The 122,563-nt window shown below is 47.0% G+C and overlaps 12 protein-coding genes, 3 long non-coding RNA genes, 2 other non-coding genes and 1 pseudogene across 20 annotated transcripts; 9 read left to right on the forward strand and 9 right to left on the reverse strand.

The window, feature by feature from the left end:
• Positions 1-7,392: 7,392 nt before the first annotated feature.
• LOC120696973 lies at positions 7,393-8,368 on the reverse strand. Its single transcript, XM_039980056.1, has 3 exons — positions 8,019-8,368; positions 7,742-7,934; positions 7,393-7,606 (listed from the first exon to the last, which is right to left on the reverse strand). Exons 1-3 carry the CDS (start codon positions 8,291-8,293, stop codon positions 7,577-7,579), a joined length of 498 nt encoding a protein of 165 aa, XP_039835990.1. The 5' UTR covers positions 8,294-8,368; the 3' UTR covers positions 7,393-7,576.
• Positions 8,369-25,095: 16,727 nt separating this feature from the next.
• On the forward strand, positions 25,096-27,068 carry LOC120696971 (2-alkenal reductase (NADP(+)-dependent)-like). Its single transcript, XM_039980055.1, has 4 exons — positions 25,096-25,568; positions 25,833-26,010; positions 26,151-26,400; positions 26,522-27,068. The coding sequence occupies exons 1-4, from the start codon at positions 25,317-25,319 to the stop codon at positions 26,898-26,900; spliced, it is 1,059 nt and encodes a 352-aa protein (XP_039835989.1). The 5' UTR covers positions 25,096-25,316; the 3' UTR covers positions 26,901-27,068.
• Positions 27,069-28,008: 940 nt separating this feature from the next.
• Positions 28,009-29,152, reverse strand: LOC120696975. The gene is made up of 2 exons (XR_005684333.1): positions 28,926-29,152; positions 28,009-28,797 (listed from the first exon to the last, which is right to left on the reverse strand). It is a non-coding gene; the product is annotated as an uncharacterized LOC120696975 (long non-coding RNA).
• Positions 29,153-33,950: 4,798 nt separating this feature from the next.
• LOC120696977 lies at positions 33,951-34,885 on the forward strand. 2 transcript variants are annotated; one of them, XR_005684336.1, is made up of 5 exons: positions 33,951-34,093; positions 34,210-34,240; positions 34,331-34,370; positions 34,481-34,520; positions 34,639-34,885. It is a non-coding gene; the product is annotated as an uncharacterized LOC120696977 (long non-coding RNA). The 2 variants fall into 2 exon arrangements; XR_005684335.1 differs by having other exon boundaries at positions 33,958-34,093; positions 34,331-34,520; positions 34,639-34,863.
• A 10,337-nt stretch (positions 34,886-45,222) lies between these two features.
• LOC120696978 lies at positions 45,223-46,193 on the reverse strand (annotated as a pseudogene).
• A 2,362-nt stretch (positions 46,194-48,555) lies between these two features.
• LOC120696981 (2-alkenal reductase (NADP(+)-dependent)-like) lies at positions 48,556-56,920 on the forward strand. The gene is made up of 6 exons (XM_039980062.1): positions 48,556-48,616; positions 48,822-49,076; positions 50,344-50,521; positions 55,831-55,997; positions 56,220-56,302; positions 56,405-56,920. Exons 2-6 carry the CDS (start codon positions 48,840-48,842, stop codon positions 56,760-56,762), a joined length of 1,023 nt encoding a protein of 340 aa, XP_039835996.1. The 5' UTR covers positions 48,556-48,616; positions 48,822-48,839; the 3' UTR covers positions 56,763-56,920.
• A 1,548-nt stretch (positions 56,921-58,468) lies between these two features.
• Positions 58,469-58,594, reverse strand: LOC120701651. The gene has a single exon (XR_005686214.1). It is a non-coding gene; the product is annotated as a small nucleolar RNA snoR86 (small nucleolar RNA).
• Positions 58,595-58,701: 107 nt separating this feature from the next.
• Positions 58,702-58,822, reverse strand: LOC120701650. Its single transcript, XR_005686213.1, has one exon. It is a non-coding gene; the product is annotated as a small nucleolar RNA snoR86 (small nucleolar RNA).
• Positions 58,823-59,529: 707 nt separating this feature from the next.
• Positions 59,530-60,694, reverse strand: LOC120696983. Its single transcript, XM_039980063.1, has 2 exons — positions 60,073-60,694; positions 59,530-59,965 (listed from the first exon to the last, which is right to left on the reverse strand). The coding sequence occupies exons 1-2, from the start codon at positions 60,654-60,656 to the stop codon at positions 59,851-59,853; spliced, it is 699 nt and encodes a 232-aa protein (XP_039835997.1). The 5' UTR covers positions 60,657-60,694; the 3' UTR covers positions 59,530-59,850.
• Positions 60,695-61,597: 903 nt separating this feature from the next.
• LOC120696984 (probable calcium-binding protein CML28) lies at positions 61,598-62,530 on the reverse strand. Its single transcript, XM_039980064.1, has one exon. It carries the CDS (start codon positions 62,252-62,254, stop codon positions 61,742-61,744), a length of 513 nt encoding a protein of 170 aa, XP_039835998.1. The 5' UTR covers positions 62,255-62,530; the 3' UTR covers positions 61,598-61,741.
• Positions 62,531-62,931: 401 nt separating this feature from the next.
• Positions 62,932-67,920, reverse strand: LOC120696979. 3 transcript variants are annotated; one of them, XM_039980058.1, is made up of 15 exons: positions 67,459-67,920; positions 67,192-67,266; positions 66,936-67,064; positions 66,766-66,839; positions 66,381-66,474; positions 66,077-66,119; positions 65,749-65,811; positions 65,082-65,311; positions 64,696-64,816; positions 64,519-64,619; positions 64,288-64,401; positions 63,905-64,075; positions 63,683-63,826; positions 63,471-63,616; positions 62,932-63,346 (listed from the first exon to the last, which is right to left on the reverse strand). In XM_039980058.1, the coding sequence occupies exons 1-15, from the start codon at positions 67,782-67,784 to the stop codon at positions 63,198-63,200; spliced, it is 1,980 nt and encodes a 659-aa protein (XP_039835992.1). In that variant the 5' UTR covers positions 67,785-67,920; the 3' UTR covers positions 62,932-63,197. The 3 variants fall into 3 exon arrangements, with proteins under 3 accessions (XP_039835992.1, XP_039835994.1, XP_039835993.1); XM_039980060.1 differs by having other exon boundaries at positions 67,192-67,351; positions 67,459-67,822; XM_039980059.1 differs by lacking the exon at positions 65,749-65,811.
• A 915-nt stretch (positions 67,921-68,835) lies between these two features.
• On the forward strand, positions 68,836-72,307 carry LOC120696980 (calcium-dependent protein kinase 29-like). Its single transcript, XM_039980061.1, has 7 exons — positions 68,836-70,083; positions 70,336-70,459; positions 70,580-70,723; positions 70,818-70,970; positions 71,082-71,197; positions 71,321-71,488; positions 71,685-72,307. The coding sequence occupies exons 1-7, from the start codon at positions 69,490-69,492 to the stop codon at positions 72,126-72,128; spliced, it is 1,743 nt and encodes a 580-aa protein (XP_039835995.1). The 5' UTR covers positions 68,836-69,489; the 3' UTR covers positions 72,129-72,307.
• Positions 72,308-77,813: 5,506 nt separating this feature from the next.
• On the forward strand, positions 77,814-79,212 carry LOC120696985. Its single transcript, XM_039980065.1, has 2 exons — positions 77,814-78,366; positions 78,573-79,212. The coding sequence occupies exons 1-2, from the start codon at positions 77,829-77,831 to the stop codon at positions 78,650-78,652; spliced, it is 618 nt and encodes a 205-aa protein (XP_039835999.1). The 5' UTR covers positions 77,814-77,828; the 3' UTR covers positions 78,653-79,212.
• Positions 79,213-83,554: 4,342 nt separating this feature from the next.
• On the reverse strand, positions 83,555-87,436 carry LOC120696986. The gene is made up of 2 exons (XR_005684337.1): positions 87,157-87,436; positions 83,555-84,699 (listed from the first exon to the last, which is right to left on the reverse strand). It is a non-coding gene; the product is annotated as an uncharacterized LOC120696986 (long non-coding RNA).
• Positions 87,437-89,560: 2,124 nt separating this feature from the next.
• LOC120696987 (protein NRT1/ PTR FAMILY 4.3-like) lies at positions 89,561-92,495 on the forward strand. Its single transcript, XM_039980068.1, has 5 exons — positions 89,561-89,930; positions 90,200-90,417; positions 90,569-91,012; positions 91,130-91,263; positions 91,360-92,495. Exons 1-5 carry the CDS (start codon positions 89,840-89,842, stop codon positions 92,201-92,203), a joined length of 1,731 nt encoding a protein of 576 aa, XP_039836002.1. The 5' UTR covers positions 89,561-89,839; the 3' UTR covers positions 92,204-92,495.
• Positions 92,496-92,642: 147 nt separating this feature from the next.
• On the forward strand, positions 92,643-94,520 carry LOC120700376 (protein NRT1/ PTR FAMILY 8.5-like). Its single transcript, XM_039984588.1, has 3 exons — positions 92,643-92,735; positions 92,860-92,987; positions 93,941-94,520. Exons 1-3 carry the CDS (start codon positions 92,643-92,645, stop codon positions 94,518-94,520), a joined length of 801 nt encoding a protein of 266 aa, XP_039840522.1.
• Positions 94,521-96,572: 2,052 nt separating this feature from the next.
• Positions 96,573-97,757, forward strand: LOC120700856 (protein NRT1/ PTR FAMILY 4.4-like). Its single transcript, XM_039985066.1, has 3 exons — positions 96,573-96,752; positions 96,883-97,100; positions 97,389-97,757. The coding sequence occupies exons 1-3, from the start codon at positions 96,665-96,667 to the stop codon at positions 97,569-97,571; spliced, it is 489 nt and encodes a 162-aa protein (XP_039841000.1). The 5' UTR covers positions 96,573-96,664; the 3' UTR covers positions 97,572-97,757.
• Positions 97,758-111,333: 13,576 nt separating this feature from the next.
• Positions 111,334-118,683, forward strand: LOC120696988. The gene is made up of 3 exons (XM_039980069.1): positions 111,334-111,541; positions 113,116-114,346; positions 118,535-118,683. Exon 2 carries the CDS (start codon positions 113,155-113,157, stop codon positions 114,331-114,333), a length of 1,179 nt encoding a protein of 392 aa, XP_039836003.1. The 5' UTR covers positions 111,334-111,541; positions 113,116-113,154; the 3' UTR covers positions 114,334-114,346; positions 118,535-118,683.
• Positions 118,684-122,563: the final 3,880 nt, after the last annotated feature.

Genomic DNA, 122,563 nt, shown 5'->3' on the forward strand with positions numbered 1-122,563 from the left:
TATCTGGTCGAAAGGAGGAAGAAGAAGGTCCGGCGCCCGCATCGGGGTAGAATCCTACGCAAAAATATGGATATTAGCGTACGCTCGTATATTTCGTAATGACATGTAGAAACCGAAATACGAAACATAAATTAACCTGTGCACGCCGTTATCTGTGGCCCCGGTACCATCCCTGGATACGGTCCGCCAACTGGTGCTGTCCCTCTAAACATTCCAGTATGGCCGAACGCAGTAGCTGGATCGTATCCTGTATGTGATATTAGTAAATATGTAGGAACACTTGATGTAATTTTAAAGAGATATGTACGTTACCTGTACTTGGGAAGAACTGCGACGTCGGCCCGTGTATGGTCGACGGACACGGGAACGACGACGACGCCTGAGACGACCCGTGGCTGTCTTCGTACTGCACACGGCTTCCGAAGTTGTGCGTTACCTGACGCAACTGATCACGCTGCCTCGACCATGCCTCTATCTGCTCAAACGGGTCATTGGGATCCGGCACGTACCCTCGTCAGGTAAGTCGAGCAGTCCGTCTCCATCATGTTGCAAAGGCAAAACTGCATCAATTCAGTAAAGTTACAAACACATGAATTATCTTATGAATATGATTATATATATATGCAAATATGATCAAGGGACTCACCGCGCCAGCTAGTGCCTCCACGTGGTGCCGGGCATAGCCATCCTGAGGCCTCGCCTGGTGTGGCTGCGGGTGAGTGTCAACAAAAACCAGACGAGCCCGAGTCCGGGGTAAGTACCAGGTGAGGTAAGCCCTAAAGGAGCTATCTGTGTGTGGTCCTGTTGGATGGACCAAGTGCTCGTCTGCCTGTTCCCATTGGTCCACCCACGGCTGGATCTTGGTGAGCCAATCATCAGAGCACGGCAAGCCACTCCTTGACAACCTACAAAGTGGACCACGAAGAATCGTTAGAATCGACACGAATGTATGAGCCAAGTTCATTCATAATTACCTGTAGTCCTGGCGACTGACACGCTCCAACGCGGTGGGCACCGGAAACTCCTGGCGCTGCCCAAACTGTCTCCTGATTCTCCAGGGGCAATATGCCTCAACCGCGATGTCATAAACCAGGACGGCGGAAGTAAGCCACAGGCTCGCATTCGCGGAGCAGTGCGAAGACAGGCCTGCTGGTGCACGGGTAGCCACAGCCTCTGGGCTGTAAGGCTCCCAGACAACGTCCTCGGGCGTCAGCATGTCGAGCTCCGAAACAAACTCAGGATATGCGCGTTTAACCCGCGCATGTGCCCAGGACCTCTGCATTCCGAATAAGTAAAATTAAAAGTGCGCTAATACATCATGTAACAATGAATAACAAAATTAGGTTTGTTGCGAACATACCTGACGCCAGATCCAGATAGTTCCCATAGTGGGCCTCTCGTCCTCCTCGTCGCCGTACATGCCCCCGTGGTAAGGCTCGTGGCTGACCAAGGGGCGACCAACGGCTAGCCTCTCGTACGACCAAAGCTGTAGCAGTAGTAGGCACCCTGACAGGATAGAGTTCCCATGTGTCTTCATGCACCCATCGCAGAGTCCACGGTAAGTGGCTGCAAGTACCGCCTCACCCCAGCTGTAGGGCGGTACGTCCTCGTCCCCATCCGCAATCTCCCGTGCATACGGAAGGAGAATCCTATCGACCGAGTTGCCATGAGTGTTGTTGAACATGATGTAACCAAACAACCAAAGTAGGTACGCCTCCAGCGATCTGGTCACACTGTACCTCGTCGGCATCCGCAGCCAAAAGGGCAGGCTGCATAAACAATTAAGATAAATAGTTTCAACTATCAATGGAACATGTGAATTGTAACAATTAAATTTATATTTGGAATGAATACGTACTGTAAACTGTAGGAACCATGTCTTCGAAGGACCTGCTGCTCGCGGGTGCGGGTTGATCGGACCTGCTTCATCCACGCGGTCAACCAGGGCAAACGGGCCTCCAGCTCATCCTCCATGAGGCCGCCACCACACGCGGACCTACAGCCTCCCCGACGATAGGGAGGCCGAGGAGGTAGGCCACGTCCTGCAGCGTAGGAGTCATCTCCCCACACGGGAGGTGTGGAACGTGTGTGTCTCCGGCCTCCATCTGTCAACGAGCGCCGTCAGGAGGGATCGGTCGAGCTGAATAGGCCCAACCTCGATAAGACGGCTCAGAGTCAGTAGGGCCGGCCTCACGTAACCTGGAAAAAAACAAAAAATGTCGAAACAAAGGAATATCGGCGAATACATAAGTCATAAACAATAATATTTCATACATACCGGTCACACCAATCGTTGTGTATAGAGATCGCCTCGCCGGGTGGACGAGGACCGTAGCACCTCTAGGGCTCGGTGCCTCAACAGCTGCAAAGTAAGACCTGTGGCTCGAGTCGATCACTGGGTCTAGCAAGGAGTCCATCTCCATACCTGCATTCAAAAATATATGAGAACACATAGCTAAATATATATTTCATACAAACTAGACACTAAATACAATAATACTTCATTACATACCTGTCATATTTCATTACTACATATTACAAATAATGAAATACAATTGTGGATCATGACACCGAATGACTTCCACGAGCAATTCTCGCCGATGCTCGTCTGAACGTAGGAGGTGCTCCATCTCTGGGATTTCCGGAAGGACCGACGTCAGCAGCATCGTGAAGTGCATTCTGAGGACACTTCTTGTAGTTGTGACCTCAATGATCCACATTGGCTGCAACGTTTTTGTGCCTTGCTTGCTTCCGACTCGTCCATACCATTCCGAATACGACGTGTCTGACGGCGGCATTTGCCTTTCTTAGTGGCTGGATCAGGAATAAACATCTTATTCTCATTATCCTAAGTGAAAGGCCCCATAATTCCAATCCCGTATACCTCATGTCCCCATGTGGATACAGCTGCTTCCTTGCTGAAGTACGGTTGAAACAAATAGTCCTGGCTGTAACGCAGACTCTGCACATGCCGCAATGAGATGGGAGCATGGCATATGCAATAACTTAGGCTTCATGCAGGAGCAGAATACTTTGCCATCAACTGTAATCAAACTCTCCTGTACCACTCTATCTCTACGGATACCACGACCACTTCTATCCTTACATAGAACCTCAAATCTATGCTCCATTGTACCTGTGGATATGACGCGGTGCAGTTTTGCCTTTTCAGTCTTCTCTTGCATATATTGTGTCACTCTTTTGCAAAACTGAATTTGGGGGTTGCTGATGTTTATGCTTGCAGCCGTGTAACGCTCTCTGAAATACTTCATGCACCCATACATGATGAACTCAACAATTCTCACAAGTGGAAAGGCACGACAAGAACGCATAACCATATTGAAACACTCTGCATGGTTCGTTGTCTGAATACCATACCGTATTCCGTTGGTATCATAAGAAATGACCATTTCTCCTTAGGTGCACCTCGAATCCAGTGTGAAAATGGCTTCTCAATTGAATCCTAGCCTCTGCAGCCTGACTCGTGCCTGCTCCTGATGCCCTTACCTTCACTAGCTCTGCAGTCAACTGATCAAGCATCTGCCATAATGCATTGAATTTTCTCTGTTGATTTTGGGTGCACAACCTCTTAAACAGGTTCTTAAGATCCTTGTTCTTGAAGTGTTCATAGAAGTTTGCACCCATATGCCTAATGCACCACCTGTTTTGGACATCAGGCCATAATGGAGGCGTTGTCGCAGTTCCACATTGCAATTTCAGTATTGATTGCAGGATACCTGCATGCCTATCACTAATAAGGCACACATCTGGACGTGCAGCAACAACATGATTCTTCACTCGTTCAAGGAACCAATACCAACTGTCTATGTTCTCATTCTCAACAAATGCAAATGCGAGCGAACAATTTGGTTGTTACAATCTACACCGATTGCGGTGAGTATCTGACCTTTATACCTTCCAGTCAAAAAATGTGCCATCAATGCAGATCACCGGAAGACAAAACTGAAATGCTCTAACAGAAGCACCTATGCAAAAGAAAGCTCGTTGCATAATTCTTTGTCCCCTAGTCACGGCTGGTAAAAGGTATGTGTCATAAAAGCTTCCAGGATTTCTAGCAGCAACCTGGGATAACATACGAGGTAGGTTATCATATGATGCCTCGTATGTGCCGAACCGCATCTCGAACACCCTTTGTTTAGCCCGCCATGCCTTCAAATAACTGATGGTGTACTGGTAAGTCTGCTCATGTGTCGAATAATCATTTTGGCTCATAATTTAGGTTGTCCATAATAAACCCATACATTTGCTTTGCAAACCAAAGGTCGCATGATATATTGCGATGCGATGGGAATAACTTCTGACAGCAAACAAGTGTGCTCTGTGACAATGGAACATTTCCAGTTTGACTTCCATTTTCCCTTGAATGCATGTACCGCCATGGACATCCAGCATTCACACACTTCACCTCATATTCTTTACTGCCAGACTTCACGACTCTGAATTCTCGTTTCAATGAGATTGCCCCATAGTCTCACAGCATTCTTTTACGGCTTCAATGTTTGGATATGTTGCACCTTGCACTACCTCATTCCCCTCTGTACTCCCACTCCTGATTTCGTACATCTTCTGCGATATGACTGCCAAAACCATGCTCTTTCCACTCTTTTGGCAATGAGTACTGCTCGTCGTCATCAGATGAGTCCTCATATTCTTCCATCTATATTTGCGGTTTGGTCTTCTGCCTCCATCTCGTCCACAATGCTACTGCTATCCTCTCTCCCTCATCAGCAAGGCCCTGTGGTCCCATGTTTTGGTTCTCTGTCTCTTCTGACTCATCTTGCTCAACATAATTGGTCTCTCTTCGAATACTCGGAGTTCCTTGATCTGCACAATGTTGGATTTCATTTGTGTCTATCCCGGATTTGAACAAGAATGGCTAGAGGCCAACCCACGCTCTAGAGCTGTTTGCATGTACTTCTGCCAGTCATCAGTGCCTGTGTATCATCATTAATTCCCATAATTCACTTTTCTACCCTCCCAATTAACAAGAGACTGGACATTTGATACATGTGTCAACGGATCAACATGGAACCCACGCTGCAGCCACTTACATATGGAACCAAACTCCTTTCCAGAGGTTTATCTATGCCGCTAGATGTGCGCTTAAAGGCAGGAAAGATCTACTCCATTTGGCCCATACATAACATTGTATTCACCCATAAAATACTTGAAACGTATTTTGCTCGACATACTGTATATCACATAATACTTATCGAGTTATACTCTTTACTTCACTACCTTATTCAATAATCCGTAAAAACTAAGTATGGAATTCAAACTATAACGTATAAGTTTCATAACTACGTGATGACTCTCGAATTCTATACTGCATATGCCAAATTCTATTCTAAACAAATAATTTATAAACATGTCTCTAATAGCACTGCAATTGTAATAATAAATGCGTAGAACTAATTTTCTAAACTATTTACTACTACGTAAACTACAAACTAAAGTATCATTGAACTCCTAGTTAAATGGATCTACTATAGCACTAATTAAATTAAATTACGTCATAGTTTAAATACGGTAGTACTTCAATATAAACAATATTTAAACTAAATGTACTAACCTGCAGATCACAAGTGCTGAATCCGGTAGGGGGCTTCGCCCCGCTTTCCTCCTTCTACCTCACTCCTCTCTTTTTTTTCTGAAATTTTTTGTGAATGGAATTTTCGGGCTCAAATGAGGAGGGGAAGGTGGAGGGATGGGCTTCCTTTTATAAGGGGGAGACCCCGGTCGCCCCGCGTGGTGGGGGGGGGCGACAGGCCCCCTACCCGACTGTGGGCCTGGCCCCCCAGCGGCGGTCGCACCGTGGGCCGGGCGACAGGCCCCTGTCGCCCCCCCCCCCCAACGTGCGACAGGGGCTTGTTTTTTTTCTCCAGGGACTTCGTGCACATTTGAAAAAAAAAATTACACATTGGGCCTGTCGCCCTATGGTGAGGGCGACCGGGGTATATTTTTTAACAACGGATATATATTTTTGCAATTTTAATATTTTTTTTTAAATATAAAAAGAAAAAAAAGCGCCAAGAAACTGGGCCATCGCTAGGCTACGGGCCTCAGAAAGGTAATGGGCTCAGGAAACTGGGCCTTCACTCGGCGCAGCCCAACCATCGCTCCCCAAGCAGCTCGCGAGGTCCGATCCAAGCCGCACAGATGCGATCCTACGGCCGAGAATCTCTCCAGCCCCGAACGGTGTGAACGAAACCCCGTCCGCCCCCTGGCCGGCGCGGGGACGCCAGCGCGCGCGGCCGCCGCCATGGCACGACGCCGGCGCCCGCTTGCTTCTCCGCGCACGGCTCGCGTTCGCTTTGCCGCGCACGCTTCGTCGCGGCAGGGATCGGACGAGGGTGGGTGCTGCCCGGCGCCGCTTCCGCTTGCCTTGCCGCCGCGCGCTGCGTCGCCGTGGCGAGGCGAGATGGCCGCAGGATGGCGCCGCCACCGATCGCCCATGTCCCACTGTTCGGACCCCGCCTCGTACCCAGCCTCTGCTCAACGGCCAGTAGTTCCATGACACGGACGAGCGCGCACTCTGCTATTGCCGCCGGGACGTGCGGGTGTGGCACCTCTCCGACGAGGCAAGCGATACACGGACGACAGAGGAAGTGTTTTTGTCTTCAGAAAAATATAAGGGTACACTTTTCTTATCAGTTCATATATTTGGACATTTGGGTGGACTAGGTGGGTGCATACGTGTCTAAAAATTTCCTACCTGGTTTACTTATCTACTAGTACTGATTGGTATATTATCTGAAAACAATGTTTTGTTTGATTTACGGTAAAATAGCTAATTTCATCCCTCAATTTCCTCCAAGGCTCAAATTATCCTTAAACTATGAAACGGACCAATTTAGTTCTCAAACTTTTCAGTTAGGTTCAATTTAGTCTCTAGAGTGATATGGTATGCCTATACAAAGTCATAGCAGAGTGTATGTAAGGTTCTGGACATGTTACCAAATCCAACAGTGGTTTCGACTCAAGTGGTATACTAACTCATAATTCACTAACATAGCCAAGTTATTGATGATCTTGTATCTATGAATAAAAGCTTCACATTTTTGTTTATTCGAACATTCTCATTGTTTGTTGAACCACATTTTTACCGAGATATCGAATGTTTTAAATAGAAAGTTTGTGGACGAAATTGGTCAGTTTCATACTTGAGGGATGAATTTGAGCCTGAGGCAAAAGTTGAGGGTTAAAATTGGCTATTTTGCCATGATTTTTGACAGAATATTATTTTCCAAATCCCGATTGAATTCCTCTGTCCTGAACCGAAATAAAGGCTCAAAATAAATTTTGGGTATCACCTTGCTACTTGACGGAGCGTGATCGTGCAGTAGTTAATAAGAAAATGAGCACCGTGTGTGACCAATTTAATAGTGGTTTACAAACAAGGATCTTTATTTCACAACAGATACAGAAGCACAGGAACACAGTCTCTGATCGAGATCTTTATTTGACACAGGATGACAGGAGCAAACACAAACACACAGGTCGGCAGGAGCAAAGATCCGCTCGATACAAACAGATGCTGGAGCACAACGAGACGTCAGGCACCAGATGACGAGCAGTGGTTGTCCTGCATTATATTACGAGATGTACAAATGTTCTTGTTAAAAATGGCATTAGAGGTTGAGAGTAGGAACTAGTAACAGTGATCAAGAAATGTTACGAAGAGATCTGAAAAATACTGAACAGTGTTAGTAGGTCTTACCTGCTTTGACCCTTCGAGAACGGGACAAAATCCATGGATTGTAAGTTCCACTATGTCCCCTTCACTCGTTTTCTTGTGGAACTTCTTGTAAATGGCACCCGTTGCCATGGAGAATTCTCCCGTTCCCCCCACAATAGCCCATTCACCCCTGACGACATCTAATCCCATCACCTGAAACGTGGAACCCTTGAACCTACACCGATTAATTGGTACAAATTAAATGCGACTATATAAGGCTCATGAATAATTATTCATACTACGAAATATCCGATCCTACCTGCCGTCCTCGAAGGCCAGACAGAAGAAATTCTGCCAGATTTGGTTGACACCGGTGTTCATATGCATGCTCTGTGCGCGGGCGATGACTTTGGCGTTGGGATCAGGGCCGTCGCGTACTTCCCAGTTGTTCGCAACCAGCGAACCCAACCCGTTCTTGCTTACCAGTGACTCTTGGTTACGGTTCGGGCCGGAGGTCGTGTGATACATGTAGAGGCCACTGAACTTGAGCTCGTTGCGCTCCACAAGCACAGGGGTGATCTGGAAGGTGGCCATGGCTGGCTGGATGCAGAGCAGGGAGCTAGAGATGATCTATCGTTCCTTGCTCTGGTGTGAGAAATATATAGAAGCCAGGACACTGCTGGTATTTATAGAGGGAGAGGATGGCATGCATCACGTGGAGTAGTCAAGCACCACATTTAGTCATCTGGTGGTACATTTAACTCGATCGTGACGGAAAGCTCGTACACGAGCACTCCAACTCCAACACACGTGAGTCACGGCCATCACCTAGTAAGAGATCTTCTTTAGAATACTCGAGTATAATGAAGAAATTTAGTAAATCGTGATGGGTATATGGATATCTATAAAACTTACATAATTGGCTCCACTACAAAGCATCAGTATCTATTTCTTTCGAACCTCAGCGAGCCACATCGTCAGCATTATTTTGACCATTCCAGTGACCTCATATATCCGTTGGATCAGACTTTATCTATATGGTCTTTCTACCTTCTAACATTGATACACCCACTCATGATAATAATTAAGGATAAATGCAGCAAATGATATTTAGAAGATGAAGAGGAATCAATCAGCGCTACGCAAAGATTCAAGACGCATCATCTTTCAGGCCCAGCAGCCGCATTATTCTTCTCCATTTTGTTTGCTGGGTTAATTATCTAATCGAGTTCCATTTTCTATGTGTTCGTGGTTTGGTTTTTTCAAAATATTCATGATTGAGAATTTATTATCTTATTATTTGGCCAATAAAAAGAGCCTCCACTTTCGCTCTCAAGGCCTAAAAATTCTGACGTTAATTAGAGAAAAAAGAAAATAAAATAAAATTACCTACCACTGCCATTACGATAAAATTTTCTCACAACAAATGAGTACCAGAATATAGAGATAAATTCTTACTGTACAATTATTGCCTTCTGGGGAACAAATAATAAAATGCTATCTGCGCGTGCACGTGTGAGTGTGAATCACGACGCTGTGGCTAGCTGGCACTGGCAACAGGCCCGTGCAGACATGCATGCAGGACCCAACCAGCTGGCCCGTGATGGTCGTCTAGCTGCTAGTGTGAGATTTGACACTTACTACATGTACGCATCTTACTTGCATCTTTCTTACCAGCTGCTGCCTGCTTGTCCATGTCTCTTTAATTTGTAGCATGCACGCAAAATATATGAAATAAAAAAAATCTCTCAGACGTTTTGCATTTTGCAAAATAAAACATCCATCCCTGCAGGCTCGTACGTTCCCTCCAAAGTTTTGTCCAATCTGGTATGGATTCTGCTGAGTCCGGCAAGAATCAGAAATGATTCTTGGAGCTCTCTCTTGCAGATGATCAGCTGTGAAAATCCCATGGAAACTAACAGCTAATGGATTTGCAAGAAACGGTCCTAGAGGATGATCCGTTCAGCAGAGATCGTTTTGTTCTTTTGAGCTGTGGATCGAGCAAAAGAAATCAAATTACATCATACAGGTTAAAGCTATGTTCTGGAAGAAAAAAAAAAGAGTACCAGCAGGCAGCAGAAAAAACAGACGAGACTGCCTGTGTGATTGTGAAGTTGCCACATCTGCTGGGCCTGCCAAGCGCCCCAGAAGCCTCCGCAACAGTCAGAACACGGCAGGCCCAAACAGCATCTCAAACAGACATCAATCCGCGTTGCCAAGCGGCGGGTCTGCCGGTGAGTCGAGAGCGGCGGCGCGATGGCGGCGGCGGGAGACGAGGTGCCGAACAGAAGGGTGGTCCTGAAGCGCGATTTTGAAGCGCGATTTTAAGGGCTAACCGCATGCCGGGAGTAGGAGGTAGTCGAAACCGGTAAGCCTAGTACTGCCTTGCTTCGAAAGTACAGGACTTCATCTCACCTCCTGGGGTAGTCGAGTAGTCGCAGAGAATTGGGAATGCATGTATTACTTTTGGTGGTCTCATGTTGAGCTCGGCTGACCATATGATGGTGGGGCGGTCCTGTAGTTCGAGGCGGGGAGAGGAAGAGTTGGTGCGTGTGGTCCGATGGGGCTTATACGCGCCGTGTTGGTTAGGTCTACCTTGCAAGGTTAAATCGGGTCGATTCGCCGTGTCTCGCGGATATGAGGGCCTTGATCTCTTTGTCACACCGTAGCGAATGAGTTAGGGTATTAGAGATATAAAAATGGATATAAATTCTGAATCTTGTTTGGATGCTCCACATGTGTGTAGTCATGCAAACTTTAGTGAGAGTCTAGCTTTATAAAATATGCGGCTAAAATGTTGAAAGTAAGGATATACCTCTAGATGCTATTTCTGTAAAATAACCACCAGCCAAATGCCGTGCATGTCTAGGTAGGTGGGCTATGTTATACCCACTGATCGGGTAAGCCTTGCTGAGTATTAGAATACTCAGGGTTTATTGCCACATTTATTATTACATGACACCACAGAAAAGAAAACAAATGGCTGTATGCAGGTAACTAATGGACTTCACAAAACTGCACATGAACTAGAGCAAGAGAGCATAGCGTAGCGAAGACAAAAGGAAGATAAGATTTCACAAACCTTCTTTTTTTTTGAGGTAGATTTCACAAACCTTCTCATCAGAACCAAAACTGCGAACTACATAACAGCCCCCCTCGGCTCCTGTGGCTCCGCAACCACTGCGTATACGGCTCCCTCGGCGGCAGCGTCTACACGTATGCAATGATATGAGAATGCATGCAAAAACGATATGCAACAACAATCCTTGAAATGCCCAAGTAGAAACACTACAAATTTACCCCAAATTTACCCAATTCTACACCCAACAGTTCTATTAAAACCCGGAATATCCGGATTCATACCCGGAGTATCCGGATTCCGAAATCCGGAGTTTCCGGGCCTATACCCGGAGTTTCGCCCGGAGTGTCCCAAACCCGGAGTATCCGGGCCTATACCCGGAGTTTCGCCCGGAGTTTTCAAAACTCCGAGTTTCCAGGCTTATACCCGGAGTCTCCGGGCTTGACAGCATTTTCGCCTCAAAAACTGAAATCTTGATCTTTGGCAAAACCACCCCACCAAATTTGAAACCCTCTTGAATCCTAGTTGAAGGATGCATATAGAGATGATTGACCAAAGGAAATCACCTAAAACATCCTAAAACAACCAAATCGGCGAGCCCAAGCTTCTAGTACCTTGAGCTATCTCCTCTTGCAAGAAAACTCGAAAACGATGTCGCCCCAAGGTGGAATACTTGTAGAAGATGATCCCCCACGCCGAGTGAAGCTCCCTTGGCCTTGGAATCAAGTTGAAATGAAAGATTTCGGAATCTAGAGCTTAGGGGAGAAGGAGGAGAGGGAGAGCTCGTGAGAGAGCTGAGGGAGAGAGGTAACGGGAGAGAGTGAGAGTGAGAGTGAGGGAGAGAGAGAGAGAGTGATATTTTCTATTTAAATAATTGTGGGGCCCAGAGGACAAAAATTATATGAACTAGGAATTCCATGTCCGGAGTATCCGGGCCTACGGCCGGAGTATCCGGGAAGGGTGTTACACCAACTACTCAGGCATGCCCGGCCTTACTGCTTGGACTGGATTTTTCGATGTGGGCAAGCCTAAGAAAGGCGATTACGTTTTTGTCTCGGCTGCATCAGGTGGCGTTGGTCAGCTTGTTGGGCAGCTTGCTATGCTCACGGGAGGGGGGGGGGGGGCTATTATGTAGTTCGCAGTGCTGGTTCTGATGAGAAGGTTTGTGAAATCTACCTCAAAAAAAAAAGAAGGTTTGTGAAATCTTATCTTCCTTTTGTCTTCGCTACGCTATGCTCTCTTGCTCTAGTTCATGTGCAGTTTTGTGAAGTCCATTAGTTACCTGCATACAGCCATTTGTTTTCTTTTCTGTGGTTGTTTAATTTGTTTCATGCCAATAATCACAGCTCGAATGTTGCATTATAGTAGTAGTACAGTGTCATCCATCAACTGAATGATTATCAGTTCTTCTTCAGGTTAACCTTCTGAAAACCAAGTTTGGCTTCGACGAAGCATTCAACTACAAGAAAGAGCAGGACCTTGATGCTGTCCTGAGGAGGTTCATGATCTCTTCCAATCCATTGCGTTTGGAGTTTTACTTGTAGCTGTCATTAGCTGTATGGGCCCGAGGCCGTTATGTAATGGGCATATAAGCCACACCTGTGAACAGGAAAAGGTAACAAACAAATGATCTAGTAAAATTGGAAGAGGAATCATTCCTCGTTCCGTCCTGAACTCCGGTGTCTCTGTGTCTCTCATGCCTCGGCACCTCGCCAGCGGCCACGGGTTACTACAGTGGTATCAGATTCAGGCCTCCTCGGCGCGCTACCGTTCCTACCTCGTCGGCGTTTCCCACCCCCGTCTGGTCGCCTTCTCGGCGTACCAGACCTGCTCCGCCGGGCTCACACGAGTTCGGCGTCCACGCCCTGCCATCGGCTTCCAGCCGGCGACGACCACTACAACACGCCGGTTAGCCAGTCCGACGCCGTTGTCCACCTCCTCCTTGTCGCGCCGCTTAGGTGTAGTTGGGGTGTGGTGTTCGCTCTGTTGGATTCCTCGTTCTTCAGGAATTTCCGGCGGCGCGTGGTGGTGATTGTTGGTAGCGTTCCAGCATTCTGCATCCAGGGCGAGGCGGCGAATGATTCATCGCTGTTCGCGGGTGTGGTGTGCGATTGTTGTAATCCTTCGACTTGGATTGACACTGTTCGGGCCTCACGCGGAGGTTTTCCCAAATCGAGCAGTGTCTCCTTGTTTGAGGTGCAGTCGACACGGCGCCCCCTAAGCCTTCTGTGCAGACGCAGTTCATCCTGGAGGCGATGGCGTCTTCGGATGAGCGCGACTCGTCGCGTTTCGACCAGGTGCTGGAGTCGCTGGACTTGCTGTTCGTGAAGGTTAGCCAGCTTGACACCACGCAGCAGCGTATGGCGACGCAGATGGATCTCGGCAATCAGGTGATGGAGCAGATGCTCAAGGATCAACAATCTCTCGCTACACAGATGGAAGTCGCGGGTCAAGCTATTGCTCGGTTCTCTTCCTCAGATTTCCACCCGCCGCACCGTCAGGTTCCTTCGTCTTCTTCAGGTGATGTTCCAGCCCACCGCCCTTTTCAGAGTTCGCTTGGGACTGGGGGTGTTCATTCGGGTGTTCGACATGTTGTCCCTAAGATGTCGTTTCCCAAATTTGCTGGTGTGAATCCCCGTATTTGGAAGGATAAGTGTCTCGATTACTTCCGTCTGTTCAATGTTCCTGAGAGCTTCTGGACCACATTGGCTTCTCTAAATATGGATGGTCAGGCGGCCAAGTGGTTACAGGTGTATAAGTTGCAGGTTGGTTTGGGTTCATGGCAGGATCTTAATGCTGCAGTTGAAACTCAATTTGGGTCCTTTGATTATCATGATGCTATCGCTGAACTCATTGCTCTGGAACAAACGGGTTCGCTGGAGGATTATATTGTCGCTTTTCAGGATCTTCGCTATAGTGTCTCAATGCATAACACTGGTTTGGGGGAACTCTATTTCAACACTGGCTATCAATGACCTCGACCAACCATTGACTGAAGACATTCTTAATCAATTGGCTGTGGAGGACACTCTATCTGAAGATTTTGAGCAATTGTCTTTGAATGCTTTGGCTGGCACTGCTCATGGAGATGCTTTGCAGTTGAGGTCTCGAGTGGCCAACAAAGTAATGTTAGTGCTGGTGGATAGTGGGAGTTCTCATAGCTTTGTTAGCTCATCTTTTCTGAACACAGTGGGCATTAAATGTGTTGATGCTCCACCCAAGAAAGTCAAGATGGCCAATGGTCAAATGCTCCTTAGCAACAAGGTTGTGCCTCACATGAAGTGGTGGTGCCAAGGGCACACTCTCACAGCTGACATGCGTGTGCTGGATTTAGGAGCCTATGATGCCATTTTGGGCTATGACTGGTTGAAGACCCGCAGTCCTATGCTGTCAGTGGGACAAGAAAACTATTGAGTTTCAGGAAAATGGACACACTGTCACCTTGCAGGGTATTCAGTCAGTTCCACAAACCATATCTGGTATATCTGCTGCTAGTTTAGTCAAGAGCTGTCAAGGGAATGACATTTGGGCTTTTGCAGTGATCTCTGCTGACACTTCTTCTTCTTCAGCCCCTCCACCTGCAATTGCTACACTTCTTCAGGAGTATGCTGATGTGTTTGCCAAACCGACTACTTTACCTCCATCACGGGTATATGATCACACCATTCCTCTTTTGCCCAATACTACTCCTGTCAATGCCAGACCATACCGGTATTCTCCCCTTCACAAGACTGAAATTGAAAGGCAGGTCAAGGATCTTCTAGCAGCAGGCTTGATCACCCAAAGTACTAGTCCCTTTGCTTCTCCTGTTCTACTTGTTTTGAAGAAAGATGGTACTTGGCGCTTTTGTGTGGATTATAGAAAATTGAATGAACTGACAATCAAGAATAGATTTCCCTTGCCAGTTATTGAGGAGACCTTGGATGAGTTAGCTGGTACTCAATTCTTTACCAAGCTGGATATGACTGCAGGATATCACCAAATACGAATGTGTCCTGCAGATGAGCACAAAACGGCCTTCAAAACCCATCATGGTCATTTTCAGCTTCGAGTTATGCCCTTTGGTCTCACCAACGCACCTGCTACTTTTCAGTGTATGATGAATGACATTCTACAACCATTCCTTCAAAAGTTTGTGCTGGTATTTTTGGACGACATTCTCATTTATAGTCCCACTTGGGAAGCTCACCTGGATCATCTGCGAAAGGTTCTGGAGCAGTTGAGGGCTCATCAGTTTTACTTGAAAACCGGCAAATGCTCCTTTGCCCAAACTGAAATTGAGTATCTGGGACATGTGATCTCCCAGCAAGGTGTTGCCACAGATCCTACTAAGACCTCTGCTATGTTGAATTGGCCTACTCCAACAACAGTGACAGAATTGAGGGGGTTTTTGGGTCTTACCGGCTACTATCGACGTTTTGTGCAACATTATGGGTTATTAGCTCGTCCTCTTACCCAATTATTGAATAAGAAGCAGTTTGCCTGGTCTCTTGCAGCAGAGTCGGCTTTCAGTGCTCTTAAACATGCTATGACTCAAACTCCAGTCCTCATTCTTCCCAATTTTGATGCTCCTTTCGTGGTGGAAACTGGTGCTTGTGCCACAGGAATTGGAGCAATGTTGATGCAACATCAGCGACCAGTGGCTTTTCTCAGCAAAGCATTAGGCCCCACCCACCAACACTTGTCCATCTATGAGAAGGAATTTCTTGCCATGATCATGGCCATCGAGAAGTGGTGATCCTATCTGCAGTGACAAGAATTCACTATTCTTACAGACCATAAGAGTCTTTCCTACTTGACTGAACAAAATTTGCAGTCTGACTTACAACGCAAAGCAATGACAAGGTTGATGGGCCTTCAATTCAAAGTGTTGTACCGAAAAGGTAAAGAGAACTTGGCAGGTGATGCTTTATCTCGTGTAGGACATCTCATGGCTCTGCAGGCAATATCTTCTACCACTCCAGTTTGGCTGCAGGCAGTCCTTAATTCCTATCATACTGATGTGGAAGCACGACAACTTTTACAGTCATTGTCTGTTCATTCTCCTAATGAGCAGGGTTTCTCACTGACAGATGGTTTGATCAGATATAAGGATCACATCTGGATTGGCCACAATTCTGCTCTTCGTACCAAAGTAATTGCAGCTCTCCACTCTACCCCCATTGGTGGTCATTCAGGCATTCAGGCCACCTATTACCGAGTGAAGAAGCTGTTTCATTGGAAGGGTCTCAGGCGAGATGTAGAGGACTTTGTCAGGCAGTGCAGTATTTGTCAGCATTCCAAACATGAGCATACTGCACCCGGGGGTTTGTTACAGCCTCTGCCCATCCCAGCTGGTGCTTGGCAAGATATTTCTTTGGATTTTATTGAGGGCCTACCTCTTTCTCAACATGCCAATGTCATTCTGGTGGTAGTTGATCGGTTCATCAAGTATAGTCACTTTTTACCCCTCAAACACCCCTTCACTGCTCATCAGGTGGCCCTTACCTTACTGGATTCAGTGGTGAAGTTACATGGCCTCCCAAAAACAATGGTGTCTGATCGTGATAAGATTTTTCTGAGCAAAGTTTGGTAGGATCTATTCACTGCTTTGGGCACTAAACTCTTGCATAGTACAGCTTACCATCCACAAACCGACGGGCAAACCGAAAGAGTGAACCAATGCCTCGAGATGTATTTGCACTGTGCTGTTCATAACTCTCCCAAATTGTGGCGACAGTGGCTTCCACTTGCTGAGTTGTGGTACAACTCTTCTCTTTACACATCCTTGGGTTGTTCTCCCGTCAAAGCTCTGTTTGGCTATGATCCCGACTTGGGTGTTCTGTCCGTTTCCCTCTTGTCTCCAAATACTGAGGCCGCTGTGGTGGACTTGATTCAAGACAGGGAACAACACTTGGACATGCTCAAGGACCAATTGCATACTGCTCAGAATCGAATGAAGATACAGGCTGATCGCCATCGTACTGATCCTGCCTTTTAGGTTGGGGAGCAGGTTTTGCTTAAGCTTCAACCCTATGCTCAACATTCGGTGGTTAATCGTCCATTTCCCAAATTGGCTTTCAAGTTCTTTGGACCCTACACCATTACTGAACGCCTTGGATCAGCTGCTTACCGGCTGACCTTCCAGAGGACGGCAAGGTCCACAATGTGTTTCATGTTTCTCAGCTGAATGCTTTTACTCCTGACCACACTCCAGTCTTTTCGGATATTCTGAAACTGGTGGACCTCTCGGCATCATCCACTGAACCTGAGTGCATTCTGGATCGTCGTTTGGTCAAGAAAGGCAACACGGCCATTCCACAGGTGCTGATCAAATAGTCTCATTTCCCAGCTGAAGCTGCTACTTGGGAGGACCTATATGTGGTTCAGCAGCGTTTTCCTGCGTCAAGTGCTTGGGGACAAGTCACTCCTGAAGGGGGGGAAGATGTCATGGCACAGCCGTGAGACGCGGAGACGGCGTGGTGATCACATTGGTGGCGATTGCGTTTGGAATTTTACTTGTAGCTGTCATTAGCTGTGTGGGCCCGAGGCCGTTATGTAATGGGCATATAAGCCAAACCTATGAACAGGAAAAGGTAACAAACAAATGATCTAGTAAAATTGGAAGAGGAATCATTCCTCGTTCTGTCCTGAACTCCGGTGTCTCTGTGTCTCTCACGCCTCGGCACCTCGCCGGCGGCCACGGGTTACTACACAGGGTACCTCAAGGAGGGGAAGATCACATACGTCGAGGACATTGCTGAAGGGCTGGAAAGGGCGCCGGCGGCGCTGATCGGGCTATACTCCGGGCGCAACATCGGCAAGCAACTGGTCGCCGTCGCGCGGGAGTGAGTGCTGGCCATCCATGTGGTGGTGAAGACAGAGTTTGTACCTTCTCAATAATGCCTGAACTTTCAGAGTTCGGTGTGCAGGGAACTGATGGCTTGTGGTGCTTGTAGTCTCAGCTGCTTTATGAAAAGTTTCAGTTTTTCTGTTGTCGGTCAGTCTCATAGATTCAGAAACATTGGTAAAGCTGGCAAATTTTTTTTTGGCGACAAGGTAAAGGCTGGCAATCGATGCGCTCAACTTTATTCAGATGATGCGCTCAACAATTGTTTTCGGTAGAAGATGAAACATTGGTTTCTGAAATTGAAAATTATTCAGATGCATGGTCAAGTCATTGTGAATTGTACAGACCCTTTTTTCTAGGTGTTGAATAACCTGGACTTAATCTGAGTAGTGCCCTCATGATAACTATGCAATTTCTAAACAAGTTTTAGCAAACTTTTTTAAGAAAATGAGGAACGGGGTGTACTCTCATAGTCTATTGTCCTCGTCTATCACTCTCCTGCTTGTTCCTCCGCTCAATCACCGGGGATTCACTTCCTCCGACTCCTAGTCAGTGTCCGAGGTTTCAATTTTGCCCGGTGTTCTGATTCCACCAGAAATTAGCACGGAAATTAGCTCTAATTTGATCGATAGGGCTGGATGCTATTAGAATCATGTTCATCACAATTTGAAGTAGATCATCCCTGAAATTTGTCTGCTATCGATGGTGGGTAATCATCAGATTTGTTCGTTATATATTTAAAACCCTGTTAGCTTTGATTGCGCACCATCAGATTTGAAGACATTGTCCTGCTAAATGTTTTTAGCTTTGATTGCGCACCATAAATAATAGCACCATTCTATCTTGAATGTTTAAGCATAGACTGTTGACAAGGCGATTGTAGCACGCACCCAGTTCAATGTTCAGGTATGCCTTTTGTTTCCCTAACCCGTTCTGTCTGCTTGGATTTTTTTGACATGTTAGTTCAACTGATCACAACCATAATCATGTATGTAATATCTTTGAACCTAAAGATGTGGCCTGAAGAACTCAACATGGAGAATTTATTAATTATTAGCTTAAGCATCAAAATGCCAAAAAGCACCGTGTATCATTCAGCTTTTGGCCATTAGTCATTGCCACTTTGTTAGTAGGCAACGATATTTATGTTGCTGCAGCATTCCTTCTGGTAAATGTGAATATATTGTTTCATTGTAACCTAGACAAACTTAGTTCTCTAGAAAACATATACGGAGCACAGTCAGATATATACAAATCTCGGAACATGAAACCTACTCAAAATACTTGAATCACAAGAACCGAAACAACAAACTCATTTTTCTGATCAAATAGTTCGATAAATGATTGACCATGTGTGCCGGCACATTATTATTGTATAGTTAGTCTTGCAAAGTGTGGCGGCCCAGGTTTTTAAATAGCCAATTTAGGGTAATTAGAACCAAATCATGCATCATTAAATAGGAAACCTTAAATTAATACATGTGTATGTATGAATGTCTATATGTATGTGTGTCTATGTGTGTGTTTGAACACAGGGGGGAACACTTAAATAACTTTTGAACCGATGCATGTGTGCATATGAAATTGATTAGACATCTCATTAACATCATGATAAACCAAAGTCTAGTTGAAGTTAAAGTGAGAAAATGAAATTTTACACATGAAATGACAAGTCTTTTGAATCATGGTTTTTTACAGATTTAAATTATCTTTCAAATTGTAACGAATAGGTTTTAAAAATAATTTTTAAACCATTGCTCAAATTAACTTTTGTCCAAAACCAATGTTGTAGTTTTTCGAAAGATGAACAACTTTCATGTTCATGATTTTTCAAGTTGCCACGCAAAAACTTGAGAAAAAATTGAATTTTGAAAAGGGCTATCTTTCGAATTTGCAAGAGTATAAAATTAACTTTTAAAGTAGGCTTCAATTGAAAATGTGACTAAAATGAAAGTTGTAGATCTCGAAATTATGAACAACTTTGTTCATTTGAAGCCAGGAAGAAGGAGAAAAACTGAATTTACAAACTGCATTTAGAAACTTCGAGTTATTTACAGGAATGCCATCACCTCCATCTTTTCTCTCTGCTCACGCCGTTCATCGCCGTCTCGCCACCGGCGCGGCCACTGGCCGGCCACGTGCCGTGCCTTGGCCAAAACCGCCTTCAACACCCTGGTTTTTCTCCAACCCGCTCCTCCCTGGCACCTCGCGCCGGCGACACGCGCCCCCGGCGCCCCTCCGCGCGACACGCCATCTAACGTCGTCGTCTCGCCGTTGCCGCTCTCGACGTCCGAGCCACGCGTCGCCGCTCCACTGTCCCCGCCCATGCCATCCTTATCTCGCTCGCAGGCCAGCTCGCCCCTCTCCCGAAGCCTCTTCGCGCTGCCTGAGCCGCCCACGGCTCTCCCTCTCCCTCTCCCTCTCGCGCGAGCACCGCCGCCCGCCGTTGGCGTCGCCGCCCCCTGCTCCAGTGGAGCCACCACCACCGGTATTCCTCCGCCCAAGCCGAGCCCGGGAATCGCTCCGTGGCCTCTCACTGGTCCTCCCAAGTCCGCTCACCACCGCCCCAAGCCACCGGTGAGCTGCCGCCGCGGCACCCCATGGCCGCCGTCGCCCTGCTCCCGTGGAGCACACCCCTCCGGTCTTCCACCGCCCTGAACGACTCCCAGCTAGCTCCTCCTCGCGCCGGTGAACCTTCCCGGTCCGATCCCACCCCGAATCGGCAAAGAGGTATATAATACCAAGCCGAAATCTATCTATACTGTGAAGATCGAAAACAATTGAAATCTATGCACAAAATCCACCGTCAGTAGAAACATTTTTCCATGACTCCATTTAGTTTATCTGCGTAAACATTTGAGTTTTCATTTGTTTCGCATATCTTGAATCTATGCTCATCTCACGTTTATTTGAATCGAATGTTATTGATTTCTACATATTTTAAAAGTAGAAAAAAGATTCTTCTATTACATTAAAATTTGAATTATTGTCAAATCAACAAATACGCACGGGCATAATTACTAGTTAATGAAATAAATATGTACTTTGGTCCCAGCAAATCATCAAGGATGCCAATATGTTAATGGCCCATTTAGCGGGGCTAAATCTAGCCCAATCCACAAATGAATCATAAGCCTGCTTTAATGGGCTCAACGATGCTGATATCTAATGCTGGGCTCTTGAGGGGCTTTAAAGATCAGATCAGACATGGTCTGTTATGGAGACCTTATCATGGATGTCAATCACCTTCTCCCATAGAAAAATCGTTTCAATGAAAATTTCATGGAGAGTTTTATAATATTAAATACCATTATTTTTGCTGACATGGCAAGGAGAGAGAAGGCTAGGGTTTCATGGGATATGAGGAGAGTTTTATCACCATGAAACTTATCTGGCATAGTTACCTAGCCCATGAAACTCAGAGACTGGCCTAACTAACAAGTTAAAATTCGATTGCAATGTACTTTAATATTTGTCAATTTGTTATAAGACATCTCAAACACTAAAAAAAACTGAATTTCCTGCTGCATGTTTGAGGAAAAAGAAAAGACCAAACTTCTTTGTTTTGGAAAATGAGAATATACGGGGGTAGTGTAGCGGTAGGGCTGCAGCTGTGCACCCTGCACGTCGGGAGTTCGACTCTCAGTTCTCACGTACTACCTCTGTTTTTAAATATATGTTGCTTAAGACAACCTATTTAGTTCAAAAATAAACTAATTTGCTTGCTCTAAACATCTTTAAATATATGTTGCTTAAGACAACCTATTTAGTTCAAAAATAAACTAATTTGCTTGCTCTAAACATCATATATTTAAGAATAGAGGGAGTAGTAGTAAAAAAAAAGAGGCCACTCGCTGCAATATTTAACAAAAATGCATGGCGGTTGCAGCGTGATACACGTGTGCAGGCACGCCCCTCCCCGTCAGTGGCACGTCGTGTACATAGCCGGTTCATGGCCTGTTTCTCGACCATGCTGAAGAGAAAATTTCTATCTTTTCATGTCAAACTTGGGAGGCCGCAAGGATAGACAGTGGCAATAATGAAAAATAGTGTATGCCTAACAAAACACGAAAGCCACTAGCTTTTGCTACTAAAAAGCTATTGGCCAATTGCTATTGCTTGCTACTTTAGTGGGTGCTCGATCTTTGTGCTCGTAACAGCCACGAGAGGTACCGCGCACCTGTTACGGACTCGCAGTACGGCTGCCTCAGACAACAAAGTGAGAGAACCCCTCGCCAGCAATCCTCTCGCGAAAGAAAGGAGCCGAGGGGCGACGCCGCCGCCGCCGCCCCCGTTTGCGGCCCCCGTTCCCTCGCCTCCGGTCTCGCTGCCGGTGGTGACGAGGAGTGGGAGTCCGTCTCGTCAACAAATCGTCTGTCTTCTAGGGTCTTAGTCGAGTCTGCCTAGGTCTAGGGTTTGTTCGCCGTCGATGTTCGGTGGTGGAGTTAGGTTTTGCCGAAGGAGTATGACTCCTCTGCGGCTTGCTTTTTCTGGCAACGCCGGCGATGCGGAAGCGACGGCGGCGCAGCGGAATTATTTCACCCAGCCTCTTTCGTTCTCCGATGGAGATCTACTCTGACGTCAACGGAGAGGCTGGGGAGACCTGTTCAGGAGTCGAGGGCCGGCGCATCGTCGTCTTCTTCAGGTGATGATGTTGTTGACCCTGTTAATATCAAAGAAGATGATCTTTGGTGAAAATTTGAGCTTTGCTCGGGTTGCCGGCGGTGGAATCGAAGGATGCGTCGTGGGTACGGGAGTTGGCCGATACGCCTGGGAGGCAGTGTACTCGGCTGATACGCCTAGAAGTAAGCCCTCCTCCGCGGCCTCCACCTTGTGGAGATTGGCTCTGGTGCCCGACGACGATTGGGAAACGGCTTCGACGGCGGTGACGAACGGATCTCTGAAGGCTTCGAGGAAGATGAACAGGAGCTTTGGACTTCTTTGTAATTTTCCTTTTCTTTGGAGTCTTGTTTGCGAAAGGGCCGGTGTAATGCGCTAAAATCAATAATTTTTCTTCTAAAAAAAAGAGACAACAAAGTGAGAGGACAGCGTCCCTGCAACCTACCGCTGCTGGTGCTGTGACCTACCAACTCATTCTGCCATGTTTAGTTCTTCAAAAATTTTCTACAATATTTATCACATCAAATGTATAAAAAATTAAATATAGTTAAAAAAATAGCTCACTATACAATTTAATTGTAAATAACGAGACAAATCTTTTAAAACTAATTAGTTCATAATAAGATATTAATTATCAAATAACAACAAAATGCTACAGTACTAAAACCTAAAAAAATTTGCGAACTGCACCAAGAAAAGAAACAAAGCTATTTCTTCAAAAAAAAAAGAAGAGACAAAGCTAGGCAGCTCCACCGGTGGTTCGACCCCTGAGAGACAACTTTCTTGTAATATAAGGTTGTGTTTAGTTCGCGAGAAAGTTTGAATTTTGATATTGTAGCATATTTTGTTATTATTTAAAAATTAATTTCGAATTATATACTAATTAGGTTTAAAAAATTCATCTCATATGAAACAATTATCATGTGTAATTAGTTATTTTCTTTAACTGCATTTAATACTTTATGTATGTGTCCAAAGATTCGATGTAACGAGTATCGTAGAAAATTGGTTGTGTTTAGTTCGCGAAAAAGTTTGAGTATTGACACTGTAGCACATTTTATTGTTGAAAGTGATCGGGTGCTCTAACCTAAAAGGGAGAGGGATGAATTAGGCAACTTAAAATCTTTAAGATATGGCTCCAACTAGTTTGCACAAGATTTAAACTAAAACAAACTATCTAGATGTGCAACTACGGTTCACCTCATCCCAAAAGAGTTTTGCAATCTATAGCTAATTCTAGCAAGATACTACTCTTAGAAAATTAAAGGCATACAAGATGCAACATAAAATGTGGAAGCTTAAATAGAAGGGATGAGAGGAAGGAAACTCTCGACATGAAGATTTATCCTGTGGTTCGGATTGCCACAAAGGTGCCCCTACATCCATGTTGTTGAAGCACTCATGAAGAGTATTGCTTCCGACAACCAAGTCTCTTCCGTGAACACAATCACAGTCATCTTGATCCCACTATCCACTAAGGAGCTTGCCAAAAAAGGAGGGTGTCTCCACGTCCCTGTACAAGATTGTCGACGCTGCTCGACACCAAGCCGGAGGGTCGTCGATGTGCCTGTGAGACACCAATGCTCCAGGGGGCCGGCGCACCGAGATGCTCTTGTTGCTTCACTCAAAAACCAGCCACAAGGCACTACACCTTGCTCTCTCACTCTCTTAGGAGCTAATCCTAGCACTAATACTTACAAAGATGTGCCAAGGGTTAAATATTTAATCACTAAGCTCTTGGATGGCTTGGAGGTATTCTTGGGTGTGGATGTGATGTCTTGGAACTCCAGCAAGCTTCAAATGGCCGGGGTGAGGCATATATATAGCCCTCCAACTCAGAGTAGCCGTTGCCCTTTTTTTTGTGTGGGCATCGATTAAAACGATGGGGGGCATCGGTTAAACCGGTCACTCTAGATAAAATAGTAGTCGTTGGCTTCTCTAACACAGCTGCAACAACTCTTGTAACCATCGGTTAAACCGGTGACACTAGATCTTCACGTAGCCGTTGCTCTTGATCATTTCTTGTTGACGTCATTGCACCGATGCAATGCTCCACTGATCGTCAGTGCAACCGGTGCTGAAGGATGAACTCCTGCGCACTTGACATCGTCTCTGGGTAATAGTACGTTGATTGCACCGATGCCTCTAAGAGACCCGTCGGTTAATCGGTGCTACTGAGTTTTCCTCACTTGACTTAGTATTGCACATCCAATTGCACCGATGCTCCTGCGTTGGTTCATCCAACAAATATCGGTTAGACCGACGCCTCTGTGTCGGTTTAACCGGTTTTTCACTATGCTTTGACGTCTCTACGGTGAATTGCACATGGTGTCTCGGCGATGGATTGGTCATAGCGTCTCGACGGTGGATTTGGACTTGGCGTCTCGACGATGAATTGGATGTGTTGGATTATATCCATAGGACCTAAAATCCTACTACTGTATTCTCACAAGCTTGTTAGTTCCATGAATTATGTTGTCACTCAATCACCAAAATCATAAATAATGGCCTAATGAGGTCATATTTTTTACTGTTGTTATTTGACAATTAATATTTAATTATAGACTAATTAGACTTAAAAGATTCATCTCGTATAAAACAATTATACTATGTAATTAATTATTTTTTTCAACTGCATTTAGTGCCCTATATATGTGTCTAAAATTCGATGTAACAGATATTGTAAGAAATTTTTTGGGAACTAAACAGGGCCATTTCCTATCCTAAGGTCAGCAAATAGGTAAGCAGAAAGATTTCCCAAGGCAGTAAAAAATGAGAGAGAATAGTTCCGACTTTCCTGTATCTTGCCTTTCAACAGGGGGAAGAATGGCTGATCAATTTTTTATTCCCTCGCGTCGACCAGAGTTGGGAGGTCGATTTGCATTTCTGACAGACTGTGAGACTGACACAAGCAGTCGACTTCCAAGTTTGGTGGGTTCACGGTTCGATTTATCAGCACGCACGCTGGAGCTGCCCTCGGTACCTACCACACATACAGATCGAGAGACGAGAGACATCGGGAAAGATCGAGCAGAGCATAGAGCAATTAAAGAAAAACGGAGAGCAGAGAGTAGTGGGAAGAGCAAGCAATGGCGGTGGTAGCTGAGGCGGAGGTGGAGGAGGTGACCAACAGGCAGGTGATCCTGAAGCGCTACGTGAGCGGGTGCCCCACGGTGGACGACATGGAGGTTGTCGCCGGCGCCGTGCGCCTGGCCGTGCCGCCCGGGTCGCCGGCCGTCCTGGTCAAGAACCTCTACCTCTCGTGCGACCCCTACATGCGCACCCGCATGACCAGGCACTCCGAGCACAGCAACTTCGTCCCCGACTACGTCCCTGGGAAGGTTTGTGTTGTCTCCCAACATCACAATCCACGCACTATTCTGTCTGCTATTTTTATAGATTGTGTAGTGTACATGTTTTGAGCATGCATGGGTATATAGATTGTGCCTGTGTGTTTATGTGCTAACATGGTCAATGCAACTTAAGTTTTCTTTTTTTTTTCTGAATTTTTTGCTTCATCAATTCCGTTGGAGGTTTTACTGTCTGATGAAGTTTTGTATTTCTACATGCTATGGATATGGAATTATGGATGGAGCTGTCAGCAGGTTCTCGATAACTGTAGCGTTTGCAAGGTGGTGGTATCCGGCCACCCGGATTTCAAGCCCGGCGATCTTCTGTGGGGTGTTACCGGGTGGGAAGAGTACAGCCTGATCCCCAATCCAATGTTCTGCCACAGGATCAATCACCACGAATTTCCACTGTCCTATTACACCGGCGTTCTTGGTGAGTTCAGCACGTTGTTATGTTAATAACCAGTTGTACGTTTTAAAGCAAGCACTAATTAATGAATGCTCAAAATCCTAATTAAGATTCACTGAAAAAAACTTTTTATTGTTTGCAATTGTAAAACCCCATGAATTCAGGTGTGCCGGGCCTCACTGCATATGCTGGACTTTTTGAAGTGGCCAAGGCCAAGAAAGGTGAGCATGTCTTCGTCTCAGCGGCAGCAGGGGCCGTCGGTCAGATCGTTGGGCAGCTTGCTAAGCTCACGGGCTGCTACGTTGTCGGCAGCGCCGGCTCTGATCAGAAGGTCAATCTGTTGAAAACAAAGTTTGGCTTCGACGACGCTTTCAATTACAAGAAGGAGCTGGACCTCAACGCTGCCTTGAAGAGGTTGCGACGAACCAACCAAGGACAAAGTTTTTGTTTTCAGTTTCTTTTGTATGCTCATGAGGATGAATCAATCGTATATATGAATCACCATCAACCTTGGATCATCATCATGAATTATTAGGTGCTTCCCTGATGGCATCGACGTCTACTTCGAGAACGTGGGCGGCGCGATGCTGGACGCCGTCCTGCGCAACATGCGCCACCGCGGCCGGGTCGCCGTGTGCGGGCAGGTGTCGCAGTACAACCTGGAGCGGCCGGACGGCGTCGACCTCTTCCAGCTCGTCGGCAAGCACATCCGCATGGAGGGCTTCCTGGTGTCCGAGTACTCCGGCGACTACTACCGCCGGTTCGAGGAGGAGATGGCGCGCTACCTCGAGGAAGGCAAGGTCGTCTGCGTGGAGGACGTCGCCGAGGGGATCGAGGCGGCGCCGGCAGCACTCGTGGGGCTCTTCGCCGGCCACAACGTCGGCAAGCAGGTGGTCGCCGTCGCAAGGGAGTAATTGAGACGTTGGGTGCCGTACCATGCCAGCCATGGGCATGGACAGATCGATGGTTTCCCATTTTACCAAACATTATTATAAATTTTATACTAAAAAACGTTACATGGAATGTTTGGACACATACATTAAGTATTAAATAAAATCTATCTACAAATTTTTTTATATGAATGGGTTGTAAATCGCGAGACGAATTTAATAAGCCTATTTAATTCATGATTTGCAACAGTGATGATACAGTAACCATCCACTAATTATAAATTAATCATGAATTAATTAGACTTATTAGTTTCATGTTGCGATTTACAATCCATTCGTGTAAAAAGTTTTGCAAATAGATTTTATTTAGTACTCCGAAATAGCAAGATTCCGTTTCAAAATTTTTACACGTAAAGATCTAAGGGTTTTTGGTCTCCTGGACACTCTGAAAATCTCTATTTGTGCGTTGCACACTCCAATTCTTGATATAGTCTCCATCACATCCTGAATGCATCCTTTTGTGCGTGGCACACTGCCCACAATAAACAAATCGTTTGCAGCATGGCAGGTGAGAGAACGAGAGGTAAAAAGACGAAAATACCACTGGCTATTTAAAAGAGCCTGGAACATATTAGAAAAATATATCGAATCACCTAATTTTCTCTGCATCTTGCTAATGGGTCTGCTCCCACATGAGGATCTCCTCGTGCTTGCTTGTGCGGAATGGTGATGAGAGGATCGCGGCGCGTGCAGGCCCGCGTTGCACGCGGCGCGCGCCCTGCTCCCCGCCACGCGAGCCTGCCCCTGCTCCCGGCCGCCTCGCGCCAGCGCCCTCCCACCGTGCGCAAGCAGCCGCTCCAGCCGCGCGCCAGGCAGCTCCACCACGCGCCCGCACCGGCCTGGCTGCGCCTGCCACCGCGTGCTCGCTTCCGCCGCTTGCTACTAACGAACGGATTAAGGTGCCGGTGCAGTTAAGCGAACGGAGCTGGTGAATCCAAGAGTATTTTTGTCTTTGTGCAATTCTTCTCTCACCTCCTGAGATGGAAAACGACAGTTTATTGGAGGTAGTGTGCTACGTACCAAATCACAGTTTGACGATATGTCAAAAACAAAATCGAAGAATAGGATGTGCTGCACACAAATTCATGTTTTAAGGGTGTGCCACACACTAAAAACCCAAGATCTAAACACTGCCTATATATACATTGTTCAAAGATACATTCGGCGCGTACTTGTTCTGGAGAAGATTTGTGCACTGTTCAGCTTCAAAGCTGTCTTCTTCCATTCAGCATTTTTTTACAAAATGACAACCTAAGAATAATCTTGTTGTCTCGCTGACTCACTCGACCAAAAAAAAAAATCAGGTTCTAGCTGGGTATGGTGTGAGCAAGGTGGTAGCATCCGGCCGGGCACCGCCCGGATTTCAAGGTAGGCGATCTCGTGTAGCGAAGAACCGGATGGGGGGAACTCACCTGCATCCCTAAACCAGAGTCTCTTTTAAAGATCAAACACTCCGAAATGCCCCTCTCTTACTATACAGGTGTTGTTGATGAGCGAGCTGATTTTCAGCTCTCGCTCTTGCGCATCGCCAGTAGAGTAGAATGTCATCTTTAATCCTTCAGAAGCTTCTCCCATGATCCAAATAAACGCTATCATCCGTTTCCCCGGGAAGACACGAACCTCATTTAAAATCCTCAAGTGTTACAGAACGCAAAGTTGTTTTTCCCCTAACTGTATGCTACAACCACAACCATCATTCAGGTATGCCCGGCCTTACTGCTCATTTAGGACTTTATGATGTGGCCAAGGCTAAGAAAAGAGACTGTCTTCATTTCAGCGGCAGCAGGCGCCGTTGGTCAAATTGTCGAGAGCTCACTGGCTGCTATGTTGTTGGAAGTGCTGGTTCTGATGAGAAGATCTTCTGCAGAAAAAAAAAACAGCAAACAATTACACAGATAATGTAATACTGCAACATATATAATGAATTGGATGGCTTTTGTTACCAATGGAAGAGCTAAAAAAAAATGCAACCAAAACACATGACCTAACTTTGATGTGCAGACTTAGGATTAGAAAGAGGGTTAGCCTAGCATGGTGGAAGAGAATCACTCGCTTAACCAGAATGCTTGCCCATCCATCTTTCATCCATCATAAGGGCTCCCAGATGAACCAAATAGTAGAGATAGGCAAGTCATTCTTGGCTAAGGGAGATAGGCTCTTCACCATGTAAGGCCTCCCTCCCTCACCAACACTTGTTTGCCAATGCCATATGCCCGTAGCTTTGTTGGTTTGACATTCAGGCAAGCAGGAGCCAGGTATTTATAATGTGGGTAAGAGGAGAGATCAGGTAATGCTGGACTGCCCTGTTGTGATTCGCATCACAAAGCACAGACCTTTCCCTCCGTATCGAACATATTCTTTGGCTAGCAGTCTTTTCAAGAAATTCTGAATGGATAAGTACATATATGACTAGGAAGTTTGTCAATGCACAGTAACTACATGATTGAAAATCGCCTGTCTTTTCTAATATTTTCAGAAATGCTTAGGCTTTCAGATCGATGATCTTTTGAGACAAGCATACACATTACATATTTTGTATGACCGTTATATTACATTATAACTCACAAGTGGTAGTTCTCTGGACTCTCTCTTAGAGGCTAATCACGAGAAGTTCTTCCAATTGGAATCAAAATTGAAGAACATCACCAGGAAAATCTAATCATGAACAGCCTGAGCCAACTCCATAAACCTAAGAATGCTCATCCCTTGATTAATTGCTTAAGGTAGAAATTTGCGGAAAATATGAGGATAGTAATTATTCAAATTCAATTCTTTACTTTTGAACATTAAATTCTGGAACAAAATTGAAAGCAATCATATTCATGTGTACTATTCCACATCTATTATCTTATTTGACCAACAAACGGAGCCTCCACGTTCACTCTCAAGGTCTAGAAATTCTCACGTTAATCGGAGAAAAATAAAAAAATAAAAATTGCCCACCACTGCCATTACGATAAAAATTAGTCTTAAATACCCCTGTGCCTAATTAAAAATCACCCACCAATGCCATTATGAAAAATTAAATATAAAATATCATTTACCTATGTATCGGTTACAAATATATACTATTAATAAAAACTAAATCTAACAACAATAAATAAAAATAAAATGAAAATAAGAATAATTATCTGCATAATATTATTAAAGCTCAACAAATCAAATTGTTATTATAGGTAGATCATAGTTGAATTGTTTTAATCAACAATAAGATATAATTTACGATAATGAACAGGATGATGTATGGTAAAAAATAGTATAATCTTTAAGTAAGGATATAATGACATGCCAAATTTTGAATTTCCAATACTAGTCGCGCAAATGCGCGGGCTATACGCCTAGTTATGTAAAGATAAGCCGAGAATCAAGATGCTTTATTTTTGTTACTACTATCTATTGCATTGCTGTGTTTCTTTATACTAGGGAATATGTAGGAACTTATTAAGAGCATTGGACATCAGAAAAATTTAGAGCACTTGTGCAAGAAAGTTTTAATTATCCCTTGAAACTTCAGGGAAAGACCAGGTTCTAGGCACGGGCAATCTCTGAAATGGATATCTGCCACCTCACAGTACAAAAATATTAGATAAACTTGCAGCTTGGTAGAAGTCGCACTCATGTACGCAAACCTAATTTCTTTTTTTCTTAAAGGCACAAACCTAATTTCTCCTTTTGATAAAAATGAAATATTCTTTTCTGACAAGTGGCGCCTGCAAGATTTGCATATATACCCCGTTGTCCCTTTTTGTTGGCTCCAGAGGGCATCGTTTTCAGATGGGACAGATGCTATCCACCCACCACGGAATAGCCAAAGCAAGGAGCCCTCACCTCATGGAAGAGAGGTTTAACATTAAGATCGCTACGCCTAGACTTGGCATACGTCCTCCTGCAAGTGGTTGATGTGAACTCTGGCGATGCCATTGCCATGCCATGATGAAAAGAGTCAAAGTATCAAAGATTCTATTCCGAAGGATATCGCATCCATGAATATATAGCAGAATGTCAATAATATTATGGATGTGTTAAATTCTGTAAATTTTTGGACAAAATCCACTGTAGTAATTTTCAAATCCATCCTATAAGGGACGGATTGAATTAGGCTAGGATCACCCCGCATTCTGCCCCCGCTGAGGAGCTACAACCTTGTGAACCCGGATATTTGTACCCAGAAAATGCTACCATATTAAAATCGATGGCTCATATCAGCCGCTAGGAGCCTGCAACTCAATCCGACGGCTACGGACGACAGGCTTCAACGCGTTGAAGCCTCGCCTTCTGCCGCGCATGCCCGCTACGGCAACCGCCAAGCCGCCGGGGTTCGAATCCAGACGCGGGCGAAAAAAAACCACCCCACTCGACGCCTCCTCTCCCAGCCTCTCCTGCTGCCTCCTCTCCCCACCTCCCCTCAGCAGCGGCGGCGCGGCCGACTGCCAGATGGGTGCAGGCAGAGTCGGAGGGGCCGCTGCTGGGCGTCGCGAGGCCGCGGCGAGGCGAGCCGGAGGCAGCGGCGCGGGGTGCCGCTGTCACTGCCGACGCGGGGCCGAGGCGGGGGGTGCCGGAGGTCGCAGATCCGTGCTGCCGTCCGCAGAATAGCGCCACAGTTTCCTCGAGTAAAAAAAACCACCGCAGTCTCCTCTCCCCGCGGCTGCCGCCTCCTCTCCCCACCTCCCCCCTCGCGCTCTCCGCATCCCTCTGTCGCTGCCGCCGCCGCAGGTGCCTCTGCCGCCACCTGCTACTCCGCGGCATGGCCGACGAGGTCCGTCGGGACCGGCTGGACTCGCGACGCCGGGTAGGCTCCGGGCGCCGGGTAGGCGGCGAGGGGCCCTGGTCGAGGCGACGCCAAATCTGGCGGGGGACGACCAGGTGCCACCCATCCCCCACAGGTAGAGAAGGGCCGGGTCCTCGGCGACTAGCGTGGCCACCACCGGAGGGGAGGCTGCCGCAGATTCGTTGCCGGCCGGAGACCACGTCGCGGAAGGAGGTCGCCGGCACCACGAGTGCCGAGGAGCCGCGAAGGAGGGGCTGAACGAGGCGCCGGCGAGGGAGGGGCATGGCCGCGAGCCGCCCGGCAGGGTGGACGCGGTGGAACTGGAGGAGGGTGGACGCGACCTCACGCGGACGGCGGCGGCCCGACCATGCGCGGAGGAGCGGCGCCTTGCTTGGGCAGAGGTGTAGGTGGCAGAGGCCGGCGGAGCACGGTGGAGACCGCCGAAGGCGGCGCCGGCGCCAGCACCTCTCCTGGCGCGGCGGCGTGGCTTGGCTTGGAGGCGCCCGACACCTCGGGTGGCGCGACTCTGCAGATCCCTGGTGGAGGAGGCTGAGGCTGGCAGCCGCGGCGGCAGCTGATGGGTAGTACAGCCCTAGGCTGCTCGACTTCCACTCCCTCGACACCGAGCTCCTCACCAATGTGAGCGTGATTTCCTTGTCTTCTCCGTCGTATGAATTCGCGATTGGTTAACCCCCCCCCCAAAAAAAAAGCTATCCTGATTGCTTAGGAGCTTGCCTGATCTTCCGTCCATTCTCTAAACCTCTTAATACTTCGACAATTTTAAACAAATTAAAATGGAAGAAAATATCAGCTGGCCTCAGCTCAAGCTCCTTTGCAAGAATCAGTGGCTCCGGCCACAACTTTACCCTATTTATTCAACTAAAACATAACTACTTATTAAGTTTGCCTTTCAATTTTGCATGTTGAAGACTTGCAGTGAGATCAGTAGCTCAACACCTTTCCAGCGTTTGGTATTTTAGTCATAGGCAAAGCACCAAGTCAGTAGAAACTTGGGATAAGAAAGGTGGGAAGGAGATGGCCAGATGGGTGTAGTTAGGAACATGTAGAAATGCAGATGCAATATATCACTATGACATTTTTGAATTATTAGACTAAACTTTTCTTACTATGACATTTTCTAATTAACAGACTTTAAACTTTTCTTACAGAAAATTATAGAAACTTTACCGTGTTTGCAAATAATGGGAATGAACTTTGTTTTAGGAAATTATGTCTGTAAGACTTTAAGTTCTTCATGATAAGGTTCTTCATGGTGTAAATATATTTACTTTACCTTATTATTTATATGCATGTATGAGCCAACAAGTGCTCAGATTTGATCCAACTGTAGACCGAGTTATGCATCTGGTTCTCTCATTTTGGAAGTATTTTAGATTCAACTAAATCCAGTGTGAAATAAGGAAAGTACTGGTTTAAAACTTTAAACTGAGTCCTAAATACAATGTCATTGGATAGGTTAATTGAAATGGCTCATTATTCTCTGCCTTAATTCTTCTTACTTCCTACGAAAAGGACACTTGCTCAGCGCATCTTGGAATAGTAGTCACAAATTCAGTTTACATCTTTATTTTTAAGTTCTAAATTAGGACTCATGGTCTGTTTGGTCTTGTCTTGCTTCATGTTTGTTCTTATTGTTGTGAGGTAGACCCACTCTTACCCATCCCTAACATTTAGTGATGCATTCATATTGATTTCTCCTCTGCATGATCAGTGTGAGAACCAATATATTTTGAGTCAATAGCAAAGTTTTGGATATATCAGAAATTATGTTGTAGCTAAACATATTGAAACTGGTTAGCTGATTTGTTTGTTTGGGTGGCCTAAAAATGGATGATTTTGAGACAGTAGCAATGTTTTGGATTTGAAAGGAAAAACATTATGTCTTTGAATAATTTAGTACCTCAAGAACATTTTGTGTACTTTAGTTTAGTTTGGAAACATTATGTCCTGGAGGAGTGGGGTCACCTGATGGAATGCTTGGACTTGCCGAGCTAATTGGGGGTCACATGTTTCGAATTGTTTGTCGCTAACCTAGAATACCCAAAGAACAAGTCATAGAGTTTTGCTTCATAATTTTCTTGGTTCTTTTTTGGGAACCATATTAACTGATGATGTTTTGCTTCTTTCAATTTCCCCATCAAAGGTTATTAGTTGATTTACTTACAGCATGTTATGCACCACCATCGCAATTTACTTACTGCATGTTGTGCACCACTACCGGTAGCATTGGTGTAAAACATGTTGAACAGTGTATCTTTTCATGAAGAGAGGTACATGTTTTTAATGAAGTTTGTTCCTTTTCAGTGTATCTGAAGCTAAGCTTCCAAAGTATCCACAGAAGACTGAAGCATTGCATGTACATTTGCAGGTAACATGTAGATATCATGCAAAGTTTTATCTATAGATGATTTCCTTGCATCAGTGGGATTTTATATTTGACGAAAAGGAGTTCTATTGGAATCAAAATGAATCATTGTTGACCAGGTTGGAATCTGAGAGGTCCCCATCCCAGATGGTGAGCAAAGCACTTCCTTCTCCTCTGATTTCTGTGATGCTCAGTCTGATCCTGTTCTCACTCTTGCTTTGTTCGTGCTCCAATTCGTAGAGGAAAGAGGATTTCCTGCCCATTGGGGGAGAAGATCTCAGTGAGGATCCATCATTTATTTGGAATAATCTTTGCTGATTGATTGTTTTTTAAGCTTTACATTTTAATTTTGGAGGACTCATGTTCTTTTCTTTGCACACATTTGAGCAGAAGGCCGGAAAAAGTATCCAGGATTTCAATGGACAATGGGGTTGAATCAGATGTTTTTTCTTGATGCCACCTATTTAAATATATGTCTATGATATGATTTAATAACTCAGACATGTCCTAATCATTGATGCTCATGTAACTCCAATGCTCTTTTGTAGGACATGAGTTTGCTTGCAACAGCTGAACATGACTGATAGATTCCATTTTGCAAACAGTGACAGCCCTCCCATTTAGTATTGGTCATCCATCTGCTTTCGATGCAATTTTCGGACATGGTAACAACATTTTCCACTTCAAAGGTCTTTGGTTTGCAGTGCAATAATGCTTAATTCAAGTTTATAGGTTGAGTTGAAAATAATCTGGAAACTCACATAAATAACACTTGATTCACCTGTCTCTTCTATCATGATGTTTGTACCTTTTCCCCATCAGTATGCAGTATTTATTTGAGTTATTGTCTATCTTGCTGAATGATTGAATATAAATCTGTTCCTTCGTCACTTTTATTGTACCTTTTATTGTCTCTTCTATCATGATGTTTGTACCTTTTATTGCCTATCTTGCTGAGTTATTTTCACAATTCATTCTAAAGCCAGTAATCTATTTGCACATGCATGTGCTACACAAAAATGACTATGAAATTAAAAAAGTTTAGAATTTGCTTCTTATCCTTCGGTACTGATCTATAAGCGTATCAAAAGAAATACAATAAGAAAGTTTAGAGAATTGTTTAGCTGCTGTGGCATATAATTGACTGCTAAATTTTACCCGTATATTTGCAGACTATTCTGTACTGATCTATCCACTGCTTTAGCTAACTTTGGTTGTTTTCGAATCTTACTGCATCTTAAACATGTGATGCTGCACTTAAATATGTTTGTTTTTTTTACCGTAGTGTTAGCACGGGCCAACTTACTAGTGAAGATAATAGGCTCAAGAAACTGGGCCATCGCTAGGCTACGGGCCTCAGAAAGGTAATGGGCTCAGGAAACTGGGCCTTCACTCGGCGCAGCCCAACCATCGCTCCCCAAGCAGCTCGCGAGGTCCGATCCAAGCCGCACAGATGCGATCCTACGGCCGAGAATCTCTCCAGCCCGAACGGTGAACGAAACCCCGTCCGCCCCCTGGCCGGCGCGGGGACGCCAGCGCGCGCAGCCGCCGCCATGGCACGACGCCGGCGCCCGCTTGCTTCTCCGCGCACGGCTCGCGTTCGCTTTGCCGCGCACGCTTCGTCGCGGCAGGGATCGGACGAGGGTGGGTGCTGCCCGGCGCCGCTTCCGCTTGCCTTGCCGCCGCGCGCTGCGTCGCCGTGGCGAGGCGAGATGGCCGCAGGATGGCGCCGCCACCGATCGCCCATGTCCCACTGTTCGGACCCCGCCTCGTACCCAGCCTCTGCTCAACGGCCAGTAGTTCCATGACACGGACGAGCGCGCACTCCTCTGCTATTGCCGCCGGGACGTGCGGGTGTGGCACCTCTCCGACGAGGCAAGCGATACACGGACGACAGAGGAAGTGTTTTTGTCTTCAGAAAATATAAGGGTACACTTTTCTTATCAGTTCATATATTTGGACATTTGGGTGGACTAGGTGGGTGCATACGTGTCTAAAAATTTCCTACCTGGTTTACTTATCTACTAGTACTGATTGGTATATTATCTGAAAACAATGTTTTGTTTGATTTACGGTAAAATAGCTAATTTCATCCCTCAATTTTCCTCCAAGGCTCAAATTATCCTTAAACTATGAAACGGACCAATTTAGTTCTCAAACTTTTCAGTTAGGTTCAATTTAGTCTCTAGAGTGATATGGTATGCCTATACAAAGTCATAGCAGAGTGTATGTAAGGTTCTGGACATGTTACCAAATCCAACAGTGGTTTCGACTCAAGTGGTATACTAACTCATAATTCACTAACATAGCCAAGTTATTGATGATCTTGTATCTATGAATAAAAGCTTCACATTTTTGTTTATTCGAACATTCTCATTGTTTGTTGAACCACATTTTTACCGAGATATCGAATGTTTTAAATAGAAAGTTTGTGGACGAAATTGGTCAGTTTCATACTTGAGGGATGAATTTGAGCCTGAGGCAAAAGTTGAGGGTTAAAATTGGCTATTTTGCCTTGATTTTTGACAGAATATTATTTTCCAAATCCCGATTGAATTCCTCTGTCCTGAACTGAAATAAAGGCTCAAAATAAATTTTGGGTATCACCTTGCTCAGGTACTTGACGGAGCTTGATCGTGCAGTAGTTAATAAGAAAATGAGCACTGTGTGTGACCAATTTAATAGTCCGTTTTTTCTTCTTTATATTTTTTAAAAATTAAAATTTCAAAAATATATGTCTGTTTTCAAAAATTTCAAAAATATACCCCGGTCGCCCTCCCATAGGGCGACAGGCCCAATGTGTAATTTTTTTTTCAAATTTGCAACGAAGTCCCTGGAGAGAAAAAAAAAGGCGGGGGACCTGTCGCCCCCCCAACGGGCGACAGGGGCGTGTCGCCCTCCCCTCAGGCGACAGGCCCCTGTCGCCCGTTGGGGGGGGCGACATGCCCCCCCTTTTTTTTCTCGGACTTTTATTTTTGCAGGGACCTATTTTGAGCTATTCGAGCGTGTATTCGTCATCATCGTCGGCAAGATCTCGGCCGCTAACTCCTACCGCACGTTACTTGTCCTTCATTAAATCACGGAAAAAAATCGCAAGAACTTCCCTTATTTCACGAGCATTATGGAACCCACAAACATAATAAGTTCACATAAATAATATCTATAAAAACAAATGACAAGTAACCTACCACAATCATAAACATCGGATACAAATAAGCGGTCCACAGCTATCTCATTACAAATAAACATCATATACATCTAACCACCCCTAGGGCGTCGGACCCTCTTAGCCCTCTGCTGGGCACGGACATGTCCCTCGGAGTAGGTGAGAACATCCGGAGACCTCACCTGTCGCAAAGGACGCGCAAGGGGCTGCGGTGTCTGCTGCTGAGAGATCCCAAGTGGTGCTCCTCCTAGCTGTGAATACCCCAAGACATCGGGGTCACCTTGCGCGGCAGGCTCTTCTGGACTCAAGCCGTCGAAGTCGTCTAAGGTGAATGTCTCGTTATCTGGTCGAAAGGAGGAAGAAGAAGGTCCGGCGGCCGCATCGGGGTAGAATCCTACGCAAAAAATATGGATGTTAGCGTACGCTCGTATATTTCGTAATGACATGTAGAAACCGAAATACGAAACATAAATTAACCTGTGCACGCCGTTATCTGTGGCCCCGGTACCATCCCTGGATACGGTCCGCCAACTGGTGCTGTCCCTCTAAACATTCCAGTATGGCCGAACGCAGTAGCTGGATCGTATCCTGTATGTGATATTAGTAAATATGTAGGAACACTTGATATAATTTTAAAGAGATATGTACGTTACCTGTACTTGGGAAGAACTGCGACGTCGGCCCGTGTATGGTCGACGGACACGGGAACGACGACGACGCCTGAGACGACCCGTGGCTGTATTCGTACTGCACACGGCTTCCGAAGTTGTGCGTTACCTGACGCAACTGATCACGCTGCCTCGACCATGCCTCTATCTGCTCAAACTGGGTCATTGGGGATCCGGCACGTACCCTCGTCAGGTAAGTCGAGCAGTCCGTCTCCATCATGTTGCAAAGGCAAAACTGCATCAATTCAGTAAAGTTACAAACACATGAATTATCTTATGAATATGATTATATATATATATGCAAATATGATCAAGAGACTCACCGCGCCAGCTAGTGCCTCCACGTGGTGCCGGGCATAGCCATCCTGAGGCCTCGCCTGGTGTGGCTGCGGGTGAGTGTCAACAAAAACCAGACGAGCCCGAGTCCGGGGTAAGTACCAGGTGAGGTAAGCCCTAAAGGAGCTATCTATGTGTGGTCCTGTTGGATGGACCAAGTGCTCGTCTGCCTGTTCCCATTGGTCCACCCACGGCTGGATCTTGGTGAGCCAATCATCAGAGCACGGCAAGCCACTCCTTGACAACCTACAAAGTGGACCACGAAGAATCGTTAGAATCGACACGAATGTATGAGCCAAGTTCATTCATAATTACCTGTAGTCCTGGCGACTGACACGCTCCAACGCGGTGGGCACCGGAAACTCCTGGCGCTGCCCAAACTGTCTCCTGACTCTCCAGGGGCAATATGCCTCAACCGCGATGTCATAAACCAGGACGGCGGAAGTAAGCCACAGGCTCGCATTCGCGGAGCAGTGCGAAGACAGGCCTGCTGGTGCACGGGTAGCCACAGCCTCTGGGCTGTAAGGCTCCCAGACAACGTCCTCGGGCGTCAGCATGTCGAGCTCCGAAACAAACTCAGGATATGCGCGTTTAACCCGCGCATGTGCCCAGGACCTCTGCATTCCGAATAAGTAAAATTAAAAGTGCGCTAATACATCATGTAACAATGAATAACAAAATTAGGTTTGTTGCGAACATACCTGACGCCAGATCCAGATAGTTCCCATAGTGGGCCTCTCGTCCTCCTCGTCGCCATACATGCCCCCGTGGTAAGGCTCGTGGCTGACCAAGGGGCGACCAACGGCTAGCCTCTCGTACGACCAAAGCTGTAGCAGTAGTAGGCACCCTGACAGGATAGAGTTCCCATGTGTCTTCATGCACCCATCGCAGAGTCCACGGTAAGTGGCTGCAAGCAGGGTTAACAATTTCGGCGAAATTTCGCCGAAATTTCGGAAAATTTTTCGTTTCCGCTAGTTACCGGGATCCGAAATTTCGGTATTTTTCGGTATATTTCGTTTTCAAATTCAAAATTCAATAAATTTCGACCAAAATTCAACGAAATTCGCCGAAATTTACCGAAATTTCGGAACGGAATTCCGTTTTCGCTAAACACCGGGATTTGACCGGAAAACGAAATGGTTAACCCTGGCTGCAAGTACCGCCTCACCCCAGCTGTAGGGCGGTACGTCCTCGTCCCCATCCGCAATCTCCCGTGCATACGGAAGGAGAATCCTATCGACCGAGTTGCCATGAGTGTTGTTGAACATGATGTAACCAAACAACCAAAGTAGGTACGCCTCCAGCGATCTGGTCACACTGTACTCGTCGGCATCCGCAGCCAAAAGGGCAGGCTGCATAAACAATTAAGATAAATAGTTTCAACTATCAATGGAATATGTGAATTGTAACAATTAAATTTATATTTAGAATGAATACGTACTGTAAACTGTAGGAACCATGTCTTCGAAGGACCTGCTGCTCGCGGGTGCGGGTTGATCGGACCTGCTTCATCCACGCGGTCAACTAGGGCAAAACGGGCCTCCAGCTCATCCTTCCATGAGGCCGCCACCACACGCGGACCTACAGCCTCCCCGACGATAGGGAGGCCGAGGAGGTAGGCCACGTCCTGCAGCGTAGGAGTCATCTCCCCACACGGGAGGTGGAACGTGTGTGTCTCCGGCCTCCATCTGTCAACGAGCGCCGTCAGGAGGGATCGGTCGAGCTGAATAGGCCCAACCTCGATAAGACGGCTCAGAGTCAGTAGGCCGGCCTCACGTAACCTGGAAAAAAACAAAAAATGTCGAAACAAAGGAATACCGGCGAATACATAAGTCATAAACAATAATATTTCATTACATACCGGTCACACCAATCGTTGTGTATAGAAATCGCCTCGCCGGGTGGACGAGGACGTAGCACCTCTAGGGCTCGGTGCTCAACAGCTGCAAAGTAAGACCTGTGGCTCGAGTCGATCACTGGGTCTAGCAAGGAGTCCATCTCCATAACTGCATTCAAAAATATATGAGAACACATAGCTAAATATATATTTCATACAAACTAGACACATAAATACAATAATACTTCATTACATACCTGCCATATTTCATTACTACATATTACAAATAATGAAATACAATTGTGGATCATGACACCGAATGACTTCCACGAGCAATTCTCGCCGATGCTCGTCTGAACGTAGGAGGTGCTCCATCTCTGGGATTTCCGGAAGGACCGACGTCAGCAGCATCGTGAAGTGCATTCTGAGGACACTTCTTGTAGTTGTGACTCAATGATCCACATTGGCTGCAACGTTTTTGTGCCTTGCTTGCTTCCGACTCGTCCATACCATTCCGAATACGACGTGTCTGACGGCGGCCTTTGCCTTTCTTAGTGGCTGGATCAGGAATAAACATCTTATTCTCATTATCCTAAGTGAAAGGCCCCACAATTCCAATCCCGTATACCTCATGTCCCCATGTGGATACAGCTGCTTCCTTGCTGAAGTACGGTGAAACAAATAGTCCTGGCTGTAACGCAGACTCTGCACATGCCGCAATGAGATGGGAGCATGGCACATGCAATAACTTAGGCTTCATGCAGGAGCAGAATACTTTGCCATCAACTGTAATCAAACTCTCCTGTACCACTCTATCTCTACGGATACCACGACCACTTCTATCCTTACATAGAACCTCAAATCTATGCTCCATTGTACCTGTGGATATGACGCGGTGCAGTTTTGCCTTTTCAGTCTTCTCTTGCATATATTGTGTCACTCTTTTGCAAAACTGAATTTGGGGGTTGCTGATGTTTATGCTTGCAGCCGTGTAACGCTCTCTGAAATACTTCATGCACCCATACATGATGAACTCAACAATTCCCACAAGTGGAAAGGCACGACAAGAACGCATAACCATATTGAAACACTCTGCATGGTTCGTTGTCTGAATACCATACCGTGTTCCGTTGGTATCATAAAGAAATGACCATTTCTCCTTAGGTGCACCTCGAATCCAGTGTGAAAATGGCTTCTCAATTGAATCCCTAGCCTCTGCAGCCTGACTCGTGCCTGCTCCTGATGCCCTTACCTTCACTAGCTCTGCAGTCAACTGATCAAGCATCTGCCATAATGCATTGAATTTTCTCTGTTGATTTTGGGTGCACAACCTCTTAAACAGGTTCTTAAGATCCTTGTTCTTGAAGTGTTCATAGAAGTTTGCACCCATATGCCTAATGCACCACCTGTTTTGGACATCAGGCCATAATGGAGGCGTTGTCGCAGTTCCACATTGCAATTTCAGTATTGATTGCAGGATACCTGCATGCCTATCACTAATAAGGCACACATCTGGACGTGCAGCAACAACATGATTCTTCACTCGTTCAAGGAACCAATACCAACTGTCTATGTTCTCATTCTCAACAAATGCAAATGCGAGCGGAACAATTTGGTTGTTACAATCTACACCGATTGCGGTGAGTATCTGACCTTTATACCTTCCAGTCAAAAATGTGCCATCAATGCAGATCACCGGAAGACAAAACTGAAATGCTCTAACAGAAGCACCTATGCAAAAGAAAGCTCGTTGCATAATTCTTTGTCCCCTAGTCACGGCTGGTAAAAGGTATGTGTCATAAAAGCTTCCAGGATTTCTAGCAGCAACCTGGGATAACATACGAGGTAGGTTATCATATGATGCCTCGTATGTGCCGAACCGCATCTCGAACACCATTTGTTTAGCCCGCCATGCCTTCAAATAACTGATGGTGTACTGGTAAGTCTGCTCAATGTGTCGAATAATCATTTTTGGCTCATAATTTAGGTTGTCCATAATAAACCCATACATTTGCTTTGCAACAAAGTCGCATGATATATTGCGATGCGAGGGAATAACTTCTGACAGCAAACAAGTGTGCTCTGTGACAATGGAACATTTCCAGTTTGACTTCCATTTTCCCTTGAATGCATGTACTCGCCATGGACATCCAGCATTCACACACTTCACCTCATATTCTTTACTGCCAGACTTCACGACTCTGAATTCTCGTTTCAATGAGATTGCCCATAGTCTCACAGCATCTTTTACGGCTTCAATGTTTGGATATGTTGCACCTTGCACTACCTCATTCCCTCTGTACTCCCACTCCTGATTTCGTACATCTTCTGCGATATGACTGCCAAAACCATGCTCTTTCCACTCTTTTGGCAATGAGTACTGCTCGTCGTCATCAGATGAGTCCTCATATTCTTCCATCTCTATTGCGGTTTGGTCTTCTGCCTCCATCTCGTCCACAATGCTATGTATCATCTCTCCCTCATCAGCAAGGCCCTGTGGTCCCATGTTTTGGTTCTCTGTCTCTTCTGACTCATCTTGCTCAACATAATTGGTCTCTCTTCGAATACTCGGAGTTCCTTGATCTGCACAATGTTGGATTTCATTTTGTGTCTTATCCCAGATTTGAACAAGAATGGCTAGAGGCCACCCACGCTCTAGAGCTGTTTGCATGTACTTCTGCCAGTCATCAGTGCTGTGTATCATCATTAATTCCCATAATTCACTTTCTACCTCCCAATTAACAAGAGACTGGACATTGATCACATGTGTCAACGGATCAACATGGAACCCACGCTGCAGCCACTTACATATGGAACCAAAACTCCTTTCCAGAGGTTTATCTATGCCGCTAGATGTGCGCTTAAAGGCAGAAAGATCTACTCCATTTGGCCCATACATAACATTGTATTCACCATAAAATACTTGAAACTGCATTTTGCTTGACATATCTGTATATCACATAATACTTATCGAGTTATACTCTTTACTTCACTACCTTATTCAATAATCCGTAAAAACTAAGTATGGAATTCAACTATAACGTATAAGTATTCATAACTACGTGATGACTCTCGAATTCTATACTGCATATGCCAAATTCTATTCTAAATCATAATTAATTTATAAACATGTCTCTAATAGCACTGCAATTGTAATAATAAATGCGTAGAACTAATTTTCTAAACTAATTTACTACTACGTAACTACAAACTAAAGTATCATTGAACTCCTACTTAAATGGATCTACTATAGCACTAATTAAATTAAATTACTCATATTTAAATACGTAGTACTTAAATATAACAATATTTAAACTAAATGTACTAACCTGCAGATCACAAGTGCTGAATCCGGTAGGGCTTCGCCGCTTTCCTTCTCCTCACTCCTCTCTTTTTTTTCTGAATTTTTGGTGGAATTTTCGGGCTCAAATGAGGAGGGAAGGGGAGGGCTGGGGCTTTTATAAGGGGGGAGACCCCGGTCGCCCGCGGGGGGGGGGGGGGGGGGGGGGCGACAGGCCCCCTGCCGCGACTGTGGGCCGGGCCCAGCGGCGGTCGCCCGTGGGCCGGGCGACAGGCCCCTGTCGCCCCCCCAACGGGCGACAGGGCTTGTTTTTTTTCTCCAGGGACTTCGTTGCAAATTTGAAAAAAAAAATTACACATTGGGCCTGTCGCCCTATGGGAGGGCGACCGGGGTATATTTTTGAAATTTTTGAAAACGGACATATATTTTTGAAATTTTAATTTTTTTTAAATATAAAAAAGAAAAAAGCGCCAAGAAACTGGGCCATCGCTAGGCTACGGGCCTCAGAAAGGTAATGGGCTCAGGAAACTGGGCCTTCACTCGGCGCAGCCCAACCATCGCTCCCCAAGCAGCTCGCGAGGTCCGATCCAAGCCGCACAGATGCGATCCTACGGCCGAGAATCTCTCCAGCCCGAACGGTGAACGAAACCCCGTCCGCCCCCTGGCCGGCGCGGGGACGCCAGCGCGCGCAGCCGCCGCCATGGCACGACGCCGGCGCCCGCTTGCTTCTCCGCGCACGGCTCGCGTTCGCTTTGCCGCGCACGCTTCGTCGCGGCAGGGATCGGACGAGGGTGGGTGCTGCCCGGCGCCGCTTCCGCTTGCCTTGCCGCCGCGCGCTGCGTCGCCGTGGCGAGGCGAGATGGCCGCAGGATGGCGCCGCCACCGATCGCCCATGTCCCACTGTTCGGACCCCGCCTCGTACCCAGCCTCTGCTCAACGGCCAGTAGTTCCATGACACGGACGAGCGCGCACTCCTCTGCTATTGCCGCCGGGACGTGCGGGTGTGGCACCTCTCCGACGAGGCAAGCGATACACGGACGACAGAGGAAGTGTTTTTGTCTTCAGAAAATATAAGGGTACACTTTTCTTATCAGTTCATATATTTGGACATTTGGGTGGACTAGGTGGGTGCATACGTGTCTAAAAATTTCCTACCTGGTTTACTTATCTACTAGTACTGATTGGTATATTATCTGAAAACAATGTTTTGTTTGATTTACGGTAAAATAGCTAATTTCATCCCTCAATTTTCCTCCAAGGCTCAAATTATCCTTAAACTATGAAACGGACCAATTTAGTTCTCAAACTTTTCAGTTAGGTTCAATTTAGTCTCTAGAGTGATATGGTATGCCTATACAAAGTCATAGCAGAGTGTATGTAAGGTTCTGGACATGTTACCAAATCCAACAGTGGTTTCGACTCAAGTGGTATACTAACTCATAATTCACTAACATAGCCAAGTTATTGATGATCTTGTATCTATGAATAAAAGCTTCACATTTTTGTTTATTCGAACATTCTCATTGTTTGTTGAACCACATTTTTACCGAGATATCGAATGTTTTAAATAGAAAGTTTGTGGACGAAATTGGTCAGTTTCATACTTGAGGGATGAATTTGAGCCTGAGGCAAAAGTTGAGGGTTAAAATTGGCTATTTTGCCTTGATTTTTGACAGAATATTATTTTCCAAATCCCGATTGAATTCCTCTGTCCTGAACTGAAATAAAGGCTCAAAATAAATTTTGGGTATCACCTTGCTCAGGTACTTGACGGAGCGTGATCGTGCAGTAGTTAATAAGAAAATGAGCACTGTGTGTGACCAATTTAATAGTGGTTTACAAACAAGGATCTTTATTTCACAACGGATACAGAAGCACAGGAACACAGTCTCTGATCGAGATCTTTATTTGACACAGGATGACAGGAGCAAACACAAACACACAGGTCGGCAGGAGCAAAGATCCGCTCGATACAAACAGATGCAGGAGCACAACGAGACGTCAGGCACCAGATGACGAGCAGTGGTTGTCCTGCATTATATTACGAGATGTACAAATGTTCTTGTTAAAAATGGCATTAGAGGTTGAGAGTAGGAACTAGTAACAGTGATCAAGAAATGTTATGAAGAGATCTGAAAAATACTGAACAGTGTTAGTAGGTCTTACCTGCTTTGACCCTTCGAGAACGGGACAAAATCCATGGATTGTAAGTTCCACTATGTCCCCTTCACTCGTTTTCTTGTGGAACTTCTTGTAAATGGCACCCGTTGCCATGGAGAATTCTCCCGTTCCCCCCCACAATAGCCCATTCACCCCTGACGACATCTAATCCCATCACCTGAAACGTGGAACCCTTGAACCTACACCGATTAATTGGTACAAATTAAATGCGACTATATAAGGCTCATGAATAATTATTCATACTACGAAATATCCGATCCTACCTGCCATCCTCGAAGGCCAGACAGAAGAAATTCTGCCAGATTTGGTTGACACCGGTGTTCATATGCATGCCCTGTGCGCGGGCGATGACTTTGGCGTTGGGATCAGGGCCGTCGCGTACTTCCCAGTTGTTCGCAACCAGCGAACCCAACCCGTTCTTGCTTACCAGTGACTCTTGGTTACGGTTCGGGCCGGAGGTCGTGTGATACATGTAGAGGCCACTGAACTTGAGCTCGTTGCGCTCCACAAGCACAGGGGTGATCTGGAAGGTGGCCATGGCTGGCTGGATGCAGAGCAGGGAGCTAGAGATGATCTATCGTTCCTTGCTCTGGTGTGAGAAATATATAGAAGCCAGGACACTGCTGGTATTTATAGAGGGAGAGGATGGCATGCATCACGTGGAGTAGTCAAGCACCACATTTAGTCATCTGGTGGTACATTTAACTCGATCGTGACGGAAAGCTCGTACACGAGCACTCCAACTCCAACACACGTGAGTCACGGCCATCACCTAGTAAGAGACCTTCTTTAGAATACTCGAGTATAATGAAGAAATTTAGTAAATCGTGATGGGCATATGGATATCTATAAAACTTACATAATTGGCTCCACTACAAAGCATCAGTATCTATTTCTTTCGAACCTCAGCGAGCCACATCATCAACATTATTTTGACCATTCCAGTGAGCTCATATATCCGTTGGATCAGACTTGATCTATATGGTCTTTCTACCTTCTAACATTGATACACCCACTCATGATAACAATTAAGGATAAATGCAGCAAATGATATTTAGAAGATGAAGAGGAATCAATCAGCGCTACGCAAAGATTCAAGACGCATCATCTTTCAGGCCCAGCAGCCGCATTATTCTTCTCCACTTTGTTTGCTGGGTTAATTATCTAATCGAGTTCCATTTTTCTATGTGTTCGTGGTTTGGTTTTTTTCAAAATATTCATGATTGAGAATTTATTATCTTATTATTTGACCAACAAAAGGAGCATCTACGTTCGCTCTCAAGGCCTAAAAATTCTGACGTTAATCGGGGAAAAAAGAAAATAAAATAAAATTACCCACCACTGCAATTACAATAAAATTTGCCTTAAATGCCCTTATGCCTAATTAAAATTAACCCACCACTACCATTAAAAAAACTAAAATACTGTATATCTTATTTATATGAATTGCGGTAACTTAAGTCATGGAAATAGAAAAATTATTTGTACACACGGATTGGAAAGATTAAAATATGAAGCAACCACTTTTTGAGCCTACAATCCAATCGATCTTACATGTACAATATATATAAACATTAGTAAAAGGACAACGTAAAGAAAAAGTATAAATTTAATGATGATGATGATGATGATACCAATATATATAAACATTTAGATTCTCGATACTAGCCGCGCAAATGCGCAGGCCATCTCACTAGTTCATTAGAAACTGCTCTTACTTAATTCCGCAGCAACATGCGAGAATATCACCTAGTTATATGAAAAACGATGTAAGTCTAGATGAACTATTATTGATAGATCTATCCAATGAGTATAAATTTGACATGGTTCTGCCACAATACTTTGCCGCCTAGGTACTAAAATATCATGCCACGCAACTAAACAAATACTGCAAAACAGAGTGAGCGAGTATATAACTGTTCAGTCATTCAGATCAAAATAAAGAGAGAAGATGCATATTTCTATATATGTTTTGGTTGCTTATCAGCTATATATATGCTTTTAACACTGCTATAAACTCAACTGTTTGTTAAATTATTTAAAAGCTTACTTGTAATAACATTTCAGTTAAATGCTACAAGTAGATCATTGGAGCAGTTCATAACTCACTCCGTTTCAATCAGTCAATAGTATTTTTCTCTCACACCAAATCAGCACCAGTCACCAGCTATTAGCCAAGCAACAGTGTTTTTTCTCATAACAAATCAGTACCAGAATATAGAGATAAATTCTTACTTGTACAATTATTGCCTTCCGGGGAACAAATATTAAAATGCTATCTGCGCGTGCACGTGTGAGTGTGAATCACGACGCGGTGGCTAGCTGGCACTGGCAACAGGCCCGTGCAGACATGCATGCATGACCCAACCAGCTGGCCTACAAGATGTCCTTACTTGCATCTTATTTGGCCGCCCCGTGATGGTCGTCTAGCTGCTAGTGTGAGATTTGGCACTTACTACATGTACGCATCTTACTTGCATCTTTCTTACCAGCTGCTGCCTGCTTGTCCATGTCTCTTTAATTCGTAGCATGCACGCAAAATATATGAAATAAAAAAAATCTCTCAGACGTTTTGCATTTTGCAAAATAAAACATCCATCCCTGCAGGCTCGTACGTTCACTCCAAAGTTTTGTCCAATCTGGTATGGATTCTGCTGAGTCCGGCAAGAATCAGAAATGATTCTTGGAGCTCTCTCTTGCAGATGATCAGCTGTGAAAATCCCATGGAAACTAACAGCTAATGGATTTGCAAGAAACGGTCCTAGAGGATGATCCGTTCAGCAGAGATCGTTTTGTTCTTTTGAGCTGTGGATTGAGCAAAAGAAATCAAATTACATCATACAGGTTAAAGCTATGTTCTGGAAGAAAAAACAAAGAGTACCAGCAGGCAGCAGAAAAAACAGACGAGACTGCCTGTGTGATTGTGAAGTTGCCACATCTGCTGGGCCTGCCAAGCGCCCCAGAAGCCTCCGCAACAGTCAGAACACGGCAGGCCCAAACAGCATCTCAAACAGACATCAATCCGCGTTGCCAAGCGGCGGGTCTGCCCAGGGGCGGATTTTAAGGGGGGGGGGGCTAGGGGGGCTCTAGCCCCCCCTACTGCCCAAACTTCCATTGAAATCAAAGGAAAAATATGAGAGAAAAAAGAAAAAAAGGTGAAGAAATGAGTGGAGATAGAGAGGAAGAAGAACCCAGCCCCCCCTAAGTTGAAAATCTGCTTCCGCCACTGGGTCTGCCGGTGAGTCGAGAGCGGCGGCGCGATGGCGGCGGCGAGAGACGAGGTGCCGAACAAAAGGGTGGTCCTGAAGCGCTACGTGACGGGGTTCCCGTCGGAGGACGACATGGAGGTGGTGACGGCGACGGCGCGCCTTACCGTGCCGCCGGGGTCGACGGCCATGGTGGTCAAGAACCTCTACGTCTCCTGCGACCCCTACATGCGCGGCCGCATGACCAAGCACGAACGCCCCAGCTACGTCCCGGACTTCGTCCTCGGGGAGGTAATAATCTTGGTTGAGCTACTAGGAGTTTTGGTGAGTTTGGAAGCTTGTATTCAGATTCCCAGATTTTCTGACTGGGTTCCAGCACTTGCTCTTCAAATTGAAGCCTGCAATCTATGCGCTCAACTGTTAATTGGCGATTAAAATAAAGATATGCTATTGTTCATCTGATATAAGGTATAGGTGGCCAAACGGGCGGCCCGGCCCGGCACGGCACGGGCCCGGCTAAGCACGGCCCGTTTAGGCACGACCCGCTTAAGCACGAAAATATTAACGGGTCGTGCCATGCCTGCCCATGGGCTGAAGTGCCGGCCCAGTCACGGCCCGAAATTGATTTAATCGGGCCGGGCCGGCCCGTTTGGCCCGGCAGCCCGGCGGCCCGAAAATGTTTAAATAGGGTTTGATAATGGATAACATAGTATTTAAATGGGCTTATCGTGCTACCCATCGGGCCGCCCTTTTTCGGGCCGTGCCTGGACGCGTCCATGGGCCGGAATTGAGGCCCAGGCACGGCCCGGCTATCGTGCCCGTGCCGGCCCGAGCCCAATAATATTCGGGCCCGTGCCGTGCTTGGATCGGGCTAATATGGGCCGGGCTTCGGGCCCCCATGGGTATCGGGCCAAATGGCCATCTATAATCTAAGGGCGTGTTTAGATGTAACGCAAAAAAATTTTGCGATGGAATCTTACTAATTTGAAGTACTAAATGAAGTCTATTTATAAAATTTTTTACACAGATAGGTTGTAAATCGCGAGACGAATCTAATAATGCTAATTAATCCATAATTAGCGGATGGTTACTGTAGCATCACTGTTGTGAATTATGAATTAAGTGAGCTCATTAGATTCGTCTCGCGATTTACAGCCCATCCATGCAAAAAGTTTTGTAAATAGACTTCATTTAGTACTCTATGCATGTGTCCAAGCATTCGATGCGATGTTTTTTTAGGGTCAGTTGGATCCATGCCACTCCAATTTCTTGAAATTGGATCTCATGTTGAAAATCATGCCATTGAGTGGTATGATTTTCAACATGACACCCAATTTCACGGAGTTGTGGTGGCATGAATCGAATTTTCCCTTTTTTTTATATTTACGGGGTTTACGGGTTGTGATCTGTTAGCCTAAAATGCACTTGGGAGACTTCCGTGCTCTGTTGAACCTCTGGGGGGAGATGGGTCCACTTTCTTCCATGTACCTTACTATCTTTTTGTTTTTTCAGCTGGAGGCCTTACAGTTCCGTGGTCTCTGTTCGTACAAATCTTCAGGCTTTGGTTAATTTTGGCGTCAGCAGGGTGATAGCATCTGGGCACCCGGATTTCAAGGTTGGGGATCTTGTGTGGGGAATGACCGGATGGGAGGAGTACACTCTCGTCCCTAAACCGGAGTCATTTTTCAAGATCAATCACCCCGAGTTGCCTCTGTCCTACTACACAGGTGTTCTTGGTGAGTTGTAGACCAATCAGTCTTTTCTTTCAACCAAGTTGTTAACCCATGAATACCTTCCTCCAACATTAAGCAACATCATTTCTTATTCCTTTTCTTTGTTCCATTTATCTAACCTGCAAATCAGTTTTTTATCTCATTCGAGTGATTGTTTTTTCGCGACCGTGCCTGAGCACGTATTTCATTAAGAAGAAAGCAGTTTACAGACAATTCTTGATGCGGCCAAATAGAGCTTGACCGACACAAGATCACAAAGGACTAAAAACAGAGAAAAACTGAAAAAAACACAGACAAACACCCAAAAACCAAAACAGACACAGCAGCAGAAGCACAACAGAGGAGAACACCTCCAACCCTACAAACCTAACTAAGACCGGCGCAGCACCAACCAACAACTGAACCTGCAAAAGAGCTACATCGCCAAAGATGCGAAGATCCGCAACACAAACAAGGTGGCAAAGCATCCACCCGACCAACCAATATCGGCGGCAAAGCATCCGCCCGAAGAGAACTCTCACCAACGACGACGGCGTCAAAGCATCCGCCAAAGCAACACAGCGGCAAAGCATCCGCTAGCATAGTACAACAGCAAAGAACCGCCAACCGACGACCAACGCGACCTAGACGATGTAGAGGAACTAAGCAAAGGCAGGCGCAGAAGCGGATCCTCTCCGAGAAGAGCAATCGACCGTCACCGGCAAGAGCTTCCAAGACAACGTGTAACATCCCGAAAATTTACTAAAATAAATCATGCGCTAAAATTTTGCTTTGTCGTTGAGCTCGAGATCCCTCCTTGAAACCCTAACCCCAGTTTTTCTGGGAACTTCCCTGTTCCGCCAGATCTTTCGATTCCCCAAAGACCCGACACCCGTATCCAGCACCCTGTTTCCCCTCGACCCGCGCGCCCGGGCGCCACGCGTGGCCAACCGCGGCCGCGATCGGCGCCGACGCGCCCGCCCCTCTTTCCCTTTCTCTCTTTATTTCTCTCCCCTCCTTTTTCCTTTTTCTTTTCTTTTCTTTTTCCCATTTTCTTTTCCTTTCCCTCTCCTTCCCTTTCCCTCTCTCCTCCTACCCCGCGCACTCGGCCTCCTCCCTCTCTGCTCCCGTGCGCCGCCCGGCCTGCTCCTGCCCGCACGCCAGCCTCGCCCCCACACCCTGAGCGCTGCCCGCCACACCGCCCAGCCACACTCGCGCCGGCTCAGCCCCTCCTACCCGCGCACTGGCCGAGCGCCGTGCCGCGCCGCGCCACGCCAGCCCCGGGCCGAGCACGCGCGCACGCGCACGCTTGCCTCGCCACGAGGGCCGAGCCGCTCACCGCGCACACCGCCCCGGACCGTGCCCACGCGGACGCCGCACCCACGCTGGACCGAGCTCGCCACAACGCCACGCCGCGGCGCCGACCGAGCTACGCCGCCGGTCCCGCTCGCCCGTACATGCCCACAGCACCGGCGACCTCCGAACAGCGCCGCCTGCGACGGTCGACGCCTGCGCCGAGGCGTCGCATCACCTCGTCGCCCACACGCAAACGCGCCCCGCCGTTGACGCCCCGCCAGTACTGCACAGCGCCGTGTCACCGCTCGCCGGCGCGCCCCTCCCTTCCACCGACCTAGCCCGCCTATAAAAGGCACCCCGACGCCGCTTCACCACCCCACAACCATCCCCACCACCTCCGGCCCCCACACCTAGCTCGCAGCGCCGCCGCCTAGCTCCTCCATCGCCGCCGCCTCGTCGATCCGCCCTCACGCACCACTGCAACTCAAGGTGAAGCCGGGGATCGGACCCCGCACCCCTCCATTTCGTTTTTCCCTTCCCCCATCCTCTATCGTGGCCTAGGGCTGCCCGCCGAACACCACCGCCACCCGTTGCCGCCGCCGCCGTGGCTAGGCTAGCTCAGGCCGCCTCGGGCCGAGCCACGGCCGGGAATCAACCCCGCGAGCCTCCCTGGCCCTTTTCCCCTTACCCCGGAGCCGCCTCGAGCCCTTGGCCGCCGGGTTTGGCAACACCGGCGAGCCGCCGGCCCCTCCCCTGTTTTCCAGCGCGGGGGAGGAAGAGGACAGGCAGTTTTGCCTTGAGCCCCCTCCTTTTTCCTCTATTCATTAAAGAAACCCCACCCCTTTAAGCCCTTTTTCAATTAAAACCCCTTCTTTTGTTTTATTCCCAAAACAAACCCCCACCTTATAAACTTAATTACAAATTAGACCCTGACCCTTTTTTAGATTGACCCAAGAAGTTTCTAAAATACAAACCAAGCCCCTGTTTTCTTAAACTTAATTACAATTAGGTCCCTGGACCCCTGTTTAGACCCTAAACACTCCTTTGACCTATCATTTCATGCGCCAAATGACCCCGAATTAACCTAAAATTTTACCACGCCTCTCTTAACTCAGTTTTGGCCGTACCATTCAGAAACCATTCAAAAATAATACTCTATGCTCTATATTTCATGTGTCTCCGAACCGAGCTTGACGACAGATCTTTACTTTTTCTGTGTATTGATTGTGTTTGTTTGTGTGCGCTGTAGACCACGGAGTGACCGAAGGAGAGCCCGTCAACGTGCCGTACTGTGAGCAGGAGAACGAGGACCAGTTCCGCGACCCCGAGCCCGAAGGACAGGACTTCCCCGAAGGCTTCGAAGACGGCAAGTTCAATCCCATCCTTTGATGCATGTTTCTGTCCTAGTTTTCTATAAACGCAACCCAATGGCCTGTTTTAAAAAGTTGCATATGTTTTACTTGCATGAAAACACGGTTGGATAGCCACCCCTTGATTTGTGATGACCATTCCTTGACCACCTAGATTAATGTCTGATTTTGCTTGGACGTTAATCGATATTAGAACGTTTAGGACTTTACTCATAACATAATTTATTTGATAAAGAAAATGTGTGCGTGTGGGAAGGGATAAAACGTGGGTTTTCGAAAGATGAGTATGGACGGGATGGACGGCATTTCTGTGTGAATTGCCGACTGGTGTGCTTATGCCTGTGTGGCAGGGCAAAGAAGGGAGATATCCATCTTGTCGTGTCTAAGGACCGAGTTGGTGTGTCATCTCACCTAACTCCACTATCGTGCAAACCACTCGACCGTTGAATGGGCAACGGCGTAGCATAAATCCCACTAGTTGGTGTGGTAGTCATCAGGAGAGCTGAGAGCAACGGGTAACTAAGGAAAAGGGATAAGCCCCGAGTGGCTTATGCCCGGTTATACCTAAGTGAATGGTCAATGACCCCTTGGTGCATCCCGTGATGGCTAGTCAGGCTTAGCTATGGTGGGTAATGGCTATGTTGGGATCTACACCGACACGATGGTGTTCGAGTTGTGGTATCCTACTTGTGGGTAAAGTTGCACACCTCTGCAGAGTTAAGAATCTATTCGAATAGTCCGTGCCCACGGTATTGGGCGAGTTATGGTGTGGTCACATAACTAGTGTTTCTTTGGGATGGGCTGGTGTGAGTTGTTTTGGAATTGGTTCCGGCAGTTGTGCCGTGTGCTACGACGGACGGGGAGTCCGGTAGCAGTTTTAAAACCTGAACTCTGTGTTACTGCAAAAACTGATTTCCAAAAGGTTTTCCGTAAAATAAACCCCTGCATAAAATGTCGTTTTTCTGCAAATTAAACCGTAACCTTATCCTTGATTTACCTATGCATATTATTCTGTTATAACCCCCTCCGTGGGTGTGGTTGGACTTGCTGAGTACGTTTGTACTCACCCCACTCTTACTTTTTACAGAAGAAGACCCTGACTTCGTACCAGACGACGCCGAGTAGGGTTATCGTCCTACACCCAACCTTGCCTGTGGAACCGGCCCTGTTGAGATGCCTCCGCTGTCGCAGTACTCAGAGCCCGTGGTAGACCCCATGTGGTTTGCGGTCTGGTGTTACGTCGTAGCTTGGTTAATTATTATTATCATCTGTATCGAGTGTCCTCCAAGGTTTGTACGGTTTTGAACCATCTGATGTAATAAATGTGGCATCAGCCTCCTGGGACTGGTGCTTTGTATCACATTTAAGTCTTCTCTTATGAGGGGACGCTTCACAACGCCCACAGCGAGGGAGCGACGCAAAGGCGCCGTCGTTGTCCGACCAACATGGTCTAGGCTTTCACCTGAAAAGCTCACCGAAGAGGTCATAGGGGAAAGAGTGACGCCTTCAACAAGGTAAGCGACGCCCTCGGGCGTCGCCGTCACCGGCCCATACGGACCAAGGCTTTCGCCTTCACCCTAATCCCAACACAAATCCGATGACAGCAGACGCCCCTCCCCAACCACACGAGGCGGCGACGACGCGGCCAGGCGCCCCTGGCCACCCGAGGCAGCGACGGGAGAGGAGGGCAGCCCTGGGCGAGCGGCGCCACCGACAGACGAAGCGGCGGCGGCAGCCACGAGCCCCCGGCCACGAGGCGGCGGGGTGAGGCCAACGGCCCTCGGCCCCGAGGCAGCGGCGGCGGTGGCGCAGCCACGCCCCCCGGCCACCTGAGGAGGAGGCGGCGGCGCGGCCCCGGGCCTCGGCCAGCTGGGAAGGCCGGCGGCCAGCAACCCCCCCCCACAAGGACGGCGCCCCCAGGCGGCGGACCCAGCCCGGACGGCGGCGGACCGACCGGGGACGGCGCCCCCAGACGGCGGACACCAGGAGCGGCGCGGCCATGGCCATGGCCACGGAGAGACGGCGACGGCGGCGCGGACACGGGCCCCAGGCCGCGCCCCAAGGGCCCCCGGCGGCAGCGGCGCGGCACGGACGGCCACCGACCGCCCCCCGGCCACCGAAGCGGCGGCGGCGCGGCACGGCCCCAGCCCGGACGGCGGCGGACCGACCGGGGGCGGCAGATCCGGCGCCCAAACCCAAGCCCGGCGGAGGATCCGGCCATGGGGGGCCCGGATCCGGCGAGGAGCAGGCCGGGACCGGCCCCGGCGGCCGGCGGCGACAAAGAGACGGCGAGGTCCTAAGGGCGGGAGGAGGAAGGAGATAGGAGAGAGAAGAGAGGGCGAGGGGGAGCGAGCCGGGCCGACTTTGGCACGGCCATGGGCCGCCGCCGCCGCTCGGATGGAGGCTGCCGGCGGCGGCGGCCAGCGGGAACGACGCGGGGGAGGGGTGGAAGGCGGCGCGCGGCGCCCCCCGGGTCGCCAGCGAGAGCGACGCGGGGGGGGGGGGGGGGGGGGGGACAACACAGTATTCGAGTGATTGTTCATTGGCCTTTTACTGAATCCAAATATGTTACAATGTTACCCTGGAAAGAAGCCTATCTCAGATCCTTTATTCTTCTCACACATTTTAAGGCTGTTTTCTAACAATGCTACACCCCCAACTACTCAGGCATGCCCGGCCTTACTGCTTGGGCTGGATTTTTCGATGTGAGCAAGCCTAAGAAAGGCGATTACGTTTTTGTCTCGGCTGCATCAGGTGCCGTTGGTCAGCTTGTTGGGCAGCTTGCTAAGCTCACGGGCTGTTATGTAGTTGGCAGTGCTGGTTCTGATGAGAAGGTTTGTGAAATCTTATCTTCCTTTTGGCTTCGCTACGCTATGCTCTCTTGCTCTAGTTCATGTGCAGTTTTGTGAAGTCCATTAGTTATCTGCATACAGCCATTTCTTTTCTTTTCTGTGGTTGTTTAATTTGTTTCATGCCAATAATCACAGCTCGAATGTTGCATTATAGTAGTAGTACAGTGTCATCCATCAACTGAATGATTATCTGTTCTTCTTCAGGTTAACCTTCTGAAAACCAAGTTTGGCTTCGACGAAGCATTCAACTACAAGAAAGAGCAGGACCTTGATGCTGCCCTGAGGAGGTTCGTGATCTCTTCCTATCCATTGTACACTTCAGCATCAATCAAGGGCACTGATTTGACATCCTCTCTCATTCCTGTGGTGCCATTGCTCTGCCTCTGCAGGTGCTTCCCTGAGGGCATCGACATCTACTTCGAGAACGTGGGTGGCCCAACACTGGAGGCCGTGCTGTCCAACATGCGCAACCACGGGCGGATCCCCGCGTGCGGCATGATCTCGCAGTACAACCTTGAGCAGCCGGAGGGCGTGCGCAACCTCTTCCACATCGTCGCCAAGCGCCTGCGCATGGAGGGCTTCATGGTCTTCGACTACTTCAGCGAGTACTACAAGTTCGAGGAGGAGATGGCAGGGTCATACGTCGAGGACATTGCTGAAGGGCTGGAAAGGGCGCCGGCGGCGCTGATCGGGCTATACTCCGGGCGCAACGTCGGCAAGCAACTGGTCGCCGTCGCGCGGGAGTGAGTGCTGGCCATCCATGTGGCGGTGAAGACAGAGTTTGTACCTTCTCAATAATGCCTGAAACTTTCAGAGTTCGGTGTGCAGGGAACTGATGGCTTGTAGTGCTTGCTTGTAGTCACAGCTGCTTTATGAAAAGTTTCAGTTTTTCTGTTGTCGGTCAATTTCATAGATTAAGAAACATTGGTAAACACCAAGGTATAAAATAGTCCGCTAATAGCTCGCTATTGTCCGCTATTAGCTTTTTAAGAGGTCTCCCGCTACGCTATACAATATTTGTCCGCTATGTCCGCTATATGGGTTTTTTATAGGATTTAGTGATAATAAATGTCCACTACTTCCGTTAAAGATGTAGCCAAAAAAAATAAAGAATCAATATAACTAGGGTGGACCATAGACAAAGCATCACGGGCACAGTTAGGCAGTCAAGAGACGTGTTGAGTCTATCTTAGAATGTTAAACCAATGATGCTTCTAATTTTATATGTATTATGGACGTATGGCTATGAAAAATTTGTTGAAATTGGTTGCATTACTGATGTTATTGGCCACATTATGCATTTTTTTTTTGCAAACCGCTAAATGGATAGTTCCGCTATAGTTTTCGCTATAGCTCTCTTAGCTTTTTGGAAGAGCTTCCGCTAAACGTCTTAGCCCGCGATTTTATACCTTGGTAAACACTCTGTTCGCTTCATCTTCGCTGCATCCCGCCAATAGTATTTCTCTCCCACACAAAACCAGCACCAGCCAGCCGACAGTACTTTTCTCTCACAAAAAATCAGCACCAGCCACCAGCACCAGCCAGCCGAACACAGTGAAAGCTGGCTTTTTTTTTGGCGACAAGGTAAAGGCTGGCAATCGATGCGCTCAACTTTATATTGTTTTCTGTAGAAGATGAAACATTGGTTTCTGAAATTGAAAATTATTCAGATGCGTGGCCAAGTCATTGTGAATTGTACAGAAAGTTTTTCTAGGTGCTGAATAACCTGGACTTAATCTGAGTAGTGCCCTCATGACAACTATGCAATTTCTAAACAAATTTTTGCGAACTTTTTTAAGAAAATGAGGTACACTGTGAGAAGTTGCCAATCCAGAACATGGAACGTCCTGCTGAAAGTCGCCACTGAGCGGTACTCGTACTCTCGTAGTCTGTTGTCCTCGTCTATCACTCTCCTCCTGCTTGTTCCTCCGCTCAATCACCGCTCAATTCACTTCCTCCGACTCCAGTCAGCGTCCGAGGTAGGGCTGGATGGATGCGGTCTTGTAATTTTTAAAATTGACTATTCTTGTGTGCATCATAATCCTTTGCTCTTAGCATCTGCGTGTGTTCATCCAAGATAACCGTCAGCTCATGTGCTGGAGGGCATTGTTTCCGGTCGTTCGGGTTGAAAGTTATTTTAGGAACCCTTGAAATGCTATTAGAATCATGTAATAAATCACAGTTTTAAGTTTATCATCCCTGAAATTTGTCTGCTATCTATGGTGGGTGATCATCAGATTTGTTCGTTATATATTTAAAACCCTGTAATTTGTTCATTGTCCAATTTCCATTCATCTGTCCAATGTACCTGTCAATTGTCCCTTCAGATTCGTTACATAAGAACGAAAAAATAGCATATGTCGATTCACAGTTCACTATGATTCACCAAAATCCCAACAGTTAAAAATAATTGAATCAAAGCTTCAGATTGAGTAATAAGAGAAAAAAAAGTAAATGTAGCAGCGTGTTCGAGGCCGTCACAAAACAGAGGAATCTACGCGGCACGGAGAACTGCATGTTCGAGTTCGTTGTCGCCAACCTTCAATGCAAAGATCGCCACTAATCTGGCCCCTTTGCTCTGCAAATTGGCTAACCAACTTTTTTTTTCTTTTATAATCCAGAGTATATATGTAATAAGAAAAGAGGAAACAGCATTGGATATTTGGATTGCGTGGCAAAACAAGAAGATGTAGCAGCTTGTTCGAGGCCGTCACAAAACAGAGGCAAATCTGCGCGGCACGGAGAACTGGAGTTCGTTGTCGCCAACCTTCAATGCAAAGATCGCCACTTTTCTGGCCCCTTTGCTCTGCAAATTGGCTTCTTTGCGCCAAATCTTTCAATCCAAAACTGACCCAAATCAACAGACCCAAAACAAAAAAGCCTCAGAAAACGCCCCCAAAAAACCGAACACATCTACCCATCGGATCTCCCGCAGAGAGAACGAAACCAAACCAGAGCAAAACCGTGAATCGGATCTAGCAGACTAAACAGCAAGAAACGAGACGGGAAGAGATCAACAGCAGCAAGAAACCACCGGGAACATCCGATGGCGGCGCAGCAGAGGGACGGCAGGGGGGATTCGAAAGTTTGGGACGCACGATGGCTCGTTTTTATAGGGGGGTTTGCCCAGCTTGGGGCGGCGGCGAAACCCTAACCTCGACTGCTCGAATCGTCCTCGTCCGTGCGTGATGGGCACCGGCCCTTGTGAAAAGCAGGCCCGCTCGCCGGCCCGTGCCTACCAAGTTTGGGCCTCTATTGGGCTCGCCTACAGAACAGGCCTGATTGCTAAAATGCCCTGTTCTGTTCATAGTTGATGAGTCTTAAAGTTCTTATTAACATGGCTCCATGCTCATCTATGGCATCATCTATTGCCTGTATGACCCAGCTAATCGGAGCCAAAAAAAAAAGAAGTTTGTTTATATACTGGCTTGGCTTCCGCCTTTTCTTGTTGGTGTTACAACTATTACGAACAGAACGGAAGCGAAGCAAATTCCTCAAGGCTGCAGCGCAGAGATATCGGTTCCTTAAGGATAATCAGATGGCAACTGTCACTGAAATGAAGGATCATATGAAGAAACCTCATTCTACAGATAATGGATTGGAGATGGACAGAGTATTATGATGGATCATTGCACATTTGACGTGCTAACATGCGACGAGGTTTCTTCCCACAACACCAAAAGGTTGATCCAATACCACATGCCAACATGTACTACGCAGGATAGACCGCAGATGCAGAACGAAAGTTAGACCCCAGATGCTTCAAAAGCCTGATCCCAAACTTGTACCCTTCTTCAGCACCGCCGAGCAGAGCAGCGTGCCAGCGTTCAGGACATCAGGTAGATCGCGACATGAGGCCGCCGATGTCGCAGGTGAGCTTCTCCTCCTGGATCACCTCACCACCGGTCTCTTCATCCACCATGGTGCTGACGTCCAGCGTCATGTAAGGCCTGCATCAATCAAACATGAAATGAAATGCACATACACCATATCACTGTCCAATGTCCACAATTCCACAAGTACTAGAAGAACAGAGGATGATGGAGTTGTTTGTAACCGTGCAACGTCTGCGATGGTGCTCGGCGTTAGGTCGGGGAGGAGCCCCCGGAGCATCTTCATCATCTGCGCGCGGAACAGCTTCATCTCGCAGCAGGACATGTCGTTGCGGTCGCCGTTGGCCGTGAACTCGATGGTGCCCTCGGAGACGCTGCCCTGGTCGCCGACGTCGACGCGCACGCACTGCGCGAACTGCTCGCGCCAGCGCAGGCGCGCGCACGGCGAAGGACCTGTAGTCCACGGCCCAGCGGGCCGAGCAGCTGACCTCGACTCCTCAAGCTCCGGCGCGTCCTCGCGGTCCGTCGAGCCGACGTCGACGTCCTCCATGGCGAGCAGCTTGAGCCGCGGGAGGAGCACGACCACGGCGCGGCGCTCGACGCGGCAGTCCTCGATGCGCAGGCGCTCTAGCAGCGGGCACCACTCGCCCGGCACGAGCGGCACGGCGACGGTGACGCCGGAGAGCGTCAGCGAGGACGCGCCTGAAATCTTCACAAAGTAAAATGAATTCATCTGTGATAGTTGATGATACCTGCGCCTGAAATCTTCCTCGCCGAACAATGCATTCTCATTGAAGTAATCTCGCATGATTTGTTCGTTCACCTCTTCTCTTTTTCGATTCTTCAAAGCATAACCAAAAACAGATCCTCGCCACCGCCGTTTATTGCCTAGTCCCAATGCCACTGCAGCAGCGGTGGTTTCGAGTTCTTCCTCTTCCCGACAGTTTGCGGCAGACGTACCACACATCCCCATCTTGATGTACCTCCAAGCCATGTTCAAGAGTGAAGAGGCGACGGGCTGCAATAAAAGAAATTGAAAAGTCAGTACCTTCCTCCACCTTTGATTCGATAGCAACCATGGCTACCGTCGACGATAAAGAAAACACCACCTAGAATCGCCGGATCTGGTGAAAGGCAAGCGGCGCGCGGCGGACTTCCACCAGAGCCCGCGAGCCAACTACCAGGGGAATGGAGGTGCCTCTTTGCCTATGCTATTGGAGCAGAGCCAAATTGCCTACGGTAGCCATTTTCCACCCAGTAGTTATATCCTCCATTTGGCTGCTCTGTATGCCTACTCTTGTTGGAGTCAGCCTGATGAGATTCTCTTGAGAAATGGGGATGGTGGCGGGATCCTCTCGCATTTGGAAGACGCGCGCTGCTGTTCAAAAGTTTTCAAATCCGAACAGTATCCCGCCATTTCACCTGCTAACGGTGGCTGTGAAAAAAAATAGCGAAAGGGGGCTAGTTTTGAGACACAGGTGACAGGTCCCATTTCAAAAATGCAGACCCCCGTTTTGGAATTTTGAAATTTGCATCTAAATAAGGTATAAGGAGAGGGTAAATTACGCATAATTCTGCTCATATTGCAACTCCGAATGGATCCATAAGCAGAGTAGAAAGATATCAAAATTATGAGCCAATTACCAAACGAACATTTCACGGTTCGATAGCACTAGAGGTGACTTGACTTTGTTTCTACATATACAGTTAAATTGAACAACAATTTTACCCAAGGAAAACAATCCAACAAAAACCAATAAATGAATTAGCGAAATAATATCAGGTTGCCACATTACCATGCCCAAGGAAGAATGAATAACTAAAAATATCTACACACGCTGTGAGTGTGAGTCAAGCAAGGCATCCCCCTCGCCATGCCTCCGATCATCATCATCATCTACCTAGCGCGGCGAACCCTCCGCCGCGCATCATCTGCTTGAACTCCGTGAAGTCGACGCGGCCGTCGCCGTCGGCGTCCACCTTGCTGATCATCTTGCGGCAGTCCTCGGCCGTCCGGCCCTGCTTCAGGCCGAGGCTGGCCAGCACGGAGCGCAGCTCCTCCACGGTGATGTAGCCGTCGCCGTTCTGGTCGAACACGTTGAACGCCTCCCGCATGTCCTCCTCCTCGTCGCGCTTCTCGCCGTCGCCGCCCTGGCCCTCGCCGACGATGGAGCGGTACAACATGCCGAACTCCTCCACGTCCACGCACCCGTCGCCGTTGGCGTCGATCTTGCCCATGATGCCGTCCAGCTCGTCCTCGGGGATGTAGATGCCCAGGTTCCTCAGCGACTCGCCCAGCTCCTTCTTGGTGATCTGCCCGTCGCCGTTCTTGTCGAACATCTGGAACACCTTCCTCAGCTCCGACGAGTCCATGCTGCTGCTCGTGCCCGCCCTGTCTTCTTGCATTACTTACTCCTCTGCTCCTCAGATCGATCGATAGATCAGCTTGATTTCTTGTTACTGACTCCGGGGATTGATTTCCTGCATATACTTATGCGCGATTCCTGGAAAATGGCAAGGAAGGATCGGCCGGTAAACGGTTTTGTTCGCCGGAGAAGAGAATGTTGTGTGGTGTGGAGCAAATGGCGGTGTCTATCTTTGTCATGCATTCAACTGCTTGGTAATTGCCATTTTTCGTATGTTTCGGTGGATGCTACAAGAAAACCAAAGGCTTTTTTTAGAGAGCTCCACCTCCTATTTTAGTTTACCTGTGTCTAGAATTCTATAAATAGTTCATAAACACCGAATAACGTACTTGGATACAAATTTTTTTCATCGACAACCTCATTTCCTACAGTGCATATTTGATCTTCTTCAATATTGAATACAATAATAAGTGAAAGCCTTTTATCCTAAGCAAGATGGAGTATGCTGCTTCAATATCCTATATTACCAAAAAAAAAGGAAAAATCTGCTGCCTTCTGAGCAACCAACATAGACAAACAACCGTAGATACAACTCAAAGAAGGGTTCAGATTGGATTATAGACAGGGCATACCAAAATCTTAATATGATTATTCCTATTTTGATGAACACTATAAAGGATTGCTCGTTATTAATCACCTAAACCTAAACATTCTTCATGAAGCATACATCCCACACCACCATTGCATTTTCCTCATCTGCCTTACCCAAATCAGTTATTCCTTCTGTTCCAGAATACATCACGTTCAAAACATCAACATTGCTACAATGTCAAACTTTTACTATCAATTTCTTTGAAAGAAAACAACAAATCACAACTACATATCATTGATGCCCAGATGACACAACAAACTTATCATTAACAGCATAAGTCTGAAGAGACAAAAAGCAGCATTACACAGTTACCAATATTACACTAGTCGGCTCATGGGTCATCGTCGTATGGAGCATAAGTGCCCAAGTTCGATGGTAATACCAGGATTGGCTTTCCATGCTTCTTGAATTCAAGGAACCCAGGAAAAATAGTGTCCGACAAACGAAAGTTGCCAGTCAGATCCACTCGATCCAAATTACCTGAAGCAAAGGAAAGATCGATTAGTTATCAACCAGTCTCGATTGTCCGGTGCCTATACAAATTTGCCTTGACTGTAGATAAGCAACAAATAATAATTTAGTAAACTATTTATTTTCTTATTACATGTCCTCTGCTTCAAGGCGTTACAAATGACCTCCAATGACTCAGGCGGTAAAATGTTGGCTGCTGCATTGACTGAGACAAGGTTTGGTGCTTGCAATATTAATCTGGAAACAAAATATGCTGCTCCGATCCCACCACGATTCTTACTGCAATATATAGACGAAGCCAGTGAGGAAGCTGACAATATGTTGAATGGCAGTGTTTGTTTCTACCTGATGTTGATATGGGAAAGAGCAACTTCCATTGGCAATGCTTCCTCGAGTTTTTGGAAACCTATTGTCATCAGGTCAATATCTTCAACATTTAGATCCCTTACATGCGAACCCAAGAATTTGGCCAACGCAGGTGCCACAGAACTGCAAGTGCATTCCGATCAATACATTAACATAAGTGAAAACAACATGATAAAATGCATGAAAACAGATACTACTCACCTCCCTAAAGGATTGTCTGCTAGAGATAACATATCAAGTGGTTGCTTAACTGATGTGAGGCACTCAAGAAGCTTACTGACACCAATACTGGACAAGTCACAATTCTCCACATTTAATCTCAAAAGTGGATTTTCCTTTTCAATTGCCCATGAAATAAAAGGGAACAACGATCTGCAATTTTATGTGCAGCTGTTGAGTGCTTCAGTAACTCAACAAAAAACAGTTTAAATGAGGCAACAAGTTATCACAGATATTCAGAATGACAGTGCATGTTCGATTGATGATATCTAGAGGAAACTGAAGACACACATGAAAACACAATTCTACTTTCTGTACTGATTACATCAGTGTACAGATGAGTATTCTGCTATGTCAGACAGTACCTGATACCTTCATCCATGATTGGATTGCAACTTATATCTAAATCCCTTAAGTTTGGCAGTTTTATCAGAATTTTGTGAAGATCTGCAACATCATCCTTTTGCAAATTATTATTCCTGAAATGATAAGAATCAAGAAATAGAAAAAACATAATTAGGCCATCAGAAATTCTGAAAACAACCAGCAACATGAGTCTTTAGAACAGCCAGGTTATGGTAAGGACAGAGAAATACCTCAGGTTAAGAATGGACAGGGAGTTCAAAGAAATATCTGATTTTAGTGCTAATGAGGAGCTTGTAGAACTTCTGTTCATTTTTGAAAGCCAGCCTGGAATCTACAAGAAACAATCAATTTAACGGGTAGAGAAGATGTAAAATGATAAAAAAGAGAAGGTTTTCCTGTCAACCCACATTATTGTCTGATATCTCAAGAGTTTGTAAACCACAAGATGACTCGAGGAGGGTGTGAATAAGCATTTGAGCAAATGATGGCTGCATTTTACTATCATGGAGTGACAGCAGGTGCAATGACCTGAACATTCATAAGAATTTAACAGTGTTTAAATGTTTCACATTGCAATGAACTGCATTGAGTAACCATACAACAAATGCATATAAGTTGCAATGATAAGTTAGCTGAGAAACACATAAGTGGTCAATACCCCATGGTTAATACTAATGGTAAGCTGACGTAGAACAATAAAGGAATAGAAATATGGTTCATATTCTTTTGTCAATCCTTAATATGTATATTAAAATAAAATCAGTTAAGCATATAAATGGCATGGAGCGCTTACTTGGCAGATGATAGAAAATTTAACAGACCAGCAGAGATGGTCAGAGGCCTGGTTTCACAGATAGGGGATGATATAATACGTAATTGTTTGATCCCATGGCTTTGAGATCCCTTTTGCAAAACAGCCACGCAAATTTTTTCCATGACAGCAGGATAAAGCTGGCAGTGGATGAATTCAAGAGATAGCAGTGTCTCTACATGGCAGCTCAGAAGCAGACATACACCATCAACCTGTCAATGAAAATTCAGAAGAAGAAAAAAACCCTGGAGCCATTAATATCTTACTGCCATATTCACTAAAAAGAACCATAAAAAACATTGGACAATTAGAAATCATAGAGAAAATGGTAGTATATTAGTATTGACATAATTTAATCACTAACAATATCTGTAGCTTGTTTCAGCTTTTGATATATAATTCTCATTTGGAATGCTTATACACCGAGCCTCAATAGTATCACCAATTCTGATAACACATGCAAAAATAATCTGGGAATTTATTCTGTTTTTCTTAGAGTTGAAGAGAACATGATCAAATAAAATGTTGAGCATTTTTTTTATGCTTTCACTGAATTTCAGAGAATGATTCTGATGCCTTACATTTTTGTTCCAGATGGTAAGTTATTCAACAGCAAATCTATTATCTCAGGCATGAGGCATAAGATTACCTCAGGCTCTGCTATAATTCTTATGAACATTAATCTCTCCAGCTTGCAATGCTGAAGCAAGTCCTGAGAGACAAAGCATTCCCAGCAGTCAGAATACAACCGTCAGAACCTCATACAAAGGATTCACCACATTTCAATATATATTCAATGATCTGGATGATAAATGTATTCTGGAACCATGTATAAAGAAAGTTGCATCAATGATGTAGATACCCCCCATTTGACGAATAACATGGATGCACACAACAGCTACATAAAAGAATAGAGCGGAGAGTCAAGGAGCTCTAAGCTTCTATACACAATACAGCATCAGCATTTAAGCACTTACATAAGTTTCTGCAGTGCAAAGAACGCCTTGCAGTCTCAAGCACCTGGAAATAAGGAAAAAAGTCGATATTAAAGAACTACAAGTGACTAACAAAAGTCAAAAACAGCAGGTGCGTGCGATTAGACCCGCTGTTACATCAACACTGTAGGACATATAACATTACATATCCAAATTATTATAGATATCAATAAGTCCTCAATCATGTGTCCTAATGAATTGAATATTCATAATTAGCAAGTGCTGCAAGAAAAAAATAGAGCTAAAAAAGAAATGAATATGAACAATAATTGCCGCATGCTGGCACCTTGCATAGCAACCAAATCTGCTAAATTGATATGTTAGTCTTGACTTCTGTTGAGAAATGTCCTCGCAATGGTAGATGGAATTCATGATTTTAGCTGGTAAATCATGGAAAAATAGAAATGTCATTGCAGCAGTGGATGGTTCATCATAGTTTTAGGTAAAGATATTTTCAAATAATCAAAGTTAGTCCTGCTAATCTAAATAACAAAAACAGTAAAGTCACCTCAACAGGAATTAGGTAGCACACTGTTAGATAAAAATATTTTTCATATGGTTCAGGTTTGTTTCTAAAACTAAACTACATGACAGATAACAATTAATCAGTTAACCAACAAGTAACAACGACATTATGGCATACATGTCAGGAAGGGATAGTGGATACCAACCTGATATACTCAACTCACCAATACCCCCACGAAAAGAAGGAAGCAAGGCACTTTCTGTAGCTTCATCCAGGCACCTGTAAAAGGTAACAAAACAAAAAATGTGTGATGAAGGGATTAAAGAATTTCATTCAGAAAACCCAAACGCAAGTCATTGTAATTTGTAAACATACTCTTGTAAATGCTTTTCCCAGTACTGTTGCTGCCAATCCACAGTGACCACACTATCATGCCCAGGCTTAACACCAAGGGGCCAGCGAAGTTTGAACAACGACTGCCAAGCTGTGTTGAAATCTTCACACCTAAAGTCACCATCGTATGCGTCAGATATTGGAACCAAACACTGATGATTCTCGTTGGCAGTCCAATATGGAAGTTTTGAAGAAAAAAATGAATTTTCTTTTTGCATAAATGCCTGTAAACTAATACCTTGAACGCTTTATCCCACGTCTGTGGCCATCTTGCCCTCCAAGTCCAGCAGTAGTATCAGCAGAAGAGCAGCACCTGGAATACGCGCAATTACAGGCATAATTACCATCTCTCCCTCTACGAGGATTCACGATTTTGTCAGAGAAAACACCAGATGGCACTGCAGATGTAGAATGGGAATAAGAAAGGATTTCAACTTAGGAATGGTGCCGCCTTCTGGTTGCTGCGTACTACTAATTGGGACAGCAAGGGAGATAAGCAGGGTACCGGGCATGGGCAGCGTGATGGAGCGACTCGAGCGCGGCGGGAGGGAGCCGGGACGCCAGCAGGTCTACAAGCTCCCAGGGAAGCGCCTCCGCAACCTGCTCCGGGCCCAGGTGGTCGTCGTCCGCCTCCCCGCCGCCATCTTCTGCGAATCCGCCACGACCACCGCGGCCGCACCCTCCTGGCCATCCAGTTCGACCCGCGCCCGCGCCCGCGCCCGCGCGGTCGCGGGTGAGACGGGCGGCGACCGCGTCCAGGCACAGCGAAAGCAAGCTTGGCGCCGGACCCCCCACCTCCACTGCCGACTCCTCTGTGCGGTGCTCCGCCATACACGTCCACTACGCCTTCCGAGTTCCCGCGAACCACCCCGGTGCGGCGCGCCGGCGCGGCTGTGCTCCCTCCGCCGCCGCCGCCGCCGTCCTGTCGGATGGCTAGATTTTTCGACCCGGAGAGGGCGACGGCGAATCGGCAGTGTGGCCTTGTTTGGGCCTGTTTTTTTAGTGGCGGCCTTGGTTGGGCTTGGTGGGCCTCATTTCCGAGAGGAGGCTTGGTGGACCCGGACAGGCCGAAAGCCAGGCAGGCTATTTGGTGATGGAGTTGGGCCCACAATACATATGCTCAACAGTTTTTGACTGGGACTTTGACCAAGTCTTGGGCCTTTGTGTTAGCTTGGTGACTTTCTTAAGACTGCAAATGCCAAATAGCCACACATCACCGGTCCAGCTGCCACCATGGCCTTCACTTTAAAAATTTGCCCCACCACCACCCAAACAAAACCGTAAATCCTGAGAACCAAAAGTTTCAAACCCATCCCTAAAAGATCGCAGGAGGCAGAATATTGCGCAAATACTAAGAGTCGCTCGGGCGACTGGCAGTTAAACTATCACATAAGACTCAATAACTATCTTTTGTTCTGAAACAAACTTTTTTTTGTTCCCGAACAATTTTTTGTATTGCTAGAACAATTAAAAAATTATTCCGAAATGAAAAAAATTATTCTGAAATAAATTTGACTATGGGCCAATTTATTGTTAGGCCGAAAACATAAAAAATCTGGAATAGGGGAGGTTTAGTGCGATAAGTCGCTGGGGTCACACGGTCCCCAATATTGATTTGGAAAGAAAGAAGAGAAAATTGGGACGCCGGAATGAAATGAAATACCAAGGGTCATTTTTTTAGATCACACAGTACAACTCAGGCATTCACAACACACGCACACTAACACCCCTATGAACACACGTACGTAAACCCTACCCATATGAGTATCTTCGAAAACTGAGTCGGCAAATTCTCGAGATTGACGAAGTTACCACAGGCGTCTCGCTGTCGACGGGAACGTCGCCTACCACTGAATGCACAACGCCGTTAAATCCCAGAATATTCGCTCCCATGAGAAGTCGAACCCAGGACCTCAGATGCTTTCGAGACTCTTGTAATCACTAAGCTACAAGTCCCTTCGCATACCAAGGGCCATGTTACAGCTTCCTCCAAAGAGAAACCTAATAAAGTAGTACAAATAACGATCTTGACAATCCGTACTTTCTTAGAAGTTAACAGCTCTAGCCAAGGAGGCAACAATGCAAAAAATCACACTACTAGATCTCATATATACATTGAAGTAGAATAATAAATAAATGAAAACAACTCCTCATGCTGTGGGCATTATCATTTTCGGTCGCAGTTTTTGTACAAAAGAAGAAATTTTGAAACGGGACTGCTAGAGTTAGATTAATGCACACGGGATGACACAGCAGGCAGGGAAGCAGTGGAATTAAGGGTCCCAAAAATGGCAAAACGGGAACGAAGGACCCGGGGGGAAAGAGGGGCTGCCTCTCTGTCAAAACCATCGACCACAACAGCGCCATTTCCTTCCATCTCTCTCCTCCGATCCTCTCTTGCCCTAGCTAGAGAGAGGGAGAGGAAGAGAGAGATCCACGCCGCGCCGTCGTCCCAGGGAGGGAAATCAAAACACCGGCAGCCACTGGAAACGCGCTACGCCGCCGTCGTCCGGCCGGCCAACCGTGGGCCGCGCCGATGGGGAACTGCTGCGTCGCCCGGCCGTCCTGCAACAGCAATAAGCGCCGAGGTGGCGCCGGCGCCAGCGCCGGCGGCGGGCGCGCCGGCGTCGGGAACCGCGGCGGCCGCCTCGGCGGCGCCAACGTGCGGTCCTACTCCACGCTGTCCTCGATCTGCGACGGCGCGCGCGACGCCGCGGCGCAGCCGCCGCTGACCGTGCTGGGGGCGGGCCTGGCGGCGGCGGCCAGCGCGGAGGAGCTGCTCCGGCGGTACCAGCTCGGCGAGGAGCTGGGGCGCGGCGAGTTCGGGCTGACGCGGCGGTGCACGGACGCGGCCACGGGCGAGGTGCTGGCGTGCAAGTCCATCAGCAAGCGCAAGCTCCGCAGCAGCGTCGACATCGAGGACGTGCGGCGGGAGGTGGCCATCATGCGCTCCCTGCCGGACCACCCCAGCGTCGTGCGCCTGCGCGAGGCCTTCGAGGACGCCGACGCTGTGCACCTCGTCATGGAGGTCTGCGAGGGCGGCGAGCTCTTCGACCGCATCGTCTCGCGCGGCCACTACACGGAGCGCGCCGCCGCCGGCGTCATCCGCACCATCATGGAGGTCGTACAGGTACGTGCGCATTGCCTTTGACTCTCTCTGCGTGGAAACAAATTTGACATGCATGCAAGTGCCCAGATTGTGCATGTAGGAAACAAACAGAAAAGGTCATGTGTTTGCACATTCATGTCATGCAAATGAAATATGCACAAATTAAAAAAAAACAAATTCCAAATGTCAATTAAATTGAGCCCAAAGGTATGTTATTGACTACTGCATTGATGCTTCTCCAAAGACTTGAGATTCTCTCCGTGTCATTTCCAGCATTGCCACAAGCACGGCGTCATGCACCGGGACCTCAAGCCTGAGAACTTCCTGTATGCCAACACATCTGAGAACTCTCCTCTGAAGGTTATCGACTTCGGTCTCTCTGTGTGCTTCAAACCAGGTAGCAAGTCCACCGCAAAACCACAAAGCTTTGTCCAATTACTTTTTACATGCATGCTTGAAGAAATTCGTTCCTTAAAACAATTTTGACATTACTGTAAGCACTTCACTTGTTTTTCAGGTGACAGGTTCCGTGAGATCGTTGGATCCCCCTACTACATGGCACCTGAAGTCCTGAAGCGGAACTACGGGCAAGAAATCGACATCTGGAGTGCAGGAGTCATACTCTACATCTTGCTATGTGGTGTCCCACCTTTCTGGGCTGGTAAGTTGCATGCATCGATGTCTATCAGAAACTCCAAATTCTGTCCTGGTTCAGCAACTCGATCATTGACTTTCTGCACGCTGATCCTTTGCAGAGACTGATGAGGGGATTGCACAGGCTATCATCCGGTCGAACCTCGATTTCTCGAGAGAACCTTGGCCAAAGGTGTCCGAGAATGCAAAGGATCTTGTCAGGAAGATGCTTGATCCGAGCGCCTACTCTCGGTTGACTGCCCAGCAGGTTCTAGGTTAGTTATTCATTAGTATTGTTCATTCAACTTTTGCTCACCCAAACTAAAACTTGTTTGGCTGAACAAGTCTAACCATTATTTTTTTTATCTACAACTACAACAATGTAGAGCATCCTTGGATACAGAATGCCAGTGCAGCTCCCAACATCCCTCTTGGAGAAGCAGTGAGGTCCAGGCTGAAGCAATTCACTGTGATGAACAAGTTCAAGAAGAAGGCCCTGCTTGTAAGCTTCCATATATATCTGATCTGCTGACCGATCGATGTCTAAATTTTCGTATACATACAAATAATGCATGTTAGTTCTCAAAGTCGAAGCCGAACTTATCTTAATTAATATATTGTCCAGGTTGTGGCAGAGTGCATCCCAACCGAAGAGCTCGAGGCAATCAAGGAGCTGTTCCAAATGTTGGACACCAACAAGGATGGGCACTTGACGATCGAAGAACTCAGGAAGGGACTGCAAACGACAGGGCACAATGTCCATGACACAGACGTGGATATGCTCATGGAAGCGGTGAGATCTGGCCTCATCTTCATAATGGCCATTTTAATTTCTTCAGAATTCAACAATGTGTGGCGTTGCTCCATATGTAGATTAGATTAGATACATGATTAATCAAATCTCATCTAAGAAAAATAAATTGGCAATAAGTAAAAATCCGTAGAAAAATAACCGCTAAGATGCATGGTCCTGTGTTTGCATACTCTAGGCAGACATGGACGGCAATGGCACCCTGGACTGCAAGGAGTTTGTGACAGTGTCGATCCACCTGAAGAAAATCCGTAGTGAGGATCACCTGCCCAAGGTGTTCAGCTACTTCGACAAGAACGGGAGCGGGTACATCGAGATGGACGAGCTGAAGGAGGCCCTCTCTCCAAGAGGAGGCGACCAGAAGGCGATCGACGACATCATCATGGACGTCGACAAGGACAAGGACGGGAAGATCAGCTACGAAGAGTTCGAGCTGATGATGAGAGCAGGGATGGACTGGAGGAACACGTCGAGGCAGTACTCGAGAGCAGTTTACAACACCCTGAGCCGCAAGATGTTCAAGGATGTGTCCCTGAAGCTTGACGTCAACGGTGGTGCAGAAGCACTTGGTGTTGGGGCAGCAGTGGCGAATAAACAAGAAGAACGAGAAGCGGTTGACTGAGCTGAGTGATGATATGCCTCTGCTGCAAACTCTCATCAACTAAAAATGTACAGTTGTCCAGCATGTTTGTGTATAGGTCACCACATTTTTTTGGCATGCAAACGTACCAGGGTTACGTGGTCCATTGACCCTGTTTCAGGTGCAGATATATGTCAAGGAACTCCCTGAATTACATCCTTTCACTTTTTCCCTCTTGAAAAAATGGGAAAAAAATTCATCCAAACTTGCAGGTATACTTTGAAAATCGATCCATAACATTTCGCAGATAGCAGAGACGAATTCCATGCGAAAATATATATTATTACAGCTCTCGTGTATTAAAAAAAGAAATGAAACCACACAATTTATATATGCAACACACGTCAATAAAAGTACATGAAATTTATTTTTTTTATGGGAGTACATGAAATTTATTGATGGGGCTATTTCAGTTGCAAATATTTGATCATTTAATCACCATCCTAGGAGCATCACACACCCCACGCCAGCGACGCATGATTTGGAAGCGAGAGGCCCCCTCGGTCTGACACTCTGACCCCCCGCCCCCCCCCCCCCCTGCTTTTTATGATTTTTTTATAACAACCCTCATGCTCTGCCATTATTAATTACTAGTCTATCAATCCGTGCTTCCGCACGGGCTAGTTAGAGATATTTAATAATTATCTATCTCACACTCTCTTTAACCAATTAAATATTCTAATCCAATACTGCAAAGATACATATTTATCATTATATAATGATAGGTTTAGTTACTAACAATTTTCTCACTTTGCATCACACCTCCATATATGTTTGATATGTGTTTAATTGAATACTTTATTTGAGCTATGTGAACAAATAAAAATTGGTATTCCTATCTCTTCTCTTGTACATGATATATGGTGACAAACACCTTATGGTTAGTAATATGTTTATATAAATAATAACATAAAAATGTATTAATAATGATAGGAATAGTACTTTAGAATTTTATATTGATGCACTTTAAGATTTATTATAATAACATAATTTTGTTTCAGATTTGGGGTTGATTTTAACTTTTATTACCTTATCATTGGATAATATATATGAAAATTTAGGGGTTATTGATATTATTTTATAATAGCATAAGTGGGTAATTTACATGAAGATTAGGGGTTACTTTAGATTGTTTTTATAATGGCAGAGGTGGGTAATTTAGATATATATTTAGGGGGTTACTTTAGTCTATTTTCATAATGGCAAAGGTGGGTAATTTATTAAAAAAATAACATATCCAATGGCTATTACGATTAGAGTTGCCGAATTGATGGCCGGATGTTTCTGATTTTTGTGAGAATTTGTAGAATTTCTCTATTTTTTTAGACTGTCCACCTAGGATCCTAAGTGGCTTCACCTGAAGGCTTTTAAAAGGAGTCTCCAATTAGTAATAACTAGTCTATCAACCCGTGCTCCTGCACGGGCTAGTTAGAGATATTTAATAATTATCTATCTCACACTCTCTTTAACCAATTAAATATTCTAATCCAATACTGCAAAGATACTTATTTATCATTATATAATGATAGGTTTAGTTACTAATAATTTTCTCACTTTGCATCACACCTCCATATATGTTTGATATGTGTTTAATTGAACACTTTATTTGAGCTATGTGAACAACATGAAAATTGGTATTCCTATCTCTTCTCTTGTACATGATATATATGATATATGGTGACAAACACCTTATGGTTAGTATATATGTTTATATAAATAATAACATAAAAATGTATTAATAATGAGAGGAATAGTAATTTAGAATTTTATATTGATGCACTTTAAGATTTATTATAATAGCATAATTTTGTTTCAGATTTGGGGTTGATTTTAACTTTTATTAGCTTATCATTGGATAATATATATGAAAATTTAGTGGTTATTTGATATTATTTTATAATAGCATAAGTGAGTGATTTACATGAAGATTAGGGGGTTACTTTAGATTATTTTTATAATGGCAGATGTGGGTAATTTAGATACATGTTTAGGGGGTTACTTTAGTTTATTTTCATAATGACAAAGGTGGGTAATTTATTAAAAAAAGATAACATATCCAATGGCTATTACGATTAGAGTTGTCGAATCGATGGCCGGATGTTTCTGATTTTTGTGAGAATTTGTAGAATTTCTCTATTTTTTTTAGACTGCCCACCTGAAGGCTTTAAAAGGAGTCTTCAATTAGTAATAATGAGATGAGATTGCTGATGAGCGGCCGGTTAATTGTGTCGACGGCGTACAAACAGTATCACTGCAGTTATCAGCGGAGTGGGCACGTGGTTTGGTGCCGGAACACGGCGGCACGTACGCTGCTGGTGCTGGTACACACAGGATCGGAGGGGATCCTCGCTCGCTCGCCCGCCTTTGCTTCTTTTTTCCTCTTGCTACGAACTTGGAGGGGCCCAGCCGCTCCATTGCATGGTCCTGATTCGTCCACGGTGCATCGCTGCAATTTGCAGCCGCCATCACGCGCGACGTTGGGTTGGGTTGCTGTGTGTAGCTAGTGCAGGGTTCCTGTTCACATAGCTAGGTAGCAGACACCACTGCACGTACGTACAACTTGGGTTGGATCGCAACGTTCCACGCAACCGTCATCCATCCGTCCAGCATGCCCATATATATATACGATGCCTCGTGTACGTGCACAGGCGTACACGCATGCACCGCCACCGCCATATGGATAGGATATACTGTATGCATGCAGCAGTATCATCATCATGCGCATTTATTTTATTAGGAGTCACGTAGTAGCTACTAGCTAGTACCTTCCCGTGACATTACTATTACAAAAAAAAGGAAAAGGGAAGGAAGTATATATGCATGAGAGAGGAGACGAAGTTGTGTATTCTTGTACGTACGAAATATACGTCCGGGCTGCACATCACGGGCTCCAATATTTTGATGCGAGGACATGTGCCCTCCATCCAACTATATATCCAAGGCCCATTTGTTGAGGACTCATCAAAGGCCAAGAAAAAATTAACATGGAAAGAAAGCCATTTAATCCTTCCTCGTTAAGCAGAAAACGAATTACTCCCATAATTACTCCGTTTGCACCGACGGATCCCCTGTGTATGGCGGCAAACCAAACTCAGCTCGCCGATGCAGGTGCGGTAGATGGAAAAAGCGGAGTAGTAAACAGTGGCGCAGCGGATCCGTTGCCAAGCCACGACGAGAAACGAAGCGTCCAACACGTCATCGACTCCGAGGGAGAGAACGGGAATTGGCCTTTCATAGATGGATTTTTCATATTTTCTAATGGGTCTTGGATAGTTGGATGGAGGGGAGTACAATGTAGCAATAGTAACGAAGAGTGAAAAGGCCTGTAATCCAGTGGTTTTAGAGCCTCGGTAGCACCTGAGGCCCTTGGTTCGACTCCCCATGGGAGCGAATATTTTGGGATTCAACAGCGTTGTGCATTAAGTGGTAGGCGACGTTCCCGTCGACAGTGAGGCACCTGTGGTGACTTCGTCAACTTCGAGAATTTGCCGGCTCAGTCTTCGAAGATGCTCATAGGGGCAGGATTTGCGCACGTGTGTTCATAGAGGTGCGAGTGTGTGCGCGTTGTGAGTATCTGAGTTGTACTATATATATATATAGTATACATGACCGGTAATCTATCCTCGTCTGATTTGTCACGGTGCTTCCTTTTGGTCGAAGCTAGCAGAGGAGATCGATGATGCATGCGTACGTAGTACAGAAAGGAAAAGGAAATATATATACATATACAGATACAGCCGTCGTGGGTGGACACAGCAGCATGCATATCGATCGACTCATTGTTTGAGCTGCAAATTAAAGTAGTGCATGCAACCGATCGAGATCGACAAGGACGTACGACGATGCTCTATCGTCTTCCCATAACGAAAGAGATGGCGACAAGGCAAGCGGTATCTACGTACGTCCTACACATGTAGCGCCAATAACGGTGCGCACGTGTCGATCTGTCTTAATTTGGCACGTTTATTTATTACGTAGCAAGCAAAGCTTCTTGCCTACGCGCACAGGCAGCACAGCGCGCGGCGCGGTCCACGTGTACGCCTTTCCACTCACTCACTGTCTTCACTGATTGATGGTGCATGCAGGGTCGACAAAGTGAAAGCATGCGGCAGATTCCTTGGGTGTATATAATATATATACGTGTGCGGCAGCTGCAGGGTCATATCGATCGCTAGATCAATGGCTCACAGAGGCTAGATCCTAGAGCCTGCATTGCTTGCTCGGGTCGGGTCGGGTCGGGTCCCAAATTAAAGCTAAGATTATTGGCTAGCTGCCCCAGCATGCATGCACTAGAGCACAGCATGAACAGAACATGCATGGTGGTCGTCGTCATGGTCGTTCACATCCGTCGATCGATATCGCCCCGCCCACTGACCGCTGCCGCGACGTCGTCGTCTGCGATGCCGGAGCGCGACGCATGCGCATGCACACGCCAAGCCAAATGGAGGAGAATAGTAGTAAGCCGACACGCGGGCCTCCCCCCGGCAGCCACGCGTCGCCCGGCGCCGCTTCCGTCCACGTCACGGCTCGGCTCCCTACCTTTTTGGCAGCGGGATCGATCGCTCGGGCAGGGGCAGCCATCCGCAGCCGCACACCTGGCGGGCGCCACGTCGGATGCTCATCCATCCAGCCATGCTCGATCCAGTGGAGTACGTACGTACGTCTCCAACCTAGCGGAACGGAACGGGGGACGACGGGTCGACGGATATGCGTCGCGCGGCGTGCAGTGGTTGGACACGGCGGCGGCCAGGAAGAAGAATGAGAGACGAGCAGACAGGGAGTAGAGGACAAGACGCGCGGCCGCACGTACATTACATACACGGTGACGTTCATCTCCGACTCGTCCGTGTCGTCTCCACGTACCTGATCATAGATGCAAGCTTGTTGATCGAAGAACAAAGGGGCTTGAATGGAAGCATATTATTATTGTAGCTACAACTTTTCAGGCCTTCAAGTATAATACCAGAAACAAAAACATTATTTGTTTCAGCTCCAGCAGTTTCAGCTTGCTGGTCACCTTAATTTAATGTTACAAATAAATAATTACATTTGCCATTACAAATCATCAGGTTAAGTGAATTGTTTGCATATTGTAGGATTTGGTGGGAGCACATTTGAAACCAGAACGCGGCCGGCTTCGTCGAAATGTATCTACAGTTTGAATTATATAATATATGTTCTTATTTCCACATATGCGACTAATTTATTGTCATATCGTACAAATATTGAAGTTAAATGAACCGGTATGTTATTTTATATGGTTTGCATAGTTGTTTACATGCGGCACATTTGTTTGGATCATACCACCACTGCTACAATTTAATGCGACTAAGAGTGATTATTCCATTCCAGCGCCAAATTGATGCGGCACTTTCTTTCCGCTACCCGCTGCCGTTCCGTTCCGTTCCGTCGTGCACACACACACAGCCATCGTCATCATCATCCTATCCGTATGCAAACGGACGGTCGTCCATGCACGCCGCATTGATGCGGCGGATCCATCACCACCCTCCAATCCCTCCTCCATGCCAACATCAACAGGCAGGCACATGGTATGTCCATCCAGGTGGGCCCCACCATCGACGGTGGGCCCCAGCCCACCCTCTCGCCCGGCCCAGTACAAATAGCCCCCACCCCCCACCCACTCACCACCATTTCACCTCCCCCACCAAGACGGCCGAGATGTGGAGCTCCGACTCCGACTCCGACCCCGACCTCGGCGCCGCCGCCGCCTCGTCGTCCTCCTCCTCGTCCGCCACCTCCGCCTCCCCGCCGCCGTCCCCGCCCCCGGCCTCCCTCCCGCGCCGCCCGCGCAACCGCGCCAGCCGCCGCCGCTCCCGCCGCGCCGCCGCCGCGGCGGCCCCCGAGGCCGAGGACGTGTGGCGCGGGGCGCAGTGGGAGGCGGCGTGGCCGGGGCGCCGCGACGCGAGGCCCGTCCTCCTCGCCGCGGACGCCACCGGCGCCCCGGGGTCCTCGGACGACGGCGGCGTCGGCCGGTCCAGGAGCCTCACGGATGACGACCTCGAGGAGCTCAAGGGCTGCGCCGACCTGGGATTCGGCTTCAGCTACGACGAGATCCCCGAGCTCCGCGGCACGCTCCCCGCGCTCGAGCTCTGCTACTCCATGAGCCAGCGCCTCCTCGACGACGCCCACCACCACCACAACCACCAGGCCGCCGACCCCGCGCCGCCCGTCACCAACTGGAAGATCTCCAGCCCCGGTAAGCAAAGCCATACTTGCCGCCTTGGATTGTTATTCCTCGGTAGCCGGAGAAGCCCAACTTGTCCACATCAAGATGGAATCTTTTGATCTTTTTTCCCCGGCACGGAACCAAGAACGCCCACCCGATCCTCCACGATCTGATCCCTTCCTCTTTGTCGCCACCTGTCCTCACGCCATTATCTTCTCTGCTCTTGGATGACGCAGGCGACAGCCCCGACGAGGTGAAGGCGCGCCTCAAGTACTGGGCGCAGGCGGTGGCCTGCACCGTCCGCCTCTGCAGCTGAACGCCCGGCGACGCCGTGCGCACCGGCGACCACAGCGCCGCCGGAATAAACGATCGCCGACAACCGAGTGACCGACCGACCGATCGACCGAGAGGCTAGCGTCCCGCTGGACGATGACCGGATCAGATCACGGACACATCGCCGCTCCTCCTGTGCTGTCAAGCAACGACGATGGAAGCGCGGCGCCCCTGCTGCTGCTGCTGCGACGGCGGGCGTTGGCGGCTGCCATGATTGCAGCCGGGTAGTTTGGTGTTCGAAGCAGACGTCGTGGGAGGTTGGTTGCCGACTTGCTGTGTGCTCTGATCCAACGGAGCGACCTGCTGTCCGGTGCCACAAGCCCACAACCCAGCGCCCAGCCAATCTCCAGAAATAAACAATTAATTTGTACGCAGTAGCGATCCAAATAATGTTCAGAATAACAGATGATTAATCTAGTGCACATTGTTTAGCGGATCAAGAGTGAATAAATAACTGATGGATCCCAATGTTGTTGCTGCTGTTCTTAATCATTGGTAGGCACAGCTGTTTGCTTGATTTAGTGTTCTTAATCATGAGTTTCATTTCTTAATCCTTCCCCCCTGATCTAAGTACTTGTTTAGTCTTGGCGCAAAGATTTGCGGTCCGCGGGCGGCCCTTTGACTAGAACCAGAACCAGAGCTGCTGTTAGATTCAGAGGAAAACAGACGCAATCATGTGCACATCCGTTTCTGAAGATTTTTAATGCGTTTCCAGCTCGGTTCCATGGATTCCAAACTAGATACCACCTGGACTGGACTGACTGGAGGCTGGCTGGCTAGTTCAGGAACACTGAACTTTGAGAACATGACAATCTCCACTACTTCTACATCAGTTGAGTTCCCTTCCATGTTAACAGTCAGGCAATTAGTGCGTGTTTTTGTCCTGTTGCAGTGCATTTGCAGTGGTTATTTGTCCTGAAGCTTTAAATGATTGACTCTGTTCGTTGTGCTGTGGCTGGTGCTGATTTGTTGTGAGAGAAAAGTACTGGTGGCTGGTGCTGGTTTGGTGTGAGAGAAAAACACTGTTGGCTGGATGCAGCGAATAGAGTGTTGTGACAAAAAAAAATATAATGAAGGAGAGTTTCTGGGTGTGTTTGTCTTATACAAACACAAAAAATTGTGGTTGTGCACCCTTTTCATCTGGCGTCTGGTAACTTACTACGCGATAAAGCTACTGTAATTAACCTGTTCCACTAACTAGTAATCAAAACCAGCGAACAGTTTCAAAGGCAAAAAAAAAAGCCACTACCTCTTCCACCTGATCCGGCGCCTGCTCCTTTGCCGGTTACCATTAGCCTGATCTCTGTCGCGGCAACCACATTCATGCTGAAACAGAACGCCAAAAAGGACCCATGAACTCGGAGGCGAGACGATTATTGCTTCAGCTCCGTCGTCCGTTTGCGCCCGCGGCCGCCACTGCAGCCTCACATGAACGCCGTGAGCCGTGTGGCCATGCCGGGCCGCCTCGCCACCACCTGTCCGCCTCGGCCTCCCTGTTGGTCACATGAGTTGGCGTGCCCGGCGGGCGAGATCATGCTTGCCTGCCCGTGCCCGTTAAATCTCTTCGTCTGCTCATTGTGCTAGCTGCCAAAGGGTGTGGTTATCCTGACCCTCTCTGGCTGCCGAATGGTCATTTGGGCTCTGCTTCGTACCGGTGCCCATGGTAATTTCTTCTTGTTCTTGTCATGAAGCCGATGCGATTCTATTAGTATTCTACTGTTTGTTTTAGTGGAAAGAGGAGATACCTGTCCCGGCTGCGCTGGCCGGACAGGGCGGTGTGGTCTGGACGAACGGTAGTGCTGGCAAGGCAGCCGTTTCCCATGCAGAGATTAGGCAATTGCCATTGCCAAACCACACACGCACACTGACGCCCTGTCAGAGGCCGGATCGATCGATCACGAGGCTGGCATTGCCTAGCTAGATCCTCCATCATCAATCAAGGAGCCTGAAACAAACCGTGCACTAGAGAGTAGCTAGAGATTCAGGGCATCAAGAGCGCTTGGCTCTCCTTTCCTCCCATAGCTGATAGCCGCCCTAGCCAGCAGCCGTGATGCACAAGTGCAGAGACAAGATGGAGCCACCACCACATTGTGTTGTGGGAGGCAGGTGCATGCCCGCATTATTCAGATTCAGATTTAGCCCCTGTTTAGATCTTTACATGTAAACCTCGTAAACGCAAAAAAAATATCACATCGAATATTTTGACACATGCATGGAGTAGTAAATGAAGTATATTTACAAAACTTTTTATATGGATAGGCTGTAAATAGCGAGACGAATCTAATGAGCCTACTTAATCTATGATTTACAACAGTGATGCTACAGTAACCATCCGCTAATTATGGATTAATCATAGATTAATTAGCATCATTAGATTCGTCTCGCAATTTACAACCCATCTGTGCAAAAAAATTTGTAAATAGATTTCATTTAGTACTTCAAATTAGCAAGATTCCTTTGCAAAAATTTTACACGTAAACAACTAAACACGGCCTTACTATTTCAGAATGATGCATGCCGTGTCGAGCACTGGTTTCCTCCGGCGGGACCACGTAGTCACACGTCGTCGATCGCCTGCTTGCTCGAGCTCGACAGGTCCAGCAGCCCAAGATGTCGACGTGGCATCTGCCTCCTCCTGCAGCGTCCCAGCCCAACTAACGCATGTGCCTCGATCGGTATGCAGGACGCATGTGGAGTGCAGGCTGTTTCAGAAATCGCATCTCCAGGTGCAAGTGCATCAAATAAATTGGCTATTTACAAGTACCTGTAAAAACAAAGGAGGAGATTTGTAATGTTTTTGAGCAGGGATAAGTCTATTTTACAATCTCGAACTAGTCAAGAAGTCCGTTATTCAACCTCCTACTACGAAACCGGATAACCTAGGCCCTCGAACTGGCAAAACCGTCCGAATCACCCCCTCTAGTACTGTAGGGAGATGTTTTGAGGGCGGTTTGCTACAGTAATATTTTCGAGTTTCTGGAATTTCACACATCTCTCAATTAAATAAGAAAGAAAGCATAGTTAATATTGTCTAAAAATTATGATATTTTTTTGGGAGGTAGATAAAAAGACAAGGAATTTATTTTGGATAGATGTTATACATTAAACATAATGAAATTTGAATTATAAAATTTTAAAAATGGGTAGAATTCAAAATTTCTTGATTTTTTGGGTTAGCTAAACCTTTGATAAAAATGAAATAAAAATATGATAATTCATAATTTTTTATTTAGTTTAATAAGGTATTTTTTATTGGCCCAAGTTTTTATGAAAGTTTTTGAATTCCTTCGCAATACTCAAATTTGAATCAAATTTGATTCCTCAAATTTTAATTTATGAATTTTCTATAGAACTTGGGCCAATAAAAAGTACCTAACTAAACTAAATAAAAAATTATGAATTATCATATTTTTAATACATTTTTATCATAGGTTTAGCTGACCTAAAAATTCAAGGAATTTTGAATTCTACCTATTTTTAAAATTTTATAATTCAAATTCCTTTATGTCTATTGTAGCACATCTAGCCAAAATAGATTCCTTGTCTTTTGATTTACCTCCCCAAAAAATATCATGATTTTTAGACAATATTAACTATGCTTTCTTTATTATTTAATTAAGAGAGGTGTGAAATTCCAGAAATTCGGAAATTTTACTGTAGCAAAACCGCATTTGGCTGAGCCAGGGTTGTTTTTCAAACGGTTTCGTTAGTTGGAGGTGTAGGATGTCCGGTTTCGTAGTTCAAAGGCCAAAATCGGACTATCGTGATAGTTTAGGGTTGAAAAACAGACTTTTCCCTTTTGAGCACTAGGTGTATCCTCAAACATCTACCTGATCTTAAGCATGTACTGTGGTTGGAATCTTTGTATTTCTGCTATGATGCGTATGCTACACATTTGATTGGCAAGCGTGCGAGTGGACTGTGCGTGGTTGTGTTGATGTGCACGCTTGTATGATGCAACTAAAAAGAGATCTCTTTGATACTTCTTTTCTGGATTCGTTTCAGAAAGTTATGTGCCCAATCAAAAGGCATCCATGGGACCATTGTGGCAAAACGGGACGCAATGCAAAGATTCATCATCTACATAAGGTCACTGTCACCGAGAGTTTCTCAGACGTTCAAAATGATTATCGGAAAAACCCAATTGTATACCTTTGCTTTCAATGCGTAATTGTAGTCAACTTCATTCCAGAACAATTAAATTTTGTTCATTTAACCATCTATACAAATTTTAAATTGACAAATCTTGTACGGCCAGAAGCAAAATGTTAATTTGATTCGGTAGTAAACAAAACATTTTTCCTATTTTCTGCATGAAGGTTTGCGTATATATTGGCAATGGACGGAGGACGATGCGCCTCCGTCACCTGGTGTAATCTTGTGCAAGCTTCTAGTACCTCCTTGCCAATACATGCAGTGCTCACTGCTCATCTCCCACCTCCGGAATACTTGTTCGTTGGTAATAGTGTACAACCAATTGCATTGGGAGGTCAAAGGGTGAATTGATTAATGGATCATTCATGTTATTGTTGTTCTTAATCATTGGGTTCGTTCGTTGTGCTTGATTTGTTTAATGCCAACGCCTCCCTCCTCTCTCGGCTCTCACTCCCTCCAACTGTTCTGCACAAAGATCTGCAGTCTGCGCTTTGACTGAAACAAAACTGAACTCTGTTAGATTCAGATGAAAAGAAATGCAAATCATGTGTTAGTACGTTGTGGCAGATCAGAATGCGGAGCCTAATTTGACCATGACAGTTACCTTTGGTATATAGATTTTTAGAAAAGGATCTTTGGTATATAGATAGTTCCATGTGAATCCTGTCCTACAAAGAGAGTAGTATCTTCTAATTTCTTAACAAAAAAAAAAGGTCTAAGAAATGAGATGTGCAGGGCAACTTCAGTTAACTCTTCTCATTTCGCCTGGAAATGAAAACAAGTGCACCGGATGATCAGCTAATTAACTGAAGAAAAGAGAGGGAGGCAGGAGCCGTTTCTATTGTTTACTACGATGAAAAACTACCGCTCTTGCTTGTACCCACTGACCAGTAGTCACCTGATCCGGCGCCTGTTTCTTTCTTTGCCAGTTAGCCTGCTTCCGATCAGGCGAAAAGAGCAGAGAAACGGCGGAAACGAATTGATTGCGTGGGTGGGGGAGATGACCGGCGACAGTTCCATGCACGCCTTTCATCTACAGTTCGTCGGACTAGTACTGCAGCGCCTCACATGAGCACTGACTCTGTGTGAGGCCACACCATCGCCGGCTGCCGTCAGTTCCACTGCTGCTGGTGGCCACATGATCGATTTCGCGTGCCTGCTGCTCTGCCGATCATGAGTTCCTCAGATGGACTAGTTAATGGTGCCCTGTTTCCTCTCCTAATCATCGTAGTACCTGCAAGGCCAATCATTAGCTTGACGGTGCCTACAGGCGCCCTTCTTGGCCGACATGGACTTTTTATTTTATTATGTTATCCGGGGTAATTTTCTTCCTTCAGGTTATTCAGGAAACCCATGACATTAGCTGAGAAAACGCCACTCGTCTGACAACCATTTCCATCCCGTGAACTACCTCTGAATGATCACATGACTGTCAGCATCACAATGCTAAGAACGATAATGCGTGTAGCTCGGAACAGAAAGAAGCTAAGGCACCAACGATCATCGCCGTCTTTGTCTCTCCTGCCTGGATTGTTCTTGCAAGCAAATTATTACTTGGTAGATAAATCAGGTTCATCTGTTCTGTTGCAGCATTGCTCGTGGCTGCATTGTTCGTCCAGCAGGGATGGATGGCGCAGGGACAAAAAGGAAACACACCACCTTTTGGTTGCAGGACCGTGGCCCTCACGCACTGTGGCTCCGGCCGGCACCGTGTTGGATCTGAAATAGGGATCGCATGGACCACACCCACGTCTGCTTTGCTTGGTGCCTCCATCTCTCCAGATCCGGGGAAGGTTCATGGCGGCACCGATCTACCTTGTTTGTGGCATCCAACGTCGGTTATATTACCTCCTATATATTCTCCGTATGCCGAATCTGCATAAGAGGGGAGGCTATTTTTTAGAAAAAAAAGTCCAGTTTACATTCTTAAACTATCATAAAAATTTGATTTTCAACTTCCACCTACAGACCTGGGTAACATAAGCCATTCAACTGTCGAAATCGGGCAGGTTTGGGTCTTCGGGTGGTTTCAAAGGTAGTTTTTCATTTTATGAAAATTAAAATTATTAAAACATAAATTAAAAATTTATAAGTAATCTTCATGCAGCCTAGTATTTTTTTCCTTGATCTTTTATTTTTTAGAAAAAAAGGAATCTCCTTAATCTTTTTAAGATCGCACTACAAACTCACGTACAAACACTTGTTTTCATGGTTACATCGTGGGCCATTACCCTTCCATTTGCTGTGTCTAATTAATATGTATCTATAAGCCTGCTGGATGGGTTGAAGTTGAATGCTAAATTTTAGCACCTGATAACACTCATACTCTTTCCAAAAAAACACTCATACTCTTGCTAATTTTTTTAAATCTGACTAAATTTTAGCCCACCCTGCCCCATTAGCACTTTTTTTTTTCTTTTGAGTTACATTAGCACTCTTGTTTGAATACTCTGCCGGCACGTCTGCTTTGCTTGCAGGGATGAATGTTCAACGGGATGTAAGCACCCCTATATTTTGTTAGGTGGGCCGTCGGTTGGTCTGCGGGCCTAGCGGGTGGGCTTCTGGCTGGGTGGGCTATATATATGTTAGTCGCCCAATTTCGAAGAAAGCAGTCTAGCTTAGCTAGGTGGCCGAAGAAAATTGAAGTGCATCCACTTTCGGCATGTGTCGCCTTGCCCTTGTGGCATACTAATTGTAGTGTACCTGTATGTGGATGCTGCAGTTAGTATTTATTACTCCTCCCAACGCCCATCATCGTTTATGATTAATTGGCTCTGGTCAGCTCAAATTTGTTTGAGTACACTTTTCTTAGCAACCTGGTCAGCGGCTCGTGTAGATGGATAGGAACCAGGTCCCACATGTCAGTGGAAATAGCTATAGAAGCAATAGAAAATCCTCTTTGCTTGGCTTCACATATGAGCAACCTCAAGGTCAAGGCCACTAACTACTACGGGCAATGCATGAAAGGACAAGACAACCGTACCTTTTCAAGGTCAACGAATTGAAGATATAAAAAAATTATATATGCTCATCACTTGAAGTGCGCGGAGAGAGAGAGAGAGAGAGAGAGAGAGAGAGAGAGAGAGAGAGAGAGATTTAGGAGGAATGATGATTACATGTATGTGGGCCAATTTGAAGGATAGATTAAGATTCCTCAAGGTGGCCACCACATCATCGTGAACCCGCTCACAATATTAGGTTGGTACTAAATAAAGCTAGCTCAAACGGAAACAGAAATTGGTGGACAAAATATGTATGAACACCCGCGTCTATCGCCTCACTATTCATGCTATCATATCAGGAACAGAGATCGTACTGTCAGTTAACCTGATCCCAACATGAATGGAAAGTATATATGGAGGTTCTAGCTTGACAATCTCCAACTTTAGAGCATTTCCGACCAAACTCTTATTTTTGGCCCTCTATTTCTCCCATACGAGGACCTCTCATCCAGTTTCTCTCTCCTACTTCAAAATAAACTCCAACAAACCCCTCATATTTGCCCCCTTACTTTCAACTCTCATATTTTATTGACATGGACCAACTACCATGAGTATATATAGTTTTACATAAACATTTTTTGATCATATTTTGCAGGAAATAGTATTTTGCAACAGTTATATTTTCAGCGGTCGGATTTGTTGCAACGGTCATATTTCGAATGGTTATATTTGAAACGGATTTTTTTGCAACGGTCATATTTACAACGGCTATTTTGCAACGGTCATATTTCAAACGGCCATAATTTCAACGGCTATATTTTTCAGCTCGCCATAATTCCATCTTTTCCTCTATCCCACCTCCCTCCCTGCTAGCCCCTTCCTCCCTTCCAGCGCCACCACCAGACCCGTTCCTCCCTCCCTCACAGCGCCACCACCAGGCCAAACGCCGGTAGCAGCAGGTGCTGAGCCTCCCTCCGCGCCCGGCCTCCCTCCCCCCACGCCTAGTCTCACGCCTAGAGTCCGGGGCCAGCTACAGTGCCGCCCACCCTCCCACCACGCCGGGCCCTTCCTCCTCTCTCCCCTCACGCGCCGACTGCAGGGCTCCCTTCGGCAGGGCTCCCTTCGGCGCTCAGCGCCGGCCGGCCGTGCCTCCCTTCCCCCATCTCGATTTCACAGAGGGCGAGCAGATCCGCACAAGGGGCGAGACGTACCGGCGGATCCGCGCGCTGCACGCGCGTATGAGCTCCTGGCCGCCTCGTTCAGTGCGGGAATGGTCCCAGGCGGCGCCGGCAGAGGTCTGCCCCTCCCTCCCCCTCTCCCTAAAATCTACATCTATGGCATGCGGCAGCGCTGGAATTGGAGCACAAGACTATGGGGAACGAATGCGTACCTGGCGGGAGATCTCCGTGCCGGCGCGGGAGAGCCGGCAGCTGCGACAGCCCGCAGATGAGAGAGTTGTTTCTCTCTCCTACATGTGGGAGGTCGCCCTGTGAAGATGAGGGCTCTCTCATCCGTCGGGGGTGGGTTGAGGGTGTCGTTGGAGACACTTTTTTGCGTTTCGACCCTCTAAAGTAGGATGAGGGAGCACCTGAGGGCTTGGTTGGAGATGCTCTTAGAAAGTAGCAGCTAGCTAGAGTGAATGGTGATTGCAGATGATCAGTAGCTTTCATCCTCCGCGTCCTCTTGTTTTCTGAGTGGCCAAGCAAGCACTACCTAATAATCACCAAATGCCGGTGTACATAACTACATACTTCCCATAGTTTTATTTCCCATCTCATTTAAACAGCATTAGCAACTGACATCGGCACAACGTGTGGCAGAGAGGACGGCCGCATAGAGGACGGCGAGGTCCTCACTAACTGAGATCACTCATTAGTGGACTGCCAACTCAGAACCTGTGTGTGGATAACGCCAAAAGGATTATTATTCTTTTTCACGAATTATCTTGCCTTCTTTTTGCTAGCAAAGTCAAAATGGTGTACGCTTCCTAGAAAAAGCAGCATTGTCACAGCATACATGTGTCTAAACTCTAGGTGCAGGCCAAGCAAATAAAGATCCTTAGTGACACATCTCTTCACTAGTAGTGGGTCGTAGTGTGAATGTGTGATAGCTACGCACCACCATTTCCTGCTCCAGGTGAAGTGCGCTTGAGGCCATGCCACACTGCGGTGGTTCGCCACAGAAGAGTCTCATAGCTTTCATAAGTAATTAGGATTTCGATTCTGTTTGGATCCAAGTGCTAATGCTGAAAGTGCTAAACTTTAGCATTAATGGATCCAACCCGGAGTGCTAACAGGGTGGGCTAAAGTTTAGTCAAGACTTAAAAATTTTAGGAAAAGTATGAGTATGAGTGCTAATAGATGCTACAGTTTAGCTCTCAACTTTAACCCTTCCAAAGTCCAAACTGACCCTTATGCAAGTGTTGTGCAATGCGCATATGTGGCCCATGCATCTTATTGATGGGCTAAGGCTAAAAGTCGATCTTGGTATCTATATATGAAAGTTTATTTTTTTTTTGTAGAAGATGATATATGCTTTACCATCGGACTAAAAACTTATCATATCTTGAGTCTTAGGCCTCATTTGTTTTTTAAGTAGCCGTCGCATCAAATATTTGGATAATTCGAATGTTTGGATAGCAACTTAATATACAACTAATTGCATAAGTTGCAATTAGAGCTCTAGACGAATCTATTAAGTATAACTAATACACAATTGCGAATGGTTACTGTAGCAATTAGTGGTCAAATTATGGACTAAGTAGGCTTAATAGATTCGTCTCGTGATTAACTCACGATTTATGAAATTAGATTTATAATAAGTCTATATTTAGTGCTCCTAATTAATGTTTAAATATACGATGTGACGGGATTTATGACTTAAATTGAAAAAACAAACGCGGCCTTATAGCCAAAGGTGATGATTACTCGCTGTCACTGAGCATGCGTACGTTAACGACATATACCTAGGATTCGGCGCATTCGGCTACCCCGACATTCCATGAGCTAATAATTGCCAAGACTGCGCTTACTACTACCTTTTAGGTTCAACGGGCATTTCTGTAAGAAATAATTTATATAAATAGTTGCTGATAAAGTTAGATGACTATTCAGGAGTCTTACATATAAGGCCACTCTCAGTGGGGGTTTTATGGAGAGTTTCATGACATTAAATATCATCAAGTTTGCTGACGTGGCAAGGAGAGAAGGATGGAGTTTCATGGGATGTGAGGAGAGTTTCATCACTATGAAACTCATCTGGCATGGTTACCTAGTTCCCAGTCTAGATATCTGTGTCCATGAAACTCCCACTGAAACTGGCCTAATGTCTAGTCACTCTCCGAAAAAAGACAAATGATGGCAAATTAGACATAGGAGGAGGATAAACTCATTCACTGGATAAGTCTTGAACAGATAATATCGTTCTATGACCACTCAATGAAAATGATGAATGTTGCACTACAGTCATTTCAAGAAACCTTTCTTTAATCGCCATAATTTGACCGTGTTTTCCTTGTTCAGGACATTGTTTCCGTAAGAGTAAAATTTAATAAAACTATATAAACTTCATCAAAACTTCGGAGAAAAAACACAATTTAAGCAACAGTTTTTGGTAACCACACTGTGAATGCACGCATAATGTTCCACACACGCACGCTGAACAAAATATGCCTTACATTCTTGGACAGAGGGAGTAGTTTGTAGAATGACTGACCTATGACAAAGTTCACAAGATGGAAATTTTATTATCATTTGTACATCAGGGTTTATATATATAGATACATATTCCTTAAAATATAATGCCTTCTTGGCTAGAACCTCATCACCCAAAAAGTCATGCATGATGATCACGGAGAAAAGCCAGAACGATATGAGCCCATAGTTTACCTACTAGCAAGCCCCTACGTCCACAAAACAAACGCAATGGTTTGCTCACATTCCACGGCTATAAAATGCAAAGATGGTAAGGAGACGGACGCACACAACACCAAGGGCGCTTGGTCATTAAGTGAAGGAAGTCTTGTTGGATTGTACAATTAATAGGGTATACTACTGATCGAGAGCTAGCTAGCCATGGCTTTGGAAGGCCAGCTTGTAGACTGGAAGGGACAGCCAGTTAACCCAAAGCGGCATGGTGGGATGAAAGCCACCATGTTCATCCACTGTAAGTAATTAACAACATCATCTTCCTTTTGGTTTTACTTTTACATGACGGCGCGTTAAGTTTGGGATGAAACCCAAAGAGAGCTTTCGAAACTAAAGAATTCAGAAAAAAAAATTGCTCTCCTTATTAATCAAACGCTTGAATTGCATTGGTCAATGATTTGTGTAATCTAGCTACATTTTTCAGAACAATCATCAGAACGAAGATGCATGTGAGTAAAGAGAGTAAAATAAATACTGATGAATCTATTCCACTTCATTGCATTGCAGTCCTTGTTGTGATGACAAACATTGGGAACATCCCGATGCTGCTGAACGTGGTGAGCTACTTGCACGGCACGATGCACATGGGCATCGCCGACGCCTCCACCACCGCCACCAACTTGTATGGAGCAATCTGCGTCTTCACCTTGTTCGGTGCTTTCATCTCCGACTCCTACATCAAGCGCTTCTACACCATCCTCATCTTCGCCCCCGTCGAGATTTTGGTACGTGACCATCGATCATAAGAATTCAATTCAATTCATCAATTCTATTCGGTGCATACATTATTGCAATTTAATTATTTGACGATGAACTACTGTTTGATTTGATCATCGGTCATGTTAATTAATTTCTTGCCATGGATTGGATGGACAGGGTTACATGCTGCTGGCATGCCAGGCACACTTGCCGTCGCTGCACCCGCCGCCGTGCGACATGGCCGGCCGCCCCGAGGAGTGCGCGGCGGTGAGCGGCCGGAACCTGAGCCTGCTGACCCTGGGGCTGTACGTGATCCCGCTGGGCGAGGGCGCGGTGCGCGTGTGCGCGGCGGCGCTGGGCGGCGACCAGTTCGACGGCGGCGACGACCCGCGGGAGGCCCGCGGCAAGATGAGCTTCTTCAACTGGTTCGCCTTCTGCATCTCGCTGGGCGGCCTCGTGGGGCTCGTCTTGGTGGTGTGGGTGCAGAACAACGTGGGCTGGGACCTCGGCTTCGCGCTCTCCGCGCTCGCGGTGCTCCTCGGCGCCGTCGTCCTCCTCGCCGGCCTGCCGTTCTACCGGCACCACAAGCCCACGGGGAGCACCCTCACCAGAATCCTTCAGGTAGTTTATTTATTTCTGAGCTAGCAAACTTGATACTAAGATTTAATTTTATTTCTTGTCAAACAAAATTCGTACTGTGAAACAAAATTCAGGTAATTTTGTTGATCGTTCACACAGGTTTTTGTGGCTGCTTTTCGGAAGAGGAATCTTGCAGTGCCTGATAATTTGATGGAGATGCATCATCAGGCCACCACTCAAGCAGGAACAACATGCACCAGCATCCAAGTGCTGGGGAGAACTTCAGGCTTCAAGTAAGTGGGCGTGGTGTCACTGGCACACGGTCGCCGTGCACAGACCGTTGGTGCACACCTTGACTAAGACTAACCTGGAACAATTTATATTCAAAGGTTCCTTGACAAGGCTGCCGTGGACGACGGCGACGCCCGGCGATGGTCGCTGTGCACGGTGACGCAGGTGGAGGAGGCCAAGATCATCCTCCGCATGCTGCCCATCTTCCTGAGCTCCGTCCTGGGCTACCTCCCGATCCCGCTGCTGCTCACCTTCTCCGTGCAGCAGGGCGGGACCATGGACACCCGGCTGGGCGCCACCCACATCCCGCCGGCGAGCCTCTTCGTCATCCCCGTCGTGTTCCAGATGCTCATCCTGGTCGCCTACGACCGCGCCGCCGTGCCGTGGCTGCGCCGCGCCACGGGGTACGCCGGCGGCGTCACGCACCTGCAGCGCATCGGCGCCGGGTTCGCGTCCAGCGTCGTGGCGCTCGCTGCGGCCGCCGCGGTGGAGGCCCGCCGCAGGGGTGCCGCCGGGGGGAGGACGATGTCGGTGTTCTGGCTGGCGCCGCAGTTCTTCCTGCTGGGCGTGATGGACGTCACCTCCTTCGTCGGCCTGCTCGAGTTCTTCTACAGCGAGGCCTCCGCCGGCATGAAGTCCATCGGCAGTGCCGTCTTCTTCTGCATCCTCGGCGCCGCGTCGTGGCTCGGGAGCGCCCTCATCCGGGTGGTCAACCGCGCCACCGCGCGCCGCGGCGGGGGCACCGGGTGGCTGGACGGCGCCAGCCTCGACGCCGGCCGGCTCGACCTCTTCTACTGCCTGCTCGCGCTCTTCGCGCTCGTCTCCTTGGCGCTCTACATGCTGTGCGCATGGAGCTACACCTACAGGCACGATCCGAGGATGCAGTCAACCATGGAGGATGACAGGGTGTCCCCGGCGGCCATCAAGCAAGCTGCGGTCTGACGACAACCTGACATGCTGCAAATAAACGCATCCTGAAACTACATATACGGATCGATTTTGTGACCCGGATGATTAGTTTCACCAAATAAGCACTAAGCAACCCTCTCCAGTAAAGATTAGTTGTCGTTTCAGAAGATCAAATTGGGCTGGAATCAGTTGCATTTTTCTGCAACAAACGTCAACTAATCCTGACTGGATCGGAGGAAGGAAGTTTTTGAAGACATAGTACATTGACTGTAAACTATGTCTTCAGATTTCTCCTAGCACATTGACTGTAACAAACTAATCTTCAGATTTTTCTGTTATCAATGTGCTAGGAGAAATCTGAAGACATAGTTTTTGAACAAGACATTAGGGACTTTTGTACCAGCAAATTGGTGACTGCTGGGGCAGTTTAATTAAAAGCCCACGGGGTGTGGGCTTCGCGCTCGCCGCCATCATGGTGCTCGTCGGCACGGCCGTCGTCGGCGTCGGCTTGCCATTCTACCGGCACCAGAAGCCCACCGGGAGCCCTGTCACGAGAATCCTTCAGGTACATAGTTTCGTCATCATATATTCGCCATCATGTTATGACGTGAACAAACTTGATAAAATTCTTGCAAAATGGAGGTACAAGTTTGATCTTCTTTTTACTATTTTTTGTGTGGATAGCACAGGTTTTCGTGGCAGCGTTTAGGAAAAGGAAGCTACCAGCACTGCTTGAGAATCTGATGGAGATTCGGCCTGGGGTCAGTGATGGCACAGGCACGAGCGTTGAAGTTATGGAGAGAACTGCTGGGTTAGAGTAAGGGCGGCTTTTTGTCCACCTCTAAATCATACGCAACTGGACAAGAGTTGAAAAAGCGACCACGGCATCTCCGACCGCGGAAAAACCTCCTGAATTCTGGCCTATGTCCACAAGGACCATGCCTTGCGGCGAGCACAGCGAGATTTTTTTTTTTTGCCCCTGCACTGCATGCCGGAAAATCCGTCCCCATAGGGGATTGAACTCCGGCTGGCAGGCAGGGGGCGCTACTTGAGCGCTGCTAGCCAGTCGGCCGGCAGGCTCGTTCACAACTGGACAAGAGTTGGAATCCCTCATTTTTCGAACACTACTTGGCAGTATCTATAACAGCTTGATGTTAAAATCTTTAAGAAATATATGTTATCTATAGAACTTTATTTTTTATAAGAGATGAAGAAATTAATAAAGGGAATAAAGAGGAGAAAAACAGCATACAGCTACATGAGTCGATTTTGTTTATATATCTTCATGCATGGAAATGAAAGGGAAAAAAATCCAGTTTACATCCTTAAACTATCATAAAAGATCGATTTTGAACTTTCAACTATAAAATCGGATATCAAGGGTCATCAACCGTCAAAAATAGATAAGTTTAGGCCTTTGAGTGGTTTCGAAGATAGCTTTGTATTTTTTTTTACAAAAAAAAACAATGACAGGGACAACAAGAGGTCAAGTCTGTGCTGACTGTTAATTATTGTAAATTAGTACAACTATTATTAATTTTGGAAAACATGTAGTACATTCTCAATTTCTACATGTTCAATAAATGAGATAGCAGCGTATATTTTCTTTGACCACTTAATAAACTAATAGTAATAGGCAACTTTGCTTGTTTATTTGTACCGACTAGGAAATTGGCTTTTCAGAAGAGAAAAATGTGTACTGGGTACGAGCATTATTTGCATCACAACAAAACGTGACACATCCAAGGTTATTATTTTGCTTCCAATAAGGTTCCTTGACAAGGCTGCCGTGGACGACGGCGACAGACGGGCGTGGTCGGTGCGCACGGTGACGCAGGTGGAGGAGGCCAAGATCATCCTCCGCATGCTGCCCATCTTCCTCAGCTCCGTCCTCGCCTACGTCCCGTTCTCGCTGCTCCTCTCCCTCACCGTGCAGCAGGGCGGGGCCATGGACACCCGCCTCGGCGCCCTCCGCATCCCGCCGGGGAGCCTCTTCGTCGTCCCCATCGTGTTCCAGGTGCTCATCCTGGTGGCCTACGACCGCGCCGCCGTGCTGTGGCTGCGCCGCGCGACGGGCTACGCCGGCGGCGTCACGCACCTGCAGCGCGTGGGCGTGGGCTTCCTGTCCAGCGCCGCCGCTCTCGCCACGGCCGCCGCGGTCGAGGGCCGCCGCAGGAGGCGCGCTGCCGTGGCGGGCGCTCCGCCCATGTCGGCGTTCCTGCTGACGCCGCAGTACCTCGCGATCGGCGTCATGGACGTCACCTCCTTCCTCGGCCTGCTCGAGTTCTTCTCCAGCGAGGCGTCGGCGGGCATCAAGTCCATCGGCAGCTCCATCGTCTTCAGGATGTAATTAAAATTAAAAATAAAACAACAATTTTCTCACAATTTTAAAATTTTCTCAATATTTATTTTTCTTCACAGAGAATTTAGTGTAAAAGAAAATAAATATTGGTTGTTTTTCAAATTAAATAATGTTGTTCTTCTGGTGATGCATTCATGTCACATGCATAGTGTTGTTGAGTGTGAAAACCTTTCAAAACGTGTTCTATCATCAAAAGTTCTTCCCGAGAATTTTTCGAATTTTTCTGGATTCTTTCCCCATTTTCCCTAGAGCAAACTCTAATTTTTAGAGGCTCTTCCAAATCTTCTCAGGAGCTCCAAATATTTTATTTGAGTTCTTTAGGTCCCAATATATTTCTAGGATTTTTCCTAGAATTTTCGGGGCATTTGGAATATTTTTCGGACTTTAAATATGAATTCTAGATTTTTCTAGAATTATTTTAATTTTGAAAATAATTAATTCCGAATATTAAATGGGCTAAGTCTATCAAAAGTACATAAATCTCTAATGGACCTCAAGGGCCCATTTGTGTGTTCCCTAATGGGCTAAAGGCACGTAAAGCCCATTAGCATGGGAGGGAGGTTTAGTACCACATTGCTAGTTGATGTGGGATGGTGAGACTTTTCTCCCTATATATTAAACCAATCTCTCATGGCAACTCCACACAAAAATATAGACTACCATAGGAGCCTCTTTGTTTGGGAATCCCTAAAATAAATTTTTCCCCAGAATCTCACCATCCTCCGTATCTATGCATCTCCGGTGAAATCCGACACCACCCTAGTGCTCAGCTCGTCGTCCTCTTCGTCGTGGTGTCTTCCTTCTCGCAAGTCGTCGCCATTTTCGCCGTCGACCCCGTGCCTTCTCCTCGACAAGTTCACCGCCCCAGAGTTTCGCAAGAAGGATCGTCGTTTGAAGATTGAAGATCAAGTTCTCCGAGTGAGCAAAAGCTGAAGAGCAGTAAGAGTAGCTTTTCATTGGTGAAAGGCAAGTGACCCTAACCATCTTTTTATTCTGGTCTTGACTGATTAATTAGAGACTCTAGCTTGTGACAATCTTACCGAAAGGGCAAGAGGGGATGCATCGATGGGGTATAGCTCGGTCCTCTTGTGGCAATTGGTATTGTTTAATGGTCCTTTGGCAAGGTACCACCTCATTAGGACAGTGTTATGACCACTTTGACTTGAAACCTTAGCGAATTGTCATATGTTAGGGAATCTTTGTAAAGGCATCGTAGCGTCCCTATGCAATCACACCTCAGAAGTGTGGTATTGTGCCTAGTTAGCACATTGCGTGGTTGGGTTCAAAGTTCTTCGGAACTTTTACGCGAATCGTGGTGAAAGTGTACAACCTCTGCAGAGTTAAAACTAACCAGTTAGCCGTGCTCATGGTCAAGAGCGGTTTGGCCCCTCACATGATTAATAAACTTAAAAATGGATATAAATCACATTCTGGTTATTTCTTGTGGCCTTACTGAGTACCAACCATAAGTGTAATCACCCTTGCTTACTGCTTCTCATAAGGAAAGATGTGAGAAGTATTTTGAAGATGATGCTGAGTTCTAGCCGTACGCAACCCCCAGTCGATTGCCTGTGAAGTTTGGAGCTTTCGTTTCCAGGATAAGCTGTAAACTCTGATAATCTTTTAGTTATTATTTTAATTCTCTTTTACGTGATACTATTATTGATTATTCATTTATAATGTCTCTATATGTAAGAAACTTAATTCTAGCATACATATAGATATGCATTCGATTTTGTCCTTAAAATCGGGTGTGACATTGAAGCCATAACTTGCCACGCCACAAATACGACCGCTACACCTACCACGGCTACTGTTTGGTTGGCTACTAACTTTTGGCTGCCACAACTTTTTCACGTTGTGGCTCTCGCCAAGCTGTGGCGGCTGATTCGCTCGCCACAGCTCGCTACAACTCCGGTGGCCATGCCACAGCTTGGGTGGCGGACGTTGGCTGCAATCCAAACAGCCTTTTAATTTTTCCTCCTCGAATCATGAGACGGGTTGCTCGTCTTCCACGGCTATAAAAAAGCACTAGTCCAAGAGCCACACATGCTGCCTGCGAAGATAGGGAGGAGCTCGAGCAGCACCAGATCGAATCAGAAGAGGTTTGTTTTGCAGGCCTCGCCATAACCATGGCTTTGCAAGGTCTTGTAGACTGGAGGGGACGGCCAGTTAACCAAAAGAGGCATGGTGGAGTGAAAGCCAGCATGTTCATCCATTGTCAGTAACATTGATCCTTATCCTTTATTCCATGGCACATACACATTACTAATGATATTGAGAATTGTGTTAATACTAAAAGTACTAAAACCATGATTGTTAACACACATGTGTTTCACCGTGTTTGCAGTTCTTATTGTGATGGCAAACATAGCAAACATACCGATGATATTGAATCTGGTGAGCTACTTGCATGGGACGATGCACATGGGAGTCAAGGACGCCTCCACCACCTCTACGAATTTCTTTGGGGCCATATGTTTCTTCTCCTTCCTCGGTGCCTTCGTCTCTGACTCCTACATCAAGCGCTTCTACACGATGCTCATCTTTGCGCCCATCGAGATCATGGTGACTATCATTTGATAATAATAATGGACCATCAGGATTACACCTATTTATTAAAACTCTTATTAGCAAACATTCCCTTACATGACACATATGTGAGATCTCGGACAAACTTCTGACATGTAGCAAAATATTATATAGTTGAAAACATACATAAAAAAACAACATTTCAGATGAAATTCTCGGCTGTAGCCTCTTTTGGGGTCAAGTCTGGGTACTCTCTTTCCCATTATCTAAAAAAAAAGATGAAATTCATCTCGGTAAGTTGGAGGGTGTTTGGTCCATGCGCAGGGGTACATGGTCCTAGCGTTCCAAGCACACTTCCCTTCGCTGCACCCGCCGCCGTGCGACATGATCAACCGCCCCAACGAGTGCGCTCCGGTGAGCGGACGGAACCTGAGCCTGCTCACCCTGGGCCTCTACCTGATCCTCATCGGCGAGGGCTCGCTGCGCTCCAATCTTTACATCAAGTAAAAATAGCATGATACAAGGAACTTGTAATAGTTAGGGACATTCTCTGCTCATATTTCCTGAAGATTTATAGTGTGTAACTGCAGATTGAAATAGTTCTCATACTAGAATGCCACTCTAAAGCAAAAGGGAGGATGGCCAACGAGGAAAATAGGAATTGGATGCAAACTCTTAGTTTAATTTAACATGTGTGGTGCAAACTGTTCAACCTAAGGACTTCGATCTCTACTGTCGGTCTCCACTCATGCACAACGCCTCCAGTTGTACGACAAATTAGCGTCATTCCAAGTAGTCCAGGACCCACCGGCTAGCGCGTGGCATAAGTTTACAACCATCTTCGCTGCCTTTTTGCCAGATTTTTGGTCGAAACCAAAGGCTACCTTCTGAATTCCTGTGGTCCTTGTCAGTATGAACTGAATGAACTGGTGTTCGTCATCAGTCCCCATCAACTTCTCGAACTCTGCTACCTGGAGATGAGGTAAGGAGAGCTCGTGGGATTCCCAGCTGGGAGCCGAGTTATCACGCGTGAGACCCAATTCTGGGTCATTCTTCTGCAGTGAAGATATGGAAGGATATATGCATCATTATTCAGCGTATGGATGGAAACAAAGGGAACTGAGAATTAAACAAACTTTATTTATCATCATAGTGTGTATGGACTGAAGGCAGAATATTCATCTTACCCAGTAGCGAAAATTTAGGCCAAGGTATCGAATACTACTGCATTGTGCGAGGAGACTTGCTATGCCAGCTGCATAGGAACTACGTCCTTCCCCTAGTGTGACATGAATTTTCAAGGATGTCACATGAGGAAGCTGCGGAATCGAACCTTTGATTATGTCAACTTCTAGCTGCTGCCATCTCTGATCAAATTAAGAAAGGTCAAAACATCAAAAAATAATAGAAGTGGTAAACAAAACATTGTCAACCAGCAGAAACTAAATCCCTACTATTTGCTTGTGGATGAAGAATCAGTCAGAGAAATTTTGCAGGACGTTCATCATTTTTGGCACACGCCGTGCAGCGACACCGGAAAAATAAACTGGCTACAAGACAGCAGCAAAGAAACTAGTGTCTGTGTTGTGTGTGTCGGCTAATTTAACGAAGGAACAATGTCGTACAGCATAATTTTCCTTCGATTCATTGTTTCAACAATTTCAAGGCAAATCTAACTAGCTAGTAGAAAAAATTCAAGTTCATCGATTAATTGAATAAATAATATATATAGGATTGGAACACTGCATACCTTGGGAACGTCAAAAAGAGACTTCAAGGCATCTGATTAACCTACAACATTCGAGGAGGCGAATGCTACCATCGTTGTTTCTGTCATCGTCGTGTAGGTACCCTGACGAGCTCAACTTAATCTCGAGTCTTTCTACGCTTGACAAGTCACCATCAATATGCAAAGGATTTTGTACCAAGAACTTGATATCCTCTAGCCTCGGAGCAGAGACCTTGAGTTCCACAAGCTCGTTGCAACGCTTCACATGGAGAACCCGGAGGCTAGGAGTCCGGAGTTGCAAGAATAGCATGTCATCAATGTCCTCAAGCGAGAGCTCCAAAAGTGCGCCGGCGTCGATCAGAAGCGTCTCCATCTCCATCACTGCCGCCAGCTGAAGCCTGTGCAGGCGCGGGCAACACGCCGACGAAACGAAGCGGGCAAGGAGGTGGGCGCCGCCAGCTTCAAGCACCATGCTTTCAAGCGAGAGATCCGTGAGGGACGCGAATGCTGCTGTCGAGGGCAGCCGAAGTTTTAGGGAACTCAAGGCCAAGCGCATGGTCTCCAGCTCTGCAGAGCTAAGTTGATCATCATCAAGGGTCATCACAGGATTCCCAATGTAATAATTGTCATATTGTCATCGTCGTCGTCGTCGATGTGAGGCCACGGTAGATGCACTTTGCAGGTTAAAGATTTGACCTCGTGCTGCATGGCGTAACGGATCCACCGCTGCGCGGCTTCGATGGTCGGCGGCACCAGCTCCTCCGATTCGTGTTGGCTCAGGTCGAAGGAGATGTCCAGGTGCTCGAGCGCGGGCTCCTTTTCGGCAGCGCGGAGCGCGAGGGCGCGGTCGACGAAGGCGACGAACTGCTCGGGGGGGCCGGGCTCCCTCAACTCCCACCGCCGCCTGTCGGAGTGGAAGCGGAGGGCGGCAACGCGCGTCCAGAGCGCGCGCCACCGCCGCGAGAGCGCGTGGGTGCGCACGGCGTCCCTCGCGTCGGGCAGCAGCTCGAGGACGCGCACGAGCAAGTCATCGCTGATCAAGTCGCCGCCGCCGGCAGGTGGCGGCGCACCTGACGAGGTCAGCGGTGCTGCCGGCGACGCGTGAGAGGATGGTGATGAGAACCTCGTCGTCTAGGCTGAGGTCGTCGTCCTCGGCACGCGCATGCAGCCTCGCCGCCCCTGCCCGCTTCAGCATGGAGATCCGCTGCGCCGATAGGCCACCCTCTCTGCTAATTGCGCCGGCGCCGGCGGCAGAACCCAGCCGCCGCCGCTGGCGACGATCGGCGGGCACCATGGTCGATGGCTCGATCCTGCTGCATGCAACGCAAGGTGCTAGAACCTAGCTAGATTTCGGAAAGTATATAAAAAAGCGAATGGGGGCAGGAGTACTCCCCGTGACGCGTAAAGAATCGGCCCTTTTACTTAGGTCAGAGTCCAGATGGATTACTATTGATATCATGATCAACATTCTAGATATATAAAATCATTTTATGGAACATATATATAGTATCATGATCGAGCTGCGATGCATCCACTAGTTGGCAAGTGGGGGCTAGGGTTTGTATCTCAAAAAAGCAGCTCTGCATGTATATGTGCACACATGGATAATAATTTTGGATGTTGGATTGTGGGTTGTGAACCCGTTTGCATGTGGACCGGGGTAGTAAGAGATCTGCAAGTTGTGACTAGTGAGGATAGTCTGGGAGTGAAAATGCGATATGGCCCCTCCATTATTGCCCTGTCCGGCAGGCTCATCTTCATCCCTATCTCTTATCCTCGCTCCTTTCTCCTTCCTCTTGTTGTGTCTCTAACCTTGCAACCTTCTCCTAGCTCCTTTCTAGCTGCACTAGCGGCGACTCCCCCTACAATGGCAGCTGCACTTGCGGTGACACCAGCACCCAGCTACCCTTCTTCGCTCCAGCTCCAAACCAACGACCTCCATTGTTTGCGACATTGTGGATCTTGCCTACTCCATGTTCCTCACCTCAAATGCCGCAGCGTTGCTGCCCCCAGGCCAACAACATATCTCTCTTCCGTTTCACCATACGGCACGAATCCAACCTGTTTGAACCGCGGCTTGGTACATTTCCTATTCTACCCTTCGTTGATCTATAGCAATGACCCCACCTTTTTTTTTATATTCTGAGTCCACTGTACCGGTCACTGCATAGATCACTTAGGGTAAGAATAATGTGTTGTAGCCCTCCAGATAGTGCATGTGGCCGCAGAGGCATGTGGAAAATCCGCTTTGGCTTGTATCTGGACTGACAACACCAAACCACATCCCACGTGCCCTTGCGACCACCGGGGCTATCATGGCCAACAGTTGAATGTGTGGGTCTGGATCTGTTATTTCCCTGCTAGCTATGTCCTAATGCTCCTCTGACTGGTTTTTCGCAGAGGCATTATAGGAATAGAAGAAGTACTGTGGAGACTTTGTTGGAAATATGTTCTAGAGGCGATCATATTTTCTTATATTCATGATTAATAAAGTGTTCCTTGAATATCCATGGATGACAACTTGTATTGATTAATGCTTATGTGAAGTATTTGTGAAACTCTTTACTTGTATGGATATTCTAAAATGTTCCTAGTCGGAGTTCATGTGAGGACACACATGAATATTAGACTAGCACATGTATTAGTTGATTGACTATGTTTCACAAGTCATGGACATGGGGATGCCAAACTAATAATGTGGGTTCATGTGAGACATGAGACAGAACTGACCCAACACGAGATGATGACTTCTCATTACACAATATGTGCGCTGTGTCCTAAGACCTGCGATCATCGTATGTACTCAAGATGTGAACCGACTTACTTAGGAGACATCAAACGCTACACTGTAACAGGGTAGTTATAAAGGTGGCTTTCGGGTCTGTCAAGAAGCGTGCTGTGAGACATAGTCGGTCAAGATAGGATTTGCCCCTCTCTATAAGAGAGAGATATCTCTGGGCCCCTCGAGTGATTCGGATCAAGAAATGCATGGTCATGCTAGGGTTAAGAGTTAACCAAGGATTCCGAATCACAGGATCGAGAAAGAGTGGTCGGCTTTAAGCTAGACCAAATATCGTGAGGCAAAGGGAACAATATGTATATGATATTGTGGCGGCTCGTCTGATATGATCTTTACGTGCGCATAGGAGTTGACATGTCTTGCTAGAGGCCACTGTCTACTATTGGGCCGAGTAAGAATACTCGGGCCATGTCTGTTCGCATGTGAACCCATAGCGTCACACACTTAAGAGAAAAGAAGTCTGATAAAGATAAGATCCGAATTAGACTGGGTGTAGGTGCACTAATGAGCCATTTAGACCCAAAATGGGGCACCCAAGGTGGGGCCCAAGGCAGCCCACCTAAGGGGCTATATAAACAGAGGAGGGGCGCCTAAAAACCCTAACCCTGGCTGCCGCTACAGTACCGTGCTACATGATGCTTGAATTGAAATCTAGCTACCATTACCTTATGGGGGACTTGGGCAACAAATGTTCAAGTTGTGAGCTTAGCTTGTTTTGGCTTGGACCTTCACTTTTAACTTGTAAGCTAAGCATCCAAATCCCCCGATGCACTTGTTTGGTGCCTAAGTCTTAGGAACCCAAACCTTTTGAGAGCCATCCATGGTATGAATAATATCCTTGGGCACCCAAATAGGTTGGTTCCATCCATATGTTCTCCACCCCATGACATGAGCCACCACCTTGCCATTCTTCTTCTTTTCAAGTATGTAGTGGTTGCTCTTTTGCTTTTTCTTGTGGGTGGGCTTGGTGTACATGTAGGATGCCTTCAAGTATGGAGATGTGTTTTTCTTGATCTCCTTAGCCTTCTTGTTCTTGTTCAAGTTCTTGGGCTTGCTATTTTCTTTGCCCTCTTTCTCCTTGCATTGGTAGGACTTGTGGCCTTCTTTGTGACACTTGAAGCAAGTCACGGTTTCTCCCTTCTCAAGCTTCTTCACGCCCGCGGAGGTGTTATCTTGAGAAGGTTGGACTTGCTCTTGAGTGTACTTTCCTTTGAGCCGCCTCAAGTCCGTCATTAGCCTTTCTATCTCTTGTTTAAGCTCATCATTTTCCTTAGCAATGAGATCATCACATGTTTCTACAATCACATTCTCATTGCAAGGGGTTAGATCGCATCTACCTTGTCAAAAGAGATAGCACAAGGAATATTGCAAGGAAATGATTTATCCGATGATGATTCACTTTTAGACTCAAGACTCTCATATTTCATTTTAAGTTCTTTATGCTCATTGTCTAACAAATTGAATTTGTTTAGCAAGTTCTCATATCTTGAGACAAATGAAGCATGAAGTTTTTCTTTACTCTTGAGAGCTTTGATTTCTTCATTTTGTTTAATGAGATATTCTTGTTGATTATGGAGGAGTGTCATCATCTCACACATGTCATTGGTTTCAACATCGGATTCATCATTTGAGGAGGAGTCATCACTTACATCGTTATTACCTAGTGCCATGAGACACATGGGAGGTGGTGATAATCTCCGAGGACGATGGGTGGTTGAGCTCTTGGAATTTTTCTTGTGACTTGAGCTTTCACCACTTTTCTTGGGCTTGTGGATGGCGGAGAGAGCTTGGGCTCTTGACTTGTTCTTTTTCTTCGCCATCTCCTCTATCCCAACCGCACTCCCTTTAATGAGTGTTTTGTACCCAAGCTCATAGAGCTCATGTACATGCTTGGCAATCTTGCGGTTGTGGTATAGCACGGCCCTTGGGTATTCTTCATCACTTGAACTTGATTCATCATCACTATCTTCGTCATCCTCTTCTTCTTGTTCACTTTCACTTGAGCTTGATGAGTCTTGTCGCCTTGGTTGATGCTTGCATGAGTGCTTGGCGGCGAGACTCTTTTTGCTTGAAGGAGAGGTGGACTCTTGCTCTTTCTTCTTTGTCATCCCCATACTATACTCATGGGCGATGATTTGATTAATGACTTGATTTGGTGTGAGCTTGACCAAATCTTCCTTTTGCAAGAGTGTGTTGATGATGTTGTAGTCGGGCTTGCGAAGGCTTCGGAGAATCTTGCGGTTGATTTCCACATCTTCAACTTGATTGAGACCTAAGGCATTAATTTCATTGACAAGAGTATTTAATCGTGAGTACATGTCATGAGCATTTTCATTTGGAAGTTGCTTAAAACTACTTAGCTCCTCGCCGAGAATATGATATTTTTGATTGGCAACATCCTTTGTGCCCTCATGATTCTCGACAATTTGCTTCCATAGCTTATGAGCATTTTCATTGGCAAATACACGATTAAACACACTATCACATAGAGAAGACAATATAATTGATTTTGCAATGGCATCATATTGTCTCTCGGCCTTATTCTCATTTTTCTTGCCCTCTTCGGTGACACGCCAAACATCAAGCCCTCGGGCTTGAAGATGTGCTTGCATAAGCACTTTCCACCGTGGAAACCCCGTGCCATCGAAAAACGGAGCCCTATCGGCACTCATCCCTTCCCCGGACATACACTCACTTGACGGTTAAGTCGACGGTTCTCCTACGAGCTTTCTCACAATTTTACCAACGGAATTGGCTAATCCTCGTAAGAGGTGTGAGACCAGGCTCTGATACCAATTGTAAGGATCACCGGGGTGTCCGACCCTAGAGGGGGAGGGGGTGAATAGGGTCGCTAATCACTTTTCTATCCTAGGGCTCAATCTAATTGCATAAGATAAACCTAACACGTCCTACACATGCTAGTTATGACTAAGGTTTATCTATGCTACCCTCTACTTACCCCAAAAGACTTGCAACCTATAGCCAATCCTAATCAAACTAACTAGGAAAGTAAAGGTAAGCAAGAAAGAGTAAATGCGGAAACGTAATGCGGTAAGTAAAGCAGTAAGGGAGAGGATATGCAAACTCCCGTGAAGACACCAAGACACACGATTTAACGTGGTTCGGTTAGGACACCAAAGTCCCTCCCTACGTCCACGGCCACTTGCTCACAAAGAACAAGTGGGATGCCGAGTCTCTTCGCTTGATCACCGTCTTGCCACGCCTCCAAGGCTCCCGACAAGCAAAGGCTAAGTGACGCCAAGTCACAAAGATGAGGTCACCGCCACCGTCTATCTCGAAGCGTCACCACGGCACCGTCTTCACTATCTTGGAGCTTTAACACCAAGTAGGGGCCTCCTTCCCCGCACAAAGTGTCGTTGCCACTCCACACCAAGTCGGAGGGTCACACGACGAGTACACAAGTTGCTTGCCGCAGCAAGACTTTCTCTCAAGCTAGTTCTCTCAACAACTAAGCCTAAACAAGTACTAAGCACTCTCACAAGTGTGCTTAAGCCTATATGATGTACAATGAAGCTCTATGGTGGTTGGAGATGATCTTTAGCTCTTGTATACTTCCTTGAACTCCAGCGCTCAAAAATGACCCGGCCTTGGGGGTATATAGGCAGCACAAACAAATATAGCCGTTGGAGAAAAGCTGCCAGAAAACTGCGTAACGCCGGTTAATCCGACGTACCCCAAAAGCCATCATCGGTTTAACCGGTGTATGTAAACTGCTACGTGAAAAACTAGCCGTTAGCAATTAACCGGTGTATCGCCGGTTTAACCGATGCAATCAACCGGTGTATGTAAAATTAGCGTCGGTTTAACCGGTGATTGTAACTTCTTCACGTTCCTCCAAAAACCACCTCTCTGGACAACTGAACCGATGCAATTGACCGATGCATCGTCGGTTCAACCGGTGTATGTATTTTCATCGGTCTTCGTTTGGCAATGCACCGACGTATGCATTTTCTTCAACGTCAGTTAATCCGGTGAGTGTATCTTCAGTTTCCAGCTTCTGGACAATTACACCGGCGTGTGTCTTTTCCTTAACGTCGGTTCAACCGGTGTATTGAATTTCTTCACAGTCTCTTCGATTCTTGTCCTTTGGACCGAAGAGGTTTCGGGCCTTGCTACGCCTCTCTTCTCTTTGTCATCACTTGAACCTAAAAGCCTGAGAATAGTCATCTTAACAATCACATTAGTCCAAGTGTTGTGTGTGTCATCAATCGCCAAAACATTATATTGAAATATGGCATGAGTGGCTGCTGGCTCGATTCCGGACCAAGAAGATCACGGCGATGTCCAGAATCACTAGATCCTAGAATTACCTACCCCTACTTTCCGCAAAGAAAAAAAAGAAGTATATGCCCCTACGAGATAGATTTGTGTTCTACACCTATCTGTCGGTCGAATCGCCGCCGCCACCACCCCCGACCCCTCCTCTTCTATAACCGGAGGCCATGGAGCTGCCCTCATCCCCCGGCAACCCGAATCCTAAAGCTCTACCGCCTCCCTCCACCACCCCCGCTGCCGGCGATCTCGTCGGCCGCTGCTCCGCCCACCTTCCACTCTCCCCTCCTATCCATGCCTCTCCCCTAGCGTGACAGAACCGCCAAGTTAAACAGCTTAATTAAGCATAATAGCCATCATTTGAACGCATCAGGCGCATTACCTTAATTAAGTATAACCGGACAGCCTGTTTCCAACCCACAGGCCGATCGAAACACACTAGAAGTCTCGCGCGACGGCGAGCAAAGACGGTACCAGCATAATATAATTTCACAAAAATAGATAATAACATAAATATTTACAAAACAGCTTTAAATTTAGAATTTACATAAAATAAATGACAGCAGCGGAAGAGAATACGACCTGAGAGAAGGAAATTTGATTGAGAACCAATAAAACAAAACGATAACTATGAACACGTGAGGACGTCACATCGAGCCCACTAATGCGAATCCTGGTTAGCTTCTATATCTGAAACAGGGTAAACAACAAACTCTGAGTATACTAATACTCAGCAAGACTTACCCGACTAAGGGTATACTTAGCCCATTATCTAGACATGCAAGGCTTTTGGCTGTGGGTTGTTTCGCGGAAAAGTAATTAAGAGTGAGTCCTTACATTCAATATTTTAGCTCAAAATTAGGAATGAGTACCTATTTTTTACGGTTTACATTTCTACACCAATCAGTGTGGAAAAACAATTGATTAGGCACAACCATATTGATCATTTCATTCCCTTCCATGTTCTTTCTACGATCTGACTCGGAGATCAAGGTGCTCATGTCCGAGAGTGACTGACGGCGAATCGATCCGATTTAACCTTGCAAGGTGGACCTAACCAACACGGCACGTATTAGCCCCGTCGGACCATACGGACCAACCATTCCCCTCCCCGCCTCGAACTACAGGAACCAGCCCAACGACATATGGTCAGCCGAACTAAACGTGAGACCACCAAAAGTAAACATATGCATCCTCATTTCACCGCAACTACTCAACTACCCCAGGAGTTGGGTGCGGGTTCCTGTACTTTCGAAGCAAGGCAGTATTAGGCTTACCGGTTTCGACAACCTCCTACTCCCGCCATGCGGTTAGTACAATTCAAACATGATCAGCAGGGCCAACAACGGTACGGTCCTCAATCAACACAGACGAGGCTAAGACACCAGGAACCCTGTCCTGTTGCCATACCTATATCTCATCATCATTCCCCCGTCCGGTCTCAAATTTCCATTCATTCCATATTGCATTCCATATCTCATATACTGGAATATAAAGATAACTATAAATCTCGCGAGTAACCGGAAATTACTCGACTTCTAAGTATCCTATATCTCGCGAGTGCAAAAAGTCACTCGACTTCTATCGAGAAGAATTAAGCATAGCAATTCTATCGTCCTATACCTGCTAGTATAATTCAGGGAAACCTAAGGATCATGCAACTAGGGTTCCAATCAACTCCTGAAACGTAATGCACACGTAATAAATACATATATAGGTGTCATAATTTCAAATAATAGGATGTGCACCGGAGCTTGCCTGAGGGTAACACTAAGTTAGTGTTAATACTAGTAAGGCCTTGGGCCCTTCCGACCATTGGGCCGGGTCTTCCCGAATTCCTTCCCGGGCCTGCTTTACTAGCTCTCGCAGGGCTTCATGGTTACGCCTGTTCCACGGGCACGAGCTCGCATGTACCAAAATCTACATGTATGCAAATGCACTATGCATTAATGATATGAATGCAACACTCATTATTAAGTGCACAAAGAATTGTAAGATTAAAATTCACAGACTCCGAACAATCATGTATTCCCCTTTTTTCCATGATAAAGGGCAACAAAATAAGATTATAAGAGTTGGATTTATATCAAAAGTAATTACCATTAATGAGATGTACTTTAAGCAAGATAAATTACTACAAAACACAATAATTCACCAGAGGCATGTAAATCATCCAGAGGCACATGGATATCATATTTCAAAGATCCTATACAGAAAACCTAAACCAACAGAAGTGGTTCCAATATTTTATCATTTTTTTCTGCTATATATTATAAAAATTACAAGAATAAGACAACAAACAAGCAATAGATCAAAAATAGTATAAAAACTTTATATTCCACCTATACAAGTTTCAGATCTAAAGTATAAATGATAACTGTAAGCTAACACAATTGATTTCATAATATTTGGACTAAGTAGCATAATTTTTATCCACAAGAATTATTTTAATAGAATAAACACTAAAGCATCAACATTAAATCATTAACTCATGCATACATGCACCAATAAATCTAAACTTTTACCACAGCTATGAATAGCCTACCACAAAAATTTCATAATTTTCTAAGCACACGAACTATTTTATTTAATTAAACAAACTGTGTTTTAATTATTAATTAAAATAAGTTTTAATTTAGTGGTGTGTTTTATGGGTTCAATGTATATATATTTACATGGAGTCCCATAAAATTTGATTTGCATTTTTACGATTTTTATTTGATTTAATACAAATTCTATAAGTTATCAGCCTTAAACAGAAAAAGAAAAAGGGGCGCACGGGCTTGATCTGGCCCAGTTAGGCCCAACAACGCGCATCCAGGCCCGTGAAACGAGGCAGGCCGGTCCAACAGGCCAGAGCCCAGCGTGGGATGGTGCTTTTGCATCTAAGCCCCCGTAGTCCTTTCTATTCTAGATAACACTGTTTTACTATTCATATGGGTCACAAGGTTTGCATATAAGCCCTCGAACTTCCTTGTCTTCCCATCTACTCGGTCCACGAATACACACGCAGAGCAGGGCACCGCTCAGGAGCACCGGCCGGCGAGGTGGTGGCCGGGGCGGCGCGCAGGAACAGGGGGCGGCACACAGGAGGGGGAGCGGCTCACCTTTGCTCGAATCGGGTGGGGGATGGCCGGCGGCCCAGCGACAGGAGCTCGAGCTCGGCTCGGTGACGTCAATGGTGGAGGGACGACTCTGTGTGACGAGGCCGAGGGCCAGGTGGTCGGAGAGGTCGACGTGGTCAACGTAGTGCCCCATGACGGAGGAATCGACCCACAAGGGTTCGGTCCCGTCGAATCGGACCGACGGGCGGAGCTCTACTCCCATGGCGGCGCAGCGAAAGCTGAGTGGCACGAGCTTCGCGGCGCGTCGCAGGCACGGCAATCGCGCAGCTGTGCTGGCATGCGAGTTGGAGCGTGGCGAGCGGCTATGCGGCGGTGCGAGCAGGCGGACGGTGCGCGGTAGGGCGGAACGCGCGTCACGCGCGCAGGCAAGGTGCGGGCGGCGGCCATGGCTCGGCGCTCGCGCGAGAGGGAGAGGGAGAGGCGTGGGCGGCTCAGCCGACGTGGCCTTGGCGGCATCTGCACGCGAGAGAGAGGCGATGGAGGGGGAGAGAGGGCAGCGGCGAGCAGCAGCGCGAGACGCGCGGCCCATGCGTGCGCGAGCGGCGCCGTGGCCAATTTGGCCACGGTGACCACGCACGGGAGAGAGGGAGAAGAGAACACGTGGGCTTGACATATTTGATCCATTTGTGAGTAATTTGAAACTTCAAATTTTGGTTTAACACTCCTAATTAAGGGGCTAATTGAAGGGTGTTACACCTAGCTCGCAACCCGCCGGCAACCCGAAGTCCATCCACCGGAGCTCGCCGGGCAAGCACAGTTCGCGTGCAACGTGACGTCGCTTCCCCCGGCATGTGCTGCTTGCTCGAGCCGCGTCGCCACTTAGGCACGAGCGGGGCTTGCAAGTAGGGCTGGAAATGAGCTGAGCCGAGCCTAGCTCGGCTCGGCAGTTTGGCGAGCTCGCCGAGGAGGCTCGGCTCGGCTCGGCTCGAAGCCGGCTCGCGAGCCTGGCACAAAATATATATTATGCAGTTAGTATATAACTATTGCATATATATATATATATATATATATATATATATATATATAGTGTATACATATGTTGAAAGTAATCAATAAATAATAATCATGTTAAGCATAGATATAAATTAATATTGATATTGTCACACCACAGGTTAGTGTTAGAGTGTTTCAAAATAGCTTATGGGCCATTACGAGCCTCAGTGGACTGAGCTCGCGAGCCGGAGCGAGCCGGCTCGGCTCGGCTCATCATTTTCGCGAGCCTGAGAAGTAGGCTCGGATCGGCTCGTTGGAGGCTCGCGAGCCGCTCCGAGCCGAGCCGAGCCGAGCCGAAGCGAGCTCGAGCTGGCTCGCGAGCCTCGAGCTATTTTTCCAGCCCTACTTGCAAGTGCTGTCATGTTGCTGGCCTTGTTGCCGGGTACGCGGGGGGGGGGGGGGGCATGAGCCATGATGATGGCCCGAAGTAGAAGATTAGGAGGACTAAACATATTTTAATTGTAAATCTAATTACACGGATGAACGGAAAATCGCGAGACGAATCTATTAAGCATAATTAATTCGTCATTAGAGATTGATTAATGTAGCACGACATTGTCTAATCATTGCATAATTAGGTTCATTAGATTCGTCTCACGATTTTGCCCGGGGGTTGTGGAATGGGTTTTGTCAGTTATACACATTTAATACTCCTAATTAGTGGTTAAATACTCTAAATTACTGTAGCGCACGAAATTTTTTGAGAACTAAACGGGCCCTTAGGGAAATGGTTCTGAGGAGGCCGTGGGTTGGGCCTCAAACGATCTCAACGGGATGATGGGTGGGCCAAGTACGCAGCTCAAATCAAAGAGGAAAACAATCCAAAGTTTTCACAATTTTTTTTCTTTGGAAAGAAAGGATTCTAAAATTTCTGTACAATAATCCAGATGCGCATTCGCTTGGGCAAAGCTTTCGAATTTTCTGCTAACGTTGCTAGGAAAATAAAACTGTTACAAATAGTCACTCGAAGATGGCAGTGCAATATTTTGAATGGGCCAATCAAAATATAATAAGAATGACCACCGGACTATCTTAGAGATCAAGATGTTTATTTTTTTGAAAGACCCTTAGAGATCAAAATCAAGATACGTATTTAGCCAAAAAAAATAAAAAAATAAAAACATGCACACACGCAACAGCTTGTGTGGTGTTGTCTCTCTACATGTAACTGTACCTGACCTGGCATGCCGACAATGCAAGAATTTATGGAAACCATTCGATAAAAAAGAAGTTATGGAAAGTAGCCCACAATATTTGTGTGATTTAGGAAAAGAAAGATACACTGTATCGTCTAGGGGACCCAGATGCGATCGGTTTCACACGAGCAACAAAAATACGCACGCTGGCTGACCAGTTATTAAAAAAATCACCTAAATTTTGAGGATCCACATGTCAGCTCAAACGAATCCGAGGTCCGAACAAGAAGAAGAAATCGCTACCAAAACCACTGAGCCAGGCCACGGGGTTCATTCAAAACCGCTTCGAGCCTTCGACGGAGGGACAAAGGCGGCTTCTCGTCCAGGCGCGCCAGATTCAGGTAGCAACTCTTCTCTCCCCATTTCTTCTTCAGTTCATAATCGTCAACCAATCTGTCTATTAAAGAAATGGATTCTATTGCCTTGGCCGCTTACTTCTTCCATCATTCTTTCTTTCTCCCGGATTTAACCTGTTTTAGGAAGAAAGTGCCCTTGCAGCGGATTTCTTTCAGATTTCAGTTCTTTCCCTGTTTTCTCCCTTCTGTTTCTCGATTGCTAGAAGGGTATGGTTTCGTACCTCCGTGTCAAAAAAGATGCTGAAATCGGGGGGAAACTTTCTACATGTTGAGTTCTTGATTACAAGTGAAGTTGTTGGCTTCAGTAGCAGCAGGGGGAGTTTTTTACGTGTTGAGTTCTTGATTACAAGTAGAGTTCATGATTAGAAGCAGGACAGGCTTATCAATGGAACCACAGTGCGACACTTCATCCTCGAGAGCTTTTAGATAGTGTCAGCGATTTCTGCATGCTGGTGTAACTCTGAAACTATTGGGGATTGTTGGGTGACATGTGAATTTATTTCAACATATAAGCGATTCTTAATTTGATTTCTGCGCCCGGAACAGAGTAATTTTAGGGTTCTTGTTTAATTTTTTTATCCTGAAAAAGGTTACTTGGGTGAACATCTAACCCCGCACAAAATTTTCACATGTTTGTAACTTTTTTATTTGTACTCAGTATTACTACGCATTATTTAGACTGATAAAACTGAACAGTAGTCATAATGTCAACAATTTACGTTTGAAACGCAAGGACATTTCTTTGCATCATATCACTATCTCAACTTCTCTACTCTGACCATTTCTGAGGCCACTAGGAAAGCCTGCCATTACGTTAATGAACTTGTTTCCTTGAAGTTGAAGTACTCTGACAAGTGATGACACAAGGCATGCGACTGTTTCCTTGACTAGAGCCTCAGGTTGATTTTAGTGTTCTATTGGTGGAGTTCCTTTTCCAGAACCTATCTGACTATTAAAGAAATGGATTCTTTTCCCCATATTGGGGCACCTGAACTTGTTTATGTGATATATGAAAACAACACCCGCGCATTAGGTCACTTTCGTAGATTGGAGTAGCCGAGTAGGTTCTTTTTTCTTTTATATATAAAAATCTGCATGTAGCTGAAGTGGTTAACAAAAGCAGTGTTGTGTTAGGAAGTGGAGCAGATATAAAATCATGGTCAATTGAGACAAAAGTGCCTTTGAATGACAAATACCTATACAGCTGCGCATTCTATGGCGATACTTTTCAGAATACTGATGAAGTATCAAAAAAGAATTATATCATGTATGATTTGAATTCAAGATTGTTTTATTTGACTCACTTATATATTAAAGCAGAACAAATTAGTTTGACCCCATAAACCTCATTTGTAGATATTAATTGCTGCTGTAATATTTAAATCACAATGTTGATGGATGCTTCAATGCAATATTTAAGGTGCTATCCTCGTTTATCTTGCTTCTGTCTGCAATACCTTGTCTTAACTGGAGATGCTACAGTTTCCTTGGAAAAATTCAACAGTTCCTGCTAGTGTTTGCTGATTTCCACTTACAGTTCTTATTTCTGTTAATGCTAGGTTGAATCAATCTTTTAGGGTGATATAAAATTCAATTGTATGAAGCACATCTGGGGGACCCATGATTTTGATGGTTTTGAAATTGACAGCAAGGCAAGTTCACTTCATAATCAGTTCTCAACGAAGTTATCGCTATCTAGTTCCAATGATGTGATCATGAAGAGGGAGGAAATTGCAACCTCTCCATGTCCTGACAAGGAAGTTCCATCAACTATCCTTAATTTACCGCTAAAGAGTCTTAAGCAGGATGCTACTGAGGAGGACGCAATTAGATGGAGACTTGAAAAGAATGGCTTTCCCTTTGTTCTGTCAGACTCAGAGTTCGGTGATTCTTCATATGATAGTTCTCTCAGCGAACAGTCATCTACAATCAGTACCCCAAGCACACCATTCACAGTACAGTCAGATACTCAGTCTGTGGATCTTGACAGAACAGATATCTGGGTCTCTTCTTTAGATCTTGACTCAGAGGATTCTGCATTGCTGCCAGGCAAGGAACAGCTTCTGGATAGTCTCAGTTCTGACTTTCCCAGCCCTTCTTTCAGTGCAGTCAGAAGCCTCCAATTTGGTACTTCCAGTTCTAGTACAGGGACATCGGAGAGGAAAGAAGCCAGCGAGTCTGATGAACCAATATTCTGGCCATTTGAGCGCACTGCCTACAACAGCCCTGAATTCGAAAAGTTTCTCAGTTTGTCACCTCGTAGAAACACAATGGATATGGGGTATGCTGAAGTTCGTCAGTTAAATCCTGTCTTGCAGAGGCTCCGTAAGAACAAACTATCTTCAGCAAAGAAGAGCATTGAACCGCATCGAGGGACTACCAATTCATGCCCAAAAGGAACCAAAGTCTCCTCCCAAGAGAAGATTCAGAAGGCACCTACAGCTCCGTCCAGATTGAGCAGGACAACAAAAGCATCTGCACCCTCCAGTCACCAGGTGCCAAGCAACTGTCAGAGAAGAAGGCCGCCACACTTGAAACTTGCCCCCCCAAGAAAGGTGAGCACTCCAAAATTACAGACAGATCATCCTCTTAAAGAGACTGGAGCACGCGGCATCCCAAACCTAGCGGACAAGAAGGGTCGGATCGAAGAGTTGATTGGATTGGATGAGTTTGATGGCCATGAAGGCATCGGTTCGGATTCTCCAGATTACCAATTTTGTCTATGGCTGTCTCCAAGATGTCATGGTACAACAATCAAGCACGAGCCATCTCCATAGTTCTGTAGCAATCAGCAGTGTCGGTACCCAGGACTGGGGTACCCCCTCTTGCTGTGTCTAGGCAAGGGTCTTGTAGTTATCCTTGACTACGTCCAAACAGCCGTACCCCTGTGGTCCGAAGTCCTGATCCCTCGGCAACGGTTCCGGACCTGCCTCACGACTGGGAAAGGTCCGGGAACGACGCGTGTCCCGGAAGAGGCAGGCGCTCAGCCCGAACAGCCGGGGCTCCGGACCCCAAAGGGGGCCGGACCCCCGTGGAAGTCCTGAACCCCTCATAGGGTCCCGGACCTCTTGTATGGTAACCGGACCCCTCGCTAAGGGAAGAAGTCGACGCCCTACCTCTGGGTGGTCCGGCGCGGACACGTATACAAAGGGCGCTTGGTCTCCATACTAAGCCTCACCCACCACTGCATTTATTGCGGTAGGTGGACGACCGCATTGATACAGTGGAAGCCGAGGCGATTCTTTGACCAGGAGGCACTATTGATCGCGTATTACCAAGGTAGTGGAGCCGCCGGCGCCGCCCACGCCGCGCCTGCCAGTCTGCCATAGCAGATGGATACGACGGCTCGGTTTCGCCCATTATGACGCCTACATAATAGCCTCAGCAGGCCACGCCGCAAGCTACGCTACTCCAACGGTCACCTAGCTGACGGGACAAGGAAAGACCCCCCTGGGTCAGAAGAGCAGCAGTACGCATATCGGAGGAAAAGATTCGTAACCACTGTTGTCTTTTAAGTACTCTGCGCAGTATGCTGCACAACACGTTGGGCCCACTTGTCGGGGCCCAACGTCCAATGTATCCGCTCCCCCTTGATCTATAAAAGGAGGGGGCGCCGCTAGAAGACCTCAGGCTGGGAAAGAGCCAAGGCCAGCAGATGATAGGTTCATACACACCACCAAGAACAATACATCTCCCAGTGGACGTAGGGTATTACGCTCCGGCGGCCCGAACCACTCTAAATCGTGTGTTCTTGAGTCCTTGTCTCAGCATAGATTCAGCCCCATCGCCTAGTACTTCCCCGAGTACTCCCTCACAAGGGAATAGGCGGGTGCGCTCCGCCACCCGGCTGTGGGTACCCCTAGAAACCCCACGACATTTTGGCGCCGTCCGTGGGGAGGAATAGGCGCTGGCTGGATCTTCAGGCTTCTGGGGCCGTGTTCATCCTCGGCAACGACAGACAAGAAGATGAAGAGGGGCATGGTGGCACCCACGCCGCATGCTGTGGCACTGGGGCGCCAGCGCCCTCGGTCCGACGGTGCACGGCAGCTGCGCCTGCTGTGCGTCACCACTGCGGCGCCTCAGAGCCGGCACGGTGGTGCGCGGGAGCGACGCCTGTCGCGTGCTGCCCCGCGCCATCCCAGTGTCGGCTCAAGGTTTTCTCTCAAGCAACGGCCATCCTTCCTCTCCAACGGCATGACGTCGGCTCAAGGCTTTCTCTCAACATGGAGCCCCGAGCCGACGGCCATCCCGGAGGAAGTTGGCCGTGCCGTCCGGCCGTCGCCAGCACCGGAGATCCGCCTCAGCGTAGCTCGGTGCTGCTGCAGACAAGCCCCCGTCGCCAGGCGCGGGGACCCCTGGCGCTAGCACCAAGGACAAGCCGGCGAACGACCGCACCTCTCCGCGCTCCACGTTCGGTCCATCTGCTGCGCAAGGGCGTCTGGTTTTCATCGGCAGACGACGACGACGGCTGGGGGCCTATTCCATTCAAAGCCAAAGAATTTGTCTCATGCCATGTAAGCATGTGACAGCTCTTAGGCAAGAAGGGATCCCCCGAGCTCCCGAGGTGATGCTGGATGATGCGGTTCAGGCACATCCAGGGCGCCTTCGCCTCCGACGACTATGAAGAATTCGGGAGTGGTCGCACCACTTCCAACCGGAGAAGGACATGCTGTATAGCATGCAGCCGTAGGTTACTCCTAAGAAAAGACTAAGAGAGAGTTCCTCCTTTGTAAAAACGTGGCGCCTACGTGTGTGTCCAGAGTGGTCAAGGTCCGACCTTGTAAACCCGACCTCTGGCCCTATCACACAAACAGGCAAAAAGCGGTCCGGAGCGGTGGAGGTCCGACCTCGTAATCCCGACCTCTGATGTATACCGTGACAACCACAATAATAAAAGAGATTTTCTTCCTCAGTTTTACCTAGGCTCCATCCTGATTACATTTATTCGCCTTGGTTTAACTATTCTTTCCTCTTGAACGGAGTTTCCCTTGTTGCTAACAATCCAAGTTAAGTTGCTGGCTCGTGGTCAGGTGAAGACACCCCTTCTAGCTGGAAGGCAGTCCGGACTCCTAAGGACCTGCTCTGGAGAAGTGGTATTTGTATCCTGGGGTAGAGAAGATCCGCGTAGCTTAGCCTGGTAATGTACCCTAAGTTTACGTACTTCGCTACCCTGATACAAGTGCTCTAGTATCCGAGTCTGCTGTCTTTAGGAGTCCCGGGCTCCCTTCTAGTATAAGGCTTGGTTTCTTTGCATCTTACCATGAGGTCGGTAACATGCTTCATCGGATCGTCAGCAACGACCCAAGTCCACTCCGGTGGCCCGCTCCGGCGGAGACCGCTCGCCACGGTCGCTCCAAGTCCACTCCGGTGGCCCGCTCCGGCGGAGACCGCTCGCCACGGTCGCTCCAAGTCCACTCCGGTGGCCCGCTCCGGCGGAGACCGCTCGCCACGGTCGCTCCAAGTCCACTCCGGTGGCCCGCTCCGGCGGAGACCGCTCGCCACGGTCGCTCCAAGTCCACTCTGGTGGCCCGCTCCGGCGGAGACCGCTCGCCACGGTCGCTCCAAGTCCACTCCGGTGGCCCGCTCCGGCGGAGACCGCTCGCCACGGTCGACTCAAGCTAGAGCTAGGTCCGGGAAGAGGTGCTTGCTCCCCGAGCGATACGAGATCAGTGTAGCCGCTTAGCTTGGTTCCGCACCCTAAGCCTACACCTTCGTCGCCCTGTGGAGAGCACTCAGAACCAGAACCTGGCAATAGGTGAACCGGCCCTCAGGGGTCTGGGACACCCGCTCTCTCTCTCCATGAGCACACCAACACAATCAGATTGCGTAGAGACACATCACGATAGAGGCCCCACCCGCGGGTTTGTACCTCTCCCGAGGTGGGCCCGGGGGCCACTGTCGGTACCCCAGGACTGGGGTACCCCCTCTTGCTGTGTCTAGGCAAGGGTCTTGTAGTTATCCTTGACTACGTCCAAACAGCCGGACCCCTGTGGTCCGAAGTCCTGATCCCTCGGCAACGGTTCCGGACCCGCCTCACGACTGGGAAAGGTCCGGGAACGACGCGTGTCCCGGAAGAGGCAGGCGCTCAGCTCGAACAGCCGGGGCTCCGGACCCCAAAGGGGGCCGGACCCCCGTGGAAGTCCTGAACCCCTCATAGGGTCCCGGACCTCTTGTATGGTAACCGGACCCCTCGCTAAGGGAAGAAGTCGACGCCCTACCTCTGGGTGGTCCGGCGCGGACACGTATACAAAGGGCGCTTGGTCTCCATACTAAGCCTCACCCACCACTGCATTTATTGCGGTAGGTGGACGACCGCATTGATACAGTGGAAGCCGAGGCGATTCTTTGACCAGGAGGCACTATTGATCGCGTATTACCAAGGTAGTGGAGCCGCCGGCGCCGCCCACGCCGCGCCTGCCAGTCTGCCATAGCAGATGGATACGACGGCTCGGTTTCGCCCATTATGACGCCTACATAATAGCCTCAGCAGGCCACGCCGCAAGCTACGCTACTCCAACGGGCACCTAGCTGACGGGACAAGGAAAGACCCCCCTGGGTCAGAAGAGCAGCAGTACGCATATCGGAGGAAAAGATTCGTAACCACTGTTGTCTTTTAAGTACTCTGCGCAGTATGCTGCACAACACGTTGGGCCCACTTGTCGGGGCCCAACGTCCAATGTATCCGCTCCCCCTTGATCTATAAAAGGAGGGGGCGCCGCTAGAAGACCTCAGGCTGGGAAAGAGCCAAGGCCAGCAGATGATAGGTTCATACACACCACCAAGAACAATACATCTCCCAGTGGACGTAGGGTATTACGCTCCGGCGGCCCGAACCACTCTAAATCGTGTGTTCTTGAGTCCTTGTCTCAGCATAGATTCAGCCCCATCGCCTAGTACTTCCCCGAGTACTCCCTCACAAGGGAATAGGCGGGTGCGCTCCGCCACCCGGCTGTGGGTACCCCTAGAAACCCCACGACAAGCAGCCTGCTGTCCCGTGCTGCCGTACGTTGTAGCAAAGGCTGATGTGTTTTTTAATTGTAAGGGACCGAAACTGGCGACCAGAGGGGGGTGAATGGGAGCCGATCAAAATTTCTCTCGAAATCGAATCGTCGGCCTATATTCCAAAATCACCAGAACCCCTCGAACCTAGGAAATGAGAGAATAGCTATGAACTAGCTATCCCTGAGAAACAACGCCCTAGGAAACTACGCGGAAGCAAATCGAGTCAAAACGCAAATCTGGACTGCAGAGACCGGTCAGACCGGTTGCACAGACCGGTCAACGCAAATCTGGACTACAGAGACCGGTCAGACCGGTCGGGCTGGGAATTCAAATTCCAGACCGGTCAGACCGGTCGCTCCCAGACAGCCCGCCAACAAAGCTCCAAATGTCAAATTTCGAGTAAACGAAGTCCAAATTCGATGAAACCTGGAGGATAGCTTCGCATCTACCCCATGAACATATCCCCAAGAGATCTTTCCCAAAATATTAACAGATCGTGAGAAATCGAGGGAAGATCAAAGAGGATTGGGGTTTTCTCAAAAACTCAAAATCTCCAATTCGTGAGAACTCGCGATTCTAGGAGTTTTGGCACTAGACTAGATAGATCAGAATCGTCACAACGAGTTCGGCAAAACACGAATTCACGGGCTTGATTCCTCTAAACACGAAACATCCCAAAAGAGGAGAAATCAAGTCCAAAACGCAAAAGAGAAGGGAGAGGATGAGAACTCAACATACAAAGGTGAATCTCAACAAGATTTCATTCATAAATTTCGGAGGAATTCACCTATACAAAGCTAGATCCATCCGCCCATCATTCACCCAGCCACGGGCTGGTGGGGGGGTTTATACCCATCTACTGCGGCCAGACCGGTCAGACCGGTCCAGGGGACCGGTCAGACCGGTCAGGTCTGCAGCAGCCCGCTGTACAGACTCGATCGACGGCGGAGCTTCTTTCTTCGACTCGAAGTCTTTGCTGCGATGCCGCCACGTCGATGAAGTACCGGTCCGCGGTTTTGGAGGGTCCGCGAAACCCGGGTACGTGGCCGGTTTTGAGAAAACCGTCAAAACCTCACGCGTGGGAAGATTCCCGCCTCCACTCCGTGGCCCTAGACGCCGTTCCCGCCTCAGCCTTCTGACGGCCCTAGACGCCGCCCGCCGCCCATCACCTCCTCGCCCGCAGCGAGGCCCTAGACGCCGTCAACGCCCGTCGCCTCCGTCAGTCCAGAGACTGACGCCCGTGCCTCCATGACTTGGCGTCTTCCACTGCCGTCCGCCTGCTTGGTTTTGTGGCGCAAACCAAGAAACCCGCCTTCCGTCGCCGCTTGCGCCCTCGATCCAGGAGTGGACACCACATCTGTCGCCCGGTCCGAGCTCCGGTCCCGGCTGCCCTTCACCGCCGTCCACCGCACGGTCCATCGGCCACAGCACCTCCACGGCAGCTCCCCGTCGACACTCGACGCCCGTGTACCTGCAATCCACAGACCAAGCGCACGATCACACCGCACGGTTGACAATTCACTCATCACACGCAGGATAGAGTACTCAACATTCCTCAATCTCCCCCTTGATGAGTGCATTGTCAACACACCACCTGAAAGCAGAGAAGTGAAAAAAAGAGAAACAAGAAAGTGAAGAACTCAAGCAAGTGACACAAAGCTCAGAAAAGTAGAAACAGTCACTTACTCAAGCAGAGATCGATCCCCTAAGACAAGGGCAACGGCTCGACGCAATCGATCAAAAGCCAAAACATGACTCCTCAAAGACAGAGGTAACGCTCGACGCGGTCATGCAAGAAGCAGAGGGAAAACGAGGAAACCAGAAGCCAAAACCAAAGCAGAAACTTCCCAGGCAACAAAGTTTTTCCCTCTCACAAGTGCAACTCTCCCAAAAAGATGCACTCTCAAAGCCCTGTTGTAGCGAAAATGGCCTCTCATGCCATATTTCAATATAATGTTTTGGCGATTGATGACACACACAACACTTGGACTAATATGATTGTTAAGATGACCATTCTCGGGCTTTTAGGTTCAAGTGATGACAAAGAGAAGATAGGCATAACAATGCCCGTAGGGCCGCCCCTACGGGGGTTCCGCTACCCGGTTAGCGGACGGGGGTCGAGGGGGAGCCGCCCCTCGCGGGTCTCAGGGACAAGAATTGAAGAGACCGTGAAGAAATCCAAGTCGAAAAGATCAAAGACGAAGCAAATTTGCTATCACCGGTTAAACCGATGATGAGCAAGTTTGTACTCATCGGTGCAATGAACTTGGCACCGGATTAACCGACGTTGGGTGTTTTACACTCGTCGGTGCATTGACTTGGAGTACACAAGGCTAGGGTTTTACACCGGTTGAATCGACGCTAAAGAAATTGCATATGTCGGTGCATTGACAGAAGAAGACAGAGGAAATTCTATACACCGGTTAAACCGACGATTAGATATTGGTGAACGTCGGTGCAGTTCTCCAGAGAGTTAGTTTTTTAGCAACTACACTCACAGGTTAAACCGACGCTGCATCGGTTGATTACGTCGGTCGATTGAGGTAGCCGTTGAAGTATAATGGATAGTTGGAAAATGCACTCACCGTTTAAATCGGCGATGACAAAAATGGGAGCATCGGTTTAACCGATGATAGTGCTTTTTGTCAGACTTTTTCCAACGGCTAGTTTGGGGGTGTGTGGGCTATATATATGCCACCCCACGGCTCATTTGCGAGTGCTGGAGACCAAGCAAGTATACAAGAGCCAAAGATCATCTCCAACCACCATAGAGCTTCATTGTACATCATATAGGCTTAAGCACACTTGTGAGAGTGCTTAGTGCTTGTTTAGGCTTAGTTCTTGAGAGAACTAGCTTAAGTGAAAGCCTTGCTGCGGCAAGCATCTTGTGATCCGTCGTGTGACCCTCCGACTTGGTGTGGAGAGGCAACGACACTTTGTGCGGGGGAAGAGGAGGCCCCCTCCTTGGTGGAGAAGCTCCGTAGTGAATTTCGGCCGGGTGACCGAGAGAGACGGTGACGGTGCACGAGACTCGGTGTCTTGTGGGCACTTGCCTTTGCTTGCCGGCATCGCCTTGATGGTGTAGTGCAAGACGGTGATCGGAAGAGCCTCGGTGTCCCGTGGATGTAGGCGTTTGTGCCGAACCACGTTACATGACCGTGTCTACTCGGGAGTTTGCACCCCTCTTGCACTTACCTCTTTACTTACCTTATTACGTTTCCGCATTTACTCTATCTTGCATGCCTTTACTTTCCTAGTTAGTTTGATTAGGATTGGCTATAGGTTGCAAGTTTTTAGGGGTAAGTAGAGAGTAGCATAGATAAGTCTTAGTCATAACTAGCATGTGTAGGACGTGTTAGGTTTATTTTATGCAAGTAGTTTGAGCCCTAGGTTAAAAAGCGATTAGCGACCCTATTCACCCCCTCCCCCTCTAGGGTCGGACACCCCGGTGATCCTTACACCTGTGCACAACAAGTTTTTCAAAAAAATCAAACAAGTCTCCCCCTTGTTCGATCACTTCTCCCAAAATTCTCCCCCTTGTTGGCACATGCACACATCAAGTCTAAAAAGACCTAAAGCTCCCCCTGAAGCTGAAACTCCCCCTGAACAGATGCTATGCAATGAATGCAATGCAGGAGGTGTAAGTGAAAGCATTCAGGGATACAAAGATATGAGCAACATCTAGTCACAAGCACGTGTGCATCCATAAACAAGACCTGCGTCTAGCTCAACAGGGTATATCAAATCAGTCTAGAGCTAGCCAAGTTCAGTTTAGGAGAAATAAAAGCATCACCCATGATCTAGCACTAACAAGTAGGGAAAGGAAGGCAGTGCTAATCATACTCATACAGGTGAGCCAAACTCAGCCAAAAACAAGTTGCAAACATTCATCTTTCAAACAAATTTATATCAAGCAAATCTTAGTGTCAGGGGTTGAAAGCTAGTCATGCTTCACTTAGCAACGAGGCCAAGCCTATACCAAAGACAATCAGAAGCTTAAGGCAC

The sequence above is a fragment of the Panicum virgatum genome, chromosome 3K, assembly GCF_016808335.1.
Source record: "Panicum virgatum strain AP13 chromosome 3K, P.virgatum_v5, whole genome shotgun sequence".
NCBI lineage: Eukaryota > Viridiplantae > Streptophyta > Magnoliopsida > Poales > Poaceae > Panicum > Panicum virgatum.

Excerpts from the sequence above, each read along its gene's own strand:
- LOC120700376 (XM_039984588.1), top strand. The coding sequence starts at position 92,643 with ATGGTGCTCGTCGGCACGGCCGTCGTCGGCGTCGGCTTGCCATTCTAC. Across the intron at positions 92,736-92,859 it reads CTGTCACGAGAATCCTTCAG|GTTTTCGTGGCAGCGTTTAG; the intron begins GTACATAGTTTC and ends TGGATAGCACAG. Across the intron at positions 92,988-93,940 it reads GAGAGAACTGCTGGGTTAGA|GTTCCTTGACAAGGCTGCCG; the intron begins GTAAGGGCGGCT and ends GCTTCCAATAAG.
- LOC120696988 (XM_039980069.1), top strand. The coding sequence starts at position 113,155 with ATGAAGCACATCTGGGGGACCCATGATTTTGATGGTTTTGAAATTGAC.
- LOC120696984 (XM_039980064.1), bottom strand. The coding sequence starts at position 62,254 with ATGCAAGAAGACAGGGCGGGCACGAGCAGCAGCATGGACTCGTCGGAG.
- LOC120696973 (XM_039980056.1), bottom strand. The coding sequence starts at position 8,293 with ATGGCCACCTTCCAGATCACCCCTGTGCTTGTGGAGCGCAACGAGCTC. Across the intron at positions 7,935-8,018 it reads CTGGCCTTCGAGGACGGCAG|GTTCAAGGGTTCCACGTTTC; the intron begins GTAGGATCGGAT and ends TAATCGGTGTAG. Across the intron at positions 7,607-7,741 it reads TTCTCGAAGGGTCAAAGCAG|GACAACCACTGCTCGTCATC; the intron begins GTAAGACCTACT and ends AATATAATGCAG.
- LOC120696981 (XM_039980062.1), top strand. The coding sequence starts at position 48,840 with ATGGCGGCGGCGAGAGACGAGGTGCCGAACAAAAGGGTGGTCCTGAAG. Across the intron at positions 55,998-56,219 it reads GTGCTGGTTCTGATGAGAAG|GTTAACCTTCTGAAAACCAA; the intron begins GTTTGTGAAATC and ends GTTCTTCTTCAG. Across the intron at positions 56,303-56,404 it reads CTTGATGCTGCCCTGAGGAG|GTGCTTCCCTGAGGGCATCG; the intron begins GTTCGTGATCTC and ends CTGCCTCTGCAG.
- LOC120696985 (XM_039980065.1), top strand. The coding sequence starts at position 77,829 with ATGTGGAGCTCCGACTCCGACTCCGACCCCGACCTCGGCGCCGCCGCC. Across the intron at positions 78,367-78,572 it reads CTGGAAGATCTCCAGCCCCG|GCGACAGCCCCGACGAGGTG; the intron begins GTAAGCAAAGCC and ends TGGATGACGCAG.
- LOC120696983 (XM_039980063.1), bottom strand. The coding sequence starts at position 60,656 with ATGCGAGATTACTTCAATGAGAATGCATTGTTCGGCGAGGAAGATTTC. Across the intron at positions 59,966-60,072 it reads ACCATCGCAGACGTTGCACG|GCCTTACATGACGCTGGACG; the intron begins GTTACAAACAAC and ends TGATTGATGCAG.
- LOC120696980 (XM_039980061.1), top strand. The coding sequence starts at position 69,490 with ATGGGGAACTGCTGCGTCGCCCGGCCGTCCTGCAACAGCAATAAGCGC. Across the intron at positions 70,460-70,579 it reads CTCTGTGTGCTTCAAACCAG|GTGACAGGTTCCGTGAGATC; the intron begins GTAGCAAGTCCA and ends CTTGTTTTTCAG. Across the intron at positions 71,489-71,684 it reads TGGATATGCTCATGGAAGCG|GCAGACATGGACGGCAATGG; the intron begins GTGAGATCTGGC and ends TGCATACTCTAG.
- LOC120700856 (XM_039985066.1), top strand. The coding sequence starts at position 96,665 with ATGGCTTTGCAAGGTCTTGTAGACTGGAGGGGACGGCCAGTTAACCAA. Across the intron at positions 96,753-96,882 it reads AGCCAGCATGTTCATCCATT|TTCTTATTGTGATGGCAAAC; the intron begins GTCAGTAACATT and ends CCGTGTTTGCAG. Across the intron at positions 97,101-97,388 it reads TTGCGCCCATCGAGATCATG|GGGTACATGGTCCTAGCGTT; the intron begins GTGACTATCATT and ends GTCCATGCGCAG.
- LOC120696987 (XM_039980068.1), top strand. The coding sequence starts at position 89,840 with ATGGCTTTGGAAGGCCAGCTTGTAGACTGGAAGGGACAGCCAGTTAAC. Across the intron at positions 90,418-90,568 it reads TCGCCCCCGTCGAGATTTTG|GGTTACATGCTGCTGGCATG; the intron begins GTACGTGACCAT and ends TTGGATGGACAG. Across the intron at positions 91,264-91,359 it reads GGGAGAACTTCAGGCTTCAA|GTTCCTTGACAAGGCTGCCG; the intron begins GTAAGTGGGCGT and ends TTATATTCAAAG.
- LOC120696971 (XM_039980055.1), top strand. The coding sequence starts at position 25,317 with ATGGCGGTGGTAGCTGAGGCGGAGGTGGAGGAGGTGACCAACAGGCAG. Across the intron at positions 25,569-25,832 it reads CCGACTACGTCCCTGGGAAG|GTTCTCGATAACTGTAGCGT; the intron begins GTTTGTGTTGTC and ends AGCTGTCAGCAG. Across the intron at positions 26,011-26,150 it reads CTATTACACCGGCGTTCTTG|GTGTGCCGGGCCTCACTGCA; the intron begins GTGAGTTCAGCA and ends CCATGAATTCAG.
- LOC120696979 (XM_039980058.1), bottom strand. The coding sequence starts at position 67,784 with ATGGCGGAGCACCGCACAGAGGAGTCGGCAGTGGAGGTGGGGGGTCCG. Across the intron at positions 66,475-66,765 it reads TGGTGAGTTGAGTATATCAG|CTAAAATCATGAATTCCATC; the intron begins GTTGGTATCCAC and ends ATGATTTACCAG. Across the intron at positions 64,402-64,518 it reads CTGTCCATTCTTAACCTGAG|GAATAATAATTTGCAAAAGG; the intron begins GTATTTCTCTGT and ends TTATCATTTCAG.